General features: G+C 42.9%; 2 protein-coding genes across 2 annotated transcripts; both read left to right on the forward strand.

Annotated features, from left to right (window-relative positions):
• Positions 1-2,026: 2,026 nt before the first annotated feature.
• On the forward strand, positions 2,027-16,420 carry aspg (asparaginase homolog; the record flags this gene model as incomplete). Its single annotated transcript, XM_079228387.1, has 18 exons — positions 2,027-2,276; positions 3,901-4,027; positions 4,516-4,551; positions 6,705-6,816; positions 7,028-7,153; positions 7,262-7,345; positions 8,020-8,146; positions 8,227-8,339; positions 9,665-9,850; positions 9,982-10,095; positions 10,303-10,422; positions 11,041-11,136; positions 11,953-12,116; positions 13,364-13,450; positions 13,921-14,020; positions 14,116-14,181; positions 14,331-14,393; positions 15,345-16,420. The coding sequence occupies 18 exons, from the start codon at positions 2,027-2,029 to the stop codon at positions 15,384-15,386; spliced, it is 2,013 nt and encodes a 670-aa protein (XP_079084513.1). The 3' UTR covers positions 15,387-16,420.
• A 4,507-nt stretch (positions 16,421-20,927) lies between these two features.
• On the forward strand, positions 20,928-85,217 carry kif26ab (kinesin family member 26Ab; the record flags this gene model as incomplete). Its single annotated transcript, XM_079220764.1, has 16 exons — positions 20,928-21,062; positions 23,127-23,345; positions 47,242-47,718; positions 52,425-52,615; positions 69,565-69,748; positions 72,693-72,905; positions 73,802-73,895; positions 74,499-74,761; positions 75,610-75,793; positions 76,582-76,741; positions 77,085-77,247; positions 78,104-81,338; positions 82,023-82,216; positions 83,126-83,149; positions 83,503-83,653; positions 83,754-85,217. 16 exons carry the CDS (start codon positions 20,928-20,930, stop codon positions 83,933-83,935), a joined length of 6,069 nt encoding a protein of 2,022 aa, XP_079076890.1. The 3' UTR covers positions 83,936-85,217.
• Between the last annotated feature and the right edge of the window lie 58,962 nt (positions 85,218-144,179).

Raw genomic sequence — 144,179 nt, forward strand, 5'->3', positions numbered from 1 at the left:
CTTGTTTTGTACCTGAATGTGAAGTCTGAATGTTTCCTTCACTCCCATTGAATGTTGCATCATTCGTTCTTTTGTTTTGCACTGGAGACCTGAAAAAGCACAATTTTGTTCCTATTGTACTGAACTGTAAAACAGAGGGATGACAATAACGTCTCTATTATCTTATTTCTTAATAAACATACAGCCGGCACTGTGATGATCATTTGTTGTTATTTGTTGCATATTATATGTCAGTATCATGGGGAACTGGGAGACATACACTGAAGTTAAATAATAAAATGTACATATAAAATGTACTGAAGTTAAAGAAGCATTATCACAGTATATATACTGTATTCCTGTATTAAAAAGTAGAAGTAAAGTAGAAGTTCAAAAATATTTGCATAAAAATGTACTCAATGTGATAAAATAACTTATGATGAATGTCCCAATTAAGAAGGATTATAATTATTGGATATTAATGTGATCACTTTAATGTACACACATGTAGAAAACATAAAATATTTCCCTGTGGAATGTAAGCATGAAGTATAATATAATAGAGATACTTATGTCATGAACAAATGAGTATTTAAGTATGCACTGAGTTACTTTAATCACTGAACATAAATAGGCTAATTATTGTAAAGCAGTGGCGTAAGGAAGTTACGATGGGCCCTGCACGCTAGCTACCATGAAGCATGCACGCACACACACACACACACACACACACACACACACACACACACACACACACACACACACACACACACACACACACACCAGTGTGTTATTTATCATATGATCAAATAAAGACTTGACATTGAACAATATATATTACCCAACAATCAGAATTAGATGTATATAACAAAAAATATCAAAGAAAATATGAACGTTTTTTCATCGTTTATGGAGAGCAAGCATTCATTTTGTTGTTCCTACTGTCTATTTTACAAAAACAAAAGAAGGGAAAACCTGTTTACTGGACAGAGATGTGTTTGCTTCTTCAATAAAACATATAGCAAACAGTTCCTATATTTCTCATTATTCTGTTCTCAATGTGTAGTCATTTGGGGAAAATGGACTGTAATATATTTCTGCAAAAGTGTATAATGACCTGAAACTATAATTCATTGAGTTTTCGTGATAATATCTACATAGAGAGCGGATCATACACGGGTATGTTGCACTGCCATGTTACATGGCCCAGGATCAACAAACCTTTGCATTTTTACCTTGCCTGAAGTCCACTATAGTTCTTCGACATGCTTGGAAGGGGTGAGCAGAGGGTTGATCAGTTGGATGAAATGTACAACCACACCAATAGATGCCACAGCATCCTCCACGCTGCTCTGTTAAACACAGGTGTGTTGCAAAGGTGGAATCGGAACCCCTTTGCAAGAGCCCGTCAATTATACAATGAACACACAACAAATGGGTCATCCCGAGAAAAAACCTGAGTTTTTATGTTGGGTTTGTGGTCATGTGTTTACTTTTGGCAGGCATTCTGGGAGTCACTGGGTAATCCTGTACCTCTACTCTGCCCTCGGGCCCCAGTGTGACCGCACTATTTAGTTACACCCTAATGTAAAGCAAGGTGAAATAGTGAAGTTACTCTACTTTATTTAACTATTTTAGCTGCTGCATCCACACTTACATAACTAGTGTGTATTAAATATGATTCAAAACCAGTTCTGGAAATATATTCGGCAGTTTTAAACCACGTTTGTGGAGGAGGCTCGCTGAGACAAGACATCAAGTTTGTTTGAGGCTGCACCCACATCCCTGACGTCAGAGGCCCCTGTCCATCAGCGGTACAAGGTCAAAACTGTTGACAGTTGTCCCGTACGAGGAAGAGCCAAGTACTGTGGGCTACATTTGAATACAATTAAAACCAAAGCCCCGCTCACTGTTTAATCGCATGATAACGGTGGGATCTGCTTTACTAGGCCCGGAGAACCGGCGCCGTCCTGCAGCTGCTGAAGATCCACTAGTCGCAGCAACACGCGTGTTTAAAGCGGCAGTACCGGGTCACTTGTAAGCCGTCATGGCGGACTCCAGCCTCAACAACCTGACATCCCTCGCGCGGGCTTTGTCGCAGCCGACCCTGGATCTGACAGAAGTGAACGATGTTGGCTCTCAGAGAAACATGGTGCTGCATTCACGCCGGAGGAGAAGGTTGTCCAGCTGCAACTCGTTGGAGTGCATCGAGTCGGCGACTTCACCCACCGCCATCGAGGCGCGGGTGCTGGTTTTAAACACCGGAGGGACCATCGGGATGACACTTCACGACAATGGTACATGGCGAAATGAACGTAACGTATTGTGTGTCTGTCCTGTGCCCTGCAGCGGCTTCAGCGGCTCGTTAGCACGGCGGGTAGCTTGCTGTGTAGCTCTCATTTAGCTGCGAACACGAGACACCGAGTTAAGCCCTGCGTGACAACAACATGCGCGTGCATCCCAAAATAGTCAACGTGCTGATTGAAAGCCACGTTGGTTTACATAGGAGCTAAATGTCCTACTTGACTCCTGAATCCAAATGTAAAATGCACCATTATTTCAGTGATGAAATTGTCGCTCTCTTCAGGAGGTCACGCTAAAGACACTGCTGCTGCACGAGCTGCCCCTGTTGATGGATCTCTCTCTCTCTCTCTCTCTCTCTCTCTCTCAATGAGTAACTAGATGTTGGCATAAGGGATTGGGCAACATCTGGAGCAGGTAGTGAGGCTGCTGTGAGTAGCCTCACATCTAAAGGTCATATCAGCTTTGGGTGAACTAGAACTAGACTTCTTCATCCATCAGTGTGTCACTTCTTGCACATTGACTCAGAAGCTTTTACTCACCTCATAAAAGGTGTTTGTTGTTTTGACAATGCTGTGTAATAAAATGGTATAGTGATTGGAGGCTTGTCTCTTAATCTTAAAAGGAAATGGCTTGGAGATGAATCACACTTTTCTCTGATAATGTGGACATGCAGGTCCATAAGCCTAAATGTATACCCACACACCTCATGCGTCTCTCACATCTTTAATTTAAAGGTCTTTAGTTTAAGTTCAATTTCTAGACGGGGTCTTCCAGAGCCACGGGTTGCCGACCCCTGTGCTAATTTAACACTTCACAGGGTAAAATCTATCGACAGCTGCTAATCTTGACATTTGTAAATTACTCGACTAAACCAAGGTCATGTCCCAGGTAGTAAAACACAAGTTGAGTTGACTCTGAACCATTGATACATATTTACTAAGTGTTTACTGAGAAATGGGGGTTTCCAAGTTAGACTGTGGACCTCCCCTCGGACAAAGCTTGGAAAAAGACTGATAAGAAGAAGAAAAAAGACACTAAAATTCCCCAAAAGTACTGCATCTCTCTAACCCAAACCACACATATGAGCTGTTTAATATAAACTGATGCAATAATAAGTATTGCAAAAAATTCCGTTTACTGAGCCTCCCCTGAAACTGTTTGGAGCCACCCTGCTGAGGCCCGCCTCCCACAGCTCTGAGGTTATGTTTGCTGGGTAATTTCCCTTTTACTGACTCTTACCAAGTCATCTGTTGAGTTCTGAGTTCTGGCGGTAGCTGTCATGGTGTCTTATGCCCATGTGGCTGTCAGCTGTCCTCACTGTATTCACAGTTCTTCACTTTTATTTTATTGATTTGAAAAATGTGACTAGTTTATTGGCCTAAAAACTATCAACTAATTTGACGTAAGAATCATAATTTGGGGTGAATGTTTTTGGCCACTGCAACAATTTCCTCCAGTTACCACTAGGGTTCAGTATGAGACTGATGTTTGGCGTTGAGCTTATTATAATGCGCCCTGTGCCATTCTCCTAAACGGTTACCGATTCACAATAATCCCACAGAGAACTATGAAATATTACAATAACCTTTTTTTCCTTCATATTTCTGTAACCCACAGTGCTCGCCCCAAAAGCCAATTCTTTTGTGAAGGGCCTTCGCAAGTTGCCCATCCTCCATGATGAGTTGTATGCCCAGCAGACCGGCCTGTATCACTACTATGGATCGGAGAACAGTCTGGTCCTGCCGTAAGTCAACCCACCACTCTTCCCCCTCAGTCTTTATTCAGAAAAATTACAATAATCCATGTTCTGCTCTTCACACAGATTCATGTTCTGATTGTATGTGTAATATAAGCTACTCAAAGGCTTTATATATAATATATATTGTAACCATGACATATATATATATATATATATAAATCAATCAAATCAAATTCAAATATTGTTATATGGTTATTTTTTCATTTTCCTTGTACTATTATTGCATGCACTGTGAAAAAAAACAAAAAAACACCTTCATTTAAATATCTAATGAAGCTTATCACAATATTTGTTCTTCTTAGTTAGAACAAATGTTGCACTTTGTCTCACATAAAGTCATTGCCCTGGAGAGATGAACCTAAATCATATTGTTTCTGCAGTATTTGCAGACTACTGAGGACTAGAGACTGTGGAAACAAATCACTGTCCTCAATAGTTTTAATGACTTTAAACTGCTTTTGTTGCTTTGACAGGAAGCCAACGCCCCATTCTGACCATCTATTTCATGGGTGCTGTAGCACTGGTAGCATTGTCTGTGTGCCTGCACTGTGTTTGAGAGTGGTTGGATGTCTCTGCCGTCCTTGTGACCAAATGTTTGGGTGTGCTTGCCTGACAGGAAATGCATGCCGACGTGGCCTTAAATACCAGGACGGACAAACGAGCACGGAGTTGTGTATTGCCTGAAGTATTTTTGTGTCTCCTACTCTTCACTTGCTAATATCGCCTCTGTCACCAACAAGCCAGCTGCTTTAAAGTGTGGCAGATGAGTATCCCAGCTTAGATAACCTGATATTTCACGGAGGGATTGTTTGTGGAAAGCTGCTGTCGGCACACTGGGGAAAGCAAAGCAAAGCTAATCTACTCTATTGCTGTTTGTTTAATCCATGTTGTATTGATCTCTGGTGCATGTGCTGTGGAGCCCCTTGTGACAGCCCCCCCCCCCAGCGATCAACGGCCTCTTAATGGTCTTAAATGTCAGTGATAGCGGGGGCGCCTCTACCAGAAACGTACCCTTACCCACTCATTTCCATATCTCCTTCATGTTGACTGGCACTGTGAAAAGCGACTGAGCGGCAGTAGGATGTGTGGCAGAGATACGGTATCCATACATCAGGCGGTGGTCGGCCGTTTGAAGGGCTTATAAGAATGAATATAAGAGGACTTCTAGCTCCCGCTGCTCCCACACCTTCAGCAACCACTCCACAGCTTCCTGTTTTGTTAATTAGCTGCTCGGTAAACGTCTTAAATGTTTACTTTGAATAATATTAAAAACCTTTGCTAACTTTAATTTTCTGGACGAGAGCACGATTAACTTTTTAATATTTCCTCATCCTTGAGTTGGCATAGTGTTCATATCAACTGAAGTGGGCTCATATGCAAGTCTAATGCAGTTCCAGTCTATGTTGTAGGGGGGAATTAGTTTATTGATTTATTGAAAAGCTTTATTCATGCGATGTTGAGAGGCAACGCCACAAGGCTGTTTGCCCCCCCCCCCACCTCCAACCCTCCCCTTCGACTTCTTAAGTCCCCAATCATACACGTAAACACACAGCCATTCATTATTCTTAAGCTATGGGGCATCCTAGCACGGGTATGCTAATGTGTAGCTTTGCTGCACCTTAGGGCGCACTGCCAGATAGATGAATAATTGGTGATTTGAATAGTGTTTTCTTGTGGCACTTTGGCTTCACGATTATCAACAACATATGTTCTAGGGTCGTGTGTGGACTACAGGCTAATTAGAAGAGTGTCTGCAGGACCCCTGGTTGGGTGAACTGGGGCTCGCCGGCTCGTCCCCCCCGCTGGTCCATTCAGCTCCTCTCTTCATGTTAGAAGGCGGCCCTATGGTAATGTGGGGGGTGTCCCACCCTGTTTCTTTAAAAGGCAGATTAAAAAGACAATCTTTCCATGTCTCTTCAGCGCTGCTTAATGCGGAGTGTCGCAGGTGGAGCCGTGAGACGCCCGAGTGGAAATCCACATAGGCAGCATGAATATTTATACATGAGAGGCTCTTTCCTTGTAACTGGAGTATAAAAAGAAACATGGACTTTCGGGCCTAACCTGAAATGGCTCACCAAATAACCCTCAAGACATATCAAGTGAGCCACCTAATGCCCCTCAGCTTTGCCTGTGTTTATTATACACAGTGGTAAAGCGCCACAGAACATTAAGTCTTTACTGTGGAAAGGGGAAATGGCACAACAGTAAAGTGCTGCTCTCTTTACCAGTATACAAACACGCCGCTCCCTTTTACACTTCTAAAACTGTGTGTGTGTGTGTGTGTGTGTGTGTGTGTCTGAAACAGGTTTTGGCACCCTGCTGCTGAGACAGAATGCACAGGCTAAATAGACTGTCTCGCTTCATAAAGTCAGCTTGGTTTTTAGCATTCCCCTATCCTTCCTTAAACTCACTTCTCAATTTTAACCAGAACCTAATCCAACTCTGTTTAACGAGCACAATGAAGACTAATAATCATTCTTCACAGCGAAGATAATAATCATGTGTTTAACCATGTGTCCTTGATGTGTTTTGGAGTGAACGTTTTTGCTTGCAAAGACTAAAACAACTGATTTTATTCTGGGCAGTTTGTCCTGTTTGAACATGTGTGTGTGTGTGTATATATAACGACAGAACCTCATAGATGAACTTCTCTCTCTTGCAGGCTGAGTAAAGACAATAAGAGGATAGTCTACACTGTTATAGAGTACAACCCTTTGCTGGACTCCTCAAATATGACCACAGATGACTGGGGTAGAATTGGAAAGGACATTGAGGTACTTGCTGCTGGCTCCATTTCATTGTTGGGTTTCTGATTGCTTCCATTTCTAATTAAACACTGAATGAAATATGCTTTGAAAAAGCGAGGCATCAATCAATCCTATAATATTCATATTGCTCATAAAATACAACATATAATATTGTAGAGAAGAAGATAATTGTATTTATGCTGCCATCTAAAATTTGTGGTCTTTTTCTTTTCTCTAGAAAAACTATGAAAACTATGATGGTTTTGTGATCCTGCACGGCACAGACACTATGGCTTACACAGCCTCTGCCCTGTCCTTTATGTGTGAACATCTGGGCAAACCAATCATTCTCACCGGATCACAGGTAAGAGCTGCTGTCCACAAATGGTCGAACCGACAAAAAGAGCAGAATGTCTCTGCAGCATTTACAATATTCTCTGCCCTCTTAAGACGAGACCTGTTCTCTCTTCAGGTGCCGATCTATGAGATGAGGAATGATGGCAGAGACAACCTGCTGGGGGCGCTGCTGATCGCAGGCCAGTTTGTCATTCCTGAGGTGAGGAAATGGAGAGGGGACATAAGTGCTACTCAGCTACACTGATATTAGATTATTGGAGACATTTGACAGCCTCAAAGATGACACATTGAGAATTGTGGCTTGAGACTCTACATGATTACCAATAGTGACTACGATTTTATATTTGGGGTTTAATAAATGCTTAATACATTTTTAAATGCACCGCTGAATAAAAATGAGAAATATTGTAATATTACAATCCTATATATTTGTCAATATGTGATCGTGCAGAGACAGGTGTCACTACTGGCATGCAAAAGCAAACAAAAGCTCTCCTAAACGACGGTGAGACTCTTATGACAGTGTTTCGCAATACCGAACAACGTATACAAGAACAGGAAGAACACTAAATCGCTCCTGAAGGCTGCGCCATGTGTGTGTGGTTGAGCATTAGTTTAGATCCTGATGGGCAGGTTGCACCGCGCATGGCAGCCCCTATGAATGTGTGAGAAGACTTTTCAGGGTTCAGTGTCTCACCCAGGACACTTTGACATGCTAAAAATCAAACTGCCAATCCAGTAATGACTTTCTATCCGCCTTTAAACAGGTGCACACAGGTTTCATGCATATGTTAAGTCCTACAGCGTTAGGAGGATGTTGTCTTTGGAGAGGAGCAAATGTTGTGCAGTAAATGTGTCTTTGTCTCTATTCAGGTATGCTTGTACTTCTACAACAAACTCTACAGAGGGAACCGCGTGACCAAGGTGGATGCTGGGAGTTTCAATGCATTCTCCTCTCCTAACTTGGCTCCTCTGGCCGTCGCTGAAGTGGACATTACAAGTAAGCCGGTGGTGTCATGGCTCTGTCTCCATATGGAAAATAAACACTTTTAATCTTTTTTTCTTCTTCTTGTGCTTCAGTCAACTGGGATACAGTGTGGCGGGCAAACACCACGGCAAAGTTTCAAGTCAGCACTGAGCTGAATAGGAACGTGGGCCTGCTCAGGCTGTTCCCAGGAATCACTGCTGCTACTGTAAGTCGCTCAGCGTCTGAACTAGACCAGAGATGTTTAATCACAGCCCCCTAATGTCCAAAGGTTACTTTTCGTCCTTGGTCTTTGTGCTGATGTGACATACACCGGAATAATTATTAGGTGTTTTTCTTTCTCTGGGAAATTATTCAGCTGCTCATAGTTTTATGAATTTCTTCTTGCACAGACTTGACTGATGTGTCCGGCATGTTTGTGATTGACTCCAGGCAAATAAATCCCATGACAGATCACTCATTACCTGCTTGGCATGATACTAAAATTCACTTAATTTCAAGAGTATAGCCTAAAGTCTTTTCATTATGTATCTGTAAACAAAAATCAATCAAATCCACACAAAAATTATACATTTAGTCAAATGATGATAGGGAAATGAAAAGTAAATTAATCATTGTAACAGCTTGGTGCCAATTTCACGTTTTCCTTCACAGTGCATTAAAATGTAATTAAAGATATGTTCTTCAAAGGCAACTGACTGTTCAAAACTACTGTTTTGTCTAACTGCAATAAAATATAGTTAACTTTAATTTAATTGCGCTATTATCCGTCTTCCGTTGCCTTCCCGGTCATGTAAACTGCCATCAAAGCTCAGCCCAGAGAAAGATGAGCAGGCGTTATGGGCCATGACCAATCACCCTGTAAAGAGGGGGGATTGGCGTAGATACTGTAACATTTAGCTGCACCTCCCCCTGCAGAGGCTGCTGGGAGACTGACTTTACTGTGTCAATCTGCTCACACTGCCCAGCTTGGCTATCAAGACTTTCTTACAGCCTTTAACTGCCTTTTATGGGGCGCTGTTTTGATTATGCACCAGGCTCTTGTGTGCCCACTGTCTCTGCTCGATGAGAGCTTCATTGGTAATCTGTGTCAAAACTTTTTTGTCAAACTGCTTATCGCATCAGAAAAACACCGACCAAACCTGCCACTTTTAATGTCGCCTTCTTCTTACATTTTATAGTTACTGCTTTGGTCTTGCCAAGTGACTTTATGCTCGCTAACACCTTCAGATTAATTGCTCCCCTACCTGTCATTTCAGTCATCTGCCATTCTAGTCATATGCCATGGCTAATGATGTGGTATAGGGCCTCCTGGTGCCAGCCAACCAGTGACTGAGATACTGGTTGCATAGACGGCACCAGATGGGCTTTTAGGAGCGTGAATGGTCTCATGCATTGGAGTGAAAGGGGCTGCAGGAAAAATAACACGGAATACTAATTCCTCAGTTTGATTACACACCGTTGAGAAGCCAGTCCAGTTGGCCATAAATCTTGGGGGTTTGTAATGTGAATCCTTGGTACATGTGTGTCCAGGTGAGGGCTTTCCTGCAGCCACCCATGGAGGGTGTAGTCCTGGAGACGTACGGCAGTGGAAATGCCCCCGATAACCGACCTGACCTGTTGGAGGAGCTGAAGAAAGCCACCGACTCGGGTGTCATCATCATGAACTGCACCCAGTGTCTGAGGGGGACCGTGTCTGCATCTTACGCCACCGGCAAGGCACGTCACGCCACCCACTAGTCCATCCTGACCCATTTCTACTACATTTCCCAAGTACAAAATAAAGCTGAGTGAATCAATCATGTCACACATATATTTATACATACATATATGCGCCTACGACTTGTCAGGTGTTGACGGATGCAGGGCTGATAGCTGGTGGAGACATGACTCCAGAGGCGGCCTTGTCAAAGCTGTCCTATATATTGGCCAAGAAAGAGATAAGTTTTGAGACCAAGAAAAAGGTTGGTTCCTACTTTCAAAAGAAATACTGCTTTTGAAAACTGTAAGAGGATCATCATGTAGATTACAATAACAATCATAAGGAACAAGTAGAGCTCAGGTGTGTGTGTGTGTGTGTGTGTGTGTGTGTGTGTGTGTGTGTGTGTGTGTGTGTGTGTGTGTGTGTCGTGTGTGTGTGTGTGTGTGTGTGTGTGTGTGTCACTGTCCAGATGATGGGTCAGAACCTGCGAGGTGAGATGATTTCAGACTTGGCTGGAACCAAGCTGTGTCTGAGCGACAGCCGTTTCATCCAGGTCATTGCCAAGTCTTTGAGCATCAGCTGCAAGGAGGTGAGGGCACCACCAATACACAGACCGAAATACTATGACTAAGAATGTCCCTGAAAGATGAGACAAGATCCTGGTAAGGATAAAAGTTATTTACAAGCATCGTGGACCTTAAGGAGGAAGACTTTTAAGAGGCTGAAGGTTTTTTTTTAAACCCTCCTGTTGTCTTCGGGTCAAAATGACCCGTGTACGAGTGTATATGTATGTGTGTTGATGGGTCATTTTGACCCAAAGACAACGGGAGGGTTAAGCAATGGAGGAGATGGAGATGAGTTAATGAAACACTACTGATTAGATGGTGCAGGCGTAATATTTGTGCTCGATCTCATTAGAGATATCTCCCGCCCAACACAAACACTACAATGCCAGAAATGATGAAATGCTCGTTTATTTTTTTTAAGGCTAAGTAAGAAGCTCTGTGAGAGTCTTCTCTGAGTGTTTGTGAATACAGCCCCAGTTCTTTTTTAAGAAAAAGCACTCAACTCACATAGACGGCCAGACATGATTAGACATGAGCGTGCAGTGTTGAAAGTCTATTCCAAAAAGGCCAAGTTAATTAATTTCAACCTATTCAGAAAAATAGCTTTTTTTTATTATTATTGAAGACTGTGGTGTCTACAGGAGCTGGAAGCCATCCGCGATGCCCTGACTCCCCCACTGGCATGTGCAGCTGCTAAGATCGGAGACATAGAGGCACTGGAAGCCCTCAAGGAAATGGTAACAATGGCACAATTCTTTCATTCACACATATTATTGTTTGTTTCAGCGAAATGTCCTTTGCGCTGTCTCGTCATTGGCATTAAGATCAAAAGCATCAACCTTCTGACACACAGCTCAGCTTTTAAACCAGCAGAGCAGCATTTTACCAGGCTTATCTGGACGATGTTTGTTTTGTAGGGTCAACGCACCCAGGTGAACCTTTCACATTGTTTCCAGGGTCACTGTCCTCTATGAGGGGTATGGGAAACACAGAGCCTAACAAAACATGAGACTGGTAAGGCAGGCCTAGAGTTGCCCCAGCGGTCACGTGCACATGTTTGTATGTGGCTCGACTTGTATGCAGCCGCCTCTCGGATTCGCCTGCAGTTTCTATGGACAAATTTAGGAGTGTGAATGTGCGACGTTCACACCCACGCAGCCATCGTTTAATACGTTGTCCCGGCTTGGGGAGAACTTTGTGGTTGAGGATTTCTTTTTTCACTTTCATTTATCCTCCTACAGCACATTTATTTGTTGTGTTGCCTCTTACATGTGCTGCTGAACAGTAAGAAAGAAGGTTAGCGAACTGTTAATGAAAAGACAAGGCTGGCAATTTTCTATGTTTTTTCTTTTTTTTTATTGTCAACACGTAACCAAACAAAAAAACAACCTCAACACCTTCCAACACTGTCTGTAGCTACAGCTCCCATGTTAAATGTAATCAAAGACCCATTGTCACCCGTTCTGTGTTTTTAATAGTTACACTCTATGGCACGAAGGAAAAAGTTTGGGCCTCATATATAATATTTATTACATTTATTTATTGTATTGCAGGGCACTAACTTGTGCCTGAGTGACTACGATGGACGCACGCCCCTCCATATCGCGGCCTGTGAGGGCCACCTCAAACTGGTGGAGTACCTCCTGAGTCACGGAGCCACAGTCTATGCTAAAGATCGCTACGGGGACACACCCCTCAGCAACGCTGTACGCTTCAGGTGAGACTCGAACAGGAAGGGCTGATTTTTATCTGTTTGTTCGAGTAATAATGTCCTTTTTATGAAGTCGCAAACACAACATTTAACATCCCCCTTTAGCCATTAGTAGCATTGAGTATGTTGTTAATAGCTGCTATAGAGGGGACTCCATTAAATGAGCTGCTGCAAGGTGAATCCGGCTCTGCTTCGACGACGGGAAGGGAGCAGCGGCGGTTAGAAGGGGGTTGAGACCAGGAGAGCAACTCGTAATGGAGTTTAGAGGCCAGGTAATAATTATACACTAATTGGGCTAATTGTCATCTCACTGTTAGACGGTGTTTATTTTTACCAAAGCTGTTCATTCGTTGACTTTGCCGTAAATGTCTTCCAGAGAAAAGCCACTCTCATTGTTTCCGTTTTAGTGCTATGTAGAGCCTCGGGGTGAAAACGTTGTATGTGTCGAAGCTGTGCCAAATAGCTGTTGTCCTATTTTAACGGTTGGCACTTCAAGTATGGACTTGTTTCCTTTTGTGATGGGAGAGGGATGCATTGGAGTGCTAACACCTGTCGTTAGTCTTCCGATGCTCCACACCTCTGCTAACGTTCCCCTTCCTGAACGTGTGTCATGAAATGACATGAAGATCTAGAGCTTTGACTTTTTCAGGATGTCACCATGTCTGACCTATTCGAATATCACTGACATTCCACAGTGCACTAGAGCCCGATGGCCATATAAGGAGTGGCAGAAAGCATAGAGAAAGAAGGGTTAAAGAACAAATATGGGGAGTGTCCTCTGAACCAGTCCGACCAACCTGCTCCCAGTTTCACATATGAGAGATACTGACTTCTCAACAAGAAGTCTTCGCAATGCTTTTAATAGTTTTCTTGCCTGTGTGTTGCTCTACATACCTCTACGCATCAACTGTGTGATAATTGACCTTATAACACAGCAAGCTCCGCTGTTACTAATAAAGTGAGCTGTCCAGTGGTGAACCCTTCCAGGCCTTTTTGTTTCATCGAGAGTTTCCTGTCACCACAAGTGTCCCTGCAGGTGACTCTGTGTGGGTGGTTGATTGCAGGGGATAAGGAACTTGTTCTTACATGCCAAACCACACAGACAGTCAAGAAAAGTGAGGCGACATCAAATCAAACTGCTTGAAAAGAACATATAATCACAATGAAACTGAATGATTCACTTATAGTATGTATATGTTAAATATACAATGTATGTATGTATGCATTCATTGCATGTTCTCTCAATAATTTAGGCACAAGGAGGTGGTGAAGCTGCTGAGGAAGACTGGAGCTCACTTATCCAGAGACGAGTTGGATGAAGCAGGAACTGAGCTGTGCAGGTGAGACGTCTTGAAACACTTGCACACACGTTAAGTCACACATTTCACAGTTGCTTAGCCATCATTACAGTGACCCATCCTACATAGTTGACTCAGGTTCAACCAGTTGTCCCACTGTTACACAAACTGTAGGAATGCTCCCCGGCAGCATAGCTTCCTATCTGCTCGGTGCCGCCAGGTGTACGACACACTGGCTGGCCCTCTGTTATTCGTCTACCTGAGCCAATTCACAGTTTCAGAAACACACCTTTTGTAAGATGCCTTGTATTGTTATTAAGATAAAAAAAAACAAAAAAACATCAAAGTCATGACGTTCAACGTTATCAATTCCTTCCCTCGATGTGCAGCCCAGTTTCAGAAAAGTCTCTTTACACAACAATTAGTCCTTCACCCCAATGGTCATTTGATTGTTGATAATATTGATTTTGGGAAACGGAGCCCTGTGTTGTAATAACTCTCCTGTGTGCCAGCCTTGCAGCCAGCGGGGACCTGGAGGGCCTAGAAATGTGGAAACTCGCTGGAGCTGATCTGAATAAACCAGGCTATGACGGACAGACGCCACTTGGACTGGTAGATCCCCAGAACATATATTCCACTTTTAATAACAAAGTTCATAAGAAAACCCTGTCTTAATCCTTCGTTTTCTCCTTCTTTACGCGTCACAGGCCCATGCTGTTGGCAAAAAGGAAGTGGTGGCATTTTTAGTCCAACTCATGAGCAAACAAGCCAAGGTAGCCACTGTTCTCCACTTTAGCAGCTTCATATTTCTATTTGTGTCAACAGCTTTAACGTGATGTGCACACGAGTGTAGCACTCAGATTGGTATAATTCCCTGTCTCTAATTGCCTCTCAATTACATGTTTGTTTTGTTTAATTTCAGCCAGTATTTGGTGAATTTAATGAGTATGATGAATATGAGGATGATGATGATGATGATGATGAGGTAAATGAAGTGTTTTCCCTGTTTGTGCCTTTCCCATATTGAGCATGAGCATTCCTGTGTGCCTACTATAAATCCATTCATCCGTCCATTTTGTAAACTGCTTGTGACTCGTGTACCCCGGCATGCTTTGTACGAGAGGCAGGTTTCACCCCTGGTTAGGTCGCAGGACTAAAACACACACATCTATACTACACAAACCTATTCACACCTACAGGCAATTTTGAGCTGCCAGACTCAGTTCCCCCGGCTGGGTTCCAAAACGAGGGCTTTGTCGCTAGCGGCAGTGCTAATCACCAAGTACCCATGGGGCCCTTCTGCTTATTGTTTTTTTAATTAACACGTACACAATACACAGTAAAATGCATTTTTAGGTTTCAAAAGATTCAACAAAAGAGTCAGAGAAAAAATTGGTAATTGAAAAAAGTAAAATGAATCAAATTGATTAGTTGATTGACGGAAAGAATTCAACAAAAACAATTTTGACCCCTTTCTAAAAGCAATCATTTCCAGGTTTCACTTCCTTGAAAATGAGCATTTCCTAGGTTTTCTGTTTTTATTAAAATCGTAATAAATTTCTGGGAATTTATGACTGATCTGTTTCTCTACTTTATGACGTTTAATCGGTTCATCTTTTAAAATCGAGAAAACAATCAACAGATTAATTGATAATTAAAGTAATTGCTGGTTTCGAGAAGCAACCATGATCTTTGAGATTTAAGCTAAGCATACCTCAGACCTCTTTGTTTTTCATCAAAACTATATCTGATATAAATCACCTTTGTATACCTGTCCACCAACACCTGTGGGTGCTAAACCTGCACAGCCTGCTTTACACTAGGCTGACCCTTTTGTGTTTGTGTGCACACACTAGTAATCAAGAGCACTGAGACATCTTTCCGCTCCCCAGTGCTTCCTGTTAATCCTGTCCTTTTTTTTTTGTCTCTGTGGAAGAGCGGAGTGATTGAGTTTACAGCCGCCCCGACGGGACTGTGACCTGACGTTATCTCAACCAATAGGAATCGTCCTCGCTTCAGCATCCACTTCCTTCCCCCGAAGCCGTCCTCTTCACACCGTCCACCACTCTATCACCTTTCACAGACTTACAGTGACTTTTGAATGTTAGATTATCACACTTTCTTAAAGCCATTGCTGCGTACAGTGTTTCCCTTCAAACCCGTCAATAGCACAACTTTGAGTGCAAGGTGAACAAAAAGGGCAGCACTACATGTATGTAGATTAATGATTTTTGCACATATTATATGTATGTGAATGTCATATCAGGGATTAAGGTGAACTTCACCTGAGCTGTTTTAACATGGAGAATGCTGACACTTCCCATATGTACTAAAAGAGTTACAGAACTCTTACAGTAGTGTTACTTTATACAATAATATAGCAATACATTCATATCTGCAACTATACAGATTGTATTTTTATTGTTATTTTTACAGTGAAATGCTGAAAAGTTTCAAGTAAACTAAAGAAAATATCTTTTTACTATCTAGGCTGTTATTCATCTACAGCCCTTGTCCACTAAACCGAGCATTTCCTGTTGCATAAACTACAGAAACCCGGAGGCACCTTCCAGGCTTCTCCTGCCTGTTTCTTGCACAAGGTAGAAGAGTTGCACATCACACTTTGAATTAGAAAAGAGAAATTCAGACTATTGTGTGAGCCAGATAAAGACTATCATTTTAATGTCAACTTGTATTTTTGGCATCCACAATAACAAACGACCGACTTTCCGTATTTTTGTTGCGTGACGAGTAAATGATTTAAAACATCCCTCTTGTTTGGTTTATTAACTTTTCAAACCAATCTTGGTCCGTGTATTTTACACTGTGATGTTGGCATCTGTAGGGGAATCTCCTGTGATTAATGTGACTTTGAAGTGCAAACTAATTTAAATGACCTGAAATTGTTCCTGTCGTTTCAAATTCTATTGTCCCACTATTCAAAAAAGGGTGTGTGAGAGAGAGAAAGTGATTCGGTGGTCTTCTGTGGAAAAAAAAGCAACAGAAATAAATCTTTTCTTCAAAGCATTGTCTCCTGTGATTGCTTCTGAGTTGCTCTGAACACTGAAACTCACATGAAACTGCATATACTGCTCCTGGCTAAGGACTCCTAAGCAATTTCCAATTTGACATGGTTTTCTATATGAATTAGCGCACGTCTAACCAATTGTTGAAGGTCATTTCTCTTAGTGCGGAGAGTCCCTTTGTGTTCTCTCTAGAAATGTGTTCTGAATAACAGTTGGATTCATTGTGATTGCAGTAGGCCTTTAGGAGAAATACATCAAACCCAAACGTGGTGCTTTCTGTGTGAGTTTTTACTGTCTGACTGTGAGATAAATCAGACGGAAGTGAGACAAACTTAGAAGACAAAGACGCTATAAATCAGACGGAAATGAGACAATCTTAGAAGACAAAATGATATAAAAATGCAATGTGTCCTTGTGACCTCTCAGCCTGGATTGGCTGGTATTTGCTATCTCCGTCTTGAGGGCGGCTGCCCGTCGAGTTACTTGCTGGAGGAACCCAGCTCAGCCGGTCGGACCAGCATGGGCCTCATTCCTGCCTGAATGAGAGGCTTGTATGAACCTAGCCCCAAAACAGTATATAAAAGGCTGCTCACTCTGCAGTCACTCAGTCGGGCTGGGATGACACCAAGGAAACACCACTGCGAGGACAGCGTTCACCTTCTCCGGGTAAGCACTCTTACGGAGAGCTTGTAGTTTGCCGCTTGTGTCGGTCGATTTCTTCTGTAGCATCAAGGGTCTTGACTCACTTCCAAACGATTATTCCAGGAAACTAATTCTAGCTGCTGTTTTTTTTTTCTTTCACTAGTGGAATCAACAGTTTGAAGGAAAGACTTTTCCCCGAAGAAGCCTGTGGTCCCTCTGATTAAGTGGTTCTCAACAGTTCAACAGTTCTTTGAGAAAATTGTGAAATGTTTAGGACCACTTGACCAGTCAGACAAATGCTACCAGCTTGGGAAAATGCTGCCTCTGAGTCAATCTTTAACGAGGAAAACATCTCTCAAGGCCTGGCTTTTAATGATTTTAGAACAAACGTGTGATTTCCTCTGTTTCCTTGATGTCTCTCTGTCTGTCTTCTACTCCCATTGTGCCCCCTTGTGTTACAATGCCAACTGCAGCCCGGGAACCGTAGGGGTTGTAAAAATCACCAGGCTTCAGTGATTTCATTCTGCTGGCACACATTTTTAACAGGTCTACTGCTGCAGTAACACCCGTCTTTTCGCTGCTTTACTGTTGTCACTATTCAGAGGTACTGATTAAAACAAGTCAATAAAGAATAATTTGCCTCTGTTGAGTCCGTGTGGAATGACAGGAAGACCGTCTGCAGGGAGGGTCGCTGTCCAAAGTACTGAAACTTGCTGCAAAATCAGTGCATCTGCTCTCATTTTCCATCAAATTTTGCAAATGTATGTTTAGACAAGGGCAGTTGTGTATTTAGTATTCAGATTATTTACTAAGTAAATACTGTGAAAACCCAACCATACTTCAGTAAAGGTGTGTAAGTATAATCAGCAAATGTGGAGTACTCACTGTACATTGTCATGTGTTTCATTTTACTGCTGTAGATGTTCATGGTTGTGCTAATTTTAACTTATGTATTTTTAACCCATGAAGGAACACTTTATCTTTACATTTCACAATTCAATTTTATTTCAAAGTCATCAAACTTTGTGATACATGGTTTTCACTGAACAATCGTCATCTGAAAGTAACTTGTTTCAGCTGTCAGACAAATGTAGTGGAGTATAAGTATAAAGTTATTTAAAGTGGAAAGTAGGCCAACCAGTATATTGAATTTGTACTTAATACATTTGTATTATAAATAACCAATTGTCTGGACTTTTTTTTATCTTTTACATTGATTAAAGTACTTATTAGCAAAAAGATGGACCCTCTTAGACTGTGAATGCCTTAATTAAATTCTAAACACTCATGTTTCCATTCAGAGCTTTTCTTTTTTTAATTAGGTTTGGTGGGAAAACCAGACCTAAAGACTCAAACTCTGACACAAGAAAATCCGGGGGCCTTTTTCCCAATGTATAGGCTACTTTAAACTGCATCAATAATTCATGAAAGCACTGTGCACCGATTATTCCGAGTCTTCTATAAGACAGCCCCTCATCCTTTCCCCTTTGATCTCCTCCATGCGCCAAGAACTATCAATATTTGCTAAACGTTTCTCACAAAGGCTGTCCGTGCACCGGGAGAAGCTGCAGACTGAGGGTCTCGCGGGCACGAGGGTAAGACATGGGAGAGGCGTTAATGAGATGCCCAGAGCGATTCCCCTGTGCGTCCGCAAGGGCAGCAGATGTAGCACATGCGGTCCCAGGGGATCCCGTCCTCGGGATTTCATCAGCGGCCGGGGGAGACCCGGCCTCCTCCACTGGGGGCGGACGTGGTAAATCATCTTTACTATGGATTGTAATTATCGGTCTGCTGACAACCCCTGCGTGTGCGCGCGCGTGTGTGTGTGTGTGACTTGGGGGTGATGAGTCGCGTGGATAGCGAGGTGCTTGTGTGATCAAAAATAATTTATTCATCCTCTGCTCGCCTGTCATTGTTGCGTGCGTTTAAATCTTCATTCTTTATAAATCATCTCTAACCTGCTAAAAAAAAAATGCTGTAAAGGCACACCAAACTTTTTAATTCTGTCCCACTGACTTGCAACTAAAGCTACATGAAGTTTAACTCTTTTGACAGACAACTAAACTCAGCTTCCACCATAAACATAGTTCCACTTCCCACTGTGTCTGTTTTCAGTTAAGATCTCCACCAACTTTACAGTCAACCTGCAAAACAATGCGTCTACTGTGGCTTTGGAGGCCGGGTTTCATAGTGATATCATGCCTGGTATAATCTAAGAGCATTGGGTTTGTAAAATGTGGGCATTTACTGAGCAGGACAGTTCTAATGCATTATGGGAGATGTAGGATCTAGTGTTTTTGGAGCTTGCCCAAATAGGAACTGAAAGTCATGATATCTGCCTTAGTGCAAAACTGAATCACACAAACCTGGAACGACATTGATTCAACCGGTTTTTGGTTCAGTTGTCATATATACCAGGAGTGATTTACTTATTTGAGTGCTGTGAATAAGAAAACATATCTCAGTGACATCACCATGCTGCCCCACTGTTCACCCTCTGCAGCTTCAGGAGAAACTGGTTCAACTGGGCTGACAGAAAGATCTGTGAATTCTGATTTAGATTGAGCTTTCCTATTAAAAACACAGTTATTCACATTTTCATTAATACTGCAGTCAGCCTATTCCGTCGACTAATGGCGATCCAATCAGCCATTCAATCTATGGGAGCCTCAGTCTGATAGATATGTTGAAGGCTATTCATTGAATATCGATTACCGATCATACATTTTAGACACCAGACGCATTATTTAGCATCAATAGCATAGGCTGCCTTAATCTTATACAAACGTAATAAACAGGGACTGAATAAACTACTCAACTAAACAAACATCATAGCAAAATGTATTCCTTCTCAAAAAAAGATTACTTATTAATTTAATTTTAATCTGGGAACAAAAACATAGAACTATTTTGTCACATCGTGTACAACAAAAATAGATAGAGCACTGAGGAAATCTGTGTCTGTCTCCTTCAAAATGAGTGACAGAGTGACCCCCCCCCCCCCCCCATAGTGTGTGGAAAAACTATTTGGTTTTCATCATCAATAAGAAATGAAGTGTCTCCATCAGATGTTCCCATGTGAAAAATGCAATGTTATAAAGCAACACTATAACCATACACAATATACTTTATGCATATATTATAGGAGAAAGACATAAACTACAAGGTCATAATTGCGTGCCAGTAGGTCCTTACATGAATATTATAGGAATATTACAGGGAATATGTCGTTAGGGGTTATGGTCGGGGTTGTCATTGTTTTACGTCTTCGTGTGAGGGCTGACAACGACGCACCAGCAAATCGGGTGGGAGAGCAGGTCATCACTGTCTGAAAAGGGGGGGGGGGAGAGGGAGTGAGCGAGAGAGAGAGTGGGGAGAGGAGAGAGAGAGAGAGAGAGAGAGAGAGAGAGAGAGAGAGAGAGAGAGAGAGAGAGAGAGAGAGAGAGAGAGAGAGAGAGAGCGAGAGGGGAGAGGAGAGAAACGGGAGAGGGGCTGGAGAACAGAGAGCAGCACTTGCACGAGGTGCTCTTTCGCTCTCAGACCTGCAGCGCAGAGATCAGGCGTGACCAGCCTCCTCGTGATGTCTTAGGAAAGTATTTCACTTGGATGTGAACCATTTTGCATATCGGATGGATTGTATTGCTCTGTTGTCTTCTCGGACTACTGGAAACCTGAGAGGTTATTTTACGCACACGTGCCCACAGCGCTCACCGTGAGTCACTGGATGTCCGGATTAAAACACCGTGTGGATCTTTTTGGAGGGTACGAGAGAAATGAATTAGATGGATATCCAAATCAATTAGGTTTCCCGAAGAGTGGAATATTTTCTAGGCTTAACTCGCAGCCCACACATGGCTTTGCCAAACTCATCGGGGTCTCCCGGAGCTGGGACGCCCAACCCCAGCGTCATAGACCTGGGTACAATCTTCGTTGACTCCGACATCATATTTGGATTTACAAGTCATCTGCTGAAGAGAAAAACAAAGGTAAGAGCACCCTGAAGTGATGACTGAAACACAGGTTGTAACAAAGAATGATCTAATGCGTAAGTGTTATCAGGTACAATAAATGTAAAATAGTGAGGAGACAGGCAACTGATGCCCGGTGTTCAGGACCTTGAACAGCACCTCGCAGCGTCCTCAATCCCCTCGCTCTCAAACTTCATTCTCACTCATCACCAGTTCCACTTTTTCAACACTTTTGTCAAATGGAGCTGCAAATAAAAGTGTATTTGCCAGTGATGCGCTTTTAGTCTCCTAAATAATTGCTCGGCGTCGAGCTCCATGGTCACAATATCTCCGAAAGGGTCGACAGAGTGACATTTGAAGCTGCTCTAATTTAACACCCAGCCGATTTAAATAGGGTTGATAACTCATTGCAGGAAATGCGATGACTAATCATGATCTTAGTTTTGTGTGTCTTAAAATATATATTTGCATTTCGTTCACACAATCCTTTCCAGTCTCAATCATGTTGCAGCCCAACTTGAAACGACTTTAAATGACAATATAAAATATATTTGACCGCTTACACTTTTAAATGTACTCCTTCCATTTGGTATGAGTTGCACTACCACGAGACAAAAGACTGTGGGTTTCCCTAAATGGGTCGTTTGAGGACAGGAGGAAGAGGAAGGGCTTCAGAGCATGCGGCCACTGTCGCTTACATCACTCACATGAAATATTAAAAGTTGACTAATTAAATATTTAACCCCGGTACCTCCACCCCTAGCAGTTTGAGAGATGCGGTTCTGCATTTCACCAGATGATGGCGCCATACACCAACAACACACAGAGGCAGCCCTGCGTCTCGAGGGAGGCAACAGTTGCTGAAACTGAGCGGACGCAGATGCAACAGAACCCCAATGCTCTATTTGATTCTACTCTATTCTTTTCTAAAGGATTGCCAGATAGACCGAATGATCAACAATTACATTACTTTTAATACAATCATCGTAAAGTACTGAACTCAATTTTTACATTTTCTGTAGGAAAAGGACTTAATTAATGTGCATTTCAGCCAACAAAGTGAACAATATGAAAATCATGTCAGTCTTGTAATCTTATTGGAAGGTACACACATTCACAATTTTCTGAACATATCATTTCTAATACTTGTTTCCAATGAACACCAAGAGGAGCCCACATGTTAACCTCCTCAACCCCAGTCAGAAATCCTTATTCAATCCCACATAATTTATATATATAATCCAAATGCAGATCCCAAAGTTTCCAAATGCCCCAACAATTTCAGGCGTAAATGTGTAGAACTTGCATGGAAGGACGAAGCCATAAAAACACCGAGTCTGGGGTTTGACAATTCTCCAATGGAGATCTGGAAAACTGATACCGAGCATGCACACGTGAGACTGTCGAACTGTGTGGAATAGGCTGCAAAGAGCAAGAGGAAAGGTTTTACGGGGTAACATTAGCAGACTAGTATATGACTGTTCACCACACAGACCATTCACAGTGCTCTATAATAAGAGCTCGATCCCGTCCTGCGCAGGAAAAGTTTTCTTCAGCCCTCCCATTCCTGGAGAAACACCGCCTCCTGTGCACCTACTCTGCCAAAACTCCTCCGCTGTAAACGTATGGTACTCACTCACCAGTTGCCTTCGACCAGCAGCTACTGGTCCAGTACAATCTGTCAGATGACTGGTAGCCCTGCGCCAGGTCTCCAGCCCAGCCTCTATGGCTCTGCCCTGCGTTGAGAGTGTGGTGTTTGACGAAGACGTGCTCCTGAAGGTGTAACCTTGGTCTGGGAGAATGAGCTCAACTGGGTGTCATTCAGCTCCTGATGGAAGGGACCCCAACAACCGCATGTCGACTGTAAGTGTCTCCCTGCACGCGATTAAGTGTATTGTAGTTTCCACCCAACTTAAAAGCAGCCAAACGTGCATCTCGGCGGTGCGCGCGTGGACAGGTGCTCTGTCTTTAAACGCGTCGTCACGGCACAGACAGACTGTTTCACTCTCACACTCCAGCGCACTGGAGCTGTGACCTGATGTTATTCCTGCAAGTTAACCGAACTTTTCCCTCATACTAAAGGTGGAGGGATGCCCGCGGGGAGAGTCTCCGGTAACCCCCAGGAAACGGCTTCACTCTGCGGAGGACGCGCGGTGCAGTAGCCGGCCTCCCCCCGAGGGCGCAGGGGCCGTTTCCATCTCCGAGTCGGAGGAGAAGGGGGGCTTCTGCCAGCAATGTCAAAAGAAAGTCACAGAGCTGAAGAAGCAGGCGCTAGCCCTGGCAGACGAAAATTCACTGAAGGTTGGTGAAATACGTTTTTTTTACACTCTTTTAGCAATAGTTCACATAGTAGTTTGAAACAATGATCTCTCCAGAGCTGCATTTCACAGCATGTCTCGTTAAGAATTAGATTTTTTTTAAAGAAGAAAGAATCAAAACATGTGAGTTAGTTACAGTCTTTGGCAGCAGCCTCTCAGTCTGAGCTGCTGTTACATTTATGGAGCACTACTGTCTTTTCTTGTCCACCTGCACCTGCTCCTAATGCTGGTAGCTATGGACAATGAAATTCAATCCTTTTTATGGTTTATAATTGTACCCAGAAAGCTCCCACCATCCACTTGTAAAATTGTTTATTGCATGCTTGACTTCAAATGCTGGCCTTGGATGTGAAAATGGAAGCCTTTGAGACTTTGAAAGTGGCCCATTGTTTGGCTAAACAATGCTTATCTCTTTATTTTGCTTTGTGTGTGTGTGTGTGTGTGTGTGTGTGTGTGTGTGTGTGTGTGTGTGTGTGTGTGTGTGTGTGTGTGTGTGTGGAGGGGGGGGGGGGGGTTCGGGGGAGTTGAAATGTGCGAGCTGCTCACGTTGGAGACTGAGGAGGAAGTTAAGCCCCAGTCGTCCTTCGCTGTGCATTGAAAGTGTTCCTGTATGCTGCTCCCACAATTCCCACCGCTGTTAAATATAGGCCTGAGACTGCTGTTGTTGTGGCGGGCCAGGCTTGCCCTCGGGTGGGTTTCTCCTTTGTTGTCCCGTTTTAGAGAGAGAGTCCCAAAGTTGGATCGAATTACAGCTTTTTAAGGTTCACCCCAAATCCCAACGCACCCGATGTTCATACGGGAACAGGTAGACAAGGGACAAGGGGGCATTTCTGAAGCACCTGGGCTCTCTGTTTGAGATCAGCTGCATGTGTGGTCTAATCTTTGTTCTAAGCATATCAGATCTATGTTCAGGTATCAGGTAAGTCCACCCTGTAAACACATTAAGCCTACCCCGTAGCTGCCATTATCTGCCATGGGAACTGACCTCCCCTTTTTAGTGTGGGACCCTTCAGTACTGCTTTGTGGCCTTCACCAGGTGCTCTGTGTTGCAGAAAGAGATGGGGGGGGGGCAGCTCCCACCCCCCTATTCCGCTCTTGTTGATGGCTAAATTGGGCCTTAATTCTGGGGTGACAAACAGTGATGGCAGGGTGCTCTTATTGTACCAGAGTTATGGTATGGAAGGATAATAAACCCATTGTCTTTGTGAGCTTGAGCTGCCCACCTGTTGGGACTCAGAGGATGGACGCGGTTATGGATGATCGCTTCCAAATTGCTTCCTCCTTGGAGGGAATAAGGTCAACAGGGTGACTCAGGTGGCCTGTTGGAGTGTCTGGGATCGGGATACCTGCAAAGGTTTGGCCAGTGTTGTGTCTGTGGCCGTCATGGGAAAAAACGAGAGCGGAGACTGTTTACCCGAGGTCACACTTCCCTTCCCTCCCCATCCGCCGGCCGTCCCGTTATTGTGAAGAGGAAGTCGCCTCGGTCCCCAGACATCCCTCTCCCCCTCACCCTGCTGCCAGACGTATTGTTTGAGCATAGTAGTAGTAGCGAGTGGATAAAAAAATGCAAGGAAGAGGGTTTGGGTCAAGTGAATGTGCTTTTCAACATGAAAAGTACTGGAGGGAAAGTTCCCTGTTCACACACACACACACACACACACACACACACACACACACTGAAGCCCTCCCAGACAGCTTTTGTGTTTTCCTGTTTGGGTTTAGAGGAATCTGCTTGTGCTATGTCCTGCAAGTCTGTAAATATAGGGAAGTTAAGGCCTTTCCCCCTCCACACTGAAGCTTATATGTGTATGGGGGGAGAAGCTTGGCAACGATGAAGTAAAGGTTTTGCAAAGAAACCACATGACCAGCATTATAAGACATATTTATTTATGTGTCAACATCCACTGGCAGCAATTAAATATGTTTCATGCTTCCTGCTTCTAAGCGCCTGCCTCATTTCAAGAGCAACAGTGCACACGCACGGTCTTGTGTTTGACAACTTTTTGAAACTATTTAAACTATGCATGCAACTACATTGCCCTTTATGCACTTCATTTGCAATGATTTTCTAATTATGAATATTTTACGACATTGTGTTGAAGGGCTCAACCCCAAATTAGCTGTTGAAATTATGTCCTTGAGCTACCACCCTTAAGTTTCAGCTGCCGTTGCACATTTTATGTTATTCTGACAGCAGATGATTAAAAAAACCCTGGGAACAAAAATGCCCTTTGCTTAAAGCCAGGCAGAAAGAGCAGATACACTGACAACCTTCAGACCGGATCTAATCAAGGGAATTCACCTACTTCATTTACATAATTAAAACCTACACTAAATAATACCTTCAGTAGTGAATAGCAGACAGTCTGGATTCAATAATTGCAGACTGTGTTTATTGTGGCTGGACACAGTGGCTATGTGAGGTATGATATAAAGAAAGACGATCACTTCAACCTCGACTTCAAAGAAAACAATTAGCTTCTGACTGTAATCAGAGGCTCTGGATTAGATCCAACCTCGGCTGATACATGCTAGCTGTTCTCTGCTTTCTTGTTAGTCTCTGACCTGACGGCAGGTTGATTCTTCGTATGTTGGTTGTGTGTGCGCTGATGAGATGAAATGAGAGGAAAGTGTTTTTGGTGCCTGTGTCATCAACCATCTCATGAAAAAATGAGTAGAGTGTCATTGACAACAAAAGGCTTGGATTAGGTTTGTATGGAGCCAGCAGCCTGCGGTCCTTGTGACCTGTAAGGACTATAATGCCTCGCCTGGGGCCAGGCTGCAGCAGCTCAAGCCCCTCACAGCTTAGACAGAAGCTCTGTCACTTGATATCTGTTTTTTGAAAAGGCTAACTATAATTGTATTTGCTGATGCATGAGAGAGATGACATTAAAGGACAATGGGAGCCAAACAGAAAATGGAAGGAGGTGCATCATAGCTATGGTTGAAAGAACATTTTTTAAGAACAAGTTGTGCAAAACTACTTTGGGAAGTGTGCGAATTCACTTTCTTGCAAAGATTGATGTCTCTACAGTTAATATGTAGCTGGTGCTAGCAGCCAGTTTTCCTTGATTAGCATAAAAACAGGAAATAGGGGGAGACAGCTCCAGTAGCCTCGCCCTGTCCAAACCTCTGAAGCTCAGTAATTAGCACACAACATCCTATGTGTTTAATAAGTGAGTAAGAACAACACGTTTTGGTTATCTGTATAGAAGCTGCAGCTACATGTTTAGCGTACAGACAGGAGCGTATCAATCTTCTCATCTAATTATCTGGAAGAATGCTAATAAGCACATTTAACAACATTTTAAACTATTACATTTCTGCAAAGAATACGTGTTTGTTGCCCTCGGAGGCTATATATAAAGTATGTATTTCTACCGCTTAAACTAAAGGTTGGAACATGGAAACATATTAAGTATTTTCAATTTTCAAGCCGTAGTTCTCAAGCAGACACGTTGATGTTTGGTATGTTGCAGAGACTGCAGGTCAATAATAAAGTAAGCAGAGCTTAAACCCGCTCATAAATATTGAGGTCTATGAATATACAAGCACTCTTGGACCTTGTGTGCTCCACCAGTTCACTGACTGATTAACAGAGACGTCCTGCAGGGCCGTGAGGACTTGAACATTTGGATTAAGTTGAGCTGTTTGAGGTTGAGGTCAGTTGCAGCCAGGTCTTACCTATCTGATGACCTTTGCCCTCTGCATATGGGGAAACTGCATATAGGACCAGGTCACTCTGGAGATGACGGTGTAATGAAGTTAAATCTTACAGAGACCGAGCCAAACACAAGCTAATCATGAATCCCGCGCACTGCTGATGTATGCACCATGTGTCCAAGCCTATTATGGATGGTGTGTACGAGTGTGACTATGAATGTGGCTCAAGGAATTAATTTGCTCCATGAAGCCTTTTGCCAGTTTTTTTTCATGCAAATTCATAAATTATGGGAACAGTGATTCTCACAAACGACGCATTTGGATTCATGTTTGATTTGTTTCTGCTTTGTTCGTTATTTGACCCTTGATCCACTTTACATGCAGAGTCATTAGTGAATTCATTTAAATGTGTCAAATCGTGTTTTGTTTCCTGAAGCACAGAAAGGAAATTAATCATCCATGTCATGCACAACATCTTTCCTGGCCAAAAAGCCAGGCACATCTGAGTTTATTTGACTGTGTGTGAATTATTTATTTCTACACAGCCAGATGTGTGTCAGGCGCCATTTTTCTAATGCATTCTGTGCCTGCTTGACCATTTATGGATTTGTATAGCTGTTACAGAAGAAGTGAGTGTTTGCTATGGCCAAGGAGCCAAGGAGAAGAAGAAGAAGAAGAAGAAGAAGTGGGTGCTGCTGAATGGCTGCAGAGCTACCTACCTGGTCATTGTTTCTCAGGCGAGTTCGGAGTGTTACTTCTCCTTTGTTGACTGACCTCTGACCTTTCTGTCAGCTCTCCCGCTCTTAATGGTGGGTTAGGGTTTCATGGGGCCGACCTGGGCTGGAACAGGTGTACGCTGCCAGGGTTGCTGCAGGAGGGCAGACGACAGGACAGAGTGACTGGCAGACGGATGGAGGGAAGGATGGAAAAAAGACTGTGAAAAACCCCTCTGGTTGTGAAACTTGAGCTAACGCTGAGTTAAAACAGAGCATGACGATATTATTCTATTCACCTCTAAGCACCTGAGCACCTGGGGCTCTCTGTGATGTGCATGCTGTGTGCCTGTGTGCCTGCCCAGCAGTGCATGCACTCCAGAGAGCCTGGGAGGAGATGAGAGACGAGACAGGAGAATAGAGGAGACTCTGGGCTGAGCCGTCCCCTCGCCTCATCCCTGCATGCAGTGTGACTTCTGCTTTATGGCATGTGGCTGTATTAAACCGCAGAGCAATAATCTGGTGTCAAGTGGTGCAGAGACCATAGACATCAGTCATGGCGCTACCGTGCTGTACTGTATCTGTGAGCCTCAGCAGCATGCAGCTGTCCACTGCCAGTTTACCTCAAGTCTTCACAGCTTCATTCATTTACTCTTTCAGCTGTCAGACTCCTCTTCATGTGACCAATTTGCATGCATTGTATTCTCTTCTTTTAAACCCACGGTTGGGGCTGGGTATTGCAGAGAAATGTGTCCGTAGTACCAAGTATTAAAGTACTGAAGTACTGAAAACCTGGCTAGATTTACTTTCCTGCCTCAAGATCTTCACAGCTGAAACGTAGGACCACTTTTCAAAGTAACTGACTTTCACTGTCCAGAAACCTTTTTTTTCGAACCTTCGGGCAGTTCTGGAATGAATGCTACATCTTCACTATGTCGGCTGCAGTTTCATTTTTACATCTTTAATTTAGTGAGCTGAAAGTGAATTGAACCCAATTGTTGCTGCCCAGTCCACTTCTTATCGCAATTGCAAGGGTAAATTGCTACGAGACAGAGTGCAAGAAATGGGTTCAGGGTGCACAGATGCAAGGGTTGATGGGTCTGATGGAAAATAGCCGAAGCTGCAGTAAAGCTGATGCTCATTGCCTTTCATCAAAAGGATAGTGAAGAAATCTGAATTCTTCACCTGGAATAACTGCCATTCCTTCCGTCTGCACTTGGCGGCTGGTTGCTCAGAAGAGCAGATCCACGGCGGGCAAGATGAAACAGGAACTGACTGAGGCTCCTCAGCAGATGCCCACTTACACACACGCAATCTACATACACCGGCACGTGCACACAAGTGAACTCATGCGTGAGCTCAGACACTCGCACACAGATGCACAGAGTTTACCTGAATGTGTCCTCTTCTGGCCATCTGGCCCTTCCTGGTTCGGCTGCATGCCACTGTAATGTCTACAGAGAGCCGTCCAGATGTTGCCTCAGTTACCTGTCAAGGTGAGAAGAGCAATTTAGAGCTGCTTAGACCTGGGAATTTACTTTGCTGCCTTTAGTTATTGTAAAGGTTGCAGCGCCTATCTCATTTACTAAAGTCAAATATGTAAAGACGACCTACAGCTATTCAGTAAAGACGTTCAATCAAAGTATGTGACTTGGGAGACCAGCTGCGTTATTACCTGTATAATGAGAATGAGATGGCAATAAGCTGTGGCTTCATGCTTGATAGAGCGTCGTAACTTTTCTTAAATGTTGGCCTGAAGTGGCCTGTTGCATTTAGAAACCATGTCGCGTCTTAACAAAGAAATGGTACCACACTATTAGGATTAAAAAAGAGTAGAGAAGAAGAGAGACAGCTCCAGACAGGAGACTGTTAGCTCAGCATCGCATACACACTAAAGCTAGGAGAAACAGCTAGCCTTGGTCTGTCAAATAGTAAAACAAAAAACTGTTAGAATTATTGTAAAGATTATATGCAAAATGTGATATGTGTTAATTTGTGAACTTTGAACGTATTGTTCCATCTTTATGTTATGCTAAGAAGCAAACCTGCTAGCTAACATGAACTAGCTAGTCTCCTGGTTGTCGCTTCATATTTGATGGACAACGCTAACTCTTAGCCAGAAAGAGAACAAGGTTAGTGTAAATGTCAAAACGTCTATTCCTATAAACAACATGTTTGTTGGCAACAATGGATTGTTAGTTAGTTATGTGTGGTCATTTAGAGTTGGTGCAAACATATTTCAAGTACCTATTCACAGGTGTATATTTACTATGTGTTCTAATTCAGACGTGACTCAGTCAGCCAATCAAAACTGAGGCCAGGTTTTGCTTTATTAGCGATCTTTTCATAGATGTTTTTGAGTTAAAGCACTTTATAATGCTGGGATTGTGACAACACCTATATACTTTAGCTGTTTTACCATTGTTAGGGTATTTGAAGAATGATTGCCATGCATAATGGCACTTGTCGGAATGGGTTCGCTGCTGTTTGGTGAAGGATCATGTGTTACAATGAGCCAGACTGAAATGAAACAATGGATCTGCTGTCTAGGCTAGCAGGGCGATGTGTTGCAGCACAGCACAGGTCTGCAGAGCATGAGAACGGAGCAACAAAGGCAGAAATGTCAATGAGCAAATGACACAAATGCAACAAGAAGTGTAACCAGTGGGAATTAATCAGTTTGACTTGTTAATTCAGGGCAAGCCGCCTGTGTGTCTGATTCTGAGTGTGTGCGTATGCATGTTTTATGCACTGTTCTCTCCCACTGCCCAGCTCCATATGTCATGGTGAAGTGAGACGTGCATGATCTAGGCAGACTGCAGTCCATTATTGAGTCTGATTCAGAGTATTGGAAAAACATAGTTGTTGAGATACATTTTCAAGATGGTACACGGACACTGAGGAGCAATGAGTTGGAGGTAATCTCCTGCTGGCTCCATAAAAAGCGTTCAATTGACAGCAGGCCTTGTGGTAGCAGACAAATCGCCTGGCTTATAGCAATGTGCTGAAAGAGAATGCCAGTGCTGTGTGTCCTTGCCAAGATGGATCGGCAGACAGCAAACTCCGGGCAGTTTGGGCGTGGCTCACTTGCTCACAGCAAACAGTGGACCAGTGGAGTATGGTGCCTTAGTGGACTCGACATTGCTTTGTTTGTTTTCAAAGCAATGTCCTCCTGTTGTTTTCCTCCTGATGTTAATGGGACTTCTACTATACTACTTCTCACCTGCCAAGTCAGAAGATGGCCTCTCGGGCAACATTTACCCTCAGAGTGTTGGATGTTGATGTTTGAGGAGCATTTTTCCTCAAAAGGAAATCTGTGATGCATTTTTATTAGCAATCCTGTCTCTGAACGACCATTGTCAAAGTTCCAAGGAGTTTTTTTTGTTGTTGCCGCAACTGTAAAGAAACTGTAATTTATTTCCTTCTTACACAAAGTGAAATAAACTATATATATATATATACAAAATGTTGCATGCAGGTTGAAGGCATGATGTACAGGAAGGGGTAATATTGCTGAAAATAAGCCACATGTATTACATTTGCACTATTGATGTATACAATTAGCCAATTATGACAAAATTATTATTATGAAATCACAAAGGCATACATGTAGCATGTATTAGCATTTGTTTTGAGTCATGTCTCTGGCCGCCTGCTAAATGTAAGCCAAATATATTTACTCTTTTTAATCTCCACCAACTCCTGTGGGAAATACCCTTTAGTGGATACATACAAGTACACTTGCAGACCTTGTAACCCTAGTAAGCTAACTCAAAGTTAATGGATATGGAGTCCATACAAGCTCCTTCGAGGTAGTGTAATACTCTTTCTCACTATAGTGATTTTGTTCGCGCAGTAATTTTTCTCAACGATCCCAACAATCACATTTTGAGTTTGGGACTACTGGGTGCAATTTGACGTCTGTTCCTACAGGAGCCTCTCAGTGACCAACAGTAGTAAACTGTGCAGCTGCTGTGTGAATGCACCAGTGTGCTTTCATGTCATATTTCTATATATATATGTCTGGTTGACAGTATGCATGCATCCCTGTGTTATTCTATTTGTGTTTGTGTAATAGTAGATGGATTATGATGGTTGTGTTGTGATTGGTAGACGGGTTATGTTAACCCGTCTCACTGGCCTCCCCAGCTATACGCGTTGGGCTATTCTTTATTGTCAGGAGCTCATTCTGATAAGTATATAGTGCTCCATAAATCCTGGCGCAGTGTGAAAATGCCAGTCAAAGTTCACGCTGCTCATGTTCATTTCATGCTTGAGTGTCCAGCTCCGTGAGGCCGGATGAGTGCGCGTATTGATGATGTGTGAATGTGCGTGTAAGTACCAGAGGAAAAAGAAAGAGACGAAGCACATTCAGAGTCCCTCTATCCTTTCCACTTTACCGCAGAAGTCATCCATCTTTCTGAACTTAACTGCTACCAATTTATGATTGCATTATTACAGTCAGAGTTTTATAAAACGCAGGCCTGGTGGTGGGTCTGGTAAACGGAGAAGGTGATGGAGAAGGTGACTGGCCAGTGCCATTACTCTGGTACTTGGCAGGCTGCGCTTAAAGAGAAATATGATGAGAATAGAAGCTCTCCTTAGCTCTGATATCAACCCTGCTGTTTTTTGACTTGCTCTGGGTTTGGTGCTTATAGGTGCTTGGCTGGGCAATAATTCAATATGATAGTTTATCAACTTTCAATGGAATAATGTCATGATTAAATCGTATATTGAGTAATCAATTAAGTTGTCTAAATTATTAATAATAAGCACATACTAAATCAAATTGAAAAGACTTTTGCTTCTGGTAATGCCTCAGTGTATTTAAATCAAACTATTGTCTTTATCTGATTACTTCATATTTGTGCACATTGTCAGTGTATAGCTAGAAATATTTCTTCTTCTTTTATTTTATAATTTATAATCAAACTGTCATGTTCATTTTGCATTAAAGTTCCTAATTATAGGACAAAATACTCCTTTTCATTTGTATTATTTCATACAGGTGTTTCCCTTATCATGTAGTTATTTTATAGAGAATATGTATTGACTGAATGACCAGAAAACATGATATATTATGATATATCATGTTATATATCATGATATATCATTATTATTGGTCTGTCTTGTTATATCCCAAACCTCTAGTTTCCACCAACACTGATCCCCTCTATAGACAGAAGGGGCAGAAGAAGTGTTGTAGCACATAACTCATTTTTCTTTCATTATTGAATGACTTGACTTAGCAATTTGCCTGCTGACATTTTAAAGGAAATGGCATCGGAACGCATTTTACAAAATGGCAGCAAAGTTGCTTTTAATCCCGCTGAAAACTGTGTTGCTGAGTTTCTCAATAGGCGGAACACTGAAAAGGTCAACCTTCACTGTATGGATTTTCATAATGGATTTTCACCAGAAAGAAGTACACTAAGATACAGCTTCAGTGCTGTTTGTCTGTGAGTGGCAGGAGAGGTCTTTCTCTCCGATTTCTGCACAAAACGATTGAGAAGCTTCCAAAGCGGCCGAGACACAAAGGGTTGTTTCTGCTTTCATGCGGCTTGACTTAGCTTCATCATAAAAGGGAAGAGATTTTCATCCCTTTTTTGCTAAACTCTGGTTAGTATCACCTCAAGTAGATACCTGACAGCTTTCCTTTTAAATGTCTGTCTCATCCAACGATCTGCTCGGCAGAAAAAGGCCCTCTAAGTTGATGAAAGTCTTACAGTGTGCCTTGAACTTTGGGAAACAGTAAAGAAAAGCACATTTACTTTGGAGGTCACAGAAAACAATGTCAATGAGGCTAATTAGATTTATATAGAAACGACGCCGTCTTGAGCTTGTCATTACTCCCAGCGGATGCGTGTGGAGTAAACCTTCCCCTGCCTTTTCCCATGATCCGACTCCCATTAATACATCCGTCCTTTATGCTTCCCCTCTTGTTACTACCGCTCTATTTTATGATGTCACTCTCTCCACTGAAGAGCTCTGGGCTGTTTTATCTCCTTCGTGTGTGTCGGGCACTTAAACGTAAACCTCTCTGTTTACGAGTCCCAAACTGCCTCTCCATCCTCTGTGTTTGCTGCTCAGTATCAGTTCAGCATCGTCCATAAAAGCTCAGCAATCCTCGCTGTTCTGGGGACTCGCTGTTGGGCCTGGCGCTGCAGACCCCCAGCTAAGTGCTGCCCGATTCCCATGCTGGGTGTGTGAAGAAGCCTGCAGGAGAGTGTGTGGACAATGTGTATATGCACATGGTTATTCATAGAATTGTCTGTTTGGCAGCTCATACATGCTGGCGTTTATTTTCAGAAATTATCGTTATTAATGTATTTTAGGTGGTTAACTGCTTCTCTCTATCAACACGATAGTGTCGATAATAGCTGTTGTTTACTTTTCCAAAGATATAACATTTTATTTAGTGCTGCAATGCCTTTGAACGTGTCTGTGCAACACGGAAATGCTTCCCTCCCTCTGTGAAAAGGCGGGAAGCTCTCGGGGAGCACACCTGTGGCTCTGGCCTTGGTGGATTCCTGCATAGCTTTACTGTTCAGAGGGGGAAACAACTTTGCTGTTGTGTTCAGTCCGCTGACCTTTTGCTGTGTCCAACTACAAAACCAGGGTCCTTCTCTCAAGTCCAGACAGCTAGCACTGTTAAGTGGCCCAACTTCAATGTGTGGTTTAATTTACACAGGCTTTGTCAGCTTTAGTTTGAGGTTTAAGCAATGTGTTGGTTTCCAGGGGACCCATTAGTCCTACAAAGCAATGCTTTGACTTGACTTAATGAGATATTCAGATATATTTCATATGATTAACATCTTTAATTAATCTTAATTAACCTTGTATAACCTGTATACGCACAAATCGTGGTTTTTCTCTTTTACTTTTCTTTTCTTTCCTTTTCATGTGCTGCTCCTGCCCCCTAACACAGGTAAACACGCACACATTAATTCAATTTCTATAAAAAATGCCCTTCCGTCAGTGTGAGTATTTCTTCACCTAAATGTATTCTCCGCTGTCAAGCGGTCATTACCACCAGACGCCACCCTCCTCCTCCCTATTCTGTCCATGCACTGACCCCTCGGCCTCTCCTCATCCCACGCTGGGCATTTATGCCTTCATCTCTTTGTGAGTGGGAGGCTGTTTTGGCTGCAGCGACCAATGGAGGGGTGAAAGCAGGGCACACTTGAACTCCCACAGCAGTGGCCACTTGGGACCACATTTGAACTGGATTTGACCTGTCAGGCTGAACCTGATTTGGGTGTTTTGATCTCTTTTACGCGCTTCGTATGCATTTACATGTAGAATTCAGCAGCGGTTGGTTCCCATGCTAGAACGCATTTAAGAAAGTGGTTCCTGCTCGAGTTGTTAAGTTATAGAGGGCGCTGTAAAAGCCCTACAGTAGCCATTCAAAGTCATGGTGGCGCTGTGGGGATGGAGGGCTCGAGGCTCCTACGGCAGCGGAACAATACTTAATTAGCTCATAAACAAAGGTGAGTGGGGGATCAGAGAGGGCAATCAAAGTGGCCTGTTCCTTTGAGCTTCTTCCTCTCTAATGGCCCCGTCACTCCGCTTGTTGTGTCTCACTACGGTGTGCTTCCTGACAACATAAAAGGCTCACATTCCCAAAAGAGCCTCGGACAAGAGACGATACCCGTCCCCACCCACCCCCCGCCCTTCCTCTCGCTGCCAGATATTGACATTGCTCCTGCGCTCACCTCCACAGTGTATGTTTGGTTCCCCGTGGCGACCACTGAAGCTTTCATATGCCCTCTTTCAGTCTTGTGTCCGTGACTTTGGTGGTCTGTTTTTATTGCGTCCCTTTGTGTGACGCTGTGCTGGCACGCTGCTGGGAGCCTGCGAGGAAGGGCATGACTGTGCCAGGATCTTGAGAGATTATTCAAGCTTGGCATGAAGGCAGGTGTGGAGGTCCTGTGTGTCAGGTGTGCATGCCTGCGCGTCACAGTGGCGTGGTGTCCATGTTTGTCCGAGACAGTGAGAGGGTTATTTTTTTGTATGTTTGGACACGAGGCCCTCTAAAGAAAACAGACGGCCACCGCCACACGAGGACGGCCAGGCAGCAGGTCGGAGGCAATCTCTGCTTGTTTGTGCGACTATGTTATCATCTCCTGTTTCCTGTCAAAACAGGAAAAAGACATGGGCGAAAATGGAGGTTAGGAAAGTGCTGCCTTGATGTGCGTTGGCTGGAGATCCAGCTCTGCCTGACAGTGACCCTCCTGGCCAGGAAAAACAGACCCTTTCAGGGCGTAACCCACTGCGGCATACTTCATGGTGTTATTTTTATCACTTTCACAAAGCACAGCGAGGAATGCTTTCCCCAGCTGTTGACACAGGTCTGGGTCATTTTTGTCTCCAAAACAGTGCAGGAGCAGCAGGCGGAGAAACAGAGGGGGACGTCCCATCTGGACGTGTCCCTCCGGCTGGCAGCCTCACATGATTGTGGTCTCTGTTTAGGAAGGGAAATCCTTTTTGACATTTTGTTAATCATGAAAGCGAGACACTCCTTTTCTTTGGATGATCCCTGGACCTCCATCACAATACCTTTTCCGTCAGGCTGGAGTTGTCATGTGATTTTTATCCATCCATCACGCATATTTGTCCATTTCCTACAACAGGATTGCACGTGCACACACACACACACACAGTCGGCCTGGTAAAAGCTCTTTTATGGGGCGTAACTGCGAGTACATTCCAGACAGTAGAGTCAGCTATCAGTGTGGTTCAGGCGGCTTACTGATGGCATGGCAGGTAAAAGCCCCGGCGTCTCCTATGATATGGCTAAATGAGAAGGCACGGACAGGCACGCTGCACAAACAGCTGATTAGGGAGGTAGCTAATTATTGACTGTTGAAAAACGATAGCCATCTCCCTCTCTGCGCCGCTTTGGGAGCCACAGTGTAAAACTGAGAGTTACTCTTGTGTGGAATTCCAAGAGTTTGAAGGCAGAGTTAAGTTTAGCTCTTCATGGGCACAAGAATGCTATTGTTAGATTGACCAGAGTGCTCCAAGCTGGCTTTTTGTCTCCCCAGCAATTTGTGTTGACCTCAACTTTTACTCACTGTTTTTTTGTTTCTTTGTGTATTTGATCAGCAACTGAACATGAGGCCTGACAGGTAAACATCGACACTAGCTCCTTCAGCACGTAGCGTCTCGAGCGGCAGCAGTGATCTGCTCCTGTCTCCGTGACCCAGATTAAGATACGGCGTGGGCATGTTGACTGGGGTCGTTGTCATCAGCAGGCAGGTCGCGGTTCATTTGTCTTTCTTGACAGACCTTACGGTGGTGTTGCAGTGCTTTGGCAGAAGGCCACACCGGCGCTGACCTCCATGAGTCGTGCAATTAGTTACCCTTTGACCCCTCGGCCCCACAATCAAACTCAGGGCGTGGACCGGGCATGCTTCTGCATCCCCAGACCCACTTTGCATATGTGTGTGTGTGCGCGCTTGTGTGTGTGTGTGTGTGTGGCTCAAAAAGGCACAGATGTAGCATGTGATTCAGTCTGACATGATGTAATAGCTCATTCTTCTTTCAGTCTACTTCACACTTGAAATTAAATAAATAAAGCGTTTGGAGAATCTTCTCCTTCCAACCTAATGATATATCTGGCGATTTTCCATTCTCCACTCATAAATATATAAAAGACCCATTAGTCTGCCTCCGTCTGCTGCAAACCGTACAGCTTTCCTCCTTGAGTGACTATTGTTATTTAACTGATCTTAGCGGGATGTTTCTCATGCTCTTAAGTGCAGTAAAAGCGCATCACTCAGGACTCATGTAGCCAAACAGATTCAGATGAATGCCATCATACCGTGGAGCCAAAAATATAAATCTCATTGCATTAGCTCTCCATTTTCACTTTGTTTGACATGATCCGTCCTTGCAGTTTGGCTTTGAACACGCAATTCAGCTGTGAACCTGCAGCTTCCTTCTACTTCTCTCAAGACTGCGTGTTTCTCCATCACAACGGATTCCTCTCTCACCAAGCTCTTCTGTGTTTTGACATTTAATATGAGCAGGCAGAGAGAAAAAGCCCCTGAAGAATGTGAAGAGCACAATTCAAGACGGAACTCAACAAGCTGCCAACAGCTCCAAGGTTATCTCTTCATTTCGCGATGGGAAATGACAGCAGCAATGTCCTTGTTGGCGTCCCTGTCATGTGAATAGAGACGGTTTTGTAACTTTGTCCCAGTTTTGCATTTGCTTGGGCTAGATTGGCAGCCTCCAGTTAGCTCGTGTCAGAGATGTGTTCGGCCTCTTAGTCACGCAGAGCCTTGTTCACAGGTGGGTACGATACAAAGCTTTCGTAACAAGTTGGTCTGCTTTCTCCGGGGTGCTGGAATGGGTGTATACTTCTGCTCGTCCTTTTTTCAGTCTGTCTATTGTTTAATATTGTTTGCCGATCCGCTGCTTTAGTCCAGACTGAAACATCTAAACACAGATTATCCCCACCAGCCGCGTCTGTGATTTGTGGAAATGTTAGCGTGCCGACATGCTAAGCTAAGATGACTAACATGGGAAACAGTAGACCTGCTTTACGTGCTAACATTGCCATTGTGAGCATGTTAGCATTCAGCATGAACTATGACTGTGCCTAAGTTCAGCCATGTTCCATTTAACTTGGTTGTAACTGAAAACATTATGAAATAAAGCACAATAGAATAAATTATTCAATTCTAATCTTTTCATAAAAAAACAAAAGTGAATATTTTTCAGCTCAACCAATCCTCACCAACTCATTTGAATATTAAGTGAAATAGTTGCTTTTTGTTTGTGGGCAATAAGGCCATTTGCAGGAGGCTATTGTTTCTCCCAGACAAAGTGGCAGAATGTGCATGTGAAAGCATTTTGATAAGCCAAGCATTTTCTAGGATGGTGAACGAAAATCCTCCGGACTCAGTAAGTGGATTAGCGTGCGCTATTCTCCACCGGGATAGTTCCGCCCACTTCCTTATCTCGCTGATGTTCAATTGAATATGTCTAGACATCTCAATTAGCAAGAAAAAAACAACAAAACACAGCAAATGGTTCGAGCTTATCTAGCAGTACTCTCACACGCCTTCAACAACTAGTTCTTAAACAGACTACAGTTTTCCAGCCCTTCCTGGCTGAATGCCCTGGGCTGATGTTCAAATTTCTATTATTAGTGATAATTGTGTTCTCTGAGAAGTCATTGGCATGGTAATGACATCGTTCATGATAAATTAGTATTCCCCCCTCTCTCTGCCTCACCTAGGCTGTTGCACCAGACTGATTCTGCCGCTCGCAACTCCGCCGCTCCATTGTTCTCCCGACACGCAGCAGCTTTGTGAGACACAAAGCATGTCACTCTCTGAGATAAAGCTCTGCAGACTGGGAGTGGATGGGATAGGGACGCTCAGCACAGCTCACCTTGGCTCAGGGTGATTTGTGCTTTGCCGTATAAACACGTTTAGGGAGACAAAATGGGGAAGGAACCTTTCGCTCGTTCTCCATGTCCCTTCGGCTTTGTGTTGCTAATCAGTCGCCCTGTTGCTCCCGCACATGGGCCGATAAGTGAGAGTTGAGATATCCTCCAAATTAAAAAAAAAGTGTCATGCTCAACAATAACCGTGTGCAGTGCCTCATTATGTGGCTTCACTAACCAAATCTATAGTCACTCCATGTGTAGAGAGGGAGTGGGAGGGAGACTGGAACTCCAGCGGCAACAGAAAACTTGAATATTTATCCATTTGGCAGCTTGCCAGCATAATTGCTGTACCGTCCATTGCAAGAGGAGAGTGGAGAGAATAATTGTCGCAGGATACTCAACACTTCACCTTGTCATCACTTTCATACCGCTCTATTTTCATGACTCGGAGTATGAATGCTTTTACGCGTAAGGCGTCTGGGATGAAATGTTGCAATATCCATATAAAATTAGGCCAAAGCGCTTCTTTTATGTTCATGTGCTGCCTGGCTTGAAAAAGTATTTAAATTTCGATCCAAAAATGATTAATTCTGATCATGTTGTTGATGTGTCGACTGAGATTTCTTTTCCATTATGGGATCTGGAGGATGTTGATGAAGATAGCGTATGCAATTACTTCTGTTTGAGCATGAGTAACTCCCTTTGCATTTTGGTTTGATAATCAAACGTTTGCGCGCACGACACACATACTCTCTGTGTGGCTGAGGGAGTCCTGCGACGGTGATTAGTTGCCATAAGCTTCAGCAGCAGTTTGTTTTCTCTGTAAGTAAACTGGGATCTGGCGGTGCTCCGTTTCCCAGTCCAAACGAAAAGCTCTCCCCGAGAACCAACTGCAGCGAATGCATCTCTCTTGGCGCGACAGCTCAGACAGAGCAGAAGCAGGTGGCTGTCATCACTGCGTGTCGACTGAATGGGGGTTTGAAATACAAGTGAAAAAGTGAAGTAGTAGTTTGGGCTCTTGGAGGGAACTATTGTATCAGAATCCTCTATTCTGCCGTGAGTGTTTTTAGAGTGGGCTCTTAGACAAAAATAGATCTCTCAGCGAGCTCCAGTGGATGGATACCGAATACTGTTTCAGTTTCACGCTGCACACTAATGAGGACTTTGCAAATGTATGGCACGGTGGGGGAATTACGTTTGGGCCGTAAATGCTCAGTTTTAGCTTTCCAATGCCAGTGGTCATATGCTATTACTCATCCTTTTGCAAAATAGCAGATTTTAGAGGAGAGGACCAACCACCAACCTCTGTATTTCATTAGCCATGCTCTCTGAGAATGTGCCAGATTTTTAACCCTCTTACCTTGTTTTCAACCTCCATCCCTTCACCCCCCCCCTCTTCCCCTCTTCTGTCCTTGCTCTCACCGGCAGGTTACAGCAACACCTGGCTACTGCCTCTCCAGCTTGCCCGTTGAATTTTTCATTATGTACTCATTTTTGGTTCGTTTCCACAGCCAAGCCTGGTTGGGGGGGCTGGGGGATTGGGGGTGGAAGAGAAACTACCTTGAGAGCGTCTCTCAGCCAAAAATCAGCCGTTCTAATTTGAGGTGCACAATTGTTGGTGCAAGTGTACATAAACACAATCCACTGCGTCCCCGGTGAGGGCAGCATAGCAAACAGCCCCGCTGCTGTCTGACAGCTACCGTATGGGCAGCAGGCAAGTGGAAAATATTTCAGGGGAAAGAAAGTTTATCTGGTAATGCAGCTGAGCATTACTTTCACTAATGAGAAAACTTTGGATCGATCATTCATGTTGTTCTCTGTGTGAAAGCCAGAGCACTGCTTCATCTCGTAGAGCAGACGTCCTTGTGGCAGTTGCTAGAGTCCCTCTCTCTCCCGCTGGTGAGTCCAGGCTGGACCTCCCAACAGCCTGACCTCGACCCAACGCCGATGAAAGCTTGACGGATCTGGGGCTGAGACAGTGAGGGCTTCCTTGGGTCCGCAGAGGTGAGAGAGAGAGAGGGAGAGAGAGAGAGATGCTGGAGAGGGGGAGCGGGAGAATGAAGTCTGTCCAAACAGTCTGGAAGGGGCTTGTTTTCTTTATGTGCGTGAGTGAACAGGAAAAGCTAATTAACTGGCCAAGTGGCGAAAGACTGGAGTGATGGATGGGTGTGGTGTAAAGAGACAGCCACACAAGGACACACACACACACACACACACACACACACACACACACTCGCATACAAGCATGCATGCGTTTCATCCATTTCTTCCTCAGGGTTTAGTGAACCTTTATGTTGTCACACGTTTCTATAAACATGTACAGTACGTGACATTCTGCCTCCAGATAAATGGGCCGACCATATGGAGTGGAGACACATCATTATGGGAGGTCATTAATGGGTGCAGGGTGGTTTGCCAAAGACTGATGAGTGATTACATCTGACTCTATCTATGTTTAACCTGCGGGTCAGCAGAATCTATGGCCTTTTTTTATTTTTGATGGACAGCGACATCTGTTTATATGGATGACAGCAGAAGCTGGAGGCTGCACTGTCGAATGAGCTGCATCGTATCGCCCGAAACAAAGCAACATGTCGCACCAGATCTTATCAAGATACTAAAAAAAAAAAGGGTCACAACTGCACTTTGTAATACATCTTGTGTTCTCTTTCTCACGGAATAGATGCTCGACCCTGTAAACGTTCATCATCTGAGGATTTGTCAGTGTGATATTCTGGACAGGTGTCGAAAGTGTCACTAAGGGGTAAAGCCTATTTGCATTTTCTGTCAGCCATTCACTGACGGGGAGGTAAGGGCTCAATCACACAGGTCAGTCTGTGTCTGTGAGCTCCTCACCAGATGCTTGCTGCAGGGACACTTGGCTGGTCATCTCAGAGAATACTGATGCAAAAATCTGATGTACTTCTCTAAACAAGGTAATTGTCTGTTTAATCTAAAAATTGGGAAGTTTGTTCATTGTAATGTGTTGTTGACTTTGTAAGTAAGCAGTTTGTCTTCAAGGTGGTTTGCAGACTTTGGTAATACTATTGTAAAGTCAGAGGTGAAAAGGTGTAGCACTGAATATTTAGTGCTTGTTTCTTGGTGCTTCACCTTTCTTGAGCCAGGAGGTTTACAAGAGAAAGAGGAGCAGCGAGAGAAGCCTCTAAAAAGCTTTTTGTTAGCATTTCTCTCACAGAAGCTCAAACTACATTGAGACTCTTATCGCATTATCTGACTAACACGATAAGAGTTAGACAAAGGCCACATTTCACATTAGAAATGCAGGAAAAAGCAGCAGAGATGTTTCATGATGATTTGATGGAATCTCATTGTGCGCCAATAAAAAGCCCAAAGACTGAAAAATGAATCGGTTTTTCACACAGCTATGGAGGATGAATGAATTCAGCAGAGCATAGCGCTGGATGCTTTTTGTCTGTGGCACTATTATGACGTAGGTAATGGCGGCGGATTTCTGCAGATACCGTGCTTTGTTTGTGGAAAGTCTTATTACAGGTTTGTTTAATCTCGTCAAGTCAGCAAACAGGGGCCAACATCTGTTTCATGTGATTTGGTGAGCCGTCCCGTTCTGTGTTCAACCAAAGGCATTCCCACAGAGTTAAGTAGCATGCTAGTGTGACATCCTGAGTCATTGTCTTCTCTGCCTCCGAGCAGGCAGTGGTTAAATTTAATGGTCTGTATCCCAGATCTGCTGCTGCACTAAAAGCTATACCTGATACCTAATCAGCGTCACGGGCCTTCCAGCTCTCTTCTCCTTCGGGGGAACCGAGTCGAGTCGGCTGACTCGGAGGTGGAGGTGGTGGGAACAGTTGAGAAGGAGCAGGGGGCCGAGAGGGATTACACCACTGGATCTGTTACTTTCATCCTGGGAATGTAATCTGCCTTAATGCCCTGTGCTCACCCGGGGCAAGGCCAGCAGCTGTGCTCATTTTTCTCCTGACTTGGCTGTCAGGGGGAGCCGGGCTACCTGTGGGAAAGCAGGCCTGCTGGAAGGTCTCATCCTCACCCCGGGATCTGGACTGCCGGGGCTCCTGCGGTTTATTGGGGGGGGCCAATCCCTTTGAGACTTATGGAGACGGTGTGTGGTTCGGGTCAACACTGTCTCAGGCCAAGCAAACAGGGATTGGCTGGGTTCGCATCCTTACAGGGAAGCAGAGGAAGGAAAAGCAGAGAGCTGAAAGGGCATTACATTTGACAGCTGCTGTGTGGTCTTGACTTTACAAGAAATGCAGTCATAGGAAGTGCTGAAGAATTGTAATGTGTAAACAGGACTGGTGCTGTTTAGAGCAAAGTTTAGTGAGGACAGATATAAAGCAGCGTGGTGTTGTACTGAATGTTTCCACGCTGGTAGAATAATAAAAGAGAAACCTGGAAGGGGAAGGAAAGAAAGACTGAGCATTTTAAAATGAAAGTCAACTTTCTGAACAAAATGAACACAGACGATAGAGAATTAGTGAAGGTCTCATTGCTACAATGCCGGTTCTGGACTGACTCTGGGCAAATCGCACCGTGACTGATGTTGGAAATAAGAAAGTAAATCACGTTCAGACAGAATGCTGCAGATTACCGGAAATTGTAAAACAGCTCAGACGGGAGCTGCAAGCCGCAGGCTTCATTCAGTATGTCAGAACCTTTCCCTGTATTTGTTCTCATCATAGATGCACATTGATACAATTTTGCTTCATTTCTCTTTCTGCCACAGAGGCAGTGGGTCACAGTGGGCTCAACTAGAATAGAAAATATGGTTTCCAGGGTATTTTACTTTCAATGGAGCGTGCCTAAGAGTCTCTCGGCTAGCAAGCAGCCTCATGCATTTCAAATCACTATGACCTTCCCTTGATTTAAGGCAGCTTGCTATATCTGGCCTGGCGCGCCGCATCAGAGGCACATCAGACGCTGAATGCTGAAGCAGTCAGAAGGCATTTTCACTTTGTCTGGTTAGAGAAAAGGTGTACTGACGAGACGAGGTAAATGAGGTGTGATTTGAGGAAGAACCTACGTGCGACTTTGCCCGGTGGCGTCGTTTGCGCCTAAAGGAGGCATGGGAGAGAAATCATGCACATCTTTCTCCCTGTCTCCTCATCCATTCAGTAAGTGGTTACGGCTGAGCTTGTTTCCATCAGCCTCTGGGCATGGGATGTCTGTGATGACACTCTCCATCAACCCGGAGAGAGTCAGTTAGTCGGGTGGCTCTCTCTCCTGCTGCTGCCCTGGTTTTCATCACAGCTAGTGTGAGGGACAGAGACACACTTAGGTCTCTAAGGGAAGTCGCAAAGGGCTCATTCCAAAGGCAGGCCTTTCTCTCAGCACACCACCTTTCCATAATAAGGCCATAGCATCTGACTGCATTTGTCCCCAGAGTTTAATAAAGATCAGTGCTGACAGGCAGTAAACCAACACAACCACCCACAAGCCTCCAGGCAAGGGCCACAACCCCGGCCTACCTCCTCCCACCTCTCGTTCTCTTTCTCTCCCTGTCCTCTTATCCTCGCTCGTGCAGTTTGAGCCTCGGGTTGAAAACCAAAACCATCTCCCACTTGTACTGAACAATGGCCGAGGAGTCGGAGCGCTGAAGTAGATCCACGCCTCTCGGGAATGCTTTGGACATTTGGTTTGTGTTGCTGCCGTGCGTTGCATGCTGCTCCTCAGCAGTGCTGCTCTTCACGCCCACTTGCACCTGTCAGTAATAGATCACATGGATGATAAAAGAAACAATATGACTTCTGGGGGCTGGGCGCACTCATGCATCATATGTTTTATGTTTATTCTCATGCACAAGCTCTCAAGCTACGTGGTAGCCCAAAGAGTAAACCGCTGGAGCTTGTCACTACATGGGGACTTTTCAGTAAGCTTTACTGTGTTGGATTTCATATCCAAAGCTACATTGTCTGAGCAAATGTGTGAAATATTGTCCTTGTTTGGTATGCTCTTCTCCACCTGTCATGTTCCATATCAAGATGGATTCTGTGGCCTTCAGTTTCATCACATCCACCTCATTCTCCTCCGCATCCCCAGCATCATCATCCTCATCATCAGCGCCATCATCCTCATAAGCCTTGTGGCCCTGACCCTTTATTCCCTTCACAGGGCATAAAGCTCACAGACAGCTTTACAGGAGAAGCCCCACTCTCTAACCTCCAGAATCCTAACTGAATAGCAGATGGGCTCAGCTTTGTGTCTTTTTATTAGCTCCCCTAAATCAACACCTAACAATGCATGGAGAGAGAGAGGGAAATTGATTTCTTCCATCTACCAGTGCCCCGAGGTGGGTAAGGGGTGGTCCGAGGGTAAAGGGTGAGGGGTGATGGAAGGGCGGAGTTGACTGGTTATGACTTTACTTCAATTTCCTGGGTAGCGAGCACGTACATGAAGCCAGACGCGACTGTGAAAATAGCAGCCAGCGGTGTTTTCTCTGGCTCCAATTTGTCAAAGACTCTTTCATCTTATTTCAGTGGAACTGTCCCATCTTGTGCATAAATATCTGGCCTGAGCGTTAAAATAAAGATTGTTCACGTGGCAGTATCTAGCTGCATTTGATAGAATTTGTTTAATCCCTATAGCTTCATATTTCTATTATAAGCTTCTTACATTTTAAATCCATTCCTCACTACAGCATCAACATTCACTATACTGCACTTCATCTACCATCAGCCAGTTGTCAGCTCATCTTTCGTTGTGAGATTTATGGGATTTTCTACATATTTCTTAGATGTGCTTGCATCCTGTCCGTGCCTGCCTATGTGTAAACGAAAGTAGTCAATACAGTAAATCATTTACCAGAAGCACTTCTTCTACATCAGGCCAGGATTCACATCTGCATAATTTTCCTTGAAGTGAAGTGATGATATGGAGATTATGCTGATCCGTCATTGAGTGTAATTCAGTGGATTTTTTTAGAATAAGGACAAATGTTCAGATGATATGTGTCCACTTTCTATAAGGCTGCGTTGCGTGATCATACTATTAATTCTGTTTGAAGAGAAAGGTCATCTAAAAGTCTTTGTATTGAGCTGCTTTCATGGGGAGGAGATTTAGAGTCCCTCAGCCTGCCTCTTTGGTCTCTGGGTCTATTGGGTTAGCTGTATTAAGTGGCACTACATTAGGGCATAGGATTGCTGTTTCCCCCGCTGCTTCACTTCTCCTGATCACCTCGGAGGTTCCACGGAGCAAAGGCCTCATAAACATTTATGTACGGGCCGTGGGCTCCTGTCTTAGGCCACGACTCCACAGGGCAGAAGCCTAGTGCTCCTTTATGCCTCTTAAGAGACTGTGTTGACTGTCTGTGTTTGTGTGTGTGTGTGTGTGTGTGTGTGTGTGTGTTTGTGTTTGTTTCCCTAAAACACAGAGAAAGTTATGTTCCACCCTCACTTAGGATTTGAATAGTCCACTCATAGCTCAGTGTGCCTCCAGCTTCCTGAGGAGGTAGTTATTGTCACATTTGTTGGCATGTCATATGTTTTCATGCTGGGACACTTATCATATGTAAATTGTATGGTTTGGGGCACTAGAATCCCATCAGCTGTTGTTTTCTTTTATCATTCCTCCCCAGCAGAGACTGAAACCCTAGGGAGCCTTCTCAGAGATGAAGTGAAAGGACAAAACTCCACTGGACACCGTTACTAAAAGCAGTAATAAGCTGAAATCCGGCTTCTAATTTCGAAGGCTTTACACATTTTGCAGTTTTTCGTTTTGCTTCGGAATGTCTCTTCACGTAATTCCTCCAAGCCTTATTTCCGAGTTGCCGCCTCACGTTTGGCTTGTTTGGTCTCAGCTCCCCAGCGGATGCTGTAAAATGAGCACATGCCTGGTGAACCTGAGCCGCAGTCTTAAATTGTATGCAGGCAAAGCATCTCAGTCTAAACAAACAACCATCCCCGAAAGAGGAAGTGGTTAAAACAGGGGTGTGAGGGTCCCGGGGGGGCAGTCAGGGACCACACTGCTAGCAGACCACTGACGCGCCTGGAAAATGTGAACAACAAACAGGAAATCCTTTCATGAGTCCAGATAGTGAGATATGCTCGAGATCAAATTAGACATAGAGTTGTGTTAAAGCCCCTCTCTTGTTTGTGTTTACTCTGCAGGACCCTGGATATGCAACCTTCCTGTTCGAGCAGCTCCAAAGACCCGGGAGCCATGAATCTGGCTGTTGCCAGGTGTGCTCCACACCTCTCCACCAACTGAGGCAGGAGGCCTTGCAGGCGCTCCACGCCACCATCCCCGTCCTCACCCTCAGCTCAGACATGGCAGCCGTGCCCACTGCATCCTTTTTACCGCAGCCTGCTAGATTCACTGTGTCATCCTCCAGTGCACATGCAAAACAACTGTCCAAAGGCCCACCAGCAGCTCATTCAGTCCTGCCCTTGGGGGAGCGGCACAGGGTACCAGGCTGGTCGCAGAGCCCCTCTGTCTCCTCAGGGCCTCAGACAAGTGTCCAGGTGACAGTGGCAGGAGGCCAGATCAGTGGATCCCTGAACTCCGTCACCATTCAAGCACAGCAGTACCTCGAGGGCATGTGGAGCATCTCCAGGGTCAACAACTTCGTCCCTCAGCCTAAACCGGTATGTCTTTAACGTGTTTTTTTTCCACTTTATATTACATTTCATGCTGATTATTATGCTGACAATAATTGGTAATGTAAAGGATTCGTAAGACCATCATGATGTTTGAAATGTATTTGAATTCAATCATGAGGAAAAAGGATGATACATATTCCAAATAATCCACCTAAATCAATGAAAATATATCATTAAATACTTTGGTAAAACACGTTGTGCTCGTCAGGTTAATCTCTTCAGTATTATTGTTACATTTTGGACCTTTGGAGGAGACAAAGCCCTGCAGAGAATGTGTGAGTCAGAACTCTGCAGGAGTGCTGACCTCTCATTCCTCAGTAGTCAAGGAGTCTGAGGGATCTGAGGTCAGAGGTCTTAGCGACACTAATCTGCTGACCTTCTCCTCAAGGGCATTTCAAATGACCACCCCGCAGCGTCACCATAACTCTTCTGTCATGTTGGATAAGCATTAGCCTGTGCTTTGTTTGATGGTGAGTTTTGCCCTTGGTGTCATGGAACTGATCATGCTGTATCTGGTTTACGACCGTAGATAATGTCTTTTCATATTTATAAGTTTCACAGTCAACAGTGTACTTTTGTTCACATCGTAAATCATATTGCTGGCTGCTGATATGAGGCTTTCTCGTGATGTCTCTTCCCTGCGTTTTCGGGGATATCCGGTCTCAGTCCTGATTGACCATCCATACCAAACAGCATGTGCTAACATCATCTAGTCCTGGCACTTTAATATCCCGAACAGATACAATATATAAACTGTAATTTTGCCATTTTTGCTGTTAACTGTTGTTAACTGCAGTCTGTTATGGGTCTTGGCAGTGTAATTCCTTTCTGCTTGACAATTGAAGACAGACTTCCACTCCCCCCTTTAATGTCAACAAGTGCCTTCAGAGATAGTTTATGGGAGGCGATCAAAAGCTTTTAACTGCATGTACACAATGTAGGTCAAATCAAACGACCTGGCACAGGAGGGAGAGGCTGACTGGTGTTCTCCATCTATGTGTCTAAAAGCAATTAGTGGCCCTTGGAGCTGGGATGAGTCGCTCAATGCCACATAGCCGAGGCTGAGTCCCTTCTTGGACAGAGAGAAATGTCCCTTCCGGGCATGAAGTTACAGACACAGCAGAAATGCGTGTTTTTTTCCCCTAGCTTGTTTCTTTCATTAAAACCAGATCCTTCAGAGAGACAAAAATCCACACACTCGCAAGGATTGGGAGTTACGCTGTGCCGAAAGGCACACGCTTTAATTCATGAGTCCCTCTTGGTTTTTCTAGGAGAAAAGCATGCAGTGATCTTCAGACAAAGAAGCATAGATGGACGTGTGTGCGTGTGTGTGTGTGTGTGTGAGAGAGAGAGAGTGTGAGACAGAAATCCCGTCTACCAGGGAGCCTGGGGCGCTCCCACACACAGCCCATTATAGGGCACCTTGAATCTCCCATTTGGGAAAAGGCTCTGGTTAACATCTGGAATGAGGTTTGTGGCCGTTGGAATTGAAACTATCTGGCTCGCTCTTTGTAGTCGACTGACAGTGGTTCATATGAGAGTAGCTGCCTTGAATTGGGCAAATGGCACCCAAATGCCCTGATAGGAGACAGTCTGATGCAAAACCCCAATTTGGATAAATCAACTTCACAATTGCTGAAGTAACTCCTGGTGTTGCTGGCTGTTTGAATAAGAGCTTCAAGCAGCTAAAGTAATCCAGAAGAAAAACAATTAAAACAATAAATTGATTGACCGAAATCTGTGATTTTCTCTTTGCCCCATAAAATCCACAACCACATGTGCGCTAATCTACCAAGACCAAGTGCTCTTGACCCATGAGGGTCTCCGTTATTGGCCCACTGGTCGCCTGCTGCCACGGGCTGCTCCATTGCCACCAATTTGAAGCCCGGCAGATGATCTTGGCTGCTGTTTCTGTGGTGCAGCTGCGCTCACATGGCTATGTGCCACAGACAGCAGCGATGACAAGAGAAGAAATGGATACAGGAAGGAAAGGGGAAGGATGATTCTTGCCAAATTAGGAAACTTTAGAAATTTTGGAAAAAAATGACAATTATGGTATTTGCTTGCAGACGGTGGACAATTTCTGTCCTGAAAAGGAGTGAAATCGTTCATCTGTTTCTCACATGATAGGTCTCCAGTATTGTTAGAAGTCGGTTTTCACCTCAGTTGGACTCTGTTGGTTACAGAGGCCAGCCAAGCACGACAGTCAGATTAACACAAGGCCCATTTCACTTCAGCAGTAATCGTCTGTTGACTGCTGGGATCAAAGGTCACAGGGGAGTCCTGGTGCTCTCAGATGGTCTGCTGATAGGGTGCTGGCCTATGCTGTTCACTTCAGACTTCACAGGAAGCGCTCTCCAAAACTCTTTTTCTCTCTTTCGACTCTCTCCATTATGTTCAAATCTCTCTCACTTTGTCTCCTACCCCTCCCTTTTCTCCCTTTTCTTTCCAGTGGTAAACCAGGAAAAAGGGATCAGGGAGAGCTGGGGGTTAAAGGGTGGAAGGCCAGCTCATTACTGGCTCTCGGGACAAACGGGCGAGCACACATGGCTCCACTGACACGGCCTAATTACCTGACCAGGGGATAGATTGTGCTTTTCAGTCAGAATCAGGGCCAGTCCAGGTCCAAGGCTACAGAGAGCAGCTCGGCTGAGTGGTTTAAATCCCCAGTCTCAATACCAAGGGGAATACTCTTTGACGGGCACTGTGATGAGCTCATGGGTGTGTGCACCTATATGTGTGTGGTTGATTTGGTAGTTATCAATTTTGAGCCCAAACTGCAACTACCAACAGCTGTCCCCTGCATGCTCCTGAAACCGTGCTGCCAATTGATTTTAAAGCCGACTCAATCAGTGACAGATTTGATGAGCTACACACAGCAGCTTCCTGTACGGCTGCGTGTGAAGTGCTCTAGTCTTTCGTGCCAAAGTGTAATGGGAGTTCCTAGCCTGTCACCCACACCGGCATGGTATGAGGCTTTCTGAGGATCTGTATTTGGCTCGCTTCAGTTTGCAGCCAGTGTTTTGCGCGGTGTACTTCTCAAGTCATAACTTCACAGACTTAACCTCCATGATGAAGCCTCAAGAGAGCAAAACCAGACCTCTAAAACTCTTATAACAAGCTCAAAGGGAGGAAATGGGAAAGTAGGAATTCATGTATATGCACTGCAAGTCCACCGTTTCTCAAATGGTCAGTGAAGCTTTTCTGAGGAAAGAAAATGTCCCTCTATGTTATAGCAACACATTGGTCTGCATGTAAACAGTGGTGGAAAAGCCTCTCATGTGAATATCAGAATGTAAGCATGCCCTCACATCCTGATGTATAGCATTCACATGTCAGGCTTGGCATATAAATAGTGCAGCGGCAGCCTGTTGACAAATGGCAGATAATAGAAGGCCCAACACTTCATGAAAAAGATTGTAAATAATTTTATTTTAGTTATATATGCAGAGGGCCTGAACTGCATTTATAATACATATCCTGTCAAATGGCACTGAGGCTGCAGCGCTGCGTTGTGCTCAATTCAAGGTTGTTGCTGATTACACAATGTTCACGTGTCAGTGTTATAAATGTTTCTCAGAAAACTTTGGCCGTTATTTATTTAATTTCTGATGCTGAAAAACCACAGAACCGATTCTTGTCAGCTACTATTGATCATTGTCTCGCAGGATAAACTAGCGGCTCCGGTGAGGATTAACCTTTCGCCAGTATGGTGACTCCAGCTGAAGCGTCGTCTCTGAGTTGACTTTGGCTTATATAATTAGCTCTCTGCACTCCTTCAGTTGGACCAAATGCAATCAGTGAACCACTGCAGGCTCCTGAGCTCCAACCGAGCCTTTATGCTCCATCTCCAATAAGCTACACCAGAAAAACAGGGCGGGGCTTAGTGTATGACTGGCTTCGATTGGTTCTGGTCTGTTTTAAAATATTTTATGCCATATTCACACTTTAAACTTACTGTGCGTTGTCTAAAACGGTATCATCATCACAACAATTGTAATTATCTTTCCATAACCTTTTGGAAATATGTGCAACAGGAAAGTAGAAGCCATCATAGGAAGGCCTGCTGCAGCACACATGTAACACATGCGAAGATGTACAGGTCTATCCAGTGTACCTTTGGCATTAGTTACCAGAGTACCAAGGGCTGAAAGGAATGCAGCGCACATCTGTTTACAGTTCAACAACCAAGCTTCCAGAGCAGGGTGTGCCCACGAAGGCATAGTTTCGATACCTCGTAAACATTTATGGAACAAATCACATTTCTCAGATAGTTGTTGATGTTGTTTAGTCCCTTTGAAACTCACGCTTAGATATTCAAAGTAGAACTCAGCCTGCAAAGTGGCAAATTAGCCATCTAGGTATAGATATAATCGGGAGCAGAGTGAAGTAAATCGCGTGTGATTTAATTACTAATTAAATGTGGGTTATCACTTAATTACAGTAGGCTACAGCCAGAGCAACCTCTAGAGAGTGTTGCCAGAATCAATGAATGGTGCAGCATCCTTGCTGTTCTGTAGGGAGCTCTCTGCTGTGGATACTGCTGACTCTTGCTAACCGGTGCTGGCTGCAGCAGCTGCCTGTCCATCTGTGGCATAGTGGGAGTAAATGGAGTGGAAGGAAGGTGGGCAGGAGCACTGCAACTTGTAAGTGATGGTTGTGGATTTATCGCTGTATCTGTTCGTCAACAGGCTCAGGGTTTGATGGGGGAAGCAGACAAGGATGTCACAGCCTCGGAGGCCCCAGTCACCACCATGACCACCAACACCTTGACGCCCTGCCGACTGAGGAGCTCCAGCCAACCGGGACTCCCAGAACCTGTCACCAATACATCCAGCTCCCCCTCTCCGTCCTCATCTGCAGCCGCCTCCTTCTTCATTAGGTAAGCGCCTTCCCCCGTTCCGTCAAATCACTGTCAAAACAGTACAGAGATTAGATCGAGCTTCTGCGGCGCTAAATGAAGTGTTTAGTGTTTTTGTGAGCTTGTGTGCGTATACACACCTGCATGCATTCAGGCTCCTGTGCGTGTGTGTAGGTGTACAAGAAGAAAGCTGACGCGGAGATATGCACAGACTCGCCTTTAAATGTCTGTCGAAGGTCGTGGTTCATGGTGTTAGCTTGCATGTGGGGCACCTATTCCATGGAGATGTTGTTCTCGCCATGGTTGAATTATAGCATTGCCTTAAGATACACACCATCATGGGACTAAATGAGCCTTTAGTTACAGGCACCACTGCCCATGAATGGATAATAGAATTACATACTTTTATATGAAGAGGGAGTGTCTCTCACGAAGGGGCTTAGGTTAAAGCCGAGTATTGAGTTATTTCATGTTTAGTTCCGTTTTATTTTTTTTATTTTTTTCTCCTTAAAACAGCTCTTACGATTTCGCAGCTTTGCAGGACAATCATTTAGTATTTCGGTGAAACCATTTAGTCACCGTGTTTCTCAGGCTGAGCGAGGCTTTTTCAGCACTGCTTGGCTCTGGCGTTGTTGTTGCCCCGGAGAATACTTCACCCTCTTCAGGCGGGTGGATGGCTAGTGCAATGTGCTATATTGTCATTGATAGATTCCCTGGCAGGCTGGCCAGTGCATACATTCCCTGCCTCCTCTCTCCGAGGAGTGCTACGCCATAATGAAAGTTGGCCAAAGGGAAGCTGGCTAAGAATGATGCATAGGACCATTGAAGCTCTGCACCACGGGAGGTGAAGGGACATGTGGAGTGTGACAGGAAGCCCATGGGGATCACTTTTCTCCAAGCACCCCAAATGGAGTTTGTCTTGCCAGTTTTCACAGGGTCAGAGTATATCAGTGGGACCATGAGGCCTTTACTTTGACTAAGAGGACATTCCAGATCCTTCACAAGAGCAGAAGTCCTGAACAACAGAGAGGTGTGGCCCTTTGCTAGACAGGGTTAATTCCAGACACAGATTTATTAGTTCTTATGTTTACTTTGGACTTGAGCTCTAAAAAGAGTAGCATTCTGTAGGGAGCCGTCTGTCCAGCCAGTGTGGGCTAAGTGCAGGCAAAAGAGGGAGGTGGACTTGTTTTTCCCCTGTAGCAGGTCCTGGTGGGGAAGTACAGTAAAAGGTTTCACCTCTCATTTCATCCTAAAGATAATTTGCTGCCAAGAATGTGGTGTTTTACTTGGCCCAGAGAAACACAATGACGACGAGCCAGCTTTACACAGCATCACATTCTGCCGACACAGAGAAAGGTGGTGCAGATGCACTTTGCTTGATTTGAAGCACTAACCCTTTTCTTGACCCTCTGCAGCTGTTGCCTGCAGCAGGAATATCATCATCATCATCATCATCATCTTGTTGTTGTTTTTGTATATCAATGCTGATTGAGTGAAAACAAATTGAATCAATCAACAGATTTTCTTGTTACTTCTTGTTTCTTGATACTTGATTGAATACTCATATCTGATTGGTATTCCTTTTTGTTCTCGAAAGATACAATTAGTGGGATGCATGTGTAAATCCTGAGAGCCCAGGATGTGGGAGCAGAATAACCAAACAGCAGTTTCTACCCCAATGGAGTGGAGAGCGCTCCTGAGACCCTTGTCTGACATTCAGTAACAGCGTTCCACTCCGAGATGAAATTTTAATTAGAATGCAATTAGCTGGAGTTTAGCTGCTTTTGCTATTCTGCTGCTGAGAGAAAAGAAGAGTGTGGCGAACAAAAGCGATTCGTCGTTTATTTTTTTATTACAAAGATAAGTCAACCGTTCAACTTGTTAAAAAAAAAGCATTTAATTTTTTTGATGTCTACTGACCTGAAAAATCGTTTTAGCTTAAATGTTGAATTGATAAATACAGAGACCAGCGGGTCAGAGACACTTTTTAACAATTTCTGTGCACAAATTATCAATGTGTCCCCTCAGAATGCCTTCCAAATAGGTAAACATTTTAAGTTATTATAAGTACTGAACATTCAGAGTATTTTAAATGACTGTGTTGAAGAAGCCACAAACGAACAGCCCTTGCAACAAATCACTAAATTGTTCTCCTCACACTGTTAGTATTTAGTTAATGCATTCATTTCTGTATATAGTTTTGTCTGTTATATATTTGTATTTCCCTAAAACTTATTTTATTTTTTAACAGATTGTTATATTTGGCAACTGGTGAGATCAAATGATTAATTTGAAGGAAGTAGAAGGGAACAAATTACTCACCGTGTAGAAGACTAAGAATGTGATTTCACTGTCTGTTCTGTTGCTCATGGGATAATTTTCCCATCGAAGTCTGTGCATGAATATTATCATGTGCTGCTTCTATTTTCAGAAACTTTGATCACACGACAAATGTATCTGTTAAGGCACTTTTGAAATTCCAGTTCTGAAATCGGTCTATTATCCTGCTTCCTGTCTCGGTAATTGTTGAAGGCAAAGCGATAACCCCGGGGTCAGTAATGGCCAATTGGCAATTAGACTGCGAGACTGACTATACAGTCGCAGGAAGACAGGGAGAGTCAAGGGTCACACTCTGACTGGTGTGTGTGTGCATGTGTGCATATCATTATGTGTGTGTGTGTCATTGTATAACATGGGGGGTAGTGAATTTAGAGCCATGTGTTCAGCTGACTAGCACGTTAAGCACTGATTGCCTTGTGACAGAGCATATGATTAGTGTATTGACACAGCGTTGTGTAATGAAACCAGGCGGAGCTCACAGCAGGGGCTAGCCGGTGTGGCTAACTGCCGCCTTGCAGATCCTTCTCCCCATCTTTCTGTTCCATTAACACCTGCTGTATGTGACGGTGTGTTTAATACCCACCGGGCCCGTGGGATTTCTCAATGCACACTGCTGAGAGGAGTCTGCTGCTCACTTTGCAGTCTACTTTTTCTCGCTGTGCTCATTTCTCCATATCAGCATGAGACAGTTTTCCTGTAGGTGGTCCCTTGTTTATGTTTGTTTGGAGGGAAGATAGTCCCTCATTTGTTTGCTACTTCGCACTAATTACACTCCGGAGAGTTATGATTTACTCACTCTAAAGATACATGGAGGTAATGAATAGAAGAGTATAGAAGACCTTGGAGAGACTACTCGTTGGTCGGGATTCAGAGACTTCAGAGGTGGCAAAGGCGGGCGGGCTGTTGCAGGGCAGGGCGGACAGCTGTTTGCTGGAATGCGGCCCTGGAGGAGTGTCAGGAGGATGTGGTTTTTATGGTCGTCCATCGCCGCCCTGCAGCTGCTGCCCAGGTGAGTGTTTGTGCAGTAATGACTGTGATTGTGCAGAAGGAATCCTCCTGTAGTTGTGGCAGCCGGACCATTTAGCCTCCGTTCTCCTGCGCGCACAAGTCTTTCTGTCAGCAACACTCACGCTGCCCTTCATCCCCCAGCCTGCTCTGAGTAACCATAGAAACAGGTCATTAGCTTGTGAGAATAAAATGTGACTTTTTTTTTTTTTTTTTTTCTTTCAAAAATGGGTTTTTTTTTAATCAGGAAGTTGAAATGGCCCTCTCTACTCCACTGGACTATAATTTACTCAGAGGGAGAGGGGCAAGCATCTCTTCGATAATGAGTCCTGCGTGTTGCAAAGTGGAAGCACTGCAGGACCACAAGTGCTTGTTCTTTTTCTAAACCGCACATGTTGGCTGCCTTGCTGAGGTCCATTGTTTAGTCAGTTTCTAGTTTGATTGTTTATGAAGTTTCCATGAGAAACTTGGCCGACGAGTCCTTCCTGTTTGTTTGTAAATGCGATGCGAGCATTGGTTGCTGGTGGAAATACAGTAGTTCCAACTCCTTCACAGTAGGGGTCATCCATACAGAGAGGCTTGGAGCAGACCAAGCAGGACAGGGATGCGTTTGGTTGGCTGCGCTGTGATTGACAGCAGGGATCGCCATCACTGACAAAAAGGCAGGACATAGTATGTGGAGCAGAAGAGTATGCTGAGCACAGTAGACCTGGCCCACATGGCAGGGGGATAAAGATACAGAGCAGGACGGTCGCTGCCTGGGACCGATGGGCTTATAAATGTTGTCACTCAGAAGGCGTGCTCTGGCTAATGCTCCATTCTGACAGCATCAGAGTCAGGAGGTCTGTGGAGAAGAATATTGGATTCACTGCCATGGGAGTCAAGTAAGTTATGTTGTGCACAGACAACACTGAGCTCACCCGGATGTGTGTTTGTGTTATACATGCAGCCAAATGCATGTTTGTGTGTCTATTGTCTTTTCTCTCTTTGTCTTTCTTTCGGTGTCGCTCTCTGCTTTCCGCTCTGTGGAATGTGCAGTTTTGTGCAGTTGGAGCTGGACTGACTTTCTCCCTGGAGGTGAGAGGGTAATGGTTTTGTTGTCAAGCCACAGCGAGATGGATTCCTCCACCAAAGCGAGAGTGTGAGCAGAATGTATAGCATGGCAGAAAACATACTGCTGAAATGCTGGCTCCATTTTGAAGAAATGGCCACAGTGGAGCTGAAATGTTAATACTACCTCTACCTCCAGAGACTGACAAATGAGAATTGATTCCTATCAATCTGTTGAATCTGAGCAACACATGCCCAGGGCAGTGAATGGCTCATCAGAAGTATTGAGTGGGTGGTAGCTGGGATGGTTGAGCTGCTCTGTGGTATTTGTCTTTGTGTACTGTTGAATAAAACACCAGCTGGCATTATCCTGCCATAATCAGGCTGATGGGACTAATGGCTGCCTCCATGCAGCGGCAGACACAGTGGCAGCACCAGCTGAGGCCGTGAAGGGTCTGCAGCCTGTAGATAAGCTCAGGTGTGAATCTATCCAAGACCCGTTGGGCGCCGTCAAGGCTGGAGGTGTTGATGGAGGTCCAGCATGGCCATGCAGCCTCAGGGATCTACAGCAGGTAGATACATCCCACCACCCTCATGCATCTTCTCATCCTCCGTCTGACTCATAATCCTCCATGACTGTTGCGCAACAAACATCTTTTCTTTCTGATTTAGAGATACAGATTTAATCTGCACTGTATCGGACATTGTGACAGGAAAGATCATGTCCAGACAGCCTGAGTGACTCTTATACAATGTATGCTGCACAGAAGTATACTGAATATTGCATGATTTGGATGATGTGTGTTGCTCTTCACAAAATCGGTGTTCAGAAGAATTTGCTTCTCAGCTGAAGTATATCTCTCCTCATGGCGGATTCCCCTGCGTCTTTTCGGGTGAGAGTCACTTTCCTGGGTTAGGATAACATGGTGTGATATTGCGTGCCCCTGCAGCACCAGGGTGACGGGCACTGTTGTGGCAGGCAGTGTAGAATCACTTGTGCCTGTCACCATGAATGGCAAACAGCTCCAGTAACAGAGGAAAGAAAAGCAGAGCGTTTGTCTCAGCCTGCGTGAGGGATAACCCCCGTGCCCTTTTCCCTGTTCCCCCAAATAAATCCCTGAGTCAGGAAGTCTGTCTGGCCCACTCGTATAGCCTACAGGGGGGCGGTGGAGGGAGGGCTGACAAACAATGAGATGAAGCGCTGACTCAAGCCTGTGCATTCACCCTGGGTGCACGTGTACTAAGCCCTGTGGGGAGAGGGGAAAGCACTGCCATCCACTCCTGACAGATTCCTTTCATGAGTAGAGAAATGAGAGGATGTGAAGCGCCGACCTCTGTCCTGTAGGCTTGTCACCTCACATAGGGCTGCCTTTGTCTCTCAGTATGTTGGTGGGGATGATCAGAAAGGCCAGGTTGTGTGCGACTAGCTGATCGTGGGCAGGAGAAGTCACGCCCTCAGCATTAATCTATTTCCTGCTCTGTTTGCCTTCCCACATCGGGCATTCCCCAACTGGATAACGGCTCTGATAGTTGCCCACAGGGCTCCATGATCAGCACATTAGTGTTTGGTTATCCTGCTCAATCCTCTAACCCCCATACCGCTAATGGGTATTACACATCAGGCCTGTGGGGGCAGACGGATGCCATCTAAACCTCTTTAGTGTCCCTCAGTGAAAGGTGTCATGCAAATAGGGTCTATTTTCTTTGCCATTACAATGGAGTCCCTTCTGCATTGTGGTTGAGACTCAGTGTGAGAGTGTTGAGGAATAAGAGAGAGTGAATTGCAAGAGCTGGTGGCAGGGAATACACGTTGAGGAATTTTATGACCCATTGTGTGCAGATGCAGAATAGAGCCTGTGGCCTCTGCTCCCATGAGCTGCCTTTATGTCTCACAACCCAGAGAAACAAAGATGGCTCCTGGTGGGGCTTCTGAAGCATCACTACGGGCTTCTATTCAACAGGAATACCTAATAGCTGCCTAATCACTGGTTATAGGTTGATTTCCCCAAACACTATGCTTAATATTTCAGACACACATATACGCTTACTGTTTGTCAATGGAAAGAGCCCAGCTTTTTATGGACACAGATCATATTACCTCTGAGGATAAGGCCATTGTCAGGACAGGTGGTTTAGCGTTTACCTCATCAGCCACAATTACTGAAACCTTCTTGCTTTTTTATCTCCATCAAGGGGTAGCTCGGCTGCTGGGGCCAAATGACAATTGTGGGGAATTAAAAAAGGAGTTATAGTACTGATGAGGCTGATGAAACATACTGCGCATTGTCGAGTTTATTATCTGCAAATGTATAAAAGTAACCTTTGGCTTAACAGTTGACTGGTGCAATAAATACATAATCATCTGTATTAAGACACTGGGGGAACATAAAACTGCTTCTAGTACATATTCCCCATTATATTGCATCCACAATGTGCTTTTGACGCGAGAATTAGTAAAGATTAAGAGTTATTATGTCGGATATTATGCCCTCGACCTTTTCTTTTTGGACACGTGCATAACCGTACTGTATCAAACTTAAAGTAGTAAGGATGATTGATCTCCTCTGTTTCTTTTCCTGCTTTCCTCATGCCAAAAGTCTTAAATGGAGAGGATTATAGCCTGTAATCGGTTCGCGACCCAGCACGTGAGAGCCAGCTGCAGTGCGCTAGAAATCCCATTATCCCCATACGCTCTATGTGGCCCAGTGAGTATTGCTGTGTGTTATGTCTGTGGTTGACTTCATGAGTGTGTGTGATACAGGATAAACTGCTTAACTTGAATAATGCGCTTGTACTCACTAACGTCTTAGTGGCGGGTTCTCAAGGAAACATCTCCTCATGCAGTTAGATTAGTCTTCCCCGTTTCTATATACATCTGTGAAGTAGTTATTGATCCAAATAATTGTGTCTTCCTTCCATCTTAAGACATGTCACTTCATTGTCTATTCCCAGATCTGCTATCGTGGTCATCTCTGACCGCGCAGCTCATTCCACCTGACTTGGACGCCCTCTAGTTTTTGTTAGGTTCGCCCATTGACTTGAATATAGATGAAAGATTAAGAAACACGTGTTAGAACTCCCCTCCCCCTGCGTACTGTGTCTCCGAACGGCCCACTGATTAATCACTCCCAAATGTTCTCAGCAGCCTGCGGGCCTGTTTGTTGTGATAGCCTCTGTGTGGAGAAGTGCAAATAAATAATCGCTAGGTGTCTTACCCTGGCAGCAAGTGATTAATGAAGAAGAGGAGGGGAGCAGGAGTCTGTTGGCTTTCTTCATCTCTGTCGGCCTCTCCCACACTCATCATTCTCCAAAGTTATTCTCAATTTGGATATGGTGTTATGTATTAATTTTAAAGGACATTATATTTGATCAGGGGGGCATTTCATGTTACTAATAATCCTCATTTGTCTTTTGTATATCAAATATCCGTCTCCACTGTGTGCCGTTCCGGACATTCGACGGGAAACGTCACTTAGTCAGCGATGACTCAATGCCAAGAGTTCTTCTCTGCAGAGCAGCCTTCCTGAGGTTTTCAAGGCAAGACGTGGGTGGGATGGTGGGTGAATTGGAGTTCAACATTTGTATTGAGAGTGTGAAGTTATTCTCGTTGTTGCAGCCTTGGAGAGAAGCATAGCAGAATACCTGAAGCAGTGTCTGAGGAGCAGAGCGAAAATGCACTGGAAGAGATGAAAGCAGCTGTTAATCTTTGTCAGCAGTGCCAGGGGTGGGGAGGCTGCAGTCTGCAGAGCAGGGAAGAACATGTCTTCATTATCATCTGTCACCCATCAGCTGAAAAGTGAATTTCTTTCCAAGACTTTTGTTTTTTCCTTCCTGAACCAATTTTGACGTAATTGCTGTGCTCTTTCCCCTATCGCTCCTTTTCTGGAAGGCTCTTGCAAACAAGTTCGGGTCAATTGTTAGAGGTTTTCCTTCGAGCACCTTATGACTGTCATTGCAGGTATCTCCAATTCTTTCCTTACATTGACCCCTTTATCTCATTTACTACAAATGGTTCCCGCAGAGCTAAAGCAATGTGCTTTGCTCACCGTTTCACGGCCTAATGTTCAAGCTAGTTAAGGTCATATTAGCAAGATGTGATCCTGGATTCTAGAAAGAACAATTAAATGAACTGTAAATAGAATTATAGCCCCTGACTTTTACTCCTAGCGTTGCTGGTCTTAAGGCCTCCTTAAGAGCTTCGTAGCCTTTTCTGTGTGGGGATTGTGGGGATTGATGGGTGTGGGACTGTGTAGGGTGTCTGGAGACGCAGCGCTTTATAGGTAAAGCATTAAACACAAAAAACACCGGATGTCAGCGTTACCACAAGTAGGGTTTGACACTCACTCCCACAGAGCGCCTTTGCACCAACAATATTCCCTCCTCCATCTAGGGGGTTTGACCTTGGCTCAGACACAGAGCCCCGTGTTTGCTCAGTCTTTTGGAAATCTGTTGGCACTGATGATAAGTCTGCTTAACATAGTTCCTTTGATATTTCAAGACACTTTCAGAGTAAAAGGAATGACGAAGATGCTTTTACCTCTGTGTTAATACATGCCAGCGCTTAAATCCTTGCTTACTCAGCTATACTGTATAGACCAAAACAGGCTTTCTTGAATATTGATGAGTTTTTTTCACTTTTTGGCGCCAACTATTCAATTTATTCTTGGCCGACTGGGGATTCCCATCTTTGGGAATAAAGCAATTCCAAGCTGGCTGTGGCGTAGCCCAAACAATCATTTTCCTGTTTCCTTCTCAGGCAGAAAATGATTTACCTACTCATGGACAGCGCCTCACTGGCACAAAGCCAGGCCTACTGATCGAAGAGAGGACTTGGCTGCACACCCTGCTGTGTTGCTCCCTCTCACTGTATTTGGAGATTCCTTCCCCTACTGCATCTCAGTGATCTCTAATTTGTTATTTTTTTGCATGGCCTCAGCACTGCTTTCTTCTCCACTTGCACTCCCTTCCTTTCTTCCCCTGTTTTTCAAATGATCCCCCGTTATTCAAGCAATTCCCCGGAGGATGCCCTAATCCCTCGTTTTCCACCTCAGTCCACAGAACGTTTCAAAAGAGTTCTGAGGAGACCGTGACAGAACAGGTTTTCAAATCCCAGGTAGAATTTAGGATTGTATTTCTCTCTTGTTCTGACAGAAGTGCTCTTTGAATCTGCATCGGAACATGAATAGGAAAAGTCAGTTGCACGAGGCAACGTCAATTTTTGTGGGGAATATTTTTCTTTTCTATGACAACACCTTGTACTCACAGATGTTACATGAATGCATTTGGTCTTACCTAATTGGCTGGGGATTGCTTCAGTGAAGATGAGCCTTGGGCTGTCAGCAGTCAGCGCACAAATGATGCCCCATTTGGTATTCTGTATCCAAGGCCAGACACTGTGCAGGGACAAAGGCTTGTTGAACACCTTGTTGGAACAAAGAGATTTTCTAAAAGGCCTGGGTCCAATGTGTTCGGAGGGTGCCAATATCCAGATATTGCTCAGTTAACTGGACATCATATTCATAGCTTTTTTGGCTTAGCGGGGATCAGTTTATCTATTTCTGAGGATTTATAGAAAGAGGATAAATCTTAGCCTGCAGGTGTTTGGCCACTTCCTGCAAACTGCTGTTGTGTAAACCGACATGGGAGAGAGGCGCTCTGCCTTCAGACCACTATTAAAACAGGCAGGAAACGGGCTGGCAGTCAGTTGAAAGCTTCAGAGCTTTAGATTGATAAGATTCAACTGACAGCCAGATAAGCCTGTTGGTTCTCACCTCCATTTTAATTTATCTTTGGCTGCTGAAGGAGAGAGGAAACACATTTTTCAAACTGACTGGAAAGATCTGGGTTTTGGTTGATTATAATCTGAATGATAAGATAACAACACTGCGCGGAGGGGGAATGTCTGCTCCTGTATCACCAGGTGGGAGCTTTTCTTTCTTTTTTGCAGCTTCTGGGAAGTAAAATTGCAAATGTTTGCAACAATTAACATTTGTTGAACCACATGCCAAGATCAATCACTATATTCAGGATGTTTCAGCCTCAGGCATTTTTGTTTTGAGTGATTTAGGATAGAGGAGACGAAGTGAGAAAAATTAATGTTCATAGCACCTTGATAATAGGGGGACTTTAGAGAGGAGACAGGCTCATTATCAGACTAAACCCCAGCGCCACACATGAAGCTCGGATCAGCTTTGTCATACATTCAACAGCCATGCCTCTGTTATCGCCCCCATGTGCCTAATGCTGTGTCTCAGGTAACCAGAATCCGCATATCTCTTGGTTATTTTAGGAGCACACCCTATGTGGCCGCCTGTGCTTTTAGTGTTGAGGGTAATGCATATATTTATACATGAATGGCTATAAATCTGGTGGATGCTGACACTCACAGCAAACTGTCTTGACTGACCCATTTAGACACAGCTACAATGACTCAACGAAAAACACTTTATGGTGAGGAAGCATTCGTCCCATCCTAATGATCGCCATCCTGACCTCGCTAGTAAATCTCGTCTGGATGGGCCTTCTCGCTTGCCAGTGCTGGCTGGCAGAGTATGACATCATCTCCCCTTGTCTGTGCGCCATATGAATCTGTGCGTGTTCACAGGCTGATGTCATCGGCGCTTAATCACCTCTGAAGCTGAGCTGCAGCTACGTCAGGCTGCGGGTGAACCTGGGGCAGTGAGGCCAGCACAGAGATGCAGATTTGTTTTAACCCAAACCAAATTTAATGAAGCATGCAGAAATGTGTTTCTGAACACTAGTCTGGTGCTCTTGCTTTAACTGAACTCCGGTGGTGGATTTATGTTATCCCCCCCACACCTTTGGGGCACAGGACTGTTTGATCGTGTCAAGGGCAGCCCATCAATAAGACAGTGTGTACTGATTTTAGCTCTGGGGAGGTTTCCTATTGATTATTATATGACTCAAAAACAGAGCACCTCACCTGAAAGACCAACACACATCCAGCCCAATCAATCATGAAAATCTGCTGATATGGCAGTTTGGACTTGTCAGTGTCTCCAGCAGTCAACAACATGGCTTCATGCACCGTCCGCTCTAAAAATCTCACAAATGCCTCTACTACTGAGTCTGTGATTAATTCTGAATGTCTCTGCAGCGTGCCAGCCTGACTCATTGTGCTGTCGTCATTATCATTGCATGGTGTTGAGGCTGGCTGGAGCCCAGTGTTCCCACCTCCATTCATGAAGAGCTATGCCGACCTGCTAATCAGCAGCAGTGGGAAGCAGATTCACTGTGGGAAGGGTAGGGGGTAGAGCAGTCTGAGATCGGACCCACTGATCTGATCCCTGCACGAATGGTCCGAGTAGCCTTATCTTGTCTGTAGAGGGGAAATAAAGGAGAATCACAGAAAGAATATGTCAAGGATAGTAAATGTGGCAAACATGATAATTAGCCACAGAAACAACCTAAAGAGGTGTACAGCCCGCCTGGAGAACAGAGACAAATGTGCACAAACAAGCAAATGGATGCGCCAGCTAATGATTCTCTGGGGAAAAGGAATTTCTCTTGTTAATTTGACAAAGCTTGAAAAGAGGGCTGGAGCGATTATTGACAGCGGGCCAAAGTGAAGCTTTTGAAACCGTGGGCAAACTTTGCCTGTTCTCCAGCCATTGACCTCCTCTCCTCTTCACTCACTGTCAGTCCCTTTAGCGCTCAGGATGGAATCTAGATGTCCTTTCTTGAACAAAAGGCACCAGGAGACCTTTCCAAAGGATCCTTAATTTTACATCTGTCTTGCTTTGGCTCAACTATATATATTACAATCATTATCTGTCCCTGAGGTCTGTTCAGAAGGAGACAGTGATAGAGCGGAAAGGCTATCAGGACACCTCCAACTGTGGCTGTTCCATATCATTACGTCATTTTGATATATAACACTTGAGACCACAATAAAGGTAGCCGCAATGAGCGTGAAAATAATGACTGGGTGACCAATGTCCACATTAGTATTGTTCCGTACTCATCGACTGTCGCTAGTCATGGTTCAAAGGGATTCAGTGTAAAAGTAGCACGTGGCAAAGCTTCAGGAGACGGTTCCTGCTCTTTAAAATAAACCCACCTCAGGCGAATAAATTTGGACACACTGCAGAAAATCAGAGGTAAGCGTGCTGTGGCAAGGAGGGAGATAAAGGTTATGTGATATATCAAACGGCTTCATTACTACAGTATGCTGTGCTCTCTAAATAGGTAGGCAGTGGTGGTTTTATTTTTTGGCTTCTTTTTTTTTTGCCCCCCAAAATTTAATCCGGCAGAGTTCATATGAGGGGCACTGTGTCAGAGCGAGAGAGCGCTTGCTGTGGGTTTGTGTTGAATGTACTTTCATCTGGCAAGTCTCACACCCACTCTGTCTGCCGATATGTTGTAGTAGGCACTCTGCAGCCAAAGCAGCAGCCTTTCAAACAAGGCTGGCTGGTCGGGGGCTGAGAGGGCTTGCTGGTAAATTGGCAGCCATGGGAATACAGGGTACTCTCACCCCAGCGCTCGCCCACTCACATGCTTTCATTCCCCTTTTTACCCTTGACCATTGACTGACTGCACTCTCTCTCGCCAGCTAGCATAAATCTGTCTTTCTAAGATGTCATTTGTTCATTGTTTGTCCTCTCCCCCTCTCTCCGTTGCTCGCACTCTTTTTTTTAAATCTTTCTCAGTTTTACAATTGAATCAGAGCATTGCTCATTCAGGCAATCCATCTCTCTGCTCTTAAGTATATCCTTCCTTATCTGTGTGCCACTCCTTATGATTAATAACACTTTTATTCACTGGCTAATTTCATCCCTCAACAAAGGCAACAAAAAAAAAATACAAATATGCAAGTATACACTCACTAGCCGCCCAAACGCACATACACACTCGTGCTCATGCATGCATGCACTGTAGGCATACTAACCAAATCCTTTTGAAGTGTGGGACCCTAAAAGAAGAGAAGGCTCCTGTATGCATTAAGTATTCATGTGACGTGTGGTGGGGGGCATACGTGTGTGTGTGTGTGTGTTGGGGTTTGTGTGAGACAGAGTGTGTGCGTGTCTGTCTGTGCGTGTGTGTGTGTGTGTGTGTGTGTGGGTAGAGAGAGAAAGAGAATACTCACAAATTGCGCCGCGAGCAGCCAGCAATCGAGCGCTGACACCTCGTCTGGCAATCGGAGGGAAAAGGGGCTGGGCTGAGGAAAGAAAGAGAGAGAGAGGAGGGCGGCAGGGAGAGAGGAGGGAGGGAGTGTGTGTGTGAGAGAGAGAGAGAGGCAAGGAGAGAGAGAGAGAGACACGGCAGGACAGCTGCCAGCATTTCTCCGATAGCAGGAGAAGGACCGAGAGGCGGAACAGGAGTAGGAATTCTCCTCATTCTCAGCCACCCAAGGAAATCTTCCAACTCAGCCAAGCGTGCTGATTCTCTGCCCCTCCTCTTGCCTGTAAGCCGCAGAGACTCTGGGAAAGACCTGGGCATCAGGACCTGCAGCCACTCACGGTAGACGCAGCACAGTGGATTTACGAAATGAGAGACAACCATGCAGCCTGGGGGATGAATGCAGACCTGTGATGTGAAAGAGGGAGTGGAAAGTTGCAGAGCAAGCGTTTGCTTGGGTTTTTGCATCTCTGAACCTGACGCTGAACTTTTTCTGGAGAAAGAGGCATGGAAAGAGTTCCAGGTTCTTCCGTGGCGTATGCACAGAGGAGGTGCTCCTTCTCATCCTGACCTTCTCCTTACCTGCTCCTACGAAGCTCTCTGGACTACCATCCGGGTACTCATCCGGTCTGCACACCTCCACCCTCCCCACCTGGCGCTTGTTCCATTTAGTTACTATGACGCCCCCGCCTCCTCCTCCTGGTTCTCCCTCCGCCCCCCCAGCTTCTTACAAACCTCTGTGAAATCAAGCGGAACCTCGATGATTGTGATCGGAGCAAAGAGGACCCCTGTGCCCCAACTAGTGAGCAGCCCCGCCTCGTTCTGTTCTCGGGCACTGTGCCGGCGTATCAAATGTGCAAGTAATGGAGAACAGTGACAACTCAGATATGGACCGCAAAGTTGAACTCTATCAGTTGTCTGTTTTTTGACTATAGGCATAAACCAGATAATGGATTGGAAAGAGCTGTAAGTACACCATTGCAGCATTTTCTTTATTGGTGCATGTTCAAACAAACCTGTGGTTCAGTCTGTAAAATGTATAGCACTCAACAGAGCACACACAGTGTGTGGATATTGTGTACTAACTTTACACTAACTGGTATCACAGGCACGGTTTCTGCTTCAGACTAAGTTGTGTAGGGAAATGGCTTCATTAGCATGGAGATTGGGAGTGAACAGGTGGACAAGCTGTTGTGGGCGAAGAAATCGGAGCCTCTCCTCACTATTCTCCTCCTGCCTATTTTCCATTGACTGATCTTATAGTTGGGCAAGCCAGCGAGAAGGAAGAGAGAAAGTGACAAGCAATTAATTTCCCTTTGTACGTTTGGTTGTGCTGAAAAAAAATCCAGCAATATCAGCCTTTTTTCTCACCTTCCATTGAAGAACACGTGCAGTGATCATTGTGCAGCATGAATTAAACCTCAAGGTTACCCGCTCTGCTTTGGGCTGGGAGCGCTCTTGACCAGTCAAGGCAATTATAAATCAGTACAGGATAGTAGCCCCTTTTCCCCCCTTCATGGGGACTCTTGATGCTTGATTTATCTCTTCGCTGAAAGAGGAACGAGACAGAATGAGGTGAGAGAGACGGAGTGAGAGAGACGGAGGCACAGGGTACATTTATCTTGAATGAATGTGTTGTGGATACCTCTCATAAATGCGCATACACACTCGCCCGCCTGTACACACGCGCACATACGCGTAGTCGCACACACAAGTAGTCACACACAGCCACGTGTACCATGGTGTAGTTTCCCCTTTCTCTCCATCTCACATTCATCTATTCCATCTCATTTTTTTCCAGTCACACGATCTGTCTCGCATGCTATCACACAGGCAGCTCCCTGGGGAGAGCCTTCTCCTGTAGCCCTCTTGGATGCAATAATTATTCCATCAGCCGGCAATGTGTTCCCTGATTGTGCTCTTGGGCTGTCGCTGCAGGGGGGGGCGTACAGTGGAGTGGGGAGGGTTGAGGAGACGAGGGGGGGGGGGGGGGGGGCAGTTGTCATTCCGGGAGGCAGAGAGAGGGACGGGAAGGGGGTTTGTGTTTTTGGCAGCAGCCCACCCAGTCCTGTCCGGAGGAGCCCAAAGCAGGACTAATGAGCTCAGGCTGGCCCATTAAGAGACTGCTGCTCAGGACGCACACGGTTCTGCCCTTTTCTGCTCTCTCACATGCTCTGCTTCTTCTACTTCCTCGAAAAAGCCCTTTGCTCTGCATATTTCTCATCTTCTAACCTCACACTCCAAATTGTTTTCATTCCCTGTCGGCCATTCATACTTCACATTGACAACGGCGTCTTTGTCTTCCCTGCATTGCTCTGAAGTCCAACTGCTTGAGTGAAAACCATTTGAGTGCATTTGAATTTCCTTAGAGTATTACTTTCCTCCCTGACCTTGAATCTCCAGCTCAGGAATGGTGTTAGATGATCCAGGGCTATGCTGTACCTGGAACCACTCTAAGTCTGGCCTGATTTCCTGCGCTGTGCAGAGATATTGGTGCTGTCCTTTGAGGTACAGGAGTTTGGACATAAATGAATGCATGTGCCGGACTCAGTTGGCCCTGTGACCAATACATGTCTCATTAGTACTGACTTTGGGAGACAAGAGGACAGGATGACAGTGGATTTTAATTAGAGGACTGACAAAAAGCTGGATTCAGTTACAGCAGAGGGTGCTGTTAGATGCCAGCACAGCAGAACTGCTCATGCAGTTGCTCTACTAATGGAGAGTAGACAGTTGGGTTTACCAACCTGCCTCTCAACTGCTGGTGTTGGCCAGTTTATTGTCTAATTTAAATGATGATCAAAACTCCCAACAGTACATGCTCCAGCTTTAACTTAAATGATGGCTGAACACTCATACGTGCTCAGTTTTAGTAACAGAGACAGACATGACTACATCCCAGAGGGCAGTGTGTCAGTAGACTTCACCTGTCATGTCAATAACAATTGTTTCGTGTTTGATCGAGATAAACGCACCGGTATACGGTGGCTTCCTGCTACGACAGCCTATGTTTCATCCCTTGCAGGCAAAGAGAGTTGCCTGGTAATCATTTATCTTATTGATTTGCAGTTTCTGTTGCAGAAATCAAGCTTTAAGAGCACTCTACCTGCTCTAGTTGAAGTGGAGTGCTGAAGCATTATTTTTCTTGGTTGGGAGTTGGAAGAAAAAGCTGTTAGAGTTGGGGCTGCATAGCTCTCCTGCTGACTTTGTTTTCTTTATGGGAACTAAAAGGAGCTTGTTGACCTTTATGTTACAGTTTGAGCGTGGGATTTCTAAAGGCTTTGCAGCACCCTTACAAAAGCCTTTGGCTGGGTACTACACTGGGAGTAAACATCACATGAGGAAAAAGTGATTTGCTTATGACCAACTGTGTGAAACTGTGTGTATGGAAAGTTTAGCTTCAACCTCAAGACATTTTGTGTTGTTGTTTTTTCCAGGGCAGCTCAGAAGCTGAATCTGTCCTCTAAGCGGAAGAAGCACCAGCCTTCACTGCTCCACCCTCAGGAGCCCTCCATTTACCCCACCAACTTCAGCGGCATCCTGCAGGTCTCGCCGCCCCCGGCCCCGCCATGCCTGCTCCGAGCCGTGTCCAAAGGGAAAGAGAACCCAGGGATGGGAAAGGTGAGAACAGACCTGGATCAGTATACTCACAGCTGAATGCATGATTTAACTCCCCCTACACAAGCACACACACACACACACACAAACATACAGACCCCCATTGGAAGGGGGGAATGCAGGGTGGCGACGCACTGGTCCACTGGCAGCGTGCCGTCTGGTCCAGTCCATGCAGATGTAGTCAGATAAGCCTCCTGGAATGTCATGAATTCATGCAGTTTGTGAGACCAGCGTTCCTCTGTCTGAATACAGAAAGACAGTAAAACTATAATCCACAAATCTGCGGTCACGTTGAACAGCAGGATTTCTAACTCCATGATAGGTACAGTGTGCGATGATGAAAGTCAGGCTGGCAGCAATAGGACAGTCATTAAACAAAGCTGTATAAACACATAGCTCTTCCTTTGTGGTTTAATGGATATTGTGTATCTGAGCTAGCGTCCTGTATTTCTAAAGCAGAAGAAGTCCCCTAACAAGATTAGATCCCACCTGGATAGGAAGCGCTAGCTTCTGTTGCCAGGTATCCAGACGGTTGAGATTTTGCCACATATTGTAAATCTCCCATTGACACAAGGACTTCATAAAAAACCTGTTATTAACAAGCCTCCTCAAGCCCAGACCTGAGGTATACTATACATCTGTGCAGCTGAAGGGGCTGGTTTTAAAGGGGAAATCAAGATTTATGACATTGTTCCAAGCCTATCAGGACAGATTTTTAGGTTTTCTTATTGTAGAGCATTGCTTTCTTTGATTATTTGTCTCAGTCTCTCCTTTTGCTTGTGGAATCACAGTTGCTAAACATTTCCAGTCGCCTACATGGTTTGGATTTTGCCCACGTCTGTTTCATTTTCAACCTAAGATTTAGGTGAATGTCTTGTTTTCATCAACCGTATGTGGGTCACTTCCACTTCTCCACTTTTAACCTAGACACAGATCTTTCAGGCATAGACAGTTGAGTGACTGGAGGAATGCCCAGCCACACTAATGGATTTCGTGGGGGATCAAGGGACAGGGGAACGGGGCCATTAGCACGGACTTCGAGGTGTGAAAATACTGTAGCCAATCCTCTGTGGCCTCCAGTATCTGATCTCCGCCAACATAAATAAAACTGAGACATTAGCTCGCCTGGTAGCCTCTGTCTTATAGACAGAGACTCAGCAGTCATGTGTGGAAGCCCGTTTTAAATGTCATAGCAAATGTAATTTACTGAACATATGCACACGTCAGTCACGATAACGGCCCCCTGCGGAGTACAAAGACAGTTTGCACTTGGCCTGCAGAATGCAAGATGAATTCACTCACTGAAAGAAAGGGATTTCCAGTGACATTGTTTCAGAATGCTGGTGCCTGGGTCTGTAGAAATATTTATATTCTAGTCGTGGGAAGAATGAGCCTTTTGTGTAGGCGTGAAGAAGATGGAGAGTCCCAGGCTGAGTGAAACAGTCCTCTGTCAAAAAGGGAAGGAGTATAGCTACATTTTAAGGTTTTTATTTCAAAGCCTGAGAGGCATCATAGGTACTTTTTCAAGAAGCTTTGAAATGGCTCAGGATTGAGTTCCCCATCACATATACTGTAGGATATAGAAACTGTACAGTTGACATCATGCGTAACACTAAACACTCGGGGAGCTGACAGGGACTCCAAAGACTGCTATTCATATCCCAAGAGCCGTTTATGTCTCCTGTCAGTCACAGATATATTTCTGCCGGGACTTTGGAGATATAGTAGAGGAGTATTTCTGACCATCAGATTGTAAGATAATACAGAGCCGTCAGAATTATGAAAGCAGGTGATTATAAAAGGAGGTGTCATACAGACAGACATGCATAAGCACGACCACACCCACACAGACCACACACACACAGTACAGCATTGTCGAGGCAGGAAATGGTGAAGTACAAATGATATTGTTTGTAAGAGGTGCCACTCTACACCAGTGGCAGAATGACCTCACTTCTGTAACCATGGCAATGACGTTAGACACGAGTGGGCTTGTCAGAGCAGTGCCGAATTAACACTTTCAGATATAAGCCGGCATCCTTTTTAGCGTAACATGATGGGCTGTACTATGACCTGTGGAATACAGGTCAGACTGTAAGGTCACTTTATGAATGCCAAGCCACAGAAAATGCAACAGGGTCGGTTTTTCTTAATGTGGATCTGCCATTTTCCAGGTAATAGAGGTGAGGAGAAGGAGGAAGAGTGAGAAGGTGGAATAAGAGGAGAGGGGGGAGGGGGGGCATATGCTCCTGCGCTCCCATGCTGGTGAGCAGCTCCTTGTCCAGAAAAACAATCCCGCCAGAGGGATAATCCCCCAGCGTGGCGCTTCACTCGCATTCACTTCCACCATTTTCTGCTGTGACTTTCAATACGCACCGTGCTGCCTTTCACTGACACCATCGGGCAATGTGTTGACCCATCAGGTCCGCCAGTCAATGTGAGACTCAGTGTTTCCATGGCAACTGTCGATGTCCATCAACTCTGACATAGTGGATGTGACGTTAATGCACAATGCTGAGCCATGCTCTGTTTGGATGCCTATAGCCATGCCTGCGCATGGACTGGGCAAGAGAGGCCAGGGCCCTGGGGGGGCCTCGGGCTGCCAAAAGAAAGGGAAGTTGAACACCAGGACCCTCAGTGCACACAACACTAGGGTGGTTATAGGTGAGGTGTGAGGGTCTCTCGTGTTTAAAGTTTGCTCACGGCACCAGGATCTGGCCCTGCCTATAACCTATATTCAAAATTCCTACCATACATGTCTCCTCTTTCCTCTGACTGCAAGTCAAATATGTTAAGCTTTACATGTCATTTTTTCTTTTCTGTGCTGAACCCAAAAAATGTATTCTTACTTGTCTGTACATATTTTAGACTTTTTGCTTTCTCACTTTATATTCACCCTTTCGTTTCCTTTTTCTTTCTCGCTTATCTGTCTCACTCTGTGGTTTAGGTGAAGGTGATGATGCGTATCTGTCCATCTCTGGAGACTGCAGACTCCTCAGAGTCACAGTCTTTCTTGAAAGTGGACGGCAGGAAGAAGCAGCTGACCCTCTACGACCCCGCATCCAGCCCACACTCCAGCTCAGCACACAGGAGGTCCGCCACTGTGGCCGTCCCAAAGATATTCGCCTTCGATGCTGTTTTTACCCAGGATGCCTCACAAGTAAGGGCCTGCAGGGGAGTGTAGTACATGTGTGTTTGTGTGTGTGCGACATATGTGTTTTTTTTAAAGGTGTCGTGTGGGAATTCAGCCTCTCAAGGGCAAATGGATGTCTTTATGCTGGCAGGGTGTGGCCAGGGGCTTAGAGAAAAAATGTCTGTCTTGGGTCAGAGGGCATTCTTACCAGTGTGGGCCTAACAGCTGGGCCTTTTAAGCCCCCTGGGGAATGATTTGAATCCACCGCAGTTATATCTAACCTCTCCTTTCATAGAACAGCTATATGTAACCTCAGCCCTCTGCAGCCCACAGCAGGCATACCCACTGAGATCAAAGACAAAGGTCAGATACATGTTTACTATATACTGACTTGGGAGCAGACCAGTTTTGCTTTCTCCGCATGAGAGCCACAGATCTTCAAACCACCTTCTAGGAGCAAGTATTTTCCTAAGTAAGTTGCTGCTAAAGCCTAAATGTTGCTGTTGCAAAGCTGAGGCCAAGCTGCTAGATTGTGCCGTTGGGACAGCACTGCTGGTGGCTAACAGTAACAGCAAGCTGTTTTGCTGTTCGAGGCCTTGTTTGCAGTGTGATGTATGGGAAGGGTCCTCTGCTGCAGGAGCCTTGCCCCAGAGGACCCATGCTGAAACAGATTGCAAAAATGAGCCACGCGTTGCAGCACACGCAAACAAACATTAACACACGCACACACACTCCTGAGTGATGAAAAATACTGAAACCCTTAATGTGATTTGGGTGTAGCTAATGCTAAATAACCATTTAGTTTATAGGATATTGTTTTTGATTCATTGTTCTGTGCCTGTGTATTTCCAGTTTTTCCAGTATTTCTTAGATATGGCAGGATTGACCGTGAGGGGGCTGTCTCTCTGTGTTTTTGTTCACAGGCTGAGGTGTGCTCAGGGACAGTAGCCGAGGTCATCCAGTCTGTGGTGAACGGTGCAGACGGCTGCATCTTCTGCTTCGGCCAAGTCAAGCTCGGTAAGCTCCTCCACTGGCAAGAGATTAGACAAGAGCCATTGTTAGCTGAAGAAAATTCTCATTGCTCTTTGTTAGCAGCACTTGATGTCCACAATTGGCTTAGTGGTGCACTGGGGTGAGTCACGGAATGGTAGAGTGGAGGAAAGGATGGGTAGTGAGTCTGTGGAGGGGGCTGAGTGGCAAAGTGCTGCATCCAGGCTTCAGGGCTCAGTCTGTAATTAAAATCTTAGTAATTGGCCTGGGCTCTTCGGCTGAAGGGCTTGCGCTCCTCGTGCGGCTGTTTCCACCAGGTATAACTCTCCACAGAATTACTGCTTCTGGAATGGGTCCTTGGATTACTGTTTTTTATTTTACATGTACTGAATATTACCTCCTGGACATAAGCCCCACATCAGCTATTTTTTTCTCTCCCATCCACCGTTGTTGAACACAATAACTCTCCGAAAATATCCAATGTTGGTGTCTATTTGTTAGTCAACTTCCTGCCCACTCCAGACAGGTTGATGAAAGAAGTCATTTTAGTTTGAGCAAATAGTCAGTGTAGCTGGCTTTCAGACACAATATTTCCATTTCCATTCCCCTCTCTCTTTCGCACGTCCCCAGGCAAGACATACACCATGATTGGCAAAGACAGCTCCACTCAGAGCATCGGCATTGTGCCCTGTGCCATTTCCTGGCTATTCAAGCTCATCAATGAGCGCAAAGAGAAGACGGGCACACGCTTCTCCGTCCGAGTGTCTGCGGTGGAAATCTTTGGGAAAGATGAGGAACTGAAGGACTTGCTGTCTGAGGTGTCCAACGGCAGCCTGCAGGAGGGGCAGTCCCCCGGCATCCACCTGAGAGAGGATCCCATCTGTGGCACTCAGGTGAGAAGCATTCAACCTTTCCACTCTTCCTTTGTTCAAAGATTCTTTCATTCTCTCTGTGGGTTATACAGTCTTAGTCTGTCTGAGTATTGATCTTTTTCTGTCTAAAATCTACCCCTTCCTCCCCCAAATGTTTTGACTTTTTCTTGTGTGTATTTTCCATCTCTCAGGACTTCTCAGTCCGCCCCGCTCTATCCTTCCCGCCTCTCAAATCTCTGCTTTTGTTTCCACCAAACCCATCTGTGGTATTGATGGCTTTCTTCTTACCTTTGTATTGACTCTACTGTCAGCATCCATCAGCATCTATTACCCGTGTGTTAGCGCTAGCCCTCTACAGCACAATAGAAGTGTTTACTGGGGGATGGTGGAAGACTGTAGGTTTGAAGGCACTCACAGGTGTTGCTGTCAGATGTTGTTTTTTTGGGGAGCTGTATGGACTCTGACTTCAAAGGCTGCGCAGTGCTGTGAAGCTCTGTCTTGCTCTTCTTCTCAACAGCCACGTGTGGGCTCCCTTCATGTCCCCTGCCTTCTCTCTCTCTTCTTTTTCCCCTCCTCTCTTTTTGTATCTCAACACAACCATCATCGCCCCCCTGCCTCCTGCTCCACCATTACCTCTCCTAATCCTCCTCCCTCTGTGCGCATATCTGCTTTTTTAATCGCCCCAGAGACTCAATCTAAATGGGCAAGAAATGTGTGCCGGGGTCCAATTAACTGCTCTCCTCTCTTTCTCTTCCCTCTCTTCTCCAGTATCCTTTTCACATCTGTCCTCTTTCTCAAGCCCTATGTAGCCCCCATTGCCCACCCTAACCCTGTTCTCTGCCTCTCCCCCCCCCCCCCCCCCCCACCAGCTCCAGAATCAGAGTGAGCTACGTGCCCCGACGGCTGAGAAAGCCGCCCTCTTCCTGGATGCTGCCATCGCCGCACGCAGCACAAGCAGACCTAACGTGGAGGAGGAGGAGCGGCGCAACTCCCACATGCTGTTCACTCTGCACATCTACCAGTACCGCATGGAGAAGAGCGGCAAGGGAGGAAGTCAGTACCATGAGATTACTTGATCTACAACTCTAGCAGTGTTCCAACAAGTGGCCACCTTGCATTTATGCAATGAACTTACGTATATGGTCGTTGTTCAATTTCCCCAACACTTCTACACCGATTTCCTTGCATGCGCGTTCAAAATTTGTTTAAGAGCAGTATTATTTATTCAAACATATCCTCCCTAATTATAGCTATTCAAAGGTGACCTCTCTTAATAAGGCGTTTCTTTTGTGAGCTCGATGGCAGAAAAGTATACGATACATGTGAATGAAACATCAGACAAGTCCCTTTTTGCTGTGTTTATGAATGAATTGGTTTTGGTCTCTGCAAGACAGGAATGTGTTTGTATGCATGTATTATGCTTTGATCGAGAGTGAATGAAGCTTTGAAGCCTTGCTGACAGGAGTTTAATGTGTTGCTGCTGCAGTAGCAATTACATCAGTCATCCACATAACAATGTGTTGCCCTGGGATTTTTACAATGACAGCCAATTCCCTCCTGCTGTATTTTAAATCAGTTGAAGAGGAATGTATTCGTGCCTCCTTGTTACCAGTAGTTACACATCTGGTGGACGTTTACCAGTCAGGCTGTAATTTGGGTTACTCCAGCGTGGGAATCATAAATTCCTATCATAAATAAATCAGAATGTTCTGACAATCAATCGTCTTATCTGGGCTAAGCTGTGCCACTCCTGTCATCATGGCACTGTGCATGAGGAACTGACTTCAGAGAGGGAGTGTCTGGGCTGTGCTCACCTGGTTTGTCTTCTGTTGTTGGCTCAGTGTCAGGCGGTCGGAGCAGGCTGCACCTCATCGACCTGGGGAGCTGTGAAAAGGTCCTGAGTAAAAGCAGAGACGGCGGGGGAGGCCTGTGTCTTTCTCTAAATGCACTGGGAAATGTCATCATGGCTTTGGCAAATGGAGCAAAACATGTACCTTACAGGTAAGAAAACCACCATTAGTTTTACTGTCTGTTTTAGCTTCTGTGAAGTTGTGGCTAAAAGTAGTAGTTTCAGGCAAGTTGCTGCATGTGTCGTCAGGCTTACACGTTTGCTTTGTGACAGTTTATTTAGTTTAGTTTGCCTCGTATAATAGCTTTCACTGGTGTTGCACAAGATTATATTATAGTTACACAGGTATGAAAAGATGAATGACCCGTCACAGGAGTATTTGTCAGCTCAGAGAATTTAAAATGGCTCTTCCTGGAATCATGTCAGCTACCTTTCACTGTCCTTTTAAAATATGACTGTGCCGTTTGCTAACAACAATGTAAATGCTCCATGTAGGGACAGCAAACTGACGATGTTGTTGAGGGAGTCCCTCGGCAACATCAACTGTAGAACCACCATGATTGCCCACATCTCCGATTCCCCCGCTAACTACGCCGACTCACTCACCACTATCCAGCTGGCATCCCGCATCCACCGCATGAGGAAGAAGAAATCTAAGGTACATTGATAAACTGATTAGCACCACTGAATATGATTAAACACATCCAGTAATAAACAGTTAAATAAGTAGTGAATGAATATCCATTCTTACAATTAGGCATTTAACAACTTAAGTGAATATCCTGTAACAACTGTGCTCCTTTTAATGTTGTTCATTGTTTATAAATGCAGAGTAATTATTCATTTTAATATTAAAATGTAAATGTTGCTATGACAGCAATTACATTCCTAATGTGCATTTGCAACTTTGATTACATTCAACATATTTCATGCCATGACTCACGTCCCTAAATCTTTCTTCCTCCTGTAATTTTGGAGCTATTACGCAAATGAATGTGTGAATGCTTCTGCAAATGAAAGATTATTAGTGCAGTAACTCAGAGCTAGTTTTTCTCGGCTCCTCAACGCATAATCATGTAATCAATACCACTGCTCAAGGAAGTGTGTAATGTCTCCCTCGGATTAGAGAAATATATGCTCCAGATAATTAGGCTGAATGACAGCATGTATTTATTTGGTATTGGTCCCAGGCCTGATTATAATGCAGTCCACATACAGCAATTTGTATTATTGACATTAATTTCTGTGTGACTATTGATGTGCACTTTTAACCTTTAGATAAATATCGACTGGTAATGTCATCGGAATTAATATTTGTCCTACGATTGATTTCACTATGAAATTGTGAAGAAATTAAACTACTATGAATTATAAGGATTAAAATGGTTTTGCAAAAAAAAAAAAGATTGTTACATTAATATTGTAAGATAGAATCACATTACTGTCATCACTTAATGAGATCATTTTTAAACCCCAAAGACTATCTTCTCTTCTGCTTTAACTCTGCTTTTCAGTATGCATCCAGTTCATCTGGGGGGGAAAGTTCCTGTGAGGAAGGGAGGATCCGCCGGCCGCCCCACCTCAGGCCGTTCCACCCTCGGACGGTTGCCCTGGACCCAGATCTGCCGTCCATGCTCAGTGACCCAGACTACTCATCCAGTAGTGAACAGTCTTGTGACACTGTCATTTATGTAGGCCCTGGGGGAACTGAGATCTCGGACAGGGAGCTTAGTGACAATGAAGGCCCACCTGCCTTTGTTCCAATCATCCCGTCCCTGAACAGAAAAAAGTCTGCAAAAGATGGCCCTCTGGACCAGTTCTTTAAATGCAACACATTTGCTGAGCTGCAGGAGAGGTTGGAGTGTATAGATGGCAGTGAAGAACCCACTGCCTTTGTTGGAGAGGGCAAGCGAGGCCCGGCTAGCCCCAAGACTGACATATCTAAGGAGAGCCAAGGCTCTGTTTCACCAAAGACTGTAGCAAATATTTCTTACACACAAGAGGGCATCTCGCCCCAACAATCCCCTAAATCTGTTGCCACACAACCGACTTGCAGTCCCACCACTATATCTAAACTGGACAATGCCGATACGCAATGTATAGCATCAGACAGAACCAGTGCTGATGGTGAAAAAGCCTTGGTTTCAGAAAGCAGAGTTAGCTCCAACAAACAAGCAACAGCCTCAGGGCCTAATTCTGAGCCTGTGGTGAGGGAGAAGGTGTACTTCAACAAGAAAGCGTTGCCCAAGCCAGCCCCACCTCCTTCACAGCAGAGAGACTCCAGCAAGGAAAATACTGGCAACGAAGAAAGATCCAGCACCAGAATGCCTCCTGTAGGAATGAGCCACCAGGCTGTGAAAAGGAGGGATCCATACACGCCCCCTCTGCTCAGAGCTCCGGTGGAGGTGTGCCAGGTGCGATCTACCTTGAGGGAAAGATGTCTGGATCGGGACATCCTTAGAGCGACTGTGACCTTGCAGCGGCCCGTGGAGCTGAATGGAGAGGATGAGCTGGTGTTCACTGTGGTGGAGGAGCTGTGTATAGGCGGTATTGTAGATACGGGTCGACCATCCAGCATTATCAGCTTTAACAGTGACTGCTCCCTTCAGGCCCTGGCCTCTGGTTCTCGACCAGTCAGCATCATCAGCAGCATCAATGATGAATTTGACGCCTACACGTCGGCTATGGGAGGATCAGAGGTGAACATCGCAGTGGTCTCACCCAGCCAGGAAGGAGCAATGGAGTGTATAGATAGCAGGGGTTCATCTATCAGCTCTTGGTTGAGTGAGGTTAGTGTCTGCACCTTGGAGAGTGAAGGGGCTCATTCCACAGACGTATTCCTTCCACAGGCCAAACACATGGGACCAGAGGCTGCCTTTTACTTTGATTCCCTGGATATGTTCCATTGCGTATCCTCTCCAAGAGATGCCAAGAACTCCTTAAATGACAGTGGATTTAGTTTTTCCGAACTAGACAGTGATAGTGCCGCGTCAAGCAAACTATCCTTGACAAAGTGCCCCGCATCTCCGGAATCAGCCAAAGGCTCCCTCAGATTGACATCCAAAATAACTAAAGCGCACTCACTTAGCTCCTCTCAACTTCCACAGGGCCCCTCCATAGTCCACTCCAGTCTTCCCAGGAAGATTATACCTACCTCATCCATCTCTCATAGTAGTAGCAACAGCAGCAGTAGAGAGCCACCAAGGCAAGAGGCTAAGCAGGAGAGTCCTTGGCAACGTGTTGACAACCACACAGAGCCTCAGTTTTCCGACTCAAGCAGCACCAGCAAATTTCTCCGAAATCCCCCCAGTGGCATCCCTTCGAGCAAAACATCTAACAACAGCAACAGTGTACCTCGCCCACCCAAGGTGCAGGGGTCTACCTCATCCCAGAGGGTGGTCGATGGCTGTGAGAAGTCAGCCAGCAAGAATCCACCCAGCAAAATGCCTCAGCTGAGACGAGGGGCCACCACCCTGGGAACAGTGCCCGTCATCCATTCCTCCTCAGATTACAAGGCAACCCAAGATATGACTGCATCTACCACAAGCCTTAAATACTCCTCCTTGGGGAAAAACAACAAGGCTAACTCACAGAAAACGAGCAATCTCCCTAAACCAGGTTGCACGTCACCTCCACCTCCTCCAGTGCGAAAGTCCAGTCTTGACCACAAGACTAAGATCCTGCTGCCCCAAAGTGCCTTAAAGTCAGCATATGGGGAAACAGGAAGAGCCTTTGGGGCAAGGGCAGCTGTATCAGAGGATGAGCTTGAGGTACGTCACAGAACGGGCTCTATCAGTTTCAAAACTTCCAGCCTCAACACAGCCAAAGTTACCTCCAGCCTGAAGACGAGAGGGCCGAGAGGAGAGGCTGGGCAGCATTATGGAAGTCAAATGTCCCTGGAAAGGTGTGAAAGCCTGTCCTTATCAGGTTCCAGACCTACGCTTAGTAGGGAGAATAGTGGGGCAAGTCTGGGAAGCAGCAGTAGCAAATCCAGCAGGACCATTCCAAGATTTGGTATTCCTACTTCATCCAGCTCTCCTATAGCTACCTGCCCATCATCCCCAATTGGAGGAAGTATTAACAAACCTGGTCAAGTAAAAGCCTCTGTAAATCCCAGAGCATTAGGAGCACTCAATGGTAGTAAGGCACGCTCACTATCAGTCAACAACTCCAAGGGTCTAAGTTCCTCTACCAAATCTTTGGCCACCCCCTTGACCAGAAATACCAATGCCAACCTCCCGCCATCAGGACGGGCATCAGCTCCTCGAACCACTGCTGCTGTCAGCAGTAAGCCTGTTAGAGGAACCATCATGGGCACAAAGCAGGCCATGAGGGCTGCCAACAGCCGTGTGAGCGAACTGGCGACAGGCAACCTATCAGGCAAACACATGAGAGGTTCAGGAGATTCAGACAGCGGGAATGACAGCGGTGTGAATGTGAGTGATGACAAATCCCCCATAGCCATGCTGCCCTCTCCGTACAGCAAAATTACAGCACCCAGACGACCTCAGCGCTACAGCAGCGGCCATGGCAGTGACAACAGCAGTGTGTTGAGCGGGGAGCTGCCCCCAGCTATGGGCCGCACAGCTCTGTTCTACCACAGTGGTGGCAGCAGCGGATATGAAAGCATGATCCGTGACAGCGAAGCCACAGGCAGTGCTTCCTCTGCCCACGACTCCATGAGCGAGAGCGGCATGTCGTCTTCGGGCAGAACAAGGAACTCCAAGTATCCCAAGAAGAGAGCTAATGGTGAGAAACAAATTTACACTTATCAATGCAGGTAATATTCGCACATATCATACTGACAATAGCAGTGTCCTGTATGTGAGATATATCAAACAGTGCTTGACCGTGAAGATACACACATTGAAATAGCTTCCAGAAATGAATGCCCTCTCAAAGGAAATTAGCCTTATAGCGGCTCTAACGTTATGAATCCATTCTCATTACATCCACGGATTGGTGTTTCATTGGATTTTCTCTCCTCCTGAATCAGCAAAATACATTATTCATACATATATGGGGAAATGATAAGGAATGTTTCAAACAAGACGACTTTGAACCGTGTGATAATCAAATAAGATGAATTGAACACGAACAGCAGTGACCTGGATCAGTTTTGAATAGCCCTGTGTGTGTGTGTGTGTGTGTGTATATACATATATATGTATATATATATATATATCTCCATTTGAATTCATGTCTGTTAAACCAACCTTTTGAATTCCATGGCTGTGTATGGACAGAATAGCAACCCCTAAAACCCTCATAAATATGCAATCACTACAACTCTGCCGGCCTCAGTAAGGCCTCGCACCCCTTTATATCTCAGAGTGAGACTCATACATATTTACTCATAAATCCCAGCAAATGCAACTATTGTGTGTCACCAACGCAACTGGTGCCGATCTGACCATATGCATGTCTTTGTAGGCTTCCAGAGAAGAAGGCTCATCCCGGCGCCCCTGCCAGACTCCTCTTCCCTGGGGAAGAAAGTGGGCACAGCAGGCCAGTGGGTGGACTTGCCTCCTATGTCAGGGCCTCTAAAGGAACCTTTTGAGATCAAGGTGTATGAGATTGATGATGTGGAGCGGCTCCAGAGGCGACGCCTGGAGGAAACCACAGAGGTGAGCAGAGGGTCACTCCTGACTTGTTCTACATGGTGGTACAGCTTGCTGAACTTGTTTTAGATAATGTTTTGTCTGGGTCAAAGTCTCGTTAAATCTTCTCGCTAAGCCATATTTTGCATGTGCGACATTCATGCCATGCACGCTCAAGATGTGTCACATTGACTTGCGTTGTGGGAATGTCTTAGCTCACTTCTTCCCAGTTTCTTTTTAAAGAACAAGACATTATTGGTATGTCTCAGACATCTGACCTTCAGTCAGCTCAGTGGCAAATCCTGGAGTTAAAGTGTCTGCCTCCAGATTCCCAGAGCTTGGTATTTTGGCAGCCTTCCTAAGTAATGTCAAGAGTTCAGGAGGCAATTACTGACAAGGGTTAATTGGTTTAGAAATGAGTGATGACTCGGCTTACTGCTGACGATCGTGACGTGTGGGGGGAGTCAAATTAAAAAAAGATGATGTGAGAATACTGTTCAAAGTATGTGTGATGAATGCAGGGTCGCCCAACACCAGCCCAAATCAACTCAGCGCTAGCACTCATCACTGGACGCCTGATCGCTTTTTATAGCCGACTCCTCTTCTGTGGATCATTAACTGCTCCCACAAGTTTTCCGCAGCCAGACAGGGATTTGTTGAGAGATGATATTAAATCAGCTACATGGTGGATTTACTTTCAATCAGGAAAAAATTATCTCAGATTTTTCTCTACCAGCCATCACTGCCTAAATGATGAAATTGCTTTTTTCTATTTCAAAATTGGAATGGGAGTCTTGTGCATGCGAATCAGTAGCTTGTGTCAACAGTATGTGTATATATTAAGATGCTGTTTTCATATGCTATTCATTCTGTTCATGTTCTGTCTTGTTTGATATGCTAACTTGTTTTATCTGTTTACCCCAATCTTGTCTTCAGCAACCATTCCAGGATGTTGACACGGTGAGTTCATATTCGGGGTGACTGAGGTTTCATTATTAGCAGCACTGGCTGTATTATGGTAGTTACATTACCATATTCATTATTTACATCACAAAACTTGAACAATTCCCACATTTACAGCACAACTCGGCTTCTTAGACTCAAAAGAAGTTCTAATTGATTGTACTTGCTACTTTATTTATTTTTAAAGTAGCATTTAATCGACAATTTGGCTTTAGGAACGACTTTTACTGGTAGTTTTCTAACTTGTTTGCTGTGCCACTTTCAACTTTTTTGAATTTATACTTTCAGCAACTTCACTCAACTAAACTTTTGAGCTTGCTATAATTAAACATCTCTCCTTTTTCTCTCAGGGCCTGCTATATTTTAACAGTAAGCTGAAGATGCTGGAGAGAAGGCAACAGCAAGTGAGAGAACTGAGGGCAAAGTATGAGGTGTTGCTGGAGGAGCTGGATGACACCAAGGCCCGACTGATGATGGACCCCAGCAAGTGGATGGGAGAGTGTAAGTTACTGCTAAATGTTCTTTTACTGTAAGTATACATCGAAACTTTAATTTGATGACGAACCATTTAACCAAACGTTCATTTCCCCTTTTTGAACAGTTGAAGTGGACCAGAATTTGGATAAAGAGTCTCCAGAGTACCTGGAGGCCTTGGCACAGGCCACAGAGGAACTGGAGTTCTGTGTCAATATATGCAAGTCCCGTGTCATGATGGTGACCTGCTTTGACATCAGCATGCCAAAATCTGGTGCTCAGGAGGGACTGCGTGAAGTCGAAGTCTGAGGACAAAAGAAAGTCGAGGTGGAGAAACGAGAAAGTGAGAAAACAAAAGGATGATTAAATGTAGCAGTCAGTCTATAGATATCACTGGAATGAGGAACAACACGTGACAGAGATGAGATGAGAGTGGATCTTGGCATGAAAACAAAGGAAATATTAACCACCCAGCTACAGTGCCTCGTTGTTCGGGACATGTTTTAATGGCAGAGGAATTAAACGTGAGCACCAATGCAGTGGCCATCACTTACTCTAGAGTCAATGAACCACACCTGGAAGTGCCTTTTGTATTGTTTTGTTTTGAGTCATTATTTTTCATACGGTGCGGGTATCCTAAGCATACCTTTGCAAACCCTGAACATATTGCTTTTAAGAAAAATATTTTATATTGCATTGTATAGTGTATTTATATGATTATGTGGTGTGTACAAATATCCTTTTAAGGGGAAAAAAAAGAAAGAAGAAAAAAGAAAAAGCAATAAGCTAATGTTATTGCGCTCCCAGACTTTGCCTTTTCTCTTTTTTCAAACCTCAGTCAGCATTTTATCCATGTTCATTCAGCCTCTTGCGCCTTATTTTAACTCTCTGGTTCTGTAGTTTTCTAGATTTTCAAACTGGACTATATTATCTCATCAAGGACTGCATTTGCTGTTGTCACTCATCGCCTGCCAGCTGGCCTGTGAAAGCTAGCAGGGTTGAGTAAATGTTTTTCCCTCCAGTTGCCTTTGATCGAAATGGGTCTCAGTGGATGCACTAAGGTAGAGCAGCAGTTATGATGGGGCACTGAGGGCTTCTTCAGGCTGTCCTTGCCCGTGTTTATCTCACTTAAAATGAGAGATTACGCCAAAACATATCAATCAGAGGGCCACTGTGATGGATAGTGGGTGATGATTCTTGATTCAGCCACTCACTCTGATGTCTCAATACAGTATGTGGTCAAGCAACCCTGAGAGACCTTCCCTGTTACACTCGCCTGTGAGGATTACATGATGACTGGTTACACTGATGGCAGTGCTCATCATTGAGCCACATTTCTCTCCAAATGGGCTCGAACTGGGTGCTTTCTCTACACTGTAAAACAAAGAGGAACAGAGTTAATAGCACACGTCCACTGGTCTCCTACACAACACATTTTCAAGTGCTAACAAGCCTCGGCTCTATGCATTCCAATACATTTACTGCAACTACTGTAAGAACCTCAATGCTGACTTGAGGGCAGCAACAGTTTGGCCTCTTTTGTCCCCTGTTTTTTTTTTTATAGGCAAATCAACAAAGGTGATCCAGTGTCTAAAACAAAGACTCAAGAATTGCTAGTTTCTTGTCAAATTATGCAGTGAATAATAGAAAATGATCGTGACATGGTTTAGGAAAATCAATCATGATATCAGCTCTTTTTAGCTGCCAGAATGTGCTTGTTAAGAATCAAACGGCTGACACACAGAGAACAAAGACGATCGTGAAAATGATTGTTGAGTCAAACAGACTGGCTTTGTTGTATTTAACTATGTTTGATTTCTATATCTGTTACAAATATGACTTTGTTTTCTTTCTTTTACAAATATGTATTCTCTCAGGGCCTCTCTGAAGATGCTGCATGAGGTTTTTTAATCATTTTTTAAGAATAATTTCTACTCCATTTTTACCATTCTAATTTTTTACAATAACTTCAATTTTCACTGATGTTGGGTAAGGCTCATAAAGTAAATAACTATTACCAAACCAAGACCTTTTTTCCAAGAAATGATTATATGTGAGGTCATATTTCATATCAAAACCCATATTTTCGGATATCTTTGTTTTTGTATAGGATTTTCAAACCTTGTGTATAAATGTATGATACGGCAGCTTGTGTTTTACTTTTACAGTACCTGTGAATAAAATGTTTCTTCTTACTGATGAATCAGAGTTGAATGTTTTTTCCTGGTTCACATATTCCAAACACACTGTTTATTCTACGTATTCTTTCATTTATTTGTGTGTGTGTCTACATACATAACATTGGTGTAACTTTACTTTTGCACACCTTCATTTTCAGTCTTTATGCAATTTATAAACTCATTATATACTCACCATTATGTTGCTAGGGCGACAGCTTTGGTCCAAGTTAAGGTTATTGTCTGCTGCATTAACAATACATTCAACAGGAAATACAAAGTGACCCATTATGAATGTTTATGTTGTCAAGTTTGAAAAGGTCTGTATATTATCATACGCATTAGACAAAACAAGGAACATTCAGGCTACACTTTAAATTAATCTTGGCTGATTCTCAATCAACTATTATCTATATGTCACTAAATTGACATGTATTTACCTAAAACCATAAAAGCATATGGACATCCGGAGAAATATTACTATTACTGCCACTTCCGTCGCGTGCACACTCGAGCCTGTAGCGGAGGAAGTGTTTCAATAAATAAGAATTTAGCAAAAATGCACGTGTTTGGAAACTACTAAGCATACGACTTGATAAGCGAGACTCATACTCCAATGCGCGAGTTGCGTTGAGATGTTGTATACGGAATAGTTTTAATTTATCAAGGATTTAGTTTTCCTCAAGCAGACGGGTAACACCGGGTGAGTAATTGATATCCACACGGTCCCTCTGAAGTATTGCTGCCGCATTGAGCTCTCCTGTGGACTTAGTGGGGCCGTGTCAGGCTGATTGACTATCCTGATGCACCTGAGCACACTGTGACCAATGTGTTCCCAGGAAGTAACTTTAGTGGGTTGAAACGGGGGAAATTGTGCCAGGAAAGAAATGTCGCAGTTTACTTTTTTTTTTGCATGTAATATGTCACTGTTGAATGTACCACATATCATTCGCCTCCATTGTACCGAGACAGACATCTCAGATAGCTAAATCAAAGCCAACTACCAGCTGTTTGAACGTCTAAATACCACTAACGTTAGGTAAGAGTCTTTATTTATGTGGTTGAACTCACGAGCTAGCTAGCTGACATTTGTATTTACTGCATTGGTTGGCCTACATGACTTTGGAGACCTCGTGTCATTCCTAACAAGCACAGCTCTGTCCAACTTAAACCTGCGCAGAGGTCTAACCAGCTCTAATTGGAAACACCTGTGTGCCTGCACGTGCACTTACGTTAGTGACTGCTGGACCCAGTGGCCAGATGCATGTTGCCATTCAAGGTTGTTGTCGAACAACCATACATGTATCACAGTCTCCGGATGCCGTCTTTATTTATTTATTCATAACCCTTTATTGCTCCCTATTGGAGAATATACAGTTGTCTCTGCTTACTTGAATCAGCAGTAGCAAATTGGCAATATTGTTAAAGCGGTGAGTTTGATATATAGGAAATGACTATATAGGAAACATGAAGGTGCAGCTCCAGAGTGATTCATTACTGCCTATATCAGGAGGGCCTTCTGCTCAGTGTGATACATGGAGTCCTGTTGAGCATTATACTGTAGGTGTGTGTGTGTGTGTAGTGAGAACTTGGACCCTGCTGTGCAATAACATCTTGCCTCCTCCCGGTTAATTCTGTTTTGATCAAAAACATAAGAGGTTAATTTGGCGGACTTGCAAGACCAGCTGGTCACTGTGTTTCAAATCAAATTCTTTGGGTGATTTATTTTTCTTTTCTTTCAGTCTTGGGTGGGTTTTTGACTCTTTGTGATAACAGTGCAAGGGGGTTTACTGTACAGAGGAATCTCTTCACAACCGATTCTGACTAATGCAGTGTAGGAAATTCTATCTTTTTATTCGGTCGGTCTTCATCCTGTAGTGATTTGGCAGACGACAAAAGCCTTGTTTTGACAAACTACTCAAGATCCTGTCGGCTCAGACTGGAGCTCGTTGCTCTTAAGGAAGTCTGTGTCTGAGTGGTAACAGTTGTCCCGGGCCGCTGCAGACGTCTGATGGCTGCTGAGCACAGTCAGTCTCGTGTGTCCCAGCCCACTTTGCCCCAGGGCTCTCATCATTAGGAGGGAGTTGGATGTTGTACGAGAATTCAAAATGAGTTCACTGAAAAGTCAGGAGTCACCCCTCACCCCAATCAAACAATGACCCTCTGTTGGAATTCTACTCACTCCTCTGCGAGAGTCCAATTGATATCTTTACCTTTCTTCATGTCTTGCGTCTTTTGTTTCCATTATTTTTTGCTGACATAACGTGCTGCAGGAATGAGACCAAAACCTGGAAATTTGTTCGGCATTTTGCACTCCTGGTTTCCTTGTCCAAAGTCAATGGGGCCCAATCTCAATCTCCACAATCACGGACTCGCAGACTTTGAGGCGCGCTCCCGCAAAGTCCTTGAGGGTTTAGGGCTGTCCCACTGTCAAACTGTCAAGTGTTTGAGGGCTCTCTCTTCGACATGTTGAGTCCTTTATAAACCCTTTCTGTAAATCTGCATTTCTGCAGACTTTGCCCAAGGGAATTACCCATAATACATAGCATTGCGATGTTAAATACGTGGTTAGCAGTGTAGTAGCGACGTAAAAAAAGATAAACAAAGAGGACGGCAAATTAAATTTACTCTGAAACACATAAAAACATATGAAATTAGAGGAATCTAAGCAGAGATTATATTACACAGACTAGGTGATGTCAGTATCCCTCAGGATTGGGCCTGGGTTTTTTATTTACTTTTTGGTTAAATGTCTGAAATAAGGTCTGTGGTTAACATGAACTGAAGATATTTCAACTTTTGTTCTACGTTCATTTAGTTGCTAAATGAGACAACAAAAAGCCTAAAATCCTGGATCGGGTAAATGTACCGCTCCAATATCACGTTATCATATCATTTATATGCGACAGTGGCTCAGTGGTTAGCATGCCTGTCTTTCAATCAGAGGATCGGTGGTTCGAACCCCAGCTCTGCTAGTCCTTATCGTTGCATCCTTGAGCAAGACACTTAACCCCAAATTGCTCACAGTTGCTGTGTCTACTAGTTATAATGTAATTTATCAGCTCATTTGCACTTATCCTGCACAATGGGTACTGCACATGTGCAAACTAGTTCTATGCACCCTATGTTTTCCCTGATAATGCTACATTGTGAACAACAAATCCACATTGAAATTAGCAGGACGAGAGAAAGTAAATGTCCGCCTTCTGTGAATGTTAAAGCTAACAATGTTTAACGGAGGTTCCATTAAGTTCCATTATGATGCATTAAGGCGTCATGCAGTACAAATAAGTATTGGGTGAAAGTAAATTATTACTTATTATTATGATCAAATGTAATCTTTAAAATTAAGTTTGTGGTGAAACTTGATTTAAATACAGTTGTTTGAAAGAGATGTTTTCACAGCAATATGAAATAGATAGAGGGTTTAAATGTTTTTCCTTTGAATGCACTGGTATTGAATCGGTTCTCTGTATTGACCAGTTTAATTATCAAAATCGGTGTTGGGAAGCAGAATATGATATCTGAACATCTAGTTCAAAGTGATTTATCCTGTCAAACTGAGTCAGAGATATATCTCTCTGACACTTTAAAGATGTATAAATCCTACAAATACTAGTTAAAATCTCTCCGAGTATTGCATTTAGACTATTTCATTGCTTTGTTATTCATCATTGTAGATAACCTCATGGCTTCAGACTGCAGGTTATTAGCTTCAGACATATCAAAGGAAAGCTTTTTGAACTCTAAGGTGTGTTTGGCAACCTGCTTCTGCCCTGGGCATTGTTAGTGGTAGCAGTTGCTCACTTTTGGATTTACAGCTCTGCAGTCCCACAGATTGGTCTGTCTAAACCAAGCTTGTGCTTTGAAGAAGACTCATAAACCTGACCAAATGCTGCCACTTATTCTCCGTAATTAAAACAAGCTGCCATGGAGAAAAGTCCTTAAATTATCAGAGGCTAAGCAAGATGTAATCCCCACACACACGGCCTCTGCCTGCGTGGTCGTGCTTCAGGGGGGTCGTAACCATTGACATCTCCATCCTCTTAACGGATTGCATGTGTGAGGAGTTTTGCAGCAAGACAGAAACATTTTAAGAGTTGTAGTCCTGAAGGCTTTCCTCCATGTGTACTGTAAATTCAGGATGGGTGGCCATACAAGTCCGACGACATGCCACTGAGCTGAGATAACACTCCAGGCAGTAAATCAAACCAAAGCAATCCATAATGTGAAAGTAGATTAATTAGCCGTTCAGAGACAGCTTGAAATGATCCACCACTGAAGATGTAGCCTTTTTTTACTGTGTGTAATTTAGCAAGCTTCAGGGCAAGAGCGGCTATGGAACTAGCAAGCATTGCCACATTATACAGTAAGTTGTAATGATGTCGATGATATAGGGCTAATAATTTACACTGGTGCAACTTGTAATGGGAATCATCTCCCTTTTATTACCACTCCCCGAGTAGGACGACGAGCAGGATGTGGGTCATGAGTTCAAACAGCCTGTTGTGTGTTGACAGCTTGCAGGCTGGCAAGGTAATGAGCGCGGTGATGAAGATGTACACACAGACTCAGCCAGTCTCTGCTGCTGTGTGACAGTGAGCTGTAGTCAGAAAGTGTTGGTGAACGAATGAGTCACAGGAGAGTTGGATGTTTGATCTTTTTGCATGGATGAAGTGTTGCATTTGTATCCTTTTGTTAGGTTCTCTGTCGTCAAGCAGGTCCTGGCTAGAACAGTTTGCGATTCAGAAACCGAGCTACTCACTGGTGTATTGCGTTTGGTCCGTACATGATGCACTGACCTTGTCAGAGTGATGAGGAGAACTCCTTTCTCCACCACATGCACTGACCTTGTTCTATCAGTGGCCGTGTAGTCCCTTGGTCCAGATTACTTGTAGATAAGTGCTGATTTACATAAAGGCTTTGTTTAGAAACACTGTTAAAGTGCTTTCAGAATACTGATGTGAGGAGCTAATGTCCAATGAATATTCATGATTAAAAAAAAAAAAAAAGGTTCTACAAAGAAAACACAGACAGGGTAAAGTCCTTGGTTACATCAGTAGTTGCGCAGGTAGCGGTACACAACAGTCAGGTTAATAACTTGGTGTTGTCCTATGCAGGTCTTTGTTGTTGTTGTTTTTTTCAAAGGTTTCCACCTTTTTATAATATCTCTAAACTGCTCTCAGGAGATCTCTGGCCATTTAAAAAGAAGAATTATTCCCAGAGAAGAAGCTGAATAATTGAATTCCAGAAAAAGTGCTCACTGAGATATTGCTGTTAATTGCACATTGAAACTGAATAGCCAGTCATTCCATCAGGTTCTGCTCTCTTAACAGATGGGCAGGCGTGATGAAAAAGACCCTTTTTTAATTAGTCTGTCTGAAGACGTTTCTTCACAACCGACAGCCTCCTTTACGTTTAAGTTTCAGTGGCCACCAGGCAGGCTTCTTAGCTGGCTCCCAGCAGCAGCCATCTGGCGGACAGCAGAACCAGGGCGGCATGGTGGCTCCTCACTCCACTGAGCTGACACAGAGCCCAAGGACTCAAAGAAAAAGGCTGTTTAGTCTGTTACCTTTCTGCTCTTTGTGGGGATCAGAGGTCAAACAAACCACGCACCAAGATATGTAATGTAAAGTCAAATCGTGGTGGTTGTCAGTGTTGTAACGGCTACATTAAATTAACTGTTGAGTGTGTAGCATTGCTTACTCGCTGCAATCAGAATATTTAAATGAAATCGTCTATCAGCATATAGTTTCAGGAAGATTACCACCTTGGGATTGCATTTTGACAGGCTGTGTGATGGATACTTGCATCAGCAGATTGCAGGACACATTTTATTGTTAAGTCCTTTCTTTCTGCTTGGATGACTTCACATTCAGTCCGCTATGATTGGCACGTTATTTTCCTTACAGCCTATCCGTTTAGATCAAACATGTTTTAAATTGTAAGAGCATTGGCACTTTCCATCTTTTCCCTGGATGAATTGTGACTCATGAAAAGCAAGGCTAATGTGATTTCAGGTCACTGATATGGCAACTGGGAAGATAAATTGGATTCTCGTTCTCATTGGATAGCGGAATTGTGTGTGTTTCTTCTTCTTTTTTTTACCAGGAATAATCATTTTATGCATCTTGTTGAAGAGTGACATTTGATTTTTCAGGGCTTTGGTTTCTTTCTCAGAAATCCGTATGCATTGGATCAAGCTTTCTAACTTTTGCGAACACAACCTTCAAGTGTGTGAAATCTATCTTCAGTATCCCTACACAATATGTTCTTTTGATTTGTTTGCTGACTTTGCAATTGGCGATCCTAAATTGTAGTGTTGTGTGCAGAATACAAAAACAGCCGAAGCAACAAATTGGCAGATAAGTGCAACTCACTGTTCTTGTATCTATACGATATCTTGAAATAGCCTTGTTGCACACTCAACCTCACACCATATGAACGTCTATGCAGCACTGGTTTCTTCTTCAAAAGAAAAAGTGCAAGTTCTTGCAATGTAATGAACACTTTGCAGTAATTATGGTTCATATTAGTTATGTCTGCCCACTTTCTTCGTATCTTTCTAACTGTAGTTAATCGTATTGTGATATAATTTGCATCACATTCACAGTTTGCATGTTTTTAACACAACAACAACAAAAAAAACAATGAAACTGTCATGGTCCAACCTCTGGGGTAATCCACCAATCGGCCAAAGCCTATTTCCATCGATCATGCTTTCGTCTTCCTCCCGCGCACACCTTTTGCTTATGTGTGCTGTTTTCATTTACACATGTAGATGATGATGATGATGATTATAGCTGTGAGGTGTTTTTCTTGTCTCCCTTGAGCTTTTCCATAGCAGCAGTGCGCCTTCATTGGCAACACTGAGATACAGTGCATTGTCTCATCAGACGGTTGCAGACGCACCACAGTGGTGACAGCCCAAACACTGTCTTTGTATTCCCTCTCCCGTCTCCCAGATTAGAGCTTGATTGGTGCAGGTTGCTGACAGGAGGCTGTCAGTAGTGGTGATGAATGAAGTGGAATATGTGCAAGTGAAGAGGTTAATTACACAACATTTAAGACCCTTCTTTACCTCCCCATTCATACTGTAGCCAATCACAACCAAGATACTCGCTAATCAAAAGTAGGCTGGCAGCTCTGCGGCGTGGCAACAGTTGCCGTGATGGTGAATTGTCTGGCAGCGAGCGCGTGTCCTGCTGTTTGTCTATTTGAGTTGGTTGGCAGGCTGATACAATCCCCCCTCTCTTTCCCTGCTATTCATTCATAGCCAAAAGAAGGTGGAGAAAAAATGTGTCCTCTGAATTACTGCTAGACCATCATTCTTACTTGTGTCTGGTTGTGCTTCATTAAAGCTGACGATCATGTTGGAATAGAAACAGTTTGTCAAACTACTGAAGTCTGCTATATTTTTTTACTTGTAAAGTAGTCCTTTTTCATTAGATTGCCTATAAAAAGAGCGGTACCCCCCTCTTTAATTGTTATTCATTCATTTAGAGTTGTTTTTAGTGTTTCTTGTATTTTATTTATCTCCTAATCAATTTAATACCTCCCTCTTTTAAGTGTTTTTACCTACCTTCATTATTATTATTGCTATCATTACTTCTCCCTGCAGATTTCTCTCGTTATTGGTATTATTGTTATAATTGATTACTATATATATATATTGACTACTTGATGATGCTTGTTTTGCTGTGATATTTGCGTGTCATGTCTCTTGAAGAAATTATTTGATCCCTTTTTACAACATTTTTATAAAAAAAAAAGCTCAAACATAAAAATTCTATAGTTTACTTAATTAAATCAATCAGTTTTGAGTTTACGGTCAGCCTCTTCACCAGTGGATATTGTTTGATAGTTCGCTACATGCAGTAGACATAGAAACGTGAGGCAAACATGCGACAAACTCTGAAGTCGAACATAGCCACGATGAGATATGACGCTCTCGACTGACCCCACCTCCCTTTGTGCTGACACTTGTTGCTGACACGACCCCGGTCCACAGCTTGAAGCGGACGGCCGCCGCCAGTCGCTCCGTGTCAACGTCGTCTCTTGGCAGCCTGAATTAACAACTGTAGCAAAGTGTGACCTCTCTGACCTGTCAGAGGCACACACTCACACACTCACACTCACACACTCACACACACACTCACACACTCACACACACATCCAGTAATGAGCAGCACTGCTGAAACGCAGTGTGGGCTTCTGGATGAGAGTGACAGAGATGAGGAGCAAATTAGGAGGAAACTTGAATCTGTGCATTTTTGTCATTCTTCTGAAATAGTATCGTGAAATCTCATTCTGAAGTGATGAATTACCTTTTATATGCGTGTGTGTGCAAAGATTTTCGAATATCAAAAGATTCGTGGGTGACTTTTATTTTAGAAGAGGACCCTGCTAATTATTTTTCTTTTATGATTATATTTCTCTGTGGAGCCCCATATGGAAGCTAGTACAGTTAAGCAGATTCCCAAAGGTATTAAAATCACAGAGCCTAGTAACAAGCCTCCTTTTACGATTGCTATCATAGAATAAATAACTGTTTTGTTAGCTGTCATATAGCGAGAACCGTTTTTACAACAAAGTGCATGTTTTTTATTTCGTACTGTTGTACAACAAAAGTAATTTGACTTTGGTTCTTGTTGTGACAGTAATGAAAGTGGATGGAAACTCCTCTGAGGATACAACACAACATAATGTCCTTGACAACACTCGCCCTCTTTCTTTTCCAAATGAAAAAACAAGACATTGCTCAAAATAGCAGCAGTAAGATTATTTCTTTTGCAAATTTCCCCACGGTAATGTTCATTGTGTTTTAGTATATGTTGTTCCATAGCAACTGAGATGAAATGGTTTTATTGATTTGCTCAGGAGCAAATTAGGCCTCACCCTGGAGTATCCGTGCAATTCACTCTGCACGGCCGCTGTTGTGCTATATGGACAACCTTCAACAGATATTTCTTCCTCCTCTTTAATTACCACTGGTTACCTGAATGCAATGGCACACAGAGAGCGGCCCTCGTAATTAGCTGTCGGCTGTTCCAAGGCACAGCTCATTGATTAGGTCATGATTGCTAATAGGACGTGAAATCCTGCTGCCTTCTCTATTGATATAGGCGAGAATGAATGGCGGTTTTAAATTGCCGCTAGACCTCAGAGTTAAGTATTTAAATGGCCAAATGCGTAATATCAGTGTTTTACAATCACATTGGAGTTCTGAACATTTTAGTGCATATCCTGGGGAACCCATTCATTTATGAGGGATGTGCTTACCATGCTGATTTTGAACATGGAATTATACAGCAATCCCTCTTTGGCCATATTTACAGAAAAAAAAAATGTGTTAACAGCTTTTTGCAGATTTATTTCCACATGCATTTTGCTTCCTGCTCTCTTCCCTGCAGCATACAGTAAACAAGATCCTCTTGTGACAAGAACGCCTCCAAAATTATATTAGCATATTAGCTTCTGATAAGTGCCAGTCCTTCTAAATAATTTATGAAATGGTTCATTTCAGTTTTTTAGACTTTAGCGTGTTGCTTCATTGGTCATTCGTAATAATTGATCTCCTCTCTGGGAATGCAACTAATCTGGATGAACAGGTGGGCCAGTGCCTACAGGCATGTGAACTTGAGGCCTCAGCAGCTCCACCATCCACACTTTGTGCTCGGGAGACTTTTGGCGGACGTGTGGCAGTCCCTCCTCCCTCTATGTCCACAGCTCCCCAAACACAGTTGTTCATGAATATGGATGACAGGCAAGGCTCCCTGGCATCATTAACGTGCCACAAGCCCATATAAATCACATCACCATAAAACCTCCAAATGCTCTGATAGAGTGGGTAACACAGCAACAATCGGCTAAAGTCAAGCAGACAAACAATTCTTGAGGAGAAACACTTGGGTCTTAGTTAGTTGCTAGTTTTGCAGATTTGATTGTGTCATATCTTATTTGCAGTTGTGTTAGTGTTAACAGCCTCAAACATCTCATGTGACACGGCTGGATGCAGTTGTATTCAGAGTGTATCTTGGCTGAGATGTTGGCACTTATGCACAGCTGCAATAGACTGGAACCCATAGAAAACTCCCTCCTCAGCATGGAGAAGAAACTTTTTCTTTTCACTTGGAAAAGTGGCTTCTGAGAGGTCAACAGCTGTACTAGATGGGCGGCTGGGTTCACCCCTTAGCATGATGTCGGTCTGCAGAGCTAGAGTATAGTTGGATCGTCCATATATGGTTGAATAGTCCAATCAACAGTGATCTGAACATTTGTGTCATTATGAAAATAATTCTCCCATTTCACTCTTTATGGAACGAATGAAGGGATAAAAACACATTTAAAAGGCACAATCAGCAGCTGGACCCTGCACTGAGGGCATTTTGACAATCTGTTGGCGGCCAGCATGTCCTCTCTTGTCCTCTTGCCATACACAGCCATGAAACACTCACAAAATGCTTGCTGTGTATTGTTGCCCATTTTAAAAGACCTTCTAACCATCTGTAGTGTTCTTGAATAGGAACCTTTATGGTTTGAGATGCACATGACGTGCGTCTCCTCGGGCCTTGTTCAGACCAACAATAGCTCTGCGTCAAAAAAATACATTCTCATTCTCTCTCATGGAGACCACTGCACTGGCAAAGCATGCTTGTTGCGGCAGAGGGCTCCAGTAAAAAGCACATTGTTGTCCATCAAAAAGTTGCTTCCGGCTTAGCTTTTGACACTTCAGTACAACATCCTCCATCTTTAAGCTTTGTTTATGTTAAAACGAGACACGGGTTGAGCATAAACGCGCGTTCATGCTCAACGTTAAACGATGCATAAGCTGGACACAAAGAAAGATGCAAGGGCCAGGGGAGTTGTAGTTACCCTTTTTGGACAGCCTAGCATTAAATATAGCAATCAGTGTCATCTCTCCCCAAAAAAGCCCACCTGACTTTTAAATGGCGGACTCTGCAAATTGGAGAAGCAATTATTACATCCATCTTTTTTTTCAATAAATTTGCCTTTTGAATGTTTGGACTGCACAAGTCACAAATGGCAATATTTCTACGAGAGGAGTCTAATTCTACAAATAGTATAACATGAATATTAGTGCAGCTGTATCTAGAATGAACAAAACGCCATTAAAATATTGGATTTAAATACAACATTTCAAATAAAGCTTCTAGCAATTCGGTACAGCTCTAGAATTTTCTTATATTGATATCTTTTCAGATTAGGAGGGCACACAGTTAACATTTAAAATACATTTTGCTGCTTCCCCTGTCCACAATAGTATATGGATTTGCTGCCGTGTTGGTGCTCTTGCCTGTTTCTCCAAACTGGGGTCGTGCCCACCGCCGTCTACTACAAGTAATACACTGACTATGGATGAGTATACATCCCACTTAAAAAAAACCAAGCTATCCCTTCAATGTTGTCGTGGCATATTGTGAAGGAGGGGAAGGGAGCCTCTGCTGCCACCATGCACCAGTGTTGTTGTGAACCAGCCTATGTAGGCGCATCTTATACTATCAATAATGCATCTTTTAAAATGGCAAGAAAATACTGCACCATTGACTTTAGACCAGGTTTTTGTTTGTCAATTGCTTTGTGCTACTTCAAGATAGCGATGTTCCAACAATGCGCCTGAACATACCTTATTTTAAAACGTTCATGCCCATTGGCTCACAAATAGACACAAGTATATTTGCTGTATATATATTTTTTTTTCATGGACATCTGTGACTTACTAGCGGAGGACTAATTCTCTGCGCCACAAAAGCGAACACATGGTGTGCCTGCTATTTTGTATTCTTTTTCCATGACAGTGCACCCCTGCAAACTTCAAAAAGGCCCTCCTATCCAAAAAAAGGAGGTGCTCCTAGTTCGACTTTTTGCCATGTTTGATGAATGAGTCTCGAACCCCCCCGAATCCACACATGAATATGGAGTAGCAGGGCCTCGATGAGGCAGGCAGGCAGGCATTTCCTCTCTTCTCCGTGTAACTTCAGAGGAGGTTCCTTGCGGGGGGTCTGGAGTGGATTCTGGGGGCCATGACAGTGCCAGCCTTCTTAACAAACCTGGCACTTTTTGTCTTCTGAGAGAGTCCATGCAAAATTCATTGTTTTCGCCCTCCAAAGAAAGAGGATGGATACATCTTTTTGAAGCCTATGTAAAAGAAGAAGAGAATAAAGTGCCTTAGCTTTGTGCTGGAACTTTTTATTTTATTTTATTTTTCATACTCCGGAATAGCAATGTGAGGTACTACAAATGATTCAAATAAACTGCAATGATCTTTCCTCCCTAATCAGTTGAAGAATTATTCAGTAAGCTTGTACATGATTGAAGCTGAAGCAATTTGACCATTCATGAGTGGAAGTTGTTACAGCTGTATTTCCTCAGCTACCCTTGATTTACATTTAAAAGGGCTATTTCCACTTGTATAAGCAACAATTTTCTTAATTTGAATTTTTTTTTGCTCTATAACATCATAGTGTAACATTACTTAACTCAAAGGAATTACAGAGGATATAAATAAAATCATCCCTCTGAACATTAAAGCTACGTAAAAGAACATATCCAATTTTATTGTGAAAAATGAGTATTGATGCTGTCATGTAAAATTCATTAGATGGTCAAATAACTTCAAACTGGAATTCAAGACCTTTTATTATAATTTATTACAGTGTGTAAAAATGCATTCTTTATATCTATTTCTCTTGAGCTGCTCCACTATAATGAAGCAAGGATGAATAGCTTATTATTAATGCTATATACGTCATTGTAAAGCATCTGTAAAACCAAGATGACTAATGTTTTATTTTGATGCAGCAATTCTTTTGTCACTTTAGTTTAATGTTTTATCAGGCTTTGATTTCCTCGGGGACTTTGCACACCAGCAAATCATCCATTCAGAGCTGTGGAAATCTGTCCAAATCTGCTGAAAACGATAGCCTTTAACTCAATTTAGACAACTTTAGTGCAATGCTCATCCACCTCCTACAGAATTTGATTAACAGTAGCCGAATGCTGATATTAACCAAGTGATGCAATTATAACTACAGGTTTGGTGCTAAAGCAATTATCAAGCTGAGTGAATATTCTCAAATCAGATTAAGATGGTGAACTTCAACCCGTCCCGATTGAATAGAACATAATTTATCTAGCGTGGCTACACCTCCCTTTGCCTTTGCCTTGTCTTTTACAGTAAGATTAAAATTCTGAATTCTTTTTCATTGACATCCACTTAAACCCACCTTTGTCGTAAGCTATATCTCATTCACTAAATTATATTGCATCTCTTTTTCATCAATGCAGATCTGAATCTGGTCCAAGTTTGATCTAAATTTGACCATGGCTGCACAGATTTCAGCAGATATTTGACTAAATCATAAACTGATTAGAGAAGAAGATTACACGATAAGCAGAAGGCATAGCAAGCCACATGGTTCATAATTGCATGTTTTTTCGGGAGTGAGCGAAGTCTTGTCTTGGCGCTAATGGGGGGGGTCGCCCCCTTGTACACAGGTCATTATTATTGCTCTAGGTCAGGATTATGGCAAAGCTAATGCTAAGATATGCAGCACGATGGAGATGTGGGTAGAGCAAGTTTGAGCTAACATTGACTCCTTAATGTAATTACACCCACTCAGGGGACAGCAGATGACAAAAGTGGGCTGGGGATTTGAGTAAGGGATGTGACAGCCTCACAATAGAGAGCAGAGGAGTGTCAGCAGACCTGTCTCTCAGGGTTGAGGGGTCGGCCTCATGGCCTCCGGCCAGGCACAACAGATTAAAACATCCTGGCCGCAGGGCTGGAAACAGCACGCCCAAACACAGGACACAGTAGCTGGAATTGGAATAATGGGCCATGAGGCTGATGCATATAATTCATTGTTATTCCAGTGCTCTGCCTTTTTTGCTTGAAGCGCATCCACTGGGCTGACTTCAATACAAATTCTGCAGAGTGTTTTTGTTGCACTAAATTTAAGCAAAAATGTGTGTGAATGTGGAAGTGTGTGATTGATGCATATTTGGTCAAGAGTTTGGGCAAAGCTTGTTATTTCTGTCAGGTGTGATTTCTAGCGTAGAAAATGCAGCTTTTACTTCTTGACATGCAATCACAGAATGGATTGCCCACTCTGGAGTTGGCACTCCCTCACACAGAGAAAGAAAGAGAAGCAGGAAAAAAAAGGCCCTTTGATGAAAGGACTGAACCCAGCCCCCCACTCGCACTCCTTCGCTCCCCCCTCCTCTTCCTTGCCCTGTGGAGTTAATCTGGCAAAGAGGAGGCAGCAACAGCCAATTTACACAAGCAGCAGCAGATTTTGTGTGTGCTGTGCCTTCTCTTTCGCCTGTCTCCACCCCCATCCACCTCTCTGTTCTTTCTGTGCACGGTTGTTTGCCCATATTTGTGTGCACGCCGTCTGTGTTATTCTGCATGCACTGGGCTGTGGAATAATTGTATACAGTAAGGTGAAAGACGGTGCAACCCCTGAGGCTGGCAACACGTTCCTCATACAAGCAGTGCAGTTGAGGTGTCACGGCAGAGGTATTGCCACCTGCTTCCCCCCCGCCCCTCCATGTGCCCCCACTTATTGTACAGTCTGTTTATTTTTTTTTACCTTTCTTTGTATTTTTCCATTCTGTCGTCATTCTTATAAAGCCTTTGTGAGTGCCTTTGAACAAGGATAAGAAACCCGATTAAGAGTTCCCCATGATTGAGCCCCACCCTTCCACCTACACTCCCTATAAAGATAAAGACACACACACACACACATTGTCAGATGAGCATCCCTTTTGGGCATCTATGCATATCCAGTTTCAATTGCCAACAGAGCTTTGATGGCAGTAAAATGAATAGCCTCAATGGCGTTGTGTGTTTTTATCTACATCATGGTGGATGAATGTAGGCGTTAATGAACGGTCCATCACTGTGTTTAAACAGTAATTACCTAAACACAAAGTATGTTTTTGGTTTGTAATGGTATTAGTCATGCTGGTGAGCGGCGCTTGTTTCTGCGTCCTGCTGTAATGTCTTCAATAAATCCTCCGGACACGCCGATTCTCTCGCAGTTTTGAATCGAATCCAAACATTGTGGCCCATCAGTTTTTCTCCACCCGGCTTGCCCAGATCAATTAAATCAAAGTTCATCTCAGCCGGACATGAATTATTTAATGACTGGCATCTGGATCTGGTGTGGCTGTGCATGCATCTGAGCTGTGATGGGAATGAGAACTGAAGGGATATAGGATGCTATTTTTCATCTCAATATTTTGCAACTGAAATGTCTTTCTAATAAGTACAGGGATTTGTCTGGCGCAATATCCATGGTAGCAGTGGTTATTGTTCTATTAGTGAGACCACTGGTGGCCCAGGAAACTGAGAACTGAAAATATTTCTCTAGATACCATAATAGTTCTCTTATAGGTCATTGTGCCGATTTTCTGTTGTGTTTTTTTTTTGTATGACATTTCATTTTTGTAGTTACCATTGACAACCAAGAATAAAACATAACCATTGTCGAATATATATATACTCCAGATGGATGTTGATGTGGGTGCACTGAGTTTCTTCTCTTTTGCGTTTTAATTTTTAGGTCTGGCTCCCTCCCCTAAGCTGTTGGTCAAATGTTAGGAGACCTGTCTCATTCTAATTTACACAATGATGCATCAGCACTTTGTGTGCCCCGGGTCAATATAGGTCTGCCAGCACCTCTTGCCGCCTGTCCAAGTCAATAGACTGGCTGACATGACATGTCCTGCACCAGTGATTGAATTACTGGTCATTTGTCTGCCATGATTGTCTTGCTGTCATATCAGCGTTAATCTCGGTGTAGGGTGCTGCCTGTCATATCTTCATCAGATGTGACAAAGGAATAAAAGAACACTTTGCAGTGACATTAGGATTGTCTTTGTTATGGGATGCCATATATTCACTAATAAGACCAATTTGAATTACTAAGTACCTCCATTACTTAGTCTTCTAATGAGAACTGGAATGTCTCCATCAGCCCTCTGCAAGATTTAATTCACACACACAGAACATTTTATTAAATTATTACCCTCAAAATAACTGACTATTCAGCAAAAAAAAGGACTTTTCTCATTCCTTTGTGTTTTAGAGACCCATACCGTTATTGTGTTTCTCCATTTTTTTATATAGTAAAAATATTTTTTGTAAAATAAAAGTTGTGCGATTGAAGCCCTCATCATGTTGGCTGGATTTCCTCCATACTGCTGGACCCTGTTGGTAGAAGCAAGGTGGGCCTATAAAACTGCCCACACGCAGCATGTTGCAGTGTAAATGTGTACCATTGCAATGCATATATAATTATTTTTTGTTAATTTATTCTAGTTTCTGCACCACATTTTAGTAAATTAATTACCTGCTGTGTGCAGTATGTAGAAATTACCAGGATGGAGTTGTGTGGACGGAATAACGATTAGTATGAGTAAATAAATAAGAAATCACTGGGGATATCGACTGGAAGGAATGCTCCCATAATTGCTTACATTTACAGTTAATTTGAGTGTTGGCCTAAGATAAACAAGAGTAGTAATATCATAAAGTTGTTTTGAACATAAGTCACAGCCCTTGGTTGTTTTTAAACTGTTTTTACATTTCCGAACGAAAGCATATGCATTGCCACTGAAACAATGGCACTCGCTGATACTTTAAACACATGCTATTGCCAACAGTTAATGTTGCTTTTGTCCTCTCCCTTAAATTTTACTCCAAGAATACTGAGACAAACCATAGAATTGTTAATAATTTAGACATGGTGGAATATGCATGCTTTTTCTCTCATAGACTGCTTAAAATGCACAGACTGAGACTCTTCAAATATTGATTTTCTCCCTCTCTCCAATTGTGTTTTTATGCAGCGAACCTCCGGTTTAGACCTTTCTGTGACACGTGAAACAAAGGAATGGGAAAAGGTAGTAATTATGTTTCTTGTCGCGTCTTCTTGCAGTGCCTTTTTATGCGTTAGCTCAGTATTTGCATCAGTTCCTACGTGACACAGTGGTATTTGTGTGGCATTTTGCAATATAAAACTAATACATTTCCTCTAACAGGATTAAGCAGCTCAGTATTATTTAACAGGGAGATGAATGGCCGGTTGGGCGTTGCTCATGTGTCATGGCGTAAGTCATGATAAATAACAGGAGTAGACTGACAGGTCATAGGACACTAAAGAGTAGAGATATCAACATCAACACAGGCTCAACCAACAGCAAAGTAATTTTGCAAGTCGTTAAATCACTGGCAGAGAAATATGAGTCCAAGGTTATTGAGCACAGTGTGAGTGATGGAGACTTGGAGAGGTGCACAAGGCTCAAGTTTCTGCAGAAATGAGATTCAACACTGTCATGTCATAGACCTTAGCTGAGGCAGAGGAGAAAAATATTCTGAGAGGAACTAAATTGTATCTGTTGATGCGATGATGGTTGAGATGTTTATTTAGGTATATTGGGAGGAATTATAGACTGAACAGGGGTGTTTCAGCAGCGCTGCTACACTCTAAAGCGGGGCTGTTTCATTTCCAAGAATGTTGTGTTTGTTCTGATGGACAGTACCCATCTTCTACATAATAGGGAGGGAAAAAGGAAGGGTGGGGTGATGTGGGTTGAAGATGTGAGGTGGATGAGGGGGTAGGCAGGGTACACCATCCAATTTGTGATGGACCAGATGCTGTACCCTCAAGCGAGGTATTTTACCCCAAACGGTACCTGTAAAAACTCCATCTGTTGAAATGGGCTCTGGAATATGTCAGCACTAGCTGAAGGCTCTCTTGCTGTGCTCGAGCTGGCTGTCTGGCTCTGAGGATCATGTGTTGTCAGCTGTACCCCATGGGCTGAGAGGGAGAGAGATGCTGTTGTGGCAGTCTGACAGCAGGGCTGTGGCAGCCACAGCCTGCACCATCTCTCTGGGAGCCCAAGAGAGGAAGAAGGGGGAAAAAAAGAGATGCTATCATAACATGGAGCCCATGATGTTGAATGTCAGTGTGGTAGAGAGATTGCAAATCATCTCTTCTGAATGTCACTAAAGGTGTCATATGCATACAGCTGAAACATTTGCTCTGTTGGATGAAAATAATAATGGTCAGCAAGCGCTTGGATGGACGCGTCGACAGCTGACGTGTCCTCTTATGCAGAAGCCAAATGTCAATAGGTTCATGGGAGTTTTACAGATGTGCCTGCACACGAGAATGTATTTAAATTGGCCTACAAGTTTTGAACTGTTATTTGGGCTTGCCTTAAAAATTGGCTTTTCGGGGTCATTATGAGGTTACAATAATTCAGAAAGCATAAGCCCTGTAACTCGCTCAAAGGAAGCCTCAGGCTTAGTCTAGTATTGTATGATGATGTGAGTATTTGTAAACCGTGCTGCATGAAATTATAACCATCTAATTAACAGTCTTTTTTTGTACATGTGTTTTTGTATATAGTATTTCAAATATGTTCTTGCCATTTGTTTTTCTCGAAGGCTAAATCTGTAAGAGCAAGCTGAGTATGACTATTTGATTAACTGCCTTTTAATAATTACCTTTCAATTAAGGTGTGGTTGAAGGCTGAGATATATTACTCAGCTCTTAATGTAAGTTCAACTTTCAAAGGACCTCAAGGTGAGACTGAAACGAGAACCAGTCTGATCAGTATCTGTGCAGCTGAATGACCACCTCCCATTTCCAAGCCAACACTCCCTCTGCACAAAACATTGCCTGCAATTTTTCATCCAGTCTTACTCAATTTATCCTTGCAATTTCAAAAACATCTTTATAAAGGTCTATAGAGTTCCAGAGCTAAGACGGTAGTTATAGCCAGACTTCTGCCCTCTGTCTGTGCTTACAGGACATGAGCAAACACTGTAATAGGTTTCATTTGCAAATGAGGTCAAACAGGAGACTTTCATTTGGTCATGATTTTCTACAATTTGAAACCCTTGTTCTCATTACATCTAGTTTTCACACCTGCAGCAGTTATGTGGATGGGTGTTTGTGTGGAAATAGTCAATCCCCATAGCAGTAATCAATGGGTATGCAGTAATTTAGTTAATTAAAAGCTGGGAGGCATCAGACAAGACACGGCGTTAGATCTCCATTTTAGAGGTGGCATAATTATGTGCTATACTTTGTAAAATGGCTGATAGGGATTTTCTGACTGAGTAAGAGGACTCTGAATATTCATCAGGCATTGTTAAATGGTATTTGTAGACATGTTATCACTTCGGGAGACTACCCTCACTCTTTAGCTACTAATCCAAAGAAGCATTGGTGAACAATGTATTGGCCGCAGTGTTAAACATAGCATTGTTTGTGCATGTTAATCACTGTACAGATGCATGTCTTGTAGACATTCAAACAACAAGAACACTCCAGTGTGGCAGGCATCCTGGCAAGAAAAAAAAAAAGACCCATTAGCGGTGATCTGTTGTAGCTAAATGGACTTAGAGTAACAGCGAATCAAATAGGAACACGAGGGATGAATTCTTTCTAATTTGAAGTCATTTTGATGGGCAACCTGAGCATGGTGGAGCATATGGCAGACAATTCCAGTGTGTTTTGATAGTGTTCATAAACGGAGACCATTGCCATGCTTCATTTCAACCAAAGTGCACTTTGCTAAAGATAAATGCCGCATAAAAAAATGAGGGGGTGTAAATTGGTCTGTAATTGCGTTCTCCAGGGAAAACCCTGCATACAAATCTTGTCCCATATGCACTTGCTGTGTAACACCTACACATATATGTGCACGCTATATGCACAATTTGCATGCCAATCTTTCCCTACCACAAATGCACCTCCGAAACTTGGAAATAAAAATGAACTGACCTGAAAGTTTTGCTCAGAGATTGCGGATATGCTTACTAAGTGAGAGTGTCTGCCTTTATCAAACTTTAACCCCATCATCCATATTGCTGGTATATGTCGATGTCATCCAGTTTACTCATTCGGTGTATGATTACTGTGATGCCTGATGAAGACTGTAGTTTCTTCAGTTATCTGTTGTAGAAGCATCTGCTTTTACAGTGACTTTTATTAAAAACACCATGTCTTGACACACTCTCAAAACGACCGAGTTGTGGAATTGACTTGTCTGGGACCAAATCTAGTCCAAGACCTTTATTGCAGCTCCAATTGAAATGAATGATAACTAGAAAGGTGTGCTCAGTATCAGAGTGCAGTTCTCTTCCAGGTCAACGACCGCTGCTGTGTAGTGTTATTGAATGAATGCTACCCACAGTTGTCTAACCGCCTGTCTAGACATGAATGGGCTCTACGGCATTCATCAGTCTCTCCAGGAAATACACGACACCTTGGTTCTTCTGTTACTGATGGATGTATTCGTCTTATGTGCGCCTCAGTCAACGCCGCCGTCATCAATCCACCTTCGAACTGTTTAAATACATTTCAACATACACAAAACAAGTTGGCGTTCACGTTACACAATAAACTGTTTGAACGTAAATATCCGCGACGAATCATTAACATAAACATCATACCTCGCTGGCTGCACACAACCGAGAGGGAAATGGGTCCACTTGGATAACCATAATCTTCGAAAGATCAACACTTTGTCACTTTAACTTATATCTTTTGGCGGAGTAAAAACTTCTAGCGCTGCATATGTCTTCAGGAGCGTGTCACAACTAAAAGCGTCCCAACACAAACATAGGATGTAAAGATGGTTCCTATCAAGTGTAATACAAACGGAATCAATATTTAAGAAACAAATTGTACAAATAATAATATTTATGGCAGTTAAAGCGTTATAAAACACAGTGAGCCAACTAACAACCAGTGAGTTGACTACATAGCATCATAAAACACACTTCATTCAATCTCAAAAACAAAAAACATCAGTAAGACACGAAATACAAGCTTGCAAAAACATAATTAAACTGACCAAATTCCACTCACCAATTTGTCTGCTCACTTAGCAGCGGTTTAGTTGCGGCAAGGTACAGCAGTGTGAGTAGTTAGCTGTTAGCGGTTAGTTAATAACCTGTGGACAGACACAGAGGCGCACAGTCACTCACTCGCACACTGAAAATACTCACACACGCAAACGATTACATGATTCTCCTGACGGAGATAATTATGTAACATAATAATTACATTGCGAGCTTGTTCCAAACATTTACACCAGCGAGCGTACAGATGTGCACTGTTTCTGTGACTGATTCAGCGTGAGGAGAGGGGACCGCTGCAGGGCATGCCAGTCTGACTTTATGTGCGGCTGTCGCTCCCTGTTTGAGATGTTCATAAAACATGATGGATAATGTGACTCTTCTGCCTGTTCACATGCTGACAAGCCAACAGCGCTAACAAGTTCTGCAGAAATCTGTGTCGAGAAAACTAAGATGAATTGCGATTTCTAGATTTTTTTTTTTCTTTCTAAATCACATCCCGCAATTGACTCTTTTACTGTGTATATTTAGCAAATATTGTGAAATATCCTGTTTGTTTGCCTGTGTACTGAATTATTTGGCACTAAGGGAGGGACAGCTGGACTACGGCCGTATCTCCATGTCCTCGCTCCACCCCGCAGTGAAATGCGTGTATTGCGTCTCCTCTCATCACGTCTCTGTCCTAGCAGGCCCTGCCCATCCACTTCAGCATGATGCTGAGCTCCACCTGCTTCTCTAATGGAAGAGGGTATGTTGCTCCCATGGCACAGTCCTACTACAACGTTTTAATTAAAATACCTGCTTCAGAGCAGGGAGGCTCAGAGGGTGAGAGGTGGAGCATGGGGGAGTGACATCTGCCCTCACAAGCACAAAGACAGATGGACATCTATGTGGGGTCCTTTTGAATGCTAATTATTACGAAGATGATAATGTCTTGTAAGGTGTATGATGGCTAGTTTTTGTATGGTCCTAAACGATACGATGTCTTCCTGTTATTGTTAACAAATATCATAAAAAAACAAACAAATGTGTTAATTTGTTTCAATACTTTTTGATTGTATCCCAAAGGTATTGTAGTCTTCAGGAAATGTTGCTCAAACGAGAGTAAATGGTACATTAGCATGTATCACTATTTTCTGCTTTGGAGTAAAACCGTGCTCGTGATTATTTTCATCAGAAGATTGGCGTTTCTAGGATTGACTCAAAATAAACTGGAGCAGCCATGTTCACTGTATTGAAGGAAGAATATCAGTACAATCATGAGTCATAGTTTTTGAAGAAAGATAAAGGTCTATGACGGAAAAATATATATATCAAGCTTGGTTTACACAATAATGCAATACTTGTTAGTGAGATAATTTGATTGTTGTTTTTGGTCTTTTCATGGGATTTGTTAGAAATAAGAAGAAACATTGAGTCGGACTTATCCTTTCATGATGCCTGATATTGATTTAAGGACTGGAGTTGTGTTGTAATTTGTCATTTACAAGGATGACAGCTTTACTTGTCCTTTTTAATTAGAATACATTTTACAAATGAATCTCGAATTTTAGATGGCTGACGAGATCTGACAGTATTTTCCCTTTCAATCAAATATTAATATTGCTGTTGTGCAGCAATCTGTTTCGAATTTATAATTGTGGAAGAAAATAAGCCAATATTCACGATGATAGTGGTTTTCCTGTTCATGATGTAAAACATATATGCTGAGATTATCTAATTGTTAATTCATTAGATCTTCAGATGAATAATGGATTGTCTCTTTCAAGACCAGTGCCTTTGCTATTAAGAGAATTCTAGATCATATCAGGCTTTTACGTTTACCTTTTGGTAGAAAGCCTTTTTCAGAACCAGCCACTAATCCACCATGTTGCCGTGGTATTGCACATATCGTACATCATTACATTTATTTTATTTTTTTACATTACATAATCGTGTATTATATAGTGTATGTAGTTTGCTGTAATATTTGGTGTCAGTCCTTTATGTTTTTATTAAAGGGGGATCAGATAATTTTTTTTATCTGCAGCTAAATTAAATTAATCCAGGATTTCCCTCGTTGTGATGAATCATGAACTTGATAAACACTTCACTAGTTCTACATTAAAATTACTAAGAAAATAATTACTCTGTATGAAATATGTGAATATCATACGTGGTAATGTTTGAACGATACACTCTTCATTACGTTCTACTGTGTTTTAAAATAGCAATAATTAAACATCTGCTACATTTCAATTATTTCCACTTGTGGGTAAGAACGGCCTCGAGCAAATGGGAGGCTGTGCCCTTTGCAACTTGGGTATGAGAGCCTGAATAATCAAGATAATTATCTCCCTCAGCAACATGGTTTTTCAAAAGGAATTACCATAAAACATTGCTAATTTTAATGGGAGACCTAATGCAACTCAAATAATTATAGCAAGATGGGATGAGGGTGGAGAAGTGGAGGGACGCTTGAATCATTCACCCCCATTTAGAGGAATTGGATGGGGGAGGAGGATAGTAGTTTGTATATCAAAAGGTGGAGTCAGATCTATTGTCACTAATTGATTCTGCTGAAAGCCTGAATAGCAGGTAATGTGACCAGTGAGTGATCCAGTGATCACTCATCTAGTTAATGAGTAACTTTATGTCATAGATTCAATTTTCTCTTCTTTTGTGATTACATTTGTAGAAAAGGCACAATTTTGCAAAATGAATGTCCAGTTAGCATTTTCCACACACGAACACGAACGACCAAAAAGGTCAAGCAATTAATCTAACCATAAGCCACGATAAATTACCAAAACCAATTTAGCAAAATAATCCATAACAATATCAGTGCTGGTTGGCCAGGCTGTAAATACAGCAGCAAGATGCCGTGATGCATGGCTGCTGAAGGCTGCGGTGGAAATGAACAGTTGTCCCTCGGTGAAGGAATAAAATGCAGGGTCAAGTTGTTCTCATTTACTCTCTTACTTGCTCTCAGTTGGTTTCGGGTGATTTGTTGAGTTTATGGTTTATGGCATGTAATGCTAACAGAGTTCCTTTTTGTTTTTCCCTTTCCTCTCTTTTCTTGGGAATAGCTCTCAAGCTCGCGAGGCGGTGATAAACAGCTCAGCTGCACACACTGGATCGCTTCACCCGGAGGAGAATTTGCACCAGAGTAGGGAAGTTTCTGTCATCCTCAGTTGGATGCTGATTTTACATGTGATCTTCTTTCAACATGCTTGTCATATCTTTTTAAGATTCTACAATAGAAACCACTCTTCGTTGTTTTGTTTTTTTCTCAAGATCAAAAGTCATCAGAGAAGGGCTTTAACCCAGTCACTCATCGCTGACGGAACTGATCTTCTGAGTAGGAGACGAGCTCCCGAAAGGCAGCGGTTCCAGAGCTGAGCGCACAATATCAATTCCTCCCTTAATGAAGCTGCAGTAATCACACTCGTGCAGGACGGTCGTCTCTCATTAGCACTCGGGTTGGAGAAACGCTCTTCAACTCTTTGATGTTGTCAAAGATTCTCACCGCTGTGTTCAGAACAAAGAGCGTCTTCCTGTAAGATAAGGGGAGGAGGACGCTTCCTTCTGCTGCGCCGAGGATGTCAGGAAACTGTTTGGAGTTATGGAACCCTTTGTTTTGCTTCCAAAACAAATTATAGGGGTGGAAAAAAAACTGAATATTACTGTGATCTCTTTTGGGGAACCCAATTTTAGAGGGCGATTCCTAACCAAATAGGAAAACACACAGCTCTTTTCCTTAGGCAGGAAATAATATGAAATGTGTTTTCTCAGTGATGGTCCAGTGACCTGTGCAGGTTGTTTTCCTGCCTCTCGCCAAGTTTAGGCCGTTGATCCTCAAAGTGAATCAGCAGGATTAATGGATGGATGAGCAGATAGTTGCTGACTGATGTCTAAAGCACTTGTATGGTCGTCTTAAAAAAATGTTTTTGAACCTATTTGAGGCTTCTGAGGCATACCTGGCATTTGATAAGGCTCCATTTCCAGGTCGCGTTTGAGACGGCATCTTGTTTTCCACACTTTGGCTCTTGCTTCCATGGCTGCAGTCTGGAGATAACACTGAGGCTGGAGTCGCCAACCTATTGCCACAGAAGAATTGGAGAGAGGCTAAGAAATGGGAGAAGGAAAGCAGAGATTGTGAGGGAGTAAGGGGCTAACTTATTTTTCTTGACTCTGATTGTCTTGGGGGTTTTGGTCACACATGGGAGCGTCCCACGTCGGGGCTGATTAAAAGGCACCACCGCTCTCCTGCCTCCAGCAGGACGGCTGCAGGGAATAATACCAAACAGAGAAGCTTTCCTAATTGTATGCATACCTGGAGGGCAGTGGACGTTAGTCAGTTAGCCCCACACTGTTGGCTCCCTATGTTTTGATAGGAAACCAATAAAAAGACAGGGGAGGGGTGGAATAATAGATTTGTTTGGAAATTTCTCATAGAAGATTGACTTATACAGTACTGTTAGTTTGTTGCCCCCAGAGACACCTACTATAACTGGAACTACCACGGAAGTTTGTATCAATTTGCCAGGTGTTTTTTCTTTTTCTGTCTGCGGATAGATTTTGTCACTGCAATATTGCCATAACCGTGCAATAGGCTGTCACCAGACTTTACAGGTATGTAGTTGTGTTCAAGTATAGGTTTTGTTCAACCAAGGGTGCTGGGACTAGAGGGGTAGGAGGTGAGGAAGGAGCCACTGGTGGCCATCATGGCTGGTGTGATCCAATCCCATGACAATGGACTGTTTCGCCTGCTCAATAATCATCTTTCTATCTGTGCTTTGCATCTTGTTCATTCTTCATAATATGGGCTGTAATTACGTAGCACCTCCCCCAAATTCCCATTGCCAGTGAGATAAATTGTTAATTATAAAGCATTGAAACACTGGTAATTTTCAGTTAAAACACCACATTTTTATATTCATAAAGTAAACATGATGTTTGCTTAGCTTATACTCCTTTTCCTAATTGCAAAACACAATGTTGAAATAAAAGGAATTTGATTGCTCTCCTCTCTTAGAATGCTAAATCAACATAACCTCTGTTATAGATAAGGTTCAGAGTCTTATCTGTTCTTCATGGTAATCGATCCAATTTGGTGAGCTATTTCTGCCTGGACCAAAGGGGTGGACCAAGGGATATTTTTTAGCCATGCTGCTACCAGCATGTAAGACACAGCCTTAATTTTGTAGATTCTTGCCATTACTTATTTTGTAGGTGTACATTGATTATTTCCATAGAGAGAAGGACCAGAGCTGGCCATCAACATTAATGATTCTTAAACACTAAATCTAATTACATGATTTGGTTTGAACTGTCACTAGCTAATACTGAAACTACCTTTTGTCATCGATGGAACTTCTATGCACACGTCGTTTTGGTAAATAAAAGTTTAGCGTCTGTGTGCTACAGAGTTTCGTGTGATTTAATCTGATGTAAACCAGGGTAATGAATGCTCTTGGCTACGATGGTCAGGGATCAATGCTCTCTGGATAGATCATCTGCCAGTGGCCAAACACACCAGTGCACTTGTTTAGACCGGTATAATTATACCAGGAGGAAATCAACTCTCAGCTAAGGGAAATCAAGGTTTTAATTTAATTAAAGATAAGACTGCACACGAAGATATGCAATGTGTAGGTCTTTATGTTTTACAAGCTGGTGGCCCTGGCTTGGCAGCTCCCTGGAGGAAAATTAAACACTGACTGCAGTACTGTTAACATATAAATCTATGGGCTCCACCACATAGTACAGTCCAATGATCCGTTTTGGGAATATCAGATGGATTTAATAGTCAGGATATGGAGTGACATTGCTGCAGATCTGTATCACTTAATCTTTCTCAGAATTTTCTCAGCGAGCTTTCAAACTGACTCAAAAGAAGTCTATTGACAGATGGCAGGCCTTCGACCTGCAAATAGTTGTGCTTCCAAACCCCTGCTATGAGACACACACACGCACACGCACACGCACACGAGGCAACACTTACATTCCTGTTAGTGTTGCCTGCTTCACATTCATTAATGTCTGTGTGTCTTACATTTTAAACATCTATTTTGCATGTATACGCAGTATATATTTTATGTATTTACTAACTGTTATAACTCCTTTTTATTGCAGTGTGTTACAAACCACATAATGAATATACTGCTTAGAAATACTAAATATGAAGAGTAACCATATTTTCTATGGTAGAATAGAATGTACAGCCTATGATTTAAAATTAAAATGAGTGTATCAAATCTCTAATGATGCCACTGTTTCAACAATTATATAGCCCTTGCCATCTGATTAATATCTTGGAAAAACTAACTATAATCCAGCATTAATGGTGGCAATAGCAGTATGAAAGCCTGAGCTGCAGCTGTAATGTAGCTTTCTGCTACTTAACCAGACCTTCAGAAGCAGAGTGGAGCTCTGGATTTTACAGCCCTCAGTAGACAAGCAGGCTATCGACAGAGAGCAGGAGACTCCTCTGAATTCTGATTACAGCCACTTTGTGACACCTGGGGGACAGGGAAGGATGTCTTTAAACCAGTCATAAATATTCACAGCAACTTAATTGTGCGTGCTGAAGTGATATAAAGACCCGGCAACATCACACTTCTGGGGAATTGATGCTACAGAACGGAGTACTTTGGCACCTCACTCGGACTCGACATGTGAGAAGCTCACAGGAACAGTCCGTGTCATGAAACATCCCCAGTCTCCAGTCTGCTGTGTTACACATGCAGCCCCGCCTTCATGCGTCCTGCCTGCCGGTGCTGCCGATGCAGTGGCAGCTTTCCTGAGACTCCACCTCTCACCTTCTGCCATTGTTCCTCCTCCACGTTACCTCCCCCAGTTTTTTTATTGACTCTTTCGCTAATTGCAGCATGCATAAACAAAGCATGGAAGGGACTTGGCAGTATAAAATGCTCAGATAATTAGTTTTGCAGGGGGAGGACTGTGTCTGTGGACATTGATCTGATGGTTTGCTGTATTGAATGTGTGAGGGAGGGACTCCTGTGATGGTGACAGGTAGCCTGTCTCATGGATCACAGCCTCTCGTCAATACTACTCCCCCTCTCCAGTGGTCTGCTGTGGAGCATTTTAGTAGAATGACACAGGTGCCCATTGATTTGGGGTAATGCAAGGGAGGCATTTGTCGTAATTTAACGTTATTTCAGTGTTTTTTTTCATTGGTTTTCTATTTTGTTGTCGTCTTTTGCCAACCTTGTCGCATGTCTTCATTAGTGAAAACAGAACAGCTCTTCAGTAATGACTGTAGAAATGCATCTATCATCTGATCAACTCGTGAACAAATTCTTTCTGTGAAATTTTATTTAGAGTAGTTTTACATTTGCACTTCTGTGCTCCAGGTATTTTTTGGCAGGTGATATGTAATTCTCAGCATGGTGTGACAAACGGCAGCAGAATCTAGAGCAGAGGTATTAAATTAAAATTCAAAAAGGTTGAGTTACTAAAATGTCCTCCTAACAAAGGTCCAAACCTAATGTCTAAATTATGTCCTATAGCTTACGCCTGCTGTACGTCTATTAAATAAAACTTCCAAAAATACTTTCAGCAATTTTTATTGTGAATTTTCAGAGTAGGATACATTTTACAAAGGCACATACTCGTTTATAATAAGTCCAATTGGGGAAGATTATTATTCTCATTAATTTATCTGAAATTGGTCAAGAGTCCAGCTAGAACCAACACTGGGTCCCGGTCAGGCCTGTGTTCTAGCATTTGATGCTAGATCTAAATGGTTAATTTTCTCCTAACATGGGAGGGGTGAAGGTTTTGGGCAGTGGCGTGTGTAGGTGTAGCAGGAATTAAGAAGATGATGATGATGATGGGAGTGTTGGGGTGCAGGTGCACCAAGAGCAGGAGGTGACCTTGGCCATGGTGGGGGCCGCAGAGAGGAGCCAGCCATCTGTCTTGGGCCATGAGGAGGTGACCCAGCATCATTGTTTAGTCTGACGGGGTGCGATGGGGTCACTGGGAGGGCCAGACCTCCCGTGTGGCGACCAGAATGGGGTGTCTGAACTTTATAAACCCTGACTATAAAGAGAATGAAGATGTAGACCAAAAGTGTACAATAAATTATGCCCTAAAATGTTCAAACAAGCTGTTATCTACTCTATTATTTTTGAGAGAATGCAGTATAAAATGTAAGAAGCGCTACATCACACTGAGGTTACACCTCTGTGCCCCCTCTCTATTCAGAATCCTTATTTATACCAACGAAATAGCCCTGGACACAATTATTTTGTCATTTTGATGTGGTACCCTATAACCTTCCACCAATTTGTGAGCCGTTTTATTGAAACCACGAAGAGGGGAAGCAATTTGGACATGATTTGCTTCCTGACTCAATTCAAAGTGGGCTTTTAATCTCCATCTTTTAGAAATACGTCACCAAAAACTATTTGTGTCCTTTTTGTGTGAGTTCACCTCTTTTCTGTTCAAGCCTGTAAAGCTGGTGGGGAAAAAACGATTTATCCTATATGTCCTGCTCCAGCCTGGTTTAAATAGAAAAAAGGATTGGAGACTTAAACAATATGGAAACCTCTGGGAATATATACCTCTCAAGCTAAGCTAGCCTGTTAGTGAGGCTGTGGCACACACAGTGCTTAAAGAGAACATCAGCAGGCTCTCCATGACTGGTAACATGTTTAGCAGGGATGTTTACAAGCTTCAACATCTTGGTCTAGCTAATTAGTAAGCTAACAGTTGCTTACTAGCACAACATGGCAATAGTTGTTCAGGTGTTTACTCATAAAACAAAGTGTCGGACAAAATGTTCAGGTTATTATATGAGTGTTGGTACACACTCTTGTGGCAATCTGTTTTGTCGTTGTTGAGATTTTTCACTGGTTAAGTAGAGACATTTAATCTGCTGATGGCACTGGAAAAAAAATCAGTCATTTGGATTTATTTTCTGGGGACCATAGATTTCAAAGCAGTCCATCCAGTAGTGGTTCAGATATGTCCGTCTGGACTGACCAATGAGCTGATATTGCCATCCATAAAGCCTCACTGCTATCATAGCTACAAATAATATAATAGAAATGAAACACTTATGTTTTTATAAAGCCATAGTTATGAGGTGAGTTTTTTTATTTACTTTTACAACCCCTTAAAAATCTGTGTTAACGGTTTGCTAGTAGTTTACAGTGCCATCTGAGCAGCTATGTAAAATTCAGTCACAAGTACTATAATTTTTTGCTCATACAGCCTCGGAATAACTGCAAAGAATAGAAATATAATAGTTTCGGACATTGGAAATATGATAATTTTAGACATTTTTTACTGCTCAGATTCCCCCCTGTCGTCTTTGGTCTCCCGGGAAAGGCCCTGGACCAAATTGGGTTCTTCTCCCAGACAAAACCTTTTTGATGAAGCAGTCAGTCTGACAGGGACATGGCAGGCTTGCAATCAAGGTGTTAAATGATAGAAGGGCCATAATGTCTGTCCTTTCAGTTTAATCACAACCCCATAGCTCAAGTTTTACTTGGCACTTTCAATCACCATCCCTGTTTCCTTTCACATGAGGCTTGACCCTCTCAGCTTGCCCCTCTTATATTTTTCACTCTAATGACAAGTTTCACTTCTCACCTCATGCTCATTAGTCACCTTTGTAAGCAATAACACCATTGCAGCAGGGTCTATAAATTCACAGGGATATGGCCACATAAATGAGTGGCTTTTTTTCATAATGCTGTCACATAAAGCCAGTTTAGCCTGCCTGATATGACCACAGTGCAGCTGTTTCATGGTATTGAAGCATGATTTGTTAAAAAAAGAAAATGGAGTTGGAATTGTGTGTTAATCACACCAACTTCAAAGGCCGGGCTTTCAACTTCCTGGACTTGCAATTCAAAGAAGAGTGTGCAAATATGAGGAAGTTCAAAGGTCGTGGTGGAGCTGTGGTCCGTCGGCTGCTAAGCAGATAAAGAGTGACAGGGTAGCAACTAGCACGCTCCTCGTGAAAGTCACCATAAAATAGTTTTACGGCTCTGCATAGTAAAACTGACCTCTTCACATCTCTTTACTCGGTCTGGAGTGCAATGACATCGGGAGCTAGAATGGCAACAACACACACATGAGAGGAAGGCTTAGCAGCTACGCCTCTCAGAGATGGCTAAGCCCGGCTCATTGCTGTCACTTCCTCTGTTTTATGGGAGAACTTTTAGATTAATTACTGCTGTGACTCTATTTAAATCAGAGAATTCATTATGAGTTTGCAGTGATGTGGCCTTTTGTTTGACCCACAGCGTAGATTAAAACTAGTAGCATCCTTTTCTCAGACTCTAATTTTTAACATGTCACAATTCATTTATACCATGTGAGCATGAGCTCCCCCCCCCAAAAATGAAGGTTTGGACACTGAATGAAAATGAGCTTTTTTTTCTTCTCTTATTTGTCTTTCTATGTGGTGCTTGTGTGAAACTTTAACGCTGACATCTTTGCGGTTAGCTTAGCAAGAACACATGATGATGAAGAGGATAAGCCACATGTTAAATTCAGTCTATGATATGTGGCTAGTTAGTTTATTAGAGGAGAATTACAGTGTCTGGTTGGTTGGTTGGTTCTCCATTATTGTTCGCTATGAGGATGGATTGTCAGCAGGTAGAATAAAAAGTAAAAAAATATGTTTTCGATAATAGTACTTTACTGTTGCCATGTACTGCACGCTGACGTTGTGATAACTCAACTGGAATTTGTAGCCTTACAGGTGTTTGGGGCTGCATGGGTTTCTTTAAGCTGTCTCAGAAATAGCTAATTTCATGGTTGGCACAGTACGCCATCCCCCTCTGTACTGAGTGAGGGTTAAGCCTGTGTAAATGCATAGCTTTCTTGAACAGCACATACCTCTGACATTCTCCTGCTGCTCTGGGTCCAGTATGTGTGAAATGGTGTGTAGTGAATCTCACTTCTTTTTCTTTTAGCATGGCTAGCACCCCCTTTTGATTTCTTAGGCTCTATTACTCTTCAATACAGACCAACATGTATTTAAAAGGCTGCCAGCACATCAGAGAAAATGATCATTCCGTTCTTTATGTTTGAATAGACGGTGCTTTTTGTATGATGGGCCACCTTTTACACGAGAAAAATATGTAAATCATTAGATTTTGTAAATTTAGATGAAATTGTGAATTAAAAATGTAATTATGGTGACATTTAAAAGCAAAAGAGAGAAGAAAAAAAACACCTCCTAAGTAGTTGTGTGGTGTTGATTGGACAGTTTTATGTCTTGGATTACAATTTATGACTGCATGACATAACCCCACTGCAAGTAGCAGTATGAGCGCTGCACATAGTGAAGCACATTGTTAGCTCTTAAATTAAAGTGTCTGTGACCCTCGTGGCACGCTCACAGATGGACATCCATCCAAAACACACTGTGTCCTGTGACCGTAATCTTGACTCTTGACCAGGGTCGTTGAACTTGACAGGATCCCGACCTTGCAGAAGATGGAACATGGGAGGCGTCGGGTTCACACTGACCCTGGCTTTTAGCACAAGTGATTTTGATATGCACTTCCACCCGACACTGACAGATGATGAGCTCCTTTTTCTTTTAAGAGACACACAAAACGATTAGTAAGACTGCCATCTATTTGACAGTCACCCTTACTTGCTGGTTTTAAATACATATAATTATAATTTGTCATCTGAAATTGCCAGATAGAACCAAGCAAAATCGTACATACTGGAATTGGCCACCTCCCTGACTCTCATTGTGTTTTGGGATAAAAATAACATTTGAAATGTGTTGATGCCAAAACTGGCAAACCGAGAGAGAGCACAATATGAAACAGATGCCACCACAGATGGAGGATAAACAGGCAAATACATGTCTGTTACAAAGCAGAACTGTCACTAGCAGCAGTAAATGATAATTGTGTTGTGGCAAAGTAGGGACTCAGAGACGGTGTCTCGTGGGTTTCATGGCATTCTGTACATCTGTCTTCCTGCGGAAAATGGAGAATCGTACGACGGCCTTTGATATCGTTCATTTGACACACTAGGGCAGAAATTATGTTTGCCTTTTTGATTTCTTCTTGCTGCACCTTGAGCATCCGTGAATAAAACCTATGGGTCCACCAACAGTGTACTATGTCTAGTAAAACAGTTGGATGCTGCAGTAAAGAGCAACAAAGGCATTATTTACTGGGCATGCTCAGTTAAGTAATGATACTTGCGTAAATGAGTATTTATGTGATTATTTTTAGAGAAAATCTATGCTACTGAAAATTGCTTCACTGTGTTGAAATGATGATCAGTTAATTAATTAAAGCTTAATCTGAAATCAATTTTTTTCTTCTCCAATTATCCATTGTCCCCCTTAAGGATCATTTAATGAGTCAAGTTTATCTCTGGGTTTCTCACTTACAGTAATAAGACAACAGGTAGCACAGAGGAGACTTTATTATGTTCACCTTCTCCTCCCGTGTGATGATTATATGCAGGAAGTTTTGATTAACTGCCAGCAAGGATATGATATTACAGTAACTGTCATCCTGCCGCTGTATTTATTATGCAGTTTTTATATTTTGGCCACTGCGTGTTTGGGGGGGCGTGTGGAGTAGGTGAGACAAGGTCTGGAGCTGTCACCTACTGAGGGAGCCCAAGGGAGCTCAGGCAGTGATTTACACTCTGGCAGGACACCCACAGTCTTCAGCATGGTGTGTTATGACATGTAATCACAGAAAGTCTTTTGGTGTTGCTCCTCTCTTTGTCTCTATGAAATGTCTAGCACTACCCCCATCTCTCACTCGGTAACCCTGTGGTTGATTTGAAGATTTTGGAGGCTTTTTTTTGTTGCTATGATTGAATTTGCATTTGTCCTTTGTATGGTTATATGTGTTACGGTATAGAAGATTCAGATGTGCATCTTTATTGTAAAACCCAAAGACTGAGCACCTTCAGACTGGAGAGATTATAACATATATATATATATATATAGCTGGTTATCCTGAATATGTTTCTCTACCAAATCCCGATAACATATGAAACTAGTTTGTTTTTGTTGTATTGCATTTGCAATATTTGTCCATCTTTCACATGATTAAGCCTTTATTCAATGATATGATGTGTAATACCTTTCAAGAGGTTTTGTAAGGAAGGTTAATAGTATTTAGTTTAATTTGTCAAGAAACACTGACAACCTGCTGGATTTCCACCATGTCATGTAACAGAAATCAAAGCTACAGTATGTACGCCATGATATCCAATTATCTACAGCAATAAATACAGTGTAGGCAAAACAATATGGAGCTGTGTTGAGGAGGTACACTGACCAGTGAAGCAGACAGCTGGCTTACAATGATTGATTTTGACCAAGGCTCCTATAGCCTATTCTACTACTCTTATCATATGTAGGAATGTGGTTACCTTTGGAGTTACTTATCTGGGAATATTTCTGTTTTTAATACCAGTGAAGTCCTGGTAGAACATGAGGGGGGGGGGAAGAGTAAAAAAAGGTATGTGCCTACTGCTGTAGGTGTGTCTGACTGTCATCTCCTCTCTACAGGTCACTCATCATGGAGCCACAGGTTGGCACTGACTCTAAACACAGCCAGCTCTCAACCTGAAGCCTGCCTTCTCCTCTGATCTGCTGACTCACTCTGCACATAGCGAACCATTCAGTCCAGGAGGGAGGAACACCAGCAAGAGGTAAACAGTGTAGCTGAGAGGCTCGGAGATGACAGGTTCAGCCCTACAGAAGCTTTGCACATTTGCTTTTTTTTAAGCAAAGGGCAAGCACTCAGGGGTTACAAACACCCACGCACACATATTTTAGTGTGCAGACAAATATCTTAGTGTGGGTGTTTGTAATGCACATAGACGGAGAGAGGGAGGGAAAGCGCAAGAGAATGTTTTCTATTTTCCATGCCCTGGGCGTGAGACATACCAGGAGCGACAGAAATCTCGCCAAGTGGGATACGATCATAAAGCTGCAAGGCACTCTCCTCTCATTTTCAACTAAATGGATAAAATGGTGTCAGCATGTTACTGCGAGCTCCTCTGGATCTGAAATGCTGGCAGGACTATAAACTAAAGCCGTTCCTCCATGAAGAGACACTGAGTCCTTTCCCATCAAGAAAGATTTCATTTAAAATGGTTTAGCAATTGCAAACAAATATCACAAAATAAAGTGGGGCTGGGAAACATTGACCAGATACCTGAATATTAATATGTATCAAGACATTATTTCAGAAAGAAAATCATCATTGTTATGATTAAGATGGCCAGTTTCTTGGCTAGATCAAAAGTTAACTGTAATGCAACCTCAAACAAAAAACCAAGCTACAGTACATGATAAAAACAATGATATAGCTATATAAACAGAGCTGCGTTCTGGTTGTTTGGGCGGTAGACTGACAGTGAAGCAGACAGCTGGCTTACAATGCATTGATTTTGACCAAGGCAGGCTCCTCCACCTGGTTATTTGGTAAATACTGTGTCCCAGCTGGTGGTTTACAGAGCTGTTGATAGAAATGCCCGATCACACTGAAGAGGTGTGCCGTTTTTAATTCCTTTTCCTCAGTTTTGTGGATCCTGTTCATTTTTATTTCAATTACTGCCGCCCTTTCTCTCTTCTTTCCAGGTAGAAATTGTACTGTCAGTTTTCTAAGTCATTAGGTTTTGTGTTAACCTCGGGAACCAAAAGAGCCAGATGTCACTTCGTCGTCTGGGCACAGATGAGAAAGGGAACAAGTGAAAGAAAGGAGAAAAGAGTGATAATCATAAACTGGGTTAAAGGACATCTAAAGGTGTTCGATGCTGTCGGAGCGACTGGAGAGGTGTCACTTAGCAATCTGGGGAGGGTTCACACAGTTTGGTGAAAAAAGACTGATACGATCGTAACTGGAATTGGTTTCCTCTCAAATATGAGACACTTTAAGATACAAAGTGGAAATCTTGAACATAAGTCCCTGTGAAGTGGTTGTTGTGTGTTATCCCTTTACTCCAACATATACAGACATTTGCACCAAAAAGAGGACATCCTTGATTGGATTTTGTATCCCAAATTTTTCCTGGTGTGTCCTTCATGATGAAAAAACCTGCGCTGGTTCCAAAATCCCTGGAATACTTTCCACCAGGGGACCTGTTAAGAATGGTTATTCCCTCAAAGCAGCCTGTCTTCACGCTTCTGTTATTTTTGTTTTAACAGCGCGACTATGGCTGAAGGCAAGTTCAAACTATATGTGTGGCTCTCCGTGAGGCCGCACAATTATCCGTTTACTGTTGAACTAAGCTGGAAGTGAGCGGTCTTCTTTATTGAATGAAATATTGTTTATGATAGCGGGGAGAGGGATCCTCCTCTGTTGCTCTCCTGAAGGTTTCTTCCCTTTTTTTCTCCCTGTGAAAGGTTTTCCTGAACCGATGTGAGGTCCGGGCAAAGAGGATGTTGTATGGGTACAGATTGTAAAGCCCTCTCAGGCAAATTAGTGTTTTTTGTGATTTTTGGGCTCTACAAATTGAAGTGAATGATGGTGTTTGCTTGTGTGGTTTTTCGGGAAGGATAACAGCGGGGGAATTGTTATTCGGTCCTGCACCATCTGTGCTTCGAGAAATGATTTGAATGAGGCGCACGTGATCGAGTGGCACCTGCTTGTCAGAGGGTTGCCGCAAAATATTGCTGCATTCAGAGAAGGCAGTACTCCACCTGCATGCCAATCAGGCTAATCCCCTCCACCTCCATGCACTCACACACACACGTGTGCTTTCTCTCCCTCACTCTCTTCTCCAGTGCTTCTTTTAGATCGTATCCCCTGTAGGTATGGCCCATCACAACATGCATTCATGCATTGACAATGCTTGTAAACAGGCACTAATTAAATTTTCTCTGTGTGTACTTTGTACTGAGTGTGGCAGATATCAGTATGTTTCGTCAGAGGGATTGACTTACCTAAACATGGAGGTAAACTGACACTGACGCTATTTAATGTCTGCTCGCTCTCGCATGGCTGCCAGCATTGATTTAAGCTGTTGGCAAGCAAGCTTTTGTTTTTCTGTTATTTAAAGTAGCTGGCATCCATGAAAACACTATCAATGAAAAAGGACAGGAGGGAAAATGAGGAGTGTTCCGTCTGCTGTTTTTAAAGCTATTGATTTACACAAGAGGAGATGTGAAAAGGACCTTTACCCAAGCTTATGATCATCTGTGGCGTTGCATGTGTAGGCGTACTTACTGGATGAGTGTGCGTGTGCATATGCGATCATACAAGCTTGCATGCATCTGCATGAAAGTATTTGTGTGAATGCGAAATAGCCAGAAAAAGGGGGGGGTTATGAACAACTGAGTCAGCAACAAGAGCTCAGCTATGCACACACAAAGCAAAAGCCCATTCTCCTGAGCATCCTCTCTGATCTTCTCTGTCATGTCAATTCAGTAACAGGTGTCTCACCTAAGGCAAAAACACTGTATCGCTGTCTTCCCCTTTATCACTCTGGATTTATCTTTTGTTGCAGCTCTCTGGGATAAAGTGGGAACATCGAAGTGAATCTGGTACCCATGCTATGTCTTTGTCAGTCTTCCACTGTGCGCTATAGTTTCATTGGGATTAACCTCATGGTGCTGCCTTGTTTGGACACATTCCCAGCAATGCACTCATGCTGGGCTCGCTGGATGAACAGAAGGTCAGGACATGCCACAACATAGTGTAATACTGGAACAGCACCAAGGTGGTGCCAGGCTCTGGAGGCCAGATCAGGCACCGGTATCAGCCCAGTATCTGATTTAGGGGACTCACCTGTGTGTCTGTGTGTGTGTGTGTGTGTGTTAGTGATTTTGATTAGATTTTATTCATCAAGGTATCACACAGTGTAAATCTTTATTGCAAATTGGATTTGATCTGTAATATTATCGACCATGGCTAATGGTAGATGTGAGATTTCACAATGACTGCAAATTACGTGGTGAAATGTGTCATTAAAGTGAAAATGAGACGATAAGTAAAATAGAGTCTGGGAGTATTTTTAAGGAAAATTGTGACGGAAATGAATCTTTTCCTTCCTCCGTTTACGTTCCGGTGTTTACATCGCACTGTACGAGTCATCATGTAATGTGTTTCTGCTCGTTCTTATTCCTTCTAAACCCTCTTCCCTCCCATTTCCCCTCTCTCTGGAGCAGGTAGTCTGGCGGAAGAACAATAGAGCTGCTCTCTCTTGATTAAACACTGGAAGGTTAATTTACATCTCGGTGCAGTTTGACAGTAGGATTTGTCTTTCACACACACACATACACACACACATATATATATATATATATATATATATATATATATATATATATATATATATATATATATATATATATATATATATATATATATATATATATATATATAACCAAGGCAGGCAGAGCAGCATCTCCCCAGAAGCTGTAGAAAATCACTTAATGTTCTTCTGCACAAGGTTTCCCCACATCTTTACAAATGTTGGTTAAGTTAATATTTATAAATGAGTTATTAATTACCCCTTCATTAAAAAAGATGACAGCGTAGCTCTGCCCAAGTTAACACCACTGGAGGACGTTAATGATGCGGTCAAAGTCCTTTCAAAACTAGACGGGGACATAATGACCCATGGATGCACAAATCACTGTTGAGTCCATGTCACACATCTAAGACAGCATATTCTTCTACCGCTTCTTAAATCTGGCATTTAATTTTTTCAATCCTCCATGTATGGTTTCTCGTATACAGTCTATTAACTCAAGTAAGTGAAAATGATCAGCAGCTGAATTCAGCATTTCTAGCATTCATTCGAGTGTTAAATCTTAACTTGTGACCAATATTGTGTTAAGAGGACTTTTCTGTCAGGTTTTTTTTTCCTGGCCTGTTCTTGACAAGGAATCGATTTATGGAGAATCATTTCAGAATAATTTGCAGATTCAGCCTCAGCTGGTTTGCATGTTTTTGCCCATATCGGGATTTGAAGGGAATAAACCAACACACACAAAATGATTAAATGAAATCAAGAGCTGCTAACATGTAGGTCTGCTAACGATAGCTTCTGTTAGGTACACTGTTGTGTCCTGATTGCCTTCAGTCCGATAAACAGGATGCTTCGAGGGCATTAGACTAATAATAGCCGAAGCATGGTGAAGGCAAACACCACCTGGCAAATGTCACTGCCAAGTCAAGTGACTTGGGGGAGGGCCATGTTTACATTGAATCAGCCGTAATTGTGGCTGATTGAGGTATTACACACTAATAGTATACGCATTCATCGGATCCAACTGAAGCATTACTTCAGAGAGGCACTTAAGCATGCAGCATATTATACAATTATTTTCTCAATTGCTCATTTGTCTCTGGAATTACAGCCCCCCAAAAAAGGAGATGCATTTATACAGTATTCAGAAATCAAACTAATTTCACTAGGAATTGAGTTTGCCAGACAGGATTATTTTTTTTTCTTTCTTTCCCCCCCACCCCCCGCCCAAATCTTCTCTGAAGCTGGTCAATAAACAATCTGCATAACTTTACCACATCAATATTTAATGTGCCAGCTAAAGGTCTCCTCTCCTACAGGTCGCAGTCGGTCTGCGTCTGTGGCGGATTTCAAAGCAGTAAACATCAAACCCAAACAGTCCCAAGGGGTTTCACCGGCATGTGTGGCTGTGTGTGTACTTGTGTGTGTTTGTCTGCGTGTATGCATAATGAAGAGTGTTTGTGTTTAATATTTTCATTGTACTTTGCAAGTCTGCCTATGTGTCTGTGGGCGTTTCCATACATCAGAGAGAGGGGCCTCAAAGGCCTCCCAAGCCAGTAAAAACGATCTGCTCCCCCAAAGTGCTTACAGCCGGTCTATCAGTGGGGAGGGGAAAATATGGAGGTGAATTTTTAACGACGAAAACAAATGAGCCAACACAGGCACACAATTAGAGGGAAGTCATGGCTATGTGTCGTCTTCAGATGAGCAACATAATGGCCTCTTTACCCCTAGCGGGGGTAAAGCCCTGCCCCAGGAGATGGCTCATTAGGACTGAGGAGGGGAGAGGAGGGGCGGCTGAAAGTCAAAACAGTGGGCGTGGAGAAAGGGGGTCGCTGCCACTCAGGGAGAAGAGGGGCTCGGCTAAAGTCCTCTCATAACAAGGGTCATTGTGATTCTCTGGAAGACATTAGCTCATGGCGCGACTTACTGCTGCTAAATCATCGTGTCACACAAAGGACAGCTGCCATAAGCGCTGCATTAACTCTAGTGGCTAAATATGGCCACCATTCAGTTTGGATACTTGGTATAATTGTATGTTCATCTTTTAGAGTTTTAGACATAGATAAATCTCACGTCCTGTATGAATGTTGTGTAATTGTATGCAGTTTTACTCGTAGTTGCTGACTTTCTTTGGACCACAAATGTGTCTTATCAATAAAACCTTTTAACTTGCATACCATATGAGGAAAAATGAACTATTAACATTCTACTAAGCGTCCTCCAAAAAAGCAAGTGAGTAAAATTCAGAATCTTTATTGATTAATGATACAACTCACCAATTAGGCAGAATGAATTGTCATGCGGAAATGTCCCTTGCAGAGTTAGTTTTTATCACTGATATAATCATTAATGATGCATCTCATTAATTCTGATATGGTTGTAACGGATCATGCCTTTTTTTATTTGGTTGCGTTTGAACTTTGTCATAGCGGTTACAGTTTAGCGGAACAGAGAAGAATGGGCATTGTAAACAGGAAACACGGATGCTTTATCTGATTGTGTTACTGTAAGGATGAAGGGAATGTGATGTCCATCACTAAAGCCTTTGTTCAGTGGGCGCAGCAGCTTTCGGTCCCTTTTTTATGGGACTGTCCATGTAGCGCACTCCTGGGTCTTTAGGAGCTGGAAGAGTGCCACCAGATGGTTAAGAGCAGAAGTGAACATGTCATGTTCCACCCTGCATCTTTTTTAATGATCCCTTACAGTGTGCTGTATTTCATTTGCCAATAACGGAAATAATACTTTGATAGGATGGTGCTGAATTTCATAAGTAGCAAATCACAATAACTCACAATGTATTCTGTAGCTAAGTTCTGTAGCTAAGTTATATTTATATATATATATATATATATATATACAAAATTGTATTTTTGCTGCAGTAAAACTTTTGGGATGAATATTATAATGTGCTGCAGCTTCAATAACACAAATATTTTAGCAATTAAACGTCAAAAAAGGGAATTGTTTTGATAAAAATCAGCCTCAGAATTATTTCACATTAACAGAATCCTGTAAATATGAATGATGAAAACACAGATATGATGCAGATATATATATATATATATATATATATATATATATATATATATATATATATATATATATATATATATATATATATATATATATATATATATATATATATATATATATATATATATATAAGCTGTGGTTTGAGGATTATGTTACTTAAAACAGACTACTTTCAATTGAATGTTCACGCTGGCAACATTTCCTTCTAAATTCAAACAAATAATTATTTGATAAAGGAATTTTGAATAAAACCTGTTTGATTAGCCGTAGTGTGGTACCGACGTTCCACCCGTCACAGCTCACTAGAGAACCAAAGAGTTCCCTGTGGAAATTCCTGATGCTACAGTAATGATTTGTCAAACTTTCTCTTTGAAAATGACCGCCATGCTTTACTTCTCTGTTGATCAAAGGAACTAAACCCAGACTAATTCATTTGTTTTCATTTGTTTTCTGTCTCTCTTGTTGAATTACCCTGTGCTGCTGTATTCAACACAATTTGCATACTAGGTATTAGCTTTGGAACAAACTGGGCTTCACACAAACAATTGCATACAGCTTAATTTCAGCAGCTAATTGAGAATCGAGTAAGCATCTCTAATCTGTTAACAAAAAGAAATGGCATTTTCTCATCCAATTAATATTCTCTAGCTAATTAAAAATCCAAACGAGTATACTCCTGTGAGTTTAGTGTGAAGTAAGACTGACAGGAGTTTAGCACCCTCGTAATCACAACACCCAGAGCCATGTAGAAGGTAACGAAAAGGACTGATGGCTATTCTGTGTGATTCTAAAGTAAAAAAAAAAAAAAAAAAAAGCTTAATCCATTTAAAACTGAAGGTTCCCGATCTCCATTGGAAAGATCTCTCATAAAGATATTACCAAAAGCCTTAATAACTGTGGGGAAATCATTCAACTTCAGAGCCTTTGCAACTGTGTGCTTCTGACATACCTGTAACAATTATAACCACATTAGCTCGCCATGAAAGAGACGTGGTTAACTTAAGCGTCTTGTTTTTCATTATTATCATGGATGCTGTGAGACTCAGCCTAATGGACACCACATCTACTGTGAATAAAAGCTAAGTGCCATTTTCTCCGCATTTAATGAAAATGGATCTGGGAGGCCATCTAAACCGTTTGTATCCAGGCTCTTTATTCATCTTCTGGTTTTTCACCGGTCAAAGCTGAACGCAAAAAGCAATGATGTGTCAGTGAATCTCTCAGGAATAAATCTGTTGGATTTTCACATCCTTGTACACTGGCTGAAAGGTAGATCTATACACTCATGCTAGTAATCTACTAGCTTCAAGGGTTCCTTTCAAAGTGACTCGTAAGCAATCCCAACTCCTCGATGGCCGTTGTTGCTGTTTTGTTGTGGTGCGCGTTCAAGGACACAGAGAGTTTATGTCAAACGCTCTCTGCTTTTGACCTTGGACGAAATGGCTACCACCTCCTATCAATCACCAGCTCAACCAAGAACAAGAGAAAATGATGCCGCTAACAACATTATCACAGCACTTGTTCACATCTCATTGATTTGAAAAAAAGCCATCACTCACATGTCACATGGTTCAGTGCTCTTTTACAGGAGGGATGGGCAGCTCAAACGAGAGCGCAGTGGTCTTAGTGATCGGATTTCAAACCGATTTCTTCTTGCCCTTTTTAAATGAAGGCCAAAATCCCATGTTTTTTTTTTTTTTTTTTTTTACAAAATAAAGCAATTCAATAGAAAAACAGTCCAAATTATGGCCTGAAAAGTTATCATTGTGTTGAATTCACACCCCTCAGGCAAAGTCAGCAAAAAATAATCCTCTTCACAAAGCCTTGCAATAACTTATTTGTCCTATTTGATTTAAAAATTATATATATTGTAAGGTGTTTCTATTATTTTGTCTACTCCTTGTACCCCTCATGTATTTGTAAATGTTAATGAGGGTGAGATTTGCAGGCCGTATCATCTCCTCATCACCTTTTTACAGGTAATGGGTCCATTGTTTAGATCAAACATATGACTTTGAGATAATCAAAGCACACCAGCAATTTTGCATTTCCCTTTTATCTAGTTCGAGGAGTTGCCAGAGAAAGATGAAAAAGAGGGGTCAAAGTCAATGCAGCAGAGATATCCTGGCTTTAATTTGTAATATGGATCAAACTCCAGAAACACTGGACCTAGACTTCAATAAGGCAAGTTGACATTTCTTTTTAGTATCCCAGCAAGATGTGTGTAGGCAGTTTAAGTCGGGCCTAGAGAGGTAAGTGTGCCCCATTCCCAAAATAAACTCTTTCTGCCTTCCTATTTATAAGACTGATGCTCCAATTGTCCTGTCAAAAAAAAAAGAAGCTTTTAATGTTGAATTATTGATCACAGCAGCCCCCCATCTCTATCTCCATCTCTGACATAAAGGCCACAGAGCGGGGGACAGTGGCACACGCCTGTTCCCCTGTGGGTTACTGATGTCGTCACACTATTCATCATCTCCTATTGAGAGGTGATGAGGGAATGGATTCACCTAGGAGGATCCCAAGAGGTGGGGACAGCCTTCCCGCCCTCTCGTCCTCTCTTGTGTCCCACGGGAGGTTTCAATTAAACGGCCTGAATGTTTGGGACATTTTAATCCTCCTTCCACCTCGTTTATCTCTTCAGCCACACCGCTGTAGCCCAGACAGAAGACGAGTGCATCTGTGGATAAAACCATCTCTGTGTTCACTTCGTGTACTCGTCTTCTGTGTGGAGATTAGAGGTGCAGTGTGGACGGGATTAGGCTTCTTGTGTGCCTTTAGAGGCCGTACAGAGGGAGTGTGTTTCTAGGTTCAGTTTTGACATTGTAAACACAAGGCTGGACCTTGTGTTTAAAAGCAATGCCCTTTATTCATATTTTCTTTCAACCCTTGTCTTAAATATTATTTTGTGATATTTCTGCTTCATTTGATAGTGAGAGAGACAGACAGGATAGGCAGGAGAGAGAGAGGGGATGCAGTAAAAGGCCCTGGGTCGGACACGGATCCGGGCTTCTGTGTTAAGGACTCTCCCCAATGAGGTACCAGGCTTTCCCCAGAACCCTCCTCTTGACTTAGAATAAAACTGCAACACCATCCCCAAAACATACAAACAAATTCAACCATTGTGTCAAAGGGAGCTTGTTTTAAATCGTGTCCCCAAATAAAAATGTACTATTGAAATGGAACTTCTAATGTGCACGTTAGGAAAAACCTGATATTCCAAATGTCTCCTTTTTATATGCGCCATTATAAGTAAAAGTTAAAGAAATGACATACTACTACTTTGACAATAATGCAAATGAAATGCAAATAAATCACGAAATAAATTCACCCACACTGAAATTGGTTGTGAATGTCAAAATATCTGGATACAGTCGTGATTTTAAACTCGATTGACAAATTTATCTTCCAGTTTTTAAGATGGGCAGTCGGGGAGATACTTAGTTTATCTTCTTATGAGAAGGAACTCTTATGATAGACATTATTTGACATTTAACATAATAGTCTGAGCGTTTTAGGGGCAATAACAAGATGTTTACCCTGTCAGCCTGTCTCGGACCTCTTCCAAGGCTCATTAGATATTGATGTTAAGATTGACATGTATGTAACGGAGAGTAAATGGATGTGATGATCTTTAGCAATCAAATTGAATACATATGCCATAATGCTCTTTTTAAGACGTACACTGAGCTTGGCTTAAGACTTGTGCATAATTGACTCGATGGTTTTTCCGTGCGTGTGCTTTGCATATCTAGACGGAGTCGATCTTTAGCTGACCATTCTCTGAGAAGCAGCATGTTGATGATCAATTGATTAAGGTTTAATGAGCCTATTGATTAAGGTGATCTAGAATGTAAATTGTTCATGCGTTGTTCTGAAGTCAAACAGAGGAGCTGGCATGTCAGTGTAGGTCATGTGTTAAATGGACATCGTTAGTTCTACTTTCAGCTCCTCACTCAGCCGTCAACAGAAGCGTGGAGAGATTAGAGCCGAATAAGATTCATCGGAGGAATCTTCATCAATCGTCATCTTTTTAGTTCCTCAACTATCGCCACAATTTTGTATTTTTGCTCTGTGCTATCACCGTGCATTTTAGAAAGGTTGAACCCTTTTTTGACAAGTGTTTATTTGTTCTTTTCCCAATTCAATCAAAGAGACTCATGCATTTCCTCTGAGCTTCTTTGTATGCATCTCTGCCTATATCAATACTTAATGTATCTGTTCTATTAATTTGCAATTTCCAATTCAGTCTGACGCACACTTCATTAATGAGACCTACCGCAAACAAGCACTTAATACCCTTTTTAAGACAAAGGGAAAATTAATATACACACATATGTAGATCATTTTGTATTTCACAGTTTCAGTTTTGTAATTTTAAACCGTTCCATTCGGTCTCCCTATAAATACAAGTATACGTACAGTATTGTCGATCAGTCTGTGTCAGGCAGAGAACCATCTAAAGACAATCAATGTGTCTTTGGTAAAGAGTGAGAATGCCCTGAAGACGGGGAGATTAATCACTCATCAGACACTCTTAGTCAAATTTAGGAGCTTAATTTTGTCGTTCCAGGCGGTTGATACAGCTAGTGATTCAACGTTGTTATACCAGAGTCTGATGTCTCCTCTGACTGATGTGCAGACGGGCAGGAATTCCTCAAGGAGAGGGATGGTCTCTCCTGCTTGAGTTAATGATGTCATACTGGTGGTTTGTACTACCTTTGGTTCTGTTGACGATGTAAAACCAGTTCAGATGGTATATAGCAAAGTTAGAGATGAAACAATGAGTCAATGAATTTGATTAACAGAAAACTTAAAAAAATGATGATAATCGATAAATAGTTTTTCGTTTATCAAACAAGAATGTTCTGCTTCCAGCCTCTCAAACGTAATCATTTGCTAGTTTTATCTGTTTTGTATTATTGTAAAGTCAATATCTGTGGGGGGTTTGGACACAATTTGCAATTTGAAGACATGGCCTTGGGCTCTGGGAGGTTTTGCAATGGCATCTGTGGTTATTTTTCACGAGTGCATTTTTCTATTCTGTGTTTCTGTGGACTAAATGATCCAAAAATGTGAACATACTGTACACTCGGTAGCCAATTTATTGGGTACACTTCACTAAAACTAATGCAGTGTAATATGACAGTGCTGCAACAAGTCATACCTTCATTGAGGCTGCTGTTTTTGTTGTTGTTGAAATGTATTGCGCAATACTGACAGATGCTTCTATTATTTTGTCCGCCCCATATATATCAAAGATGGTAAGCTAAATAACGCTCTGTATAATGTAATACCGTTCAACAACACCACAAACTACATCCTCCAAATTGATCAGTCAAATTAACGCCTCGCTAAAACAGTTTGAACTCAAACTGAACAATATGTCCTTGACAGAAGAATTGAATGCAGGGCTGTGGCAGCAGAATGCATTCAGTGTAGCTACAGTAGGTGTTCCTAATATTTATAATATTAACAATGAGGCGCATTTGCAGATTATTGGCTAGTGCAGATTGTAAAAAGAACAAGGAATTTCCCCAAAGCTGTTATGTGGAGATACCTTAATGGAGATAGTCTGCCATAAATGTATTCCTTTTGTGCTTAAAAGCACAGCTGTATGATGCCCTATAAGTATAATTGTGCTCTCGCTGGACAATGACCTGATTGGACAATGTGGCTGCAGTCTCCAGCTGAAAAGACGACTTGCTGTACAAATCCATTTTGACATTGCCCAGGGCTTAAGATATGAATGTGGTTGATCTTCATATTGCCGTCTACTTGTACCTGGATCTCCATTTTAATCGGCTAATTACTGCAGTCAGCTTGGCGGCCTGTGTGAGCCTCAGTCAGAGGCCGGGGTCTGAATGGGCTGCAGCCTCTGCCAGTAGACTGGAGACAGCTGGCTGTGTAGTGTGCTTTCCAGAGATGTCATGAAAAAAAAAAAAAATCCTCCTCTAATCCTTGGATCCCCTGCTGGGAGCCTGTTGTTGGAGAGGCATCACACAGAACATATGACACTGTTGATAAGAGGGACTCCATGCGATTTAGTCGCATTAAAAAAGGATCACTTTGGGTTATTAGCTAACTGTTTGTCATGACGTTATCGCTCTCAATACAATACTTATTCAAAGATGGTTTGGTTACACTGATAGTGTCTGGCTGTCATTTGGGGGTTTCCTCAGGAAGCAAATGCAGCATTTCGTGAAGTGGAGAGGATAGACAGTGCTCTGATTTAATAATGTATCCTCTCCATCCTGGTCCAGATGAAGTGGGTGTCATTCAGAGGTGTGGATGGAGTCAGATCTCAGGGGGAATGCTGTTGGATATCTGCTGGTAGACCAAAGGAAAGAAAAGGCTTTCCACATTATTTACTGTGAAGCGTATAGAGAAAAAGCCTCTGCTTCCATTAATTTGTTTCATATGGTAGCACTGCGTGGTAGTCAGGCGAATGCCTGTGCACTATATATTAGATACTCATAGTATCTGAAAGAAATTTCCCATTTGTGACCTTTTGTTTAGCGTTTATTTCAATTTGTTAGGTTATATTCACAGTGGGATCAGATAAGCTGTGCAGTGAAAACAGTCTGGGAGCATTGTGCTAATTGCTCTGCGGTTAGATGAGCATCTTGGAAAAGATCCAGACGTGAATTATGAGCACAGTCAGATGTAACTGCCTACACACCGAGGCGACTTTGAACACACGGAGGTCGGACCTGGGAAATGACTGTTTTTATATTTTGGCTAAACAGACCCCTGCCTACTGCATACAGAACCACACACGCACACACAGACCTACACATACACCAAGTGGGTGGTAGAGTATGCCTTTCACCTGGCGAGCAACGGCATCAATCTCTCTGGAAAAAGAAAAATGAGACCCATCAAGATAAGAGCGATGAGTTTAATTCACTGGTGGGCTTGTGGGAAAGGATGTAACATGTTTGATATTCACAATAATAATAATAATAAGAAAATGCCTTTTATTCTGAGTTGCCGGGGGGGATAGAGGAAGCAGCTCACTCAATAACTCATACAATAACTCATACAATACACGAGACAATAAGCCCTCTGTACTTCTTGTTTAATAAGAATGAGGTATTGAAAAAAAGAGTATATCCGAGACAACCCTCTGCTTTAACTTTACCTCTGAAGTAGTTTAAATTAAATGTATATGAGTCAACATATGATATGTAATACATTATCCTTTTGATATATTCCTGGTGTTTAAGAAAAGACGGTGTCAAAACGGCATAAAAGCTTGTGTATCATAGACAATGCACAGAGATCCGTAGATATCGGGAGAATAAAGATGGCGTGTGTGTTCAGAGGGGACCTCACAGAGTCTGATTGATTTGGCTGTAACGGTGACAACAGGCCTCCCCTGTGTTTCACTCCGCATAATTCTTTGATTAATGCCGTGCATCCCAAAATCGCTCCACTGCAACACAAAATCAAATTAAATCACCTGGATACAATCTAATTGATTGGAAATGTCAAAGACGAGGTCCAATGCCATTAATATCTTGTAGGATTTAAAAAAAAATGTGGATTAAGTGATTTCTTTTTATATTGTGTTTATTTGGCCCATAATGCATTTCATCATGCTGCTTGGTGGTATTAGGATGTCACATGTGAAGTATCAGCGGTGAATATCATCTTTCTTCTTTGAGTCCCTATTTCACATTGACAGATAGACGTGTCACCTCTCCCTACAGGCCAAATTCCGATGTATGTTTCATTGTAGTTGGCTGTTGTGTACCAAATCAGAAGCCACAGATCACTAAAGCATTAAATGAAGGCACTGTATCCCTCTATCCACTTCACAGTGTATGACTTTGTTTCAAATCAATACTGTAAATTATTGAAGGCACGAGATGGGGATATGCCAAATGATATTCATTGAAGGGAATCATGTTCCCCTGGGCCGTCAATAAAGCAGCGCGTGTTCTTTCACCCTCCGCCTTGCCAAGCCTTTTGTGGATCGGAAATTCCTACTTTGTCAGATTGTATTTTTCATGAATAACAATTACATACTTTCATAATTCCTTTCACGCAAGAGTGTACTACCCCCTGTGCTTGATCTTCTCAAATCTTCCTATTCCTACCTATCCCTGTGATAAGCTGACGATGCACAGTAACACATAAGACATCAGGAGCCTAAATGTGTTTCTCTGCAGAATCGGGTAGTTTTTCATGCCTCTGCGCCGGAGACAGCCGTGGTGTGGAGGCATTGTGTTTTCGGGACATGCACATCTGGACAGATATCTCAGGAATGCCACTTGAACTTGAGACGGAGCTGATTTAGATGTCAAAGGTCAAGGTCAACGTGACCTCGCGAAACACTTTTTTTAGTCATAACTCAAGAATGCATATGCTATTTACGACATTGTTTTGACTCCAAACCCTGTCAGATTGTTTTCAAGCAACCAACATTAACGTTGGATAACTCTCCACACTTTACATGCTCTTATCGGTTTTTGGGGAGATAAATATCCTAACTTTAAAATTAACTAGCAGTTTCTTATTTTCTTTTTTTTAACGATTTTTAACGCCTTTCTCAATATCAGCCAATAAAATCATGTCTTCATTTCTGGTATTGCACAGCTTTCAGGTAGGACCGCTTTCTCCACAAAATCTGAGACAACATGTGAACATGTTGAATCGATAGCATCTGTCAAGTCAGAGGCAACCAGAATCACCTTCCACTGAGCAGGTTTAGGTTTGATGAGTAGCCCTCAAGCTTTGCTGACCCACCATTTTTAAGAAACCATGCAAGGTAAACAAGTGCAATATATTCTGGGCTGTAAAGGTCCAACAGTTCCTTCACTGATGTCTGACAGCCATTATTATTCGAGCTGTCAGTATTACACACATAAGTGAGCAGATGATGCCTCATGAGAAGTAGTTTCCTGATGGAGCCATCAATATACACATCCATGGCCTCATTCAGTCCGTCACACCTTGTTCCACCGCGTGTGTGTGTTCAGTGTAGAGGGAGGTTTATGAATAAACTGACAGTGTGAGATCTTTGACCGTTTTCTGCTGGAAATGGGTGACGATGCGTCTGTGCCTCCCTGTACCTCAATGTCCTCTATCTCGTCTTAATCAGAACGTCATCATTGTCTTTCACTACTGCAGCCATCAATAGCTACTTGACACACACAGCATTCAGTGTCATGGTTTAGTAGTCCAGATTTTGGGTTTTACAGTTGAATAAAATGGTGTAAGCAGAAGCTTCTTAGAAGGGGAATGTCTTCATGCACCATTGCTTTAAGTGGGGAACTAGCTATTGTCTCTCTTAATTAATTTTCTTTTCTAAAATCCTCATTCTCCTTGTAGTTGAAATGTAATCATCATCCAATGCTGAGAGCCATCAAGAGGCACTTCGCCATACACATTATTTACTCTCAAGCATGTTTCTTCACACTCGTGCCTCGGTCTTGCTCCCTTTATTTGCCCTTTGTCCCCTTACATGTGCAGGAGAAGGTAATTTCTTGGTTTTTCCTCTCCGCTCATCTTGAGTAAATCCTGGCTGACAGTTTAATGGCCCTAAGACATGCGGGTATAGAGTCTATAGAGCGAGGATTGATATCTACCCGGCAGATGTGCAAAAAGATTGGGAGATATGTGTGAGCTGTGTCACTCTCCGCTGCAAGCCTGTAACCAAGTTCAAGCCAGGACACGGTAAAGAAAAGAGTCAGGAAATGGGAAGACCAGTATTCTCAATGTAGGAGGTCTCCTTCAAAGTGGCAGGAATGCCTTCAGTACTAACAGTACTAACATAGTTTGTGAAGGGAGAAATGTCACTCTTATGAAAGGAATAGTTTGACGTTTGGGGAATATGGTTATTTTGCTACTTGCAGAGATTAAAAGGTTGATACCACTCTCTTGTTTAAGTCCTTTATCCAGGAAACATGTTATGTTAATACTTGCTGGTTCCAGCTTCTCAAATGTGAGCCTGTGACACTGTTCTGTTCTTGGACTAAAAAATGCAATTAGAAGTCTTCAAGGGAGCTGTGAAGTGCATTTTTACTACTACTTGTCTGGCATTTTAGTGACTAAACAATCAATTGATTAATTAAAGAATAATTGAGGGATTATTTATGGATGAATAAAATAGTTATAGTTGTGGCCATAGGCTTTATGGCAAATATGCAGCTGGAGCCAGCAGCAGGTTAGCTTTATCTAGCATAAAGACTGCAGGCAGGAACACCTTGCCTGGCTCTGTCCAATGATAGAGGCAAAGAAATAGTCCGACAAATTTAACAAATTCAATATGAAGTATCAATTAGCTCGCTTAGAAGCACTGGTACAGAGTTTGTTACCTTTGAACAGAGCCAGGCTAGCTGTTTCTAAACTCAATGCTAAACTTAGATGCCGGAGGTAGCTTCAGATTTGTGGTATCAATTTTCTCATCCTACTCTCAGTAAGAAACCAAATAAGCGTAATTTCCCAAATGTCAATTTCTTTGAAATATAACAATGTTACCAATCAGGAAATTCAAAGAAAGCCAACAATTTGGACTTAATTCTATCAAATGCAGCCTCAAAAAGCTATCAATGAATAACATTAACATAGACATTTAAATGTGATTTTACTGCACAGCAATATCAGGGTTTTAAGGGATTTGCATAGTTTAAGATTCTCACTCTGCAGCTCACTTTGGCCTAACACATGCTGAGTGGCATCTTTGGCTCAACATATGCATCTAATCTCCGTTATGCTGCATGTGCACACCCCCGCAAGAGAAGGAGTGTATCTTCCACCAAATCATGGAGATGACATGTGGACCTAACATTCTGGATCCCGTGTCCTGTCTTGTTTTGTGTGGCCGTATGGTAACTTTTATATGTGGTCACGTTTGTGTCAGCAACTCTAAAAAGTAACTAAACAATTATGCTGCACAGTGTTTGTTTTTCCCTTTCGAGGAAATGGATCTCCAGCAAATCTTTAACGCATTTCAAATCATGTCCTCTCCAAAGAGCACAATTGGAAACTACTATTATTTTCATAAATACTTCTTTTTGCAATTTATTAACTTTTTAAATGACTTTATTTCTTGGATCCTAATGGGAGAAAGTACATTCAACTTTATTGTAAAGGTAAACTATCATTACTACTTTCCCCATAGCTATAGTTTATAAGCCTCCTTGCTTAAGAGCTAGTGTTTTCTTGTTTAGCAGCAGACCTGTGCTTTCTATTTTCTCTTTTGCATTTCGAGAGAGAATTTCAAGGCAAGTCAACTGTATTATGTTCATATTTGTGTTCTCTACTTAGCTAGATTCGGAAATTACATTAATGTAGCATTTCTGTAGATTAAGATCCAGTGAGGGATCCAGGATTGCGCCATCAGAGCTGCAATTGTGCTCAATTAACCCTCTACCTACCTACCTACCTACCTACCTACCCACCTACCTACCTACCTACCTACCTACCTACCTACCCACCTACCTACCCACCTACCTACCTATCTATCTACGAAGAAACAGTCAATGTGCAGTTGTGTCAGAAGAACATGCAATTTAGCCTCGGGTGCAGGCCTAGTCTGTGTGCCTCTACTATTTTGGGATGCCGTCTAAAACTAGAATGAGCTGCTGGCAGTCTCTCTGTTTATCATTTCTGTTAAGAAAGTGAGGTGTTTCACACATCATAAAAGTCAATGCTACATGAAAGAATATGGTGATTACTCTAATCTCTCATTAACTTTAATATTCAGTTTTCTTGAAGGAACTTTATTGTGAAAAAGAAAGGAAAGGTATTATCGCGGAAAAAAAAATGCACATACACCAGCTGAAAACACTTTCATTAATTTACTATCAATTAAAAGTTTCAGGGCTTATTTGTCTGGGAAATAAAGCTGGACTCCAGGGCATTGAGTTTCATATCTTCACATATGGATGTTTAATTGTTTGAGTGAATAATTATGGTATTTAAAGATTAGCATCAACAGTTGGCTCGCGTCCAAATATGTAGCAATGTGACTCCGCTGTTGCGTTCTTTGGTCTTGATGTCAGACAGGACATCTCTAGCTGCAGTTCAGACCCCCTGCTGACTTCACACAGTAAAGTCATAAGATTCAATTTGGTTTTGGAAACGATGCACTGGTACCGTGACTCCCATTCAAGGCAACCGGGTTTTTAATTACCGTTAATTACAATTTACATAAAGCTTTTTAGCAAACGGCTCCTGAAGCGCCTGTACTAATTATACATGTAAATTAGTGGTTATCTGATAAACGCTTGTAAGTGTGTGCATACTCAAAAAAGGGTCTGCATTTAAAACGCCATCTAAGTAAAAGTCAAATGGAAGAGAGCAAAAATAAATGTGGTTCTCTTGGAACGGGAATGTGTCACAACAATAAAGAGTGTTTGTTTGCTCAGATGTTGTTTGCAGAGAGTGGAGAAAGGGTTGTATTTGTCACATGTCATTAAACCCAGTGCATTTTTGCAAATGATGGTGCAAAGAAAAGTGGTGGAAGGCAATGTTTCATACCAGACAATAGCAGTAATAGTGAGTGTGAAGCATATTTAATTTGATTTTAATTATTTAGGTTAGTTATTTTTGTCTGATTGTCTTTTCATGTAAAATATAAACTGCTTTGATGTTTGCCATTATGCTGCACTGGCTCAGTTAATTCTCATTTTTGATGGTAAAACTGTGATTAATCAACTGTAAATATTGATTTAGTATGAATATGCTGGAAAAGATAGGGAGGACTATCAGACCTCATCATTCTTTAATTACTTTTAAAAGTCTTCATTATAGATGTGTGTGTGTATGTATGTATATGTGTGTGTATATATATATATATCTCATTATAGAGCTCCTCAATTACATCTAAACTTTTCATGATCAACAAAGCCAAAGTGTTCATCTTGTTTGTCACATTGTTTCGAGACTCTGTGTGTCACCTCATCCTGTTGCAAATGGCTCCATCAGGCTTCATATTGTAAATCGGAAGCAAAGGAGATATCTCCATCACTAGCCAATCAGCACGGCTAATAGGAGATAGCCTTCACTCGTGGTTTCATCGGCCATGTGTTTATGCCAAATGCTGTAGTTAAAAGGTGACACTAAATAAATTGGGCTCACTGAGATAACCACGGATGAAAACTGAAATCACATTTGATGGCACTCATTAGCTTGGCTGGTTGGCCAAATACATCATGCTGTCACAATTTTGGCCCACAGAACCTATTAAATGCCATTAGTGAGGAGCATTTAAAGGCAGCGAATTACCCATGTGTACACAGCATCGGGGTTTTCAACATGTTTGCTTTGACATGGATTGTGAAATATAAGCACTGTATATCTTTAGCTTTTGGCATACAGACACTTAAATTGAAACAATGCAGGGCGTGTATACTAAAATTGCATTCTAATATTCCAAATAAAATGTACTCTGAGAGTATACTTAAAATCACAAAGGACACCTGCTGCCACTAATTTTGTTATTTTGAAAAAGAGAGGATTTCTGCTCTATTTTGAATAAAGGATATAGATAACAGGTTAACCTTGTATGCAAATTAAGTGACATTTAAAATGCATCTCAATTTCTGAATCTGAACAGCAAAGTCTGCCATTCATAATAACCTCATAGTCATTCCCTTATTACTAACCAATAGGTATGTGCTCGAACCTCTCTGACATGGCTGATAAACAAGACAGCTCTGACAGAGAGGAGCCTCTGTGGAGCCGATGTCGCTCTGTGACCCTCTTTGGCCCCTTGTCCCATGTCACTGTTTGTGATGCCACGGTGACAGCCACTGTCATGGGAGGAGCCTGCAACCTTTGCTTAACTAATGGATCCTTCATCGTCCCCGCTGCCGCTAACACGAGCCCTGTGTTTATTGCTCTTTATTTTAAATTAAATCCACAGCCGTGCCCATCCATCACGGTCGCCCATGACCTTTACTGGAGGTGATGACTTGGCCCTGGAGAGGCAGTGTGCAGGTTTTAAGTGGCCCACCACATCAGAAGAGACGGTTTCTTTGAACTATGTTGGCTGCCTCAGATATCTGAAATGTGAAATGTTTACGTACCGCTGCAGAAAGTAAGTAATTGTGCCTATGTGAAGTTCATAACCAAATGAAGTGTTCTTAAAGCTTAATGTTTTATTTTTAATGTCTAAATTGTTAAATCACAGTTTGTAATCTGCATATTTGAGTATCTTAAAACCCTCTGTGCGGTTTCAGACGTTCTCTATTCTCAGCTCAAATCAAAGCCTATAAGTATAAGAGATGTCTGACTGGCTATCTCTGTATTTCCAGTCCTGTTGCGTCATACTTGTCTGGCTGGCCTAATGTCCAGGTTGAAAAAAATTAATAATCTGTTGTAAAATTACCATCTACATCTTTTCTGTTGACCTCAAGCAAGAAGATCAGGAAAGTTATTAAATTATGGGCGTGTTGCTATGAAAGCTGCTGGTTAGGTTTTTTTCATTGCACATGAGAGGTGGGATTCCTACTGCTCTTGTGTAGTAGGAGACACTGCAAGGATGCCCTTTTTAAAATGAGCATGTCATCCTCTACAGTATGTTTTGACCTTGACTGATGCCCTAAATAGTTCAGAATGCTGATCACTGCTGTGCTTTGGTTTCCCTGCTGAATAAGAGAGAGCCACAGTACTCCATGGAGAGTACTTTTCCTCATTCCCCCGACTCTCCTGTGATGAAACAACATCAGCTATGAGGGGAGAGTTCCCCAGTGGTTAATAGGATCTGCCCTCCAGGCTTTCTCAAGAAAATTGAGAGGCTAGAGTACAGCGCTTCCTTGCACCTCTGCTGTACTTTCCTTCAGTAAGACCTTCGTCATTTTCTACAATCCATCAGCACCTTGAATAGCTTGTCATGTTGTATGAAGTGATCTAAAGATCAACTCGGAGAACTTAGTTTCCTTGAATCAAACGAAACACTGAGGAGTATCTGACAGTGATGTAATTGGCTGGAATTGTGAGCAGTGCATTTTATTTCAAACATAATATCTAATGGGCATTGCAAGATGTTTTTGACTTTGCTTTTCATCTCTTTAAAAGTGATAACTTGTTTTGCTTTAATGGATAAGTACCCATTTCCCATTTTTTTCCAAATTGGGAAAAATTGCAATCTTTTAACTTTTTTTTCTACTGAGGGGATATTTTATTTTTTAGCCTTTACACATGCACGTTGCAAAAGATCAGCGGTCTATGAAACGGAGTGCTTTTATGATGCTTTTTCTTATAAAATGGAAAAATTACATTATGCATTTAGAGTGGTTTAATGTCAGATTGGGGGTTGCAATTATACCTGTGTGGTGCAGAGATTTCCTCCATAAAGCCCACTTTGCTGTGCTTTTGGGGGCAGTGAGAAGTCATTATCTCTGCAAATGGAAATGTGTACAATGGAAAGCAATATAATAATTGACAGAAAGCTGTGCATTTATCCCATTAATTTGCTTGGATGTGGAGAATCTGTGTTTTAAATAAAAAATCCCCTCAGGCTCTACTGAATGCTGCTGTTTCTAGCTGGTCAATGCTTTGAAAAAGCCATGTAACTGTCTGCGTTACCTTCTTATGAATTAGCAGCATGTAGATGAAAAGAAGTTCTCTTTATGCTTTGTGCTGGAAGAAATATGTTAATAATGTCATCTGATATGTGGAACAGTGGCTGGCTGTGCATATATAGTTATGGGTGTTGTTCATTGGTGCATGGATTATGAAAAAAGTACCTGGGCTTTCTTCAAAGTCTGGAAGCCTCCGTCAGTCTCATTTTATAGAGCCTGCGGAACAACGAGCAAACCAATCAATAGCCCATCATCTGCCCCATCAGGAGCTGAAGTTATCACTCCCTCTTGCTAAACCCAGGCTGACTGACTTTAAACTACTGGATATTATAAAGTCCTCAGAAACTTTTACATCAACCGCTATGAATGAGAGGAAGTAATGCCACAAAGAAAGCCATTATGAGGTCAGCGCTCTCTCTGCTCACGTTCTCTTGCAGCAATGTCTCCCTGGTATGCTCGTGCAAAATGTTTTTCAACCCTGTTTTTTTGCATTTGACATCCAATAAATTGAGAGACTGGGGAACTATTGCATTATCAATGTCCCATAGTTCAACAACAATACAGGGCAGCCTCGATAGTGACACTACAACGCCACCACAAATCACAACCTGTGACGAGTCAAAATAAGCTTTACAAAAATAGGACTTCTTGCAGTGCTGTTTCTTTGGATTACATTAAGTTGCTCAAGTGCAACTTAATAACTGTAAGTGGTGTTGTTTCAGCTCATTGCAGAAGTAATTTGCAATAATTCACAATGGTGTCTCCTGCATAAAGCCTTCTGAGTGCCGTTTCTTGTTTTTCGCATTTTTTATGTGGCTCCGAGTTTTTCATGTCATTTTCAGTTGTCGTTCCAAATAGCCCTGCTAAAGGCTAAATATTCAGTGAATATTTTTCATTACCGTATGTGGCTTTTTACTACTAATTTGCTATTCATTTTAAGAGCATGTCGCAAATTGCTTTATGTTTACAAGCCCATAGGTCAGTGGCTCCAAGGTCAGATTTATTGTTGAAAATGGAAACTAATGAATATGTGAAAGCGAGTAAAAAGCTTGTCTCATGCATATGTCCTTTTATGAGCCCAAGCAACCTCCGAGTTAATGAGGATGAATACAAGGCTTTATTCAATATTTAAAATGGACATATGAGTGCATATATTTTGTCTTTATACTAGCAATAGTTGTAATCATGCTAGGTGATATATTGTTCTTAGAAATGTTCGGTCTTTTAGTCAAAATCAAGTCATTATGGACTGAATGAATATTTGCCGTCATGCACATGGAGGATAAATGTATTTGGATATCCTCTTTAAATACATTTGCCTGAAAAGGCGACACTGATGATTCAGTTATTGTTGCAGGCTTGATCCAGTGACTATATACATTTGGCTGCTATTGGCAAGAATTTGAAATACAAATATATATATATATATATATATATATATATATATATATATATATATATATATATATATATATATATATATATATATATGATTCTCCAAGTGTCTGCTGTCATTGTTGATGCATTGGTAAAGAGACATCAGAGCAGGTCTGATAAGCCAGTCTCTGCCACAGAGATCCCCAAAGCCTGGAGATAGGGCTGTCACCCTCTCCTTTGCGTAATCTCTCCCACCGTGGAGCTGGCATGTCCGTGCGGATGAGTTGGAGCGATAGCTGTCC

Source organism: Taurulus bubalis (genome assembly GCF_910589615.1).
Source record: "Taurulus bubalis genome assembly, chromosome: 1".
NCBI classification, from domain to species: Eukaryota; Metazoa; Chordata; class Actinopteri; order Perciformes; family Cottidae; genus Taurulus; species Taurulus bubalis.